General features: G+C 33.6%; 23 protein-coding genes, 2 long non-coding RNA genes and 1 pseudogene across 46 annotated transcripts in view; 13 read left to right on the top strand and 13 right to left on the bottom strand.

Annotated features, from left to right (window-relative positions):
- LOC108844267 (cell number regulator 8) overlaps nt 1–1,277 on the top strand; it is a 1,463-nt gene extending 186 nt beyond the window's left edge. The window contains exons 1-3 of the mRNA XM_018617487.2: nt 1–176; nt 347–552; nt 839–1,277. The exon at nt 1–176 is cut by the window's left edge and continues 186 nt beyond it. Coding sequence (XP_018472989.1) covers nt 1–176; nt 347–552; nt 839–1,075 — 619 coding nt within the window. The 3' untranslated portion in view covers nt 1,076–1,277. The remainder of the gene's footprint in view (nt 177–346; nt 553–838) is intronic.
- A 90-nt stretch (nt 1,278–1,367) lies between these two features.
- Nucleotides 1,368–3,381, bottom strand: LOC108845333 (probable fructokinase-4). Its single transcript, XM_057006375.1, has 5 exons — nt 3,377–3,381; nt 3,113–3,279; nt 2,850–2,875; nt 2,400–2,732; nt 1,368–1,418 (listed from the first exon to the last, which is right to left on the bottom strand). Exons 1-5 carry the CDS (start codon nt 3,379–3,381, stop codon nt 1,368–1,370), a joined length of 582 nt encoding a protein of 193 aa, XP_056862355.1.
- Nucleotides 3,382–3,508: 127 nt separating this feature from the next.
- On the top strand, nt 3,509–4,742 carry LOC130509515 (F-box/LRR-repeat/kelch-repeat protein At1g09650-like). The gene is made up of 2 exons (XM_057005651.1): nt 3,509–3,982; nt 4,074–4,742. The coding sequence occupies exons 1-2, from the start codon at nt 3,559–3,561 to the stop codon at nt 4,709–4,711; spliced, it is 1,062 nt and encodes a 353-aa protein (XP_056861631.1). The 5' UTR covers nt 3,509–3,558; the 3' UTR covers nt 4,712–4,742.
- Nucleotides 4,743–7,399: 2,657 nt separating this feature from the next.
- Nucleotides 7,400–8,495, bottom strand: LOC130509550 (uncharacterized). Its single transcript, XR_008943552.1, has 2 exons — nt 8,291–8,495; nt 7,400–7,697 (listed from the first exon to the last, which is right to left on the bottom strand). It is a non-coding gene; the product is annotated as an uncharacterized LOC130509550 (long non-coding RNA).
- A 5,218-nt stretch (nt 8,496–13,713) lies between these two features.
- Nucleotides 13,714–15,525, bottom strand: LOC108844182 (peroxidase 21). Its single transcript, XM_018617401.2, has 5 exons — nt 15,379–15,525; nt 15,099–15,247; nt 14,830–15,018; nt 14,570–14,738; nt 13,714–14,233 (listed from the first exon to the last, which is right to left on the bottom strand). Exons 1-5 carry the CDS (start codon nt 15,455–15,457, stop codon nt 13,827–13,829), a joined length of 993 nt encoding a protein of 330 aa, XP_018472903.1. The 5' UTR covers nt 15,458–15,525; the 3' UTR covers nt 13,714–13,826.
- An 11,065-nt stretch (nt 15,526–26,590) lies between these two features.
- LOC108844531 (uncharacterized) lies at nt 26,591–28,515 on the top strand. Of its 2 annotated transcripts, XR_001948473.2 has the most exons (6): nt 26,591–27,027; nt 27,251–27,383; nt 27,466–27,645; nt 27,711–27,793; nt 27,880–27,905; nt 28,029–28,515. It is a non-coding gene; the product is annotated as an uncharacterized LOC108844531 (long non-coding RNA). The 2 variants fall into 2 exon arrangements; XR_001948472.2 differs by having other exon boundaries at nt 26,592–27,027; nt 27,880–28,253.
- Nucleotides 28,516–30,875: 2,360 nt separating this feature from the next.
- Nucleotides 30,876–35,584, bottom strand: LOC108847795 (E3 ubiquitin-protein ligase MBR2). 13 transcript variants are annotated; one of them, XM_057004709.1, is made up of 11 exons: nt 35,240–35,582; nt 34,594–34,754; nt 33,972–34,440; nt 33,836–33,889; nt 33,719–33,750; nt 33,229–33,370; nt 32,265–32,951; nt 31,772–32,190; nt 31,562–31,660; nt 31,317–31,457; nt 30,876–31,226 (listed from the first exon to the last, which is right to left on the bottom strand). In XM_057004709.1, the coding sequence occupies exons 6-11, from the start codon at nt 33,326–33,328 to the stop codon at nt 31,074–31,076; spliced, it is 1,599 nt and encodes a 532-aa protein (XP_056860689.1). In that variant the 5' UTR covers nt 33,329–33,370; nt 33,719–33,750; nt 33,836–33,889; nt 33,972–34,440; nt 34,594–34,754; nt 35,240–35,582; the 3' UTR covers nt 30,876–31,073. The 13 variants fall into 13 exon arrangements, with proteins under 13 accessions (XP_056860689.1, XP_018476637.1, XP_018476640.1 ...); XM_018621135.2 differs by lacking the exon at nt 33,719–33,750 and having other exon boundaries at nt 35,240–35,581; XM_018621138.2 differs by lacking the exon at nt 33,719–33,750 and having other exon boundaries at nt 34,037–34,440; nt 35,240–35,581.
- Nucleotides 35,585–36,307: 723 nt separating this feature from the next.
- On the bottom strand, nt 36,308–37,730 carry LOC108848045 (aquaporin PIP2-2). Its single transcript, XM_018621448.2, has 4 exons — nt 37,373–37,730; nt 36,974–37,269; nt 36,732–36,872; nt 36,308–36,638 (listed from the first exon to the last, which is right to left on the bottom strand). The coding sequence occupies exons 1-4, from the start codon at nt 37,671–37,673 to the stop codon at nt 36,525–36,527; spliced, it is 852 nt and encodes a 283-aa protein (XP_018476950.1). The 5' UTR covers nt 37,674–37,730; the 3' UTR covers nt 36,308–36,524.
- Nucleotides 37,731–45,488: 7,758 nt separating this feature from the next.
- Nucleotides 45,489–46,255, bottom strand: LOC108844087 (60S ribosomal protein L12-2). The gene has a single exon (XM_018617290.2). The coding sequence runs from the start codon at nt 46,173–46,175 to the stop codon at nt 45,675–45,677; it is 501 nt and encodes a 166-aa protein (XP_018472792.1). The 5' UTR covers nt 46,176–46,255; the 3' UTR covers nt 45,489–45,674.
- A 1,729-nt stretch (nt 46,256–47,984) lies between these two features.
- Nucleotides 47,985–49,193, top strand: LOC108845981 (uncharacterized). Its single transcript, XM_018619183.2, has 3 exons — nt 47,985–48,413; nt 48,512–48,664; nt 48,767–49,193. The coding sequence occupies exons 1-3, from the start codon at nt 48,057–48,059 to the stop codon at nt 48,959–48,961; spliced, it is 705 nt and encodes a 234-aa protein (XP_018474685.1). The 5' UTR covers nt 47,985–48,056; the 3' UTR covers nt 48,962–49,193.
- A 5,497-nt stretch (nt 49,194–54,690) lies between these two features.
- On the top strand, nt 54,691–55,982 carry LOC108845886 (uncharacterized). 2 transcript variants are annotated; one of them, XM_018619084.2, is made up of 4 exons: nt 54,691–54,921; nt 55,114–55,225; nt 55,508–55,554; nt 55,639–55,982. In XM_018619084.2, exons 1-4 carry the CDS (start codon nt 54,761–54,763, stop codon nt 55,664–55,666), a joined length of 348 nt encoding a protein of 115 aa, XP_018474586.1. In that variant the 5' UTR covers nt 54,691–54,760; the 3' UTR covers nt 55,667–55,982. The 2 variants fall into 2 exon arrangements, with proteins under 2 accessions (XP_018474586.1, XP_018474585.1); XM_018619083.2 differs by having other exon boundaries at nt 54,693–54,921; nt 55,508–55,573.
- Nucleotides 55,983–56,520: 538 nt separating this feature from the next.
- On the bottom strand, nt 56,521–59,767 carry LOC108846250 (cytokinin riboside 5'-monophosphate phosphoribohydrolase LOG3). 2 transcript variants are annotated; one of them, XM_018619475.2, is made up of 8 exons: nt 59,659–59,767; nt 59,417–59,544; nt 58,970–59,067; nt 58,687–58,717; nt 57,868–57,967; nt 57,020–57,090; nt 56,778–56,921; nt 56,521–56,706 (listed from the first exon to the last, which is right to left on the bottom strand). In XM_018619475.2, the coding sequence occupies exons 2-8, from the start codon at nt 59,537–59,539 to the stop codon at nt 56,647–56,649; spliced, it is 627 nt and encodes a 208-aa protein (XP_018474977.1). In that variant the 5' UTR covers nt 59,540–59,544; nt 59,659–59,767; the 3' UTR covers nt 56,521–56,646. The 2 variants fall into 2 exon arrangements, with proteins under 2 accessions (XP_018474977.1, XP_018474976.1); XM_018619474.2 differs by having other exon boundaries at nt 59,417–59,744.
- A 13,875-nt stretch (nt 59,768–73,642) lies between these two features.
- Nucleotides 73,643–75,497, bottom strand: LOC108848074 (RNA-binding protein CP29B, chloroplastic). The gene is made up of 5 exons (XM_018621484.2): nt 75,093–75,497; nt 74,725–74,826; nt 74,199–74,531; nt 73,995–74,101; nt 73,643–73,911 (listed from the first exon to the last, which is right to left on the bottom strand). The coding sequence occupies exons 1-4, from the start codon at nt 75,453–75,455 to the stop codon at nt 74,036–74,038; spliced, it is 864 nt and encodes a 287-aa protein (XP_018476986.1). The 5' UTR covers nt 75,456–75,497; the 3' UTR covers nt 73,643–73,911; nt 73,995–74,035.
- Nucleotides 75,498–76,516: 1,019 nt separating this feature from the next.
- LOC108847030 (pentatricopeptide repeat-containing protein At2g37230) lies at nt 76,517–79,083 on the bottom strand. The gene has a single exon (XM_018620198.2). It carries the CDS (start codon nt 78,943–78,945, stop codon nt 76,687–76,689), a length of 2,259 nt encoding a protein of 752 aa, XP_018475700.2. The 5' UTR covers nt 78,946–79,083; the 3' UTR covers nt 76,517–76,686.
- Nucleotides 79,084–79,384: 301 nt separating this feature from the next.
- LOC108847031 (heat shock 70 kDa protein BIP2) lies at nt 79,385–82,282 on the top strand. The gene is made up of 5 exons (XM_018620199.2): nt 79,385–79,543; nt 79,906–80,173; nt 80,272–80,486; nt 80,572–80,814; nt 80,904–82,282. The coding sequence occupies exons 1-5, from the start codon at nt 79,489–79,491 to the stop codon at nt 82,130–82,132; spliced, it is 2,010 nt and encodes a 669-aa protein (XP_018475701.1). The 5' UTR covers nt 79,385–79,488; the 3' UTR covers nt 82,133–82,282.
- Nucleotides 82,283–82,532: 250 nt separating this feature from the next.
- LOC108847033 (adenylate kinase 1, chloroplastic) lies at nt 82,533–84,122 on the top strand. Its single transcript, XM_018620201.2, has 4 exons — nt 82,533–82,921; nt 83,139–83,279; nt 83,360–83,632; nt 83,720–84,122. The coding sequence occupies exons 1-4, from the start codon at nt 82,631–82,633 to the stop codon at nt 83,861–83,863; spliced, it is 849 nt and encodes a 282-aa protein (XP_018475703.1). The 5' UTR covers nt 82,533–82,630; the 3' UTR covers nt 83,864–84,122.
- A 1,358-nt stretch (nt 84,123–85,480) lies between these two features.
- On the bottom strand, nt 85,481–87,623 carry LOC108847032 (polyubiquitin-like). The gene is made up of 3 exons (XM_018620200.2): nt 87,464–87,623; nt 86,995–87,047; nt 85,481–86,878 (listed from the first exon to the last, which is right to left on the bottom strand). The coding sequence occupies exons 1-3, from the start codon at nt 87,552–87,554 to the stop codon at nt 85,700–85,702; spliced, it is 1,323 nt and encodes a 440-aa protein (XP_018475702.2). The 5' UTR covers nt 87,555–87,623; the 3' UTR covers nt 85,481–85,699.
- A 2,087-nt stretch (nt 87,624–89,710) lies between these two features.
- LOC130509785 (diacylglycerol O-acyltransferase 2-like) lies at nt 89,711–90,749 on the top strand (annotated as a pseudogene).
- Nucleotides 90,750–101,627: 10,878 nt separating this feature from the next.
- Nucleotides 101,628–103,687, top strand: LOC108838400 (flavin-containing monooxygenase FMO GS-OX-like 4). Its single transcript, XM_057006374.1, has 6 exons — nt 101,628–101,643; nt 102,256–102,512; nt 102,591–102,743; nt 102,818–103,036; nt 103,108–103,281; nt 103,375–103,687. Exons 1-6 carry the CDS (start codon nt 101,628–101,630, stop codon nt 103,567–103,569), a joined length of 1,014 nt encoding a protein of 337 aa, XP_056862354.1. The 3' UTR covers nt 103,570–103,687.
- A 2,985-nt stretch (nt 103,688–106,672) lies between these two features.
- Nucleotides 106,673–108,717, top strand: LOC130494387 (WRKY transcription factor 44-like). 4 transcript variants are annotated; one of them, XM_057004705.1, is made up of 5 exons: nt 106,673–106,939; nt 107,042–107,265; nt 107,344–107,460; nt 107,539–108,173; nt 108,255–108,717. In XM_057004705.1, the coding sequence occupies exons 2-5, from the start codon at nt 107,065–107,067 to the stop codon at nt 108,565–108,567; spliced, it is 1,266 nt and encodes a 421-aa protein (XP_056860685.1). In that variant the 5' UTR covers nt 106,673–106,939; nt 107,042–107,064; the 3' UTR covers nt 108,568–108,717. The 4 variants fall into 4 exon arrangements, with proteins under 4 accessions (XP_056860685.1, XP_056860684.1, XP_018474900.2 ...); XM_057004704.1 differs by having other exon boundaries at nt 106,675–106,939; nt 107,533–108,173; XM_018619398.2 differs by having other exon boundaries at nt 106,677–106,939; nt 108,258–108,717.
- A 95-nt stretch (nt 108,718–108,812) lies between these two features.
- On the bottom strand, nt 108,813–110,149 carry LOC108844388 (40S ribosomal protein S5-1). The gene is made up of 5 exons (XM_018617641.2): nt 110,065–110,149; nt 109,898–109,992; nt 109,416–109,687; nt 109,139–109,342; nt 108,813–109,046 (listed from the first exon to the last, which is right to left on the bottom strand). Exons 2-5 carry the CDS (start codon nt 109,988–109,990, stop codon nt 108,992–108,994), a joined length of 624 nt encoding a protein of 207 aa, XP_018473143.1. The 5' UTR covers nt 109,991–109,992; nt 110,065–110,149; the 3' UTR covers nt 108,813–108,991.
- Nucleotides 110,150–114,378: 4,229 nt separating this feature from the next.
- Nucleotides 114,379–115,640, bottom strand: LOC108836065 (uncharacterized). Its single transcript, XM_018609275.2, has 4 exons — nt 115,573–115,640; nt 115,346–115,447; nt 115,108–115,258; nt 114,379–114,908 (listed from the first exon to the last, which is right to left on the bottom strand). Exons 3-4 carry the CDS (start codon nt 115,222–115,224, stop codon nt 114,510–114,512), a joined length of 516 nt encoding a protein of 171 aa, XP_018464777.1. The 5' UTR covers nt 115,225–115,258; nt 115,346–115,447; nt 115,573–115,640; the 3' UTR covers nt 114,379–114,509.
- A 1,132-nt stretch (nt 115,641–116,772) lies between these two features.
- LOC108836064 (serine/arginine-rich splicing factor RS2Z33) lies at nt 116,773–119,669 on the bottom strand. 3 transcript variants are annotated; one of them, XM_057004701.1, is made up of 7 exons: nt 119,535–119,669; nt 119,231–119,345; nt 118,111–118,150; nt 117,884–117,979; nt 117,601–117,788; nt 117,414–117,512; nt 116,773–117,319 (listed from the first exon to the last, which is right to left on the bottom strand). In XM_057004701.1, exons 2-7 carry the CDS (start codon nt 119,335–119,337, stop codon nt 116,980–116,982), a joined length of 870 nt encoding a protein of 289 aa, XP_056860681.1. In that variant the 5' UTR covers nt 119,338–119,345; nt 119,535–119,669; the 3' UTR covers nt 116,773–116,979. The 3 variants fall into 3 exon arrangements, with proteins under 3 accessions (XP_056860681.1, XP_056860682.1, XP_056860683.1); XM_057004702.1 differs by having other exon boundaries at nt 119,231–119,341; nt 119,535–119,642; XM_057004703.1 differs by having other exon boundaries at nt 118,111–118,369; nt 119,535–119,560.
- Nucleotides 119,670–120,565: 896 nt separating this feature from the next.
- Nucleotides 120,566–121,218, top strand: LOC130510037 (uncharacterized). The gene is made up of 3 exons (XM_057006373.1): nt 120,566–120,769; nt 120,859–120,996; nt 121,117–121,218. The coding sequence occupies exons 1-3, from the start codon at nt 120,566–120,568 to the stop codon at nt 121,216–121,218; spliced, it is 444 nt and encodes a 147-aa protein (XP_056862353.1).
- Nucleotides 121,219–121,617: 399 nt separating this feature from the next.
- Nucleotides 121,618–122,590, top strand: LOC130510036 (uncharacterized). The gene is made up of 2 exons (XM_057006372.1): nt 121,618–121,966; nt 122,058–122,590. Exons 1-2 carry the CDS (start codon nt 121,618–121,620, stop codon nt 122,588–122,590), a joined length of 882 nt encoding a protein of 293 aa, XP_056862352.1.
- Nucleotides 122,591–129,229: 6,639 nt separating this feature from the next.
- LOC108845330 (uncharacterized) lies at nt 129,230–134,518 on the top strand. 2 transcript variants are annotated; one of them, XM_018618556.2, is made up of 7 exons: nt 129,230–129,301; nt 129,379–129,450; nt 129,555–129,704; nt 129,927–130,091; nt 133,345–133,398; nt 133,544–133,693; nt 134,143–134,518. In XM_018618556.2, exons 1-7 carry the CDS (start codon nt 129,230–129,232, stop codon nt 134,512–134,514), a joined length of 1,035 nt encoding a protein of 344 aa, XP_018474058.2. In that variant the 3' UTR covers nt 134,515–134,518. The 2 variants fall into 2 exon arrangements, with proteins under 2 accessions (XP_018474058.2, XP_056861883.1); XM_057005903.1 differs by having other exon boundaries at nt 129,230–129,313.
- Nucleotides 134,519–137,189: the final 2,671 nt, after the last annotated feature.

The raw sequence follows: 137,189 nt of genomic DNA, 5'->3' as shown, positions 1-137,189 counted from the left end.
GACGGCGCCGATTGTGCCTCCTCCCGCGGCGGAGGAATACGGTTGGACGGCGGATGGATTGCCGGTGAGCGACGGGAGCGTGATCGGCGAGCCGATCGGGAGAAACCAGTGGAACTCCGGTCTGTTCTCCTGTCTCGGCCGGAACGATGAGTTCTGCAGCAGCGATCTCGAAGTTTGTGAGTGGTTTCTATAATTAGGGTTTTGGAATTGGGGGAATTTTGAAATCGATTGAAATGGGAAGTGATCTGATTGTAATTTGTTTGAAAGTGTCAGTCTTTAGATCGTTCTCAAGGTTAGATGTTATGTAGCTTTGATGATGATGATGGTAATGGCTTTATTTTGTTAGGTCTTCTTGGGAGTGTGGCTCCTTGTGTATTGTATGGAACTAATGCAGAGAGGCTTGGTTCTGCTGTTCCTGGAACGTTTACGAACCACTGCTTGACGTATTCAGGACTGTACTTTATTGGTAACTCTTTGTTTGGGTGGAACTGTCTTGCTCCGTGGTTCTCTTATTCCAGCCGTTCTGCCATTCGCCGCAAGTTTAACCTTGAGGTATGTGAATTTGAGAGAACAAAGGGTTGTTCTTTGAGAAGATATTGATCAACTCACGTCTTTGTATATGTTCTTGATTGCTTGTACGATGATGATGAGTAAGGACTTAGCCCCAAGTGATTGTAACTTTTGTACCATTGTCGCCTAGTTATAGGGGGCTGTCTATTAGGATACTCTCATTTTGCACCTCTTTTTGTTTTGTTTTGTCTTCCTATTATCGTTTCTTCTAATGAGAAATCGCATCTCCTGAACCCATCTTTTGTTGTATTTTTGGGTGAAAATACAGGGAAGCTTTGAGGCGATGAACAGGTCGTGTGGTTGCTGCGGTAGCTGCATAGAGGACGAAATGCAAAGAGAACATATGGAGACGACTTGTGACTTTGTGACGCACCTCCTTTGCCATACATGTGCCCTTTGTCAAGAAGGCCGTGAGCTCCGCAGGAAGGTTCTTCACCCGGGTTTCAACGCTCACTCCACCGTTGTGGTGCTCCCACCAAGTGAACAAACCATGGGCCGTAAGTGAAGCTTCCTTTGAGTCCACTGGTCTTAATAGCACTTTTTACATACATACAAAAGTGTGAACTATCATTTTGTCTCTTGCTTATTTTTTTGAATAAAATCTATAAAGACTTGACTTGTGTTCATAAGATCACCTTCAGAGGTGTACCTTGTACGAAGAATAAACTTTTCATGTGATATCCAATAGATTCTACAATTAGACGGCACGTTTAATTTTTTGTCTGCGCAGCAAAAGAATGTCACTGTAGGCAGGGAGAATATGAAGATAAAACTGCCTGAGACTCTCACGTCTCAACTCAGCTCTTGGCTTTGGTCAAAGGTGCTTCAGCATCAGGTTTAGCAATTGTCTGAACACCAAACCAAAACCAAAACCAAAAACAAAAAGTAAAACGTGAAATTCAGAATCCAGACTTGTAGATCAGTTTGTAATAAATAAGTAGAATGATTGACTCAATATGTATATGCATAGAGGACCAGTTATAAAATCACTCCTATATATTAAACGCTGGTGAGCAATATTTTTTATCTTCTTCCTCTAACTGCGATGAAAAAGGCAACATATCAGTTTTTGTTATATTCAGTTTAATCTATCAAGTTTTTGTAATTGTATTTGCATACGGAGGAAAAAAAACAGGAGATACTGTTGTTTAGCTAATGCAATGCATGGTGGGAGACTTGTATAAATATAAGCATTGTTTGTTGCCGGTTATATGAACTTTTTTTTTTGTACAATAATATCGGCCATGGGTTTTGGTTTACAACAAAACAACGTTACTACTTCATTACGTAATTTACCAATGATCACAGGTTGTCTATTACAAGCTACTAAAATAATTGAGAGTTTATTTTACGATTCAAAAATAGTTGTAGGTTTTAATCACTAAAAATCTTTAGTTATACAATATTACTATATTATGAAACTTTGCATAAAAAATAAACACATATATAGAAAATAGTTATCACCATATTTGAAAAATCTTACCATAAACATATATCTTGATATTGCAAGTTTTACATTGGCACAATTAGATTAATGTCAACAACATCTGCATCATTCGGTAGCGAATCTGGCCACGTAAATGGATGTTGAAGCCTTAACGAAATTTGAAACAGTTACGAAAGTAAGTCATCCAAAGACCAAGGTAGGAGAATGTTAACCTTACCATAGAGGTTGTCTAATACAAGCTACTAAAATAGGTTCTTATGTATATTCTTACACAAAATAAAAACAATGTATAACACAGCATTACATTACAATAATATATAACACAGCATTAGTACAATCAAATACACACGAAAGGAAACTTTTCGAAACAAAACCCATGTACCTTGGTGTAATATTTACAACCCTTTTCACCCAAAGTGACCAAGAGAAGTTTCAAGTTATCATGCCACAGAGACAAATTAGTCTCATCATCAACGTTATCAGCTCCAGTCAAAAACATAAGCTCTTCATCGCTGACTTTGATCACTTCAGCTTTGTCCCAAATGCTAAGAATCAGCTCCTTAGCCTCCTCCTTCGAGGGCCACAAAGGCAGCCTCAAGTTTGGGTCGTAAGAGAGCAACGCACCAGCTTCTTCAGCCACCTCCATGGCCTTCAGGTGAGCAGATCTACATGGCTCAACGATGAGGCTTATTGATCCATAGTGGAACACCTTAGCCTGCAAAAATAAAGCCAAGTCAATACAGAGTATCTCGTAAACCTAAAATGACTTCGACGTTAGGTTTATCAGCAAACGTTGCATACGAAACCTTATACTATAAAAGAAAGCCAAAACAGAGAACTTGGTTGACCTAACTTGACCTGTACGTTAGATATATCAACAACCGTTACATACAAAAATTCAGCTTGTAGCAATGCCAAAACAGAGCACTTCGTTAAGCTAACTTGACCACCACGTTAAGTATCGATAGCTGTTACATACAATAACAATACTTACTTAAAAGTCATTGTAACGTACTGATTTCATTAGATCGAGATTAAGCTAATCGGGACGTAGGAGCATGTCGGCGCTAGGGTTCCGGTAAAACATGAACTCACGTTCTCCGTCGGATCTTAGCATCACGAACGCGAGTGCCGTCCTAGCTCCGGTGTCAAAGTTGACTCCTTCGGCGGAGACGCCGTTTTGTTTCAAGATCCCGGCGAGCATGTGACCGAACTCGTCGTCACCGAGCTTTCCGACAAAAGCAGCGCGATAGCGACGTTGGCTAAAATTATGAAAAAAATAAGCAATACGCAATAAATAATGACAAATAAGCAAAATTAGTTAAAATAATGGAAGATGTGACAAGTAAGCAAAATCACTTCATAAATAATAATCATCATAAATAATAATATAAATAAATAGATATAAATAATAATATAAATAAATAGATAGACAGATATTTGGAAACAATAAAACCTAATAAAAGTGGCTAACTATAAATAACGTGCAAATCTATCCAAATAACAAACCTAACAAGTCTAAGGAAACTAAAAGAAAACATATGGAACGACTCCCACATGTTCTTGTAGAAGAGATATTGCAGAGACTTGGTGTAAAATCCCTTATGAGATTCACGTCTGTTTCCAAGCAATGGAAATCGACTATCAAATCAACATACTTTGCGTCAAGACATCTAATCCGAGCGCAGACACGAGATCCAGATATCCTTCTTGGCGGAGAGCATGGACCAAAACCCTATTCTTATCTATGGACTTTAGAGTTAGGATCTTCAGAATTTAAACAGAGCAATATTATTCCTAAACATGATCAGAGACCTTGTTTCATTACCGGAAGCTGTGATGGTCTTGTTTGTGTCTACTATGTTCCGTATTTCATCTATCTCATCAATCCCGCCACTAGATGGTGTCGACCTCTTCCCAAGGCTAAGTTTCAAAAAATTAACCGCATCAGACGAAGTCTAGATAGTAAGCTTTCACTTTCCAGTCTTTTGCTTGATGAATTTTCTCATACATATTTTATTGCTTAATTAATTGTTTTACTCTCCCATGCATGTAGGTAATGACAGATTTGATATTCTAGGGTTCGGTAAAGACACAGTGACAGGCAAACACAAGATGGTATGGTTATATAACTCTTTAGAATTAGACCTAGATGGTCAAACTACATGCGAGGTTTTTGATTTTGCCACTAATACTTGGAGACATGTGACTGGCTCTACACATCGAATTCTTCTTAAAGCTCCGGTATATTTAGATGGATCGATTTATTGGTTGACTCACAAATATAACGGAGAAACAAAAATAGTTTATTTCGATTTTCACACAGAGGTTTTTCAAGTGATGGCGGCAACTCCAGTTGTTCATGCATCTTCTTCTTGCATTGTCATATTCAGTCTGAATAATCATCTTTGCGTGTCTGAGAAGAAAATCAACAGTCAAGAGATATGGTCACTGAATTCGCACAAGATATGGGAGAAAACTTACAATATAAATCTAAGCCAGTTTGGTGGCTTAGATTTTCCAGTGACACCGGTAACACTTATAAGCAAAACGGAGTTACTGCTTTTTTTCCCGTATGCCAACTATCCTTGTTTAACAGTGCAAAGAGTAGGTTCTTCGTATTCTTCATATTATAGTTCTGTTTCTAGTTTTTATTTAGCTGTTCCTTTTATTCCAAGTTTGATCTCTATTTAGTTGAAGATTTTAAAGTTGTTTTTCATTTTTTCCACCTTTTTCCGGTGTAATACATATTATTAGATATCGAATTAATATTCCAAATTAGTTATCATATTCTAATTGTTATTCACTAACTTCCTTGCTATAGTGTCTTTTTATATATCATCTATAAGAGATTTTAAGAGTATATAATCGTTAGCGAAATTCCTCCATGTCTTCTACGATATGTACGTGTATGTAGGATGATAAGGAAACCCATATCTATGACATGATAAATATAAAGCTTAACCTGGAGTAGCCTGATTTTTCTTTCCAGTATCCGTGAGTAAACTAGAGATCACGTCGGGAGATATTAGTTATGATAATCTAATGTATATCGTCTATGCAACGAACGATGTCTCACAGTCACAGTGATGTATCAACGGACGATTCAATATGTATATGCATAGAGGACCAGTTATAAAATCACTACTATATATAAAACGCTGGTGAGCAAGATTTTTTATCTTCTTCCTCTAACTGCGATGAAAAAGGCAACATATCAGTTTTTGTTAATTATATTCAGTTTAATCTATCAAATTTAGTAATTAGTATGTGCAGTTTTGAATCTTGCAAATGGAGAATAGCACTTGTTTACATACATACAAACCATGGGCCGTAAGTGAAGCTTCCTTTGAGTCCAGTGGTCCGAATAGCACTTGTTTACATACATACAAAAGTGTGAACTGTCTTGCTGGAACAATACTTAGGTTCACCACTAGGGTGAACTTATGAATTCACCTCTTTCCTTATTTCAATCATATTGCCATAAATATTAATGTCACATAAATAAATAAATTATAAATTACAAAAGAAATAAACTTTAAATCATAAATTCTAAATTCAAACTTTAAACCCAAATCTTAGATCTTAAATTTTAAACCAAACCCTAAACCTTAAATCCAAACCTATACCCTAAACCCAAACTATATACCATAAATTCTAAATCTAAATTTAAATTCTAGACTCTAAACTCAAAACATAAACCCTAAATCCAAACTCTAAACCCTAAACCCAAACTCTAAACCCTAAATCCTAAACCTTAAACCCAAACTGTAAACTATAAACCCAAAATTTTCAAATATCTTTGGGTTAATGATCATCAAATGTATTTTCAAATACATTTTAGGGTATAGAGTTCGGGTTTATGGTTTACAGTTTGAGTTGAAAGTTTAGGATTTAGGGTTTAGAGTTTGGGTTTAGGGTTTAGAGTTTGGGTTTAGGGTTTAGAGTTTATGGTTTGAGTTTAAGGTCTAAGATTTAAATTTAGATTTAGGATTTAGGGTATATAGTTTGGGTTTAGGGTATAGGTTTGAGTTTAGGGTTTATGGTTTAAAATTTAAGATCTAAGATTTGGTTTTAGGGTTCGAATTTAAAGTTTATGATTTAAAATTTATTTTATTTGTAATTTATAATTTATTTATTTATGTGACATTAATATTTATGGTAATATGATTGAAATAAGGAAAGAGGTGAATTCATAAGTTCACCTCAGGGGTGAACTTAAGTATTGTTCGTCTTGCTGTCTCTTGCTTACTTTTTTGAACAATATCCTTTTACGTGTGTAATTTGTCGCCCGTCTTTATCTTTTCTTCTGCGCACACAAACATATGTATATCTTTGAGTTGATTACTCAAAGAGACACTTTTTTCTCTTTTTTAACTCTATAAGACACATCCCACTTGAATGACACTTTCTTTCTTTTCCCCTCTAAGTGATTATACCCATCTACCCTTCTCCTTTGGTTAACGATTTGAAGAGGTGAGTTAGTTTTATTATTAAAAAAAGATGTCACTTTTGTGGGACCAAACACAGCCAACCAGTTTCCACGCTTTATGAAAACCAATTGTATTTCCAGCGCTTTATCCTCTTCTACATTATTCTTTTCATTATATCTAATGTTTTAACTTTTATTTTCTTATAATTTAAAATACATAAAACAAAAATAATTGTTACAACAATTTGTAATTTTCTTTTCTCTACATTTCAAGATCCACTTTTATATATATTTTTAAAAATTTTAACAAGATTATATAAAAATGTATGGACATAAAAAATGTGGACAGAAAAATATTATAAAAAATGTATGTACATAAAAAATGTGGACAGAAAAATATGTTCATATACAGATAAAAAACATGAGTAGAAAATGTGGACAAGGATAGTTACAAAAAGTGAAAAAATCTTATATACAAGTGAAAGATGTGGATGAGATACATATGGACACAAGTGAGTAAACAAGTAATGAAATATGGACATAGATATAGAAGAAAATTATTGTGGATTAAGTGTTCGTGAACAAATGAAATATGGACATAGATATAGAAGAAAATGTTGACATAGACATAGTAAATATATGCAAAAAATTGTTCATGGCTTAGTGTTGATTTGAAAAATTTGGTTTCATATTAACTAAGATCCTATTTTAGTGTTGGTGTGAGTGGATGATATCTATTTTTTCAAATGATTGTTTATTTATTTTATTATTTTTATACCACCTAATGTTTTCAACTGATTTATTGCAAAATTTAAGAGTTATAAAATAAATATAATTATTACAGTAATTTATATATATATGATATATATAAATATAAATATATATCAACATTAACAAAAAACTAAGTGGACGTGGACATGAACCAAATCTGTGGACGTGGACGACACATGTAGAATAAAATTTGCAGACGAAAGCATTTTCATTACTTGAAAGAGAAAACAAAGGTCTGGAGACAACTACTCAAACCAAAACAAAAGACAAAACAGAAGGAAGATGCTTAACTAAATCCGCCTTGAAATAATGACCTCTCATCTCATGAATCCACCAGAAGATCTTAGGAAGAACTTCAGGAACATTGTCCTTGAGAACAGCATCAAGCCATTTCCCAGCAACAACAGTGTTCAAAACAACCAAATCAGGCAAACAGCCTCACCGGGAGACGCGGATCAGGCTGCAGGGCACCTGAAACTGTGAGTAGGAAAACAAATAACCGTGAGTCAGGTCCAAAGTCTTAAAGCCAAATCAAAAGGAAAAAAGGAGGATAAAAACACAAAATCACACATAATCAAAATCCAAAAAAGAAATAAATTCGTTAGTAATCCACAGCGACACCAAAACCAAATCCATAAACAAAATCAACAGAAACAAAACCACAAAAAAAAAATTTAAAACGTAGAAAAATGTTATTCAAAAACCCTAAAATGATCAGTTCCAAATCCAGAAACAACAACAGAAAAAGGTAAAAGCACGATCAGTACCAAATCCAGAAACAACAACAGAAACAGTGGGTAGTCAACTTAGGACCCATAAACACAAATCGAAATAAACGAAACCAGAAAAGAGAAGCAAAAAAACCCCCTAATAAATTGGGAACAAAAAACCCTGCAATACAAATCGCGACGGCTGAGTATTAAACAAACACACACGCGAAGGAAAAACCCCTAAAAATTGGGGGAAAAAACCCTAGAATTGAAAACATAAATCGCAGGGGAAACGATTGGGAGAAACCAAAGAAAAAAGCTTTATGGAAGAAATCAACAAAAAAGTTGCTTCGAACTAACCTGAATAGGACGGCGGAAGCTCGGAATGCGGAGGAGGAAGGGCTTTCTTCTTCGCCGGCGCCTGAGAAGACTTGGGTTTCTTCTTCGCCATTAGACTTCGTCAATTTGGAACTTGGAAACACACGGAGCTTTGAAGATGGATGAAATAAGGGTTTTGTTCGAATGGGGGAAAGAAGAAGAGTGGAGTTGGAATCGTAACTATATTGGAAAAAAAGAAAGAAATCAAAGAGTCTCTAGATTTGTCCGACACAAAGCAAAAAAAAATTAAAAAATCTAACCATGGTTACTTCACCTATAGTTAGTAAAGTGTGGTGTAGTCCAAAAAGAGGGTTAAGAAGACTTTCTACACAGACAATGTGTTGCACAAGTGGAAAGTGTCTAAGCATGATATTCAAAAGACATAATGTGTCTTGGAAGGTAATTTTTTCTATATCTTTATGTTAATGGTACTATGTAATATTCATTTGTTTCACAACTCGTAAGGTGTTAAGTGTTAACATAAGGAGGTTAACCGGATTGGTTTAACGTAACCGAGTTTCGAGCAAAGCTTTTGAATCGAGAAGGCCAATGAAGACAACAAGGTTAAGTGAACATGAGAAACTCACCTGCGACCATACATGTGAATGGATGGACAAATAAAAGGTGGAGATTCAAATTTGCATCTCCCGAATGATGTTAATGATGTTAGTATGGGCATTTTAGCCTGTTTATACCCATACAATTAACTCTATTGGGCCTACCCAAACCGGGTGATTTTAAAAAAAAATTAGTGTGATTGCATTACAAATGATGTAACATCGAGGAGGGGACAAATTAATATGGGCTAATTAGCCTATTTGGGAGCAGGTTGATCTAATTGCAGAGATTATGGATGAGACTTAAATTTTGATAAGAGTCTTTTTTTTTAAGAGGTTGATTGATTTTAAAAACTAAAAGATTTGTTAAATTTGCATAAAGTTATATTGTATTAATGTAGGATTTTGTTAAGTTTGTAGAGAATTTTGTATATTTAGAACACCCATCAAATTTTGTTTTACAATATTATTACAATTTGGTTCTCACGTCACATATCAAGGTCCACCATAGCAAAGCTTCAAAAAAGGTTCATCATAGCAATTATCATACAACTATACAAGATTCAGTCATATTCTTTAATCATATACTAGATTTTGACCCGCGCTTAGAAAGCGCGGGATTATTTTTGTTGACATATTTATTACCCTATTTATTTGCTCACTAATATGTTTGTACGCATTTGGTTTTCGGTTTGGTTCTAATTTGTATTTTTTTGTTTTCAGATTCATTCCAGTTTGATTTCCATTTCTCGATTCAAGAAATATAAGAATTGTTCGGTTATTTATGAATTTGGATTTGATTTTGGTTTGGTTAACTTAGTTTTCGGTTTGGTTCGAATAACAATGTTAAGAACCCGTTAAAATTTTGAGTTCAATCCGACTATGGTCCGGTTCTTGTTTTTAGATAATTTAGAGTAATTGGGGTAAAAATGATAGAATTTTTGCAAAAATAACGGATAATTCAGATAAATATATATATTTTAGCTAAAGACTAATCGAGTGATTCTATTCTAGCAGAAAATTAAAATAATTTTAAATATTTTGGATAAAAAATAGTATGAAAATTCATCTTTTGGATAGAAATATAAGAATTGTTCGGTTATTTATGAATTTGTATTTGATTTTGGTTTGGTTAATTTGGTTTCCGGTTTGGTTTGGAAAACCATTAAAATTTCGAGTTCAATTCGACTATGGCCCGGTTCTTCTTTTTTTTGGAAAACTTAGAATAATTAGGGTAAAATGATGTTTTTTGAAATTTCAGAAAAAAATAATGGATAAGTCGGATAAATTTAGATACTTTGGATAAATAATATTCGGGTGATTCTATTTTAGCATAAAATTAAAAATAATTTCAAATATTTTGGATAGAAATAGTAGGGAAATCCGTTTTTGTGTAGTTCAGTTTATAGATAGTATTTTAGAATATTTTATCATTTTAAAATTAAATATAATAAATATTTTTAAAAATATATAGACTGTATTTTGAATATTTGGATATCCATTTGGTTTTTAGTTTGGTTTTGATTTGGTTGTAGTTTTTCTGTCCCAAGATATAGGACTTGTTTAGATATTATAAATATTAATCCGGTGTTGATTTTATTTTTTTGATTTGGAAAATAATATTACTAAGAACATAATAATAAACTAAATTTATTTTAAATGTTTGGTTAATATTATATCATATAATAGATACTTTGGCTAAAAAAATATTCAGGTGATTCTCTAGCAGAAATTAAAATAATTTCAAATTTTTTGAATAAAAATAGTAGGGAAATCCTTTTTCTGTGTAATTCAGTTTATAGATTGTAGTTTTAGAGTATTTTATCATTTTAAATTAAATTTTATCATTTTAAAATATATAACTTTATTTTGTTTATTTGTATATCCATTTGGTTTTTATTTTGGTTTTAATTTGGTTTTAGTTTTTATCTCCCCAGATATAGGAATTGTTTAGATATTTATAAATATTAATCCGGTGTTGATTTTATTTTTTTTTTAATTTGGAAAATACTATTACTAAGAACATAATAATAAATTAAATTTATTTTAAATGTTTTGTAAATATTATATCAAATAAATATACTATTATAGTAATATTATTATACTTATAGAAATCTGTACTCAATTATTCATTTAATTAGTATTACATATTGAGAATAATTGATATATTCTGAGGTGGACAGTAAATACAAAAAAAATTAACATATTATGACTTTCCATATATTTTCGATTGTAAATAAGGTGTGGTCTGTAATTTATTTTTATATATCAGCTATTTATTAGGTTGTTATAACTAATTTCTATAACTTATTAATTAAAATTAAATGATAATGGTATTCTTGTAAATAGTTTAAAAACCAATGGGATGTCTGAAAAATGTCTGCTGTTTTAATTGTATTGATTTTTTATACTGCTATTCATTTTTTCAAACAAATCTTTTTTTAAAACTGATATTTGTGTTTCCAAACAAATATATCTTTTGAAATTGTTATGTATTTTTCAAACAAACTCAATTTGTACTTTAGTTTAATAGTATAGATAGATATATGATACTAAGTAGTTAGAGAGGGACACCGAGATTTGGGCTTCAAAATTTTACTGACTATATATTTTGAAAATAAAAATAATTCTGTTCCATGAACACTGCGTGATTATGAAGAATATTGTAATCTGCAAGATTTTGTGAAAACTAATGTACAATCGTTTTTAGAAAACAGTTATAAAGTAAAAAAAAAAAAAAACAGTTATAAAGTTAGGATCTCGCCATCTCGGTGAATCTTTTGGTAATATTCCAAAAATGTTTTTATTATGAAAATTACTTTACTTTTCTAATAATATTCTTTACATACTCAAAACTAACTTGAATTGATCTAAAACAAAATCTAAACCAAGCTAAATAATTTGTGTGGAGGGTCAGACTAAATGTATCATACATATACATTATTTTGGTTCGGTTTAGTTATGCTACATATTTAATGGTTTTTGTCAAACTTGTTAACATGACTTTTACGGTTTTTGTATATCATATATTTGATAGACAATAATGAAAATTAAATTGTATAGAGTAAGTGTTCTTGTACGGAGTATATAGTTTGGTTCATATGTAACCGACTCGGTTTATCACTTGTGTATAATATTTGTACATCAAAACGATCAAATAATATAATGAAATTTTATACAGACCAACATTTAATCGATGCGTATAATTTGGTTTGGTAACCAAACACGTGATTTTAGGTTCAGTTGGGCTTGTAACATGTAATTTAAGGTTAAGTCTTTAAATTTATTTGGTTGGTTTAGTAATGTTATCTAACTATTGTTTTTTAAATCCGATGGCATTGACCAGTAATTATTTAGAAAAGATAAGGGTTAAATGTTATTTGTACTTCAGTTTTAATAGTTTAGATGCATTATGGCATTAATTGCATTAGATCCATTGTAATAATAATTGGATTATATAAGTAGTGATTAATTTGACTCAGTGAGTTTACTTTGCATGTGATATGACTTCTTTAAACTTGATTTTATTAACATACATGAGTTTTGTGATAAGAGGTCAAGATCTATACCTTGGTGCTATCATTAATGTTATTTGCCATTTTCTTACAAAAAACTAAACAAGACTATTAATTAGACTCCAAATGAGACTGGCCAAATTATTTTCCAATAATTTAACAGAAACTAATTATAAAAGCACTTATAATAATGTAAATAATTGTAAAAAGAGTCAAAGCACATGGATAAGTACCCAAGTGTTGCCCCCCCCCCCCCCCCACCCAAAAAAAAGGATAAGTACCCAACTCGTTTGGCATCTCACAACTAAACAAACACGATCATGATTTGGCTTCTGGCGTCAACAAGTTGCTAAACAATAGTTAATTATTATCCCCAAGTTGACCTCTATTTTTTCGTAAGATAATTGTAAAATGGTAAACATTGTAGTTAGAAAAGCTCAAAATCGTTATAGTAAGAATATCTCCAATGGTACACAAAAACATATTATATATTTCAGTCTAAAATAGAGTAATTCTATTATATAGTTAGATTTGTTCCAATAATTTATTCTATAATATAATTACTCTACGATAGAGTGAATTATAGAGTAATGTTGTTTTTTTATTCTATATTTAGAGTGAAAAAGCAATATTATTCTATAATTCACTTTATTATAGAATAACTCAATTATAAAATAAATTATTGGAATAAATCAACTCTATAATAGAATTACTTTATTTTAAAGTAAAATATAAAATAAAATTTTGTGTACCATTGGAGGTACACTAACTGGAACTCAAAACCAATTTATAATTAGTAATAGTGATTAATAAATTTATCTATGTTGGTATATGTTATTCTAGATCTCATCATATTTTCTATATAAGATTTTAATCTTTTTTCTAAATGGTCGATAACATATCTTTATTAGACCATCCCACGAGTCACTAACTGGATGATGATATAATATGTTCTAAAAACTATTACCATCAGTATCACATCACATTTTCGTTGTTGAATTCTTGACATCTAATATAAATCTGTGACCTGGTTTTAGATGATTTTAAATCTAAGACTATGTACAATAAATGTGTTGAATAAAGATTCAACAGTTGAATCACTATTGTGCATGTTAAAAATGAAAATTGATTTTATTTTTATTAGTGCTGAATCAATATATCGAACTTTAGTTTGATATTATACTCCACTATTACTAAAGTTTGGATAGTTATAGTTCGGACAAAATATAGAAGTCTCATCAAATAAATTTGGATCGGTGGTTGTATCGAAATCACTCCCGAATACAAACAAACGATAAAATAACCTCCTCGAACGTTAGACGACTTAATCATATTTCAATCCATAACAGTTTGATATTTCTTCTTATTGAATTCAAACCTTAACACACATACATACATATACATACATACACACACATATGTTTATTATCTTTCACAGCATTATAATCAATTAGAGTTCACATAACGACAATCCTTCCTTATCTCCCCTTGGTCACCGGTAAGAGGGTTGGTCTCGGATAAGAGCCTGACACCGCGTGAGAACTGCTCATGGAAGTAACCATTGTCCGCAGCCATCTTGGCCACAAAAGGTGCCGTTCTCGGATCACTGGCTAGCTCATCATCGATGACAAGGAGCCCTTTATGAGCCATGATGTTCTTGTAATACATGTTGTCCACAACCATGGGAGTCTCACGGTCATTACGGGAGTATAAGACTGCGTTCGGGTCCGGGTTTGGACTTGGGCAACGCTTTTTCAAGTAAAGGGCGTAATTTGGGTCGAGAGTCGGGTCAATCGTTGGGTATAGCCGGTGCACTAGATTAACGCAATGGACCCTACCAACGGAGTGAGCACCTACGGTAATATAAAATGACTGATGAGTTATAATGACAAATCTTTTTTCTTTTTTAACACTCATTTCTTCTCTAAAATCTTGAATAAAAAATATTCATCCTGGTTAGCGCTAGTTACCATGCCCTGATGAAAAGTTTGTGTTGTTTATTCACTTAGCAATAGCCTAACATTTATACAAAGATTTTATTCTAATCAGATAATGACTTAAACTAATTACATCATTATCTCACTCTAGATAGTAGTTACCTTAATATTCCCGGCTCAAATCTATTGGTCTATGCAGTTAAAAGATAGTTACTACTCAGAGTTGCCTTACGGAACTATAAAAGTTGTTACCTAAGAGCGCAACGGTGGCTTCAACATCGATACCGATGGAGTTGAAGTTTGAGAGAACAGAGGAGATAGAGTCATTGTGGTTAGGAACTAGAGTCTGAACATCATTCAAGTAGCTTCCTCTACTGTCTCTCCTTCCTGTCTTGATCATATCTATCTTTGGCCCTTTCAACTTCACCAAAAAAGCAACACGATAGTTACAAATTTAATTCAATACTAATAAAATTAACATAAAAATGCATATAGATAATGTGTATACTTACCATGACAATACCATCTCTAGCAGAGAGAGCAACAATATCAGCGCAAGAGACTGTGCCAGGACATTCTTTCTCGAGTGCGTCTTTGATAAACTTAACGTACTTAAAGTTTCTCATACCAAAACTCCTCGTCGACTTTTGCTCAGATTCCACACCACTTGTTGTCTCAAGTAGTAGTGACGCATCACACGACTACAATAAGAAGAAATGAACATAAATAAATCGTGTTTTGATATTATATTATGAATAGATAAAAGTGTTAATGTAATTACCTTGACGACGCAGTCATGGAAGAGATTACGGAGCCAAGAGACGGCTGTGTTGCCGTGTTTGTAGTAAAGCGTTTCCACTTGTTGCCTGATTATCTCTTCCGCTCTCGGACAACTCTCTCTGTAATAATTCATCTCCAGTTCCGCATTTCCTGCAATTTTATTAAAAATTTATAAATAATTTGTCGAATTTTTACGGTGGAAATTAAGTTACTAAACTTGTGGTATTTGAGAGGTCGTACACACGGCATAATGTAATTAGAGCAATGAGGAATATTATTACCGATATGGAAGATGGAAAATAACTGTAATAACAGACAAAAGAAGGCTAAACGACAGAAGGGCATCTTCGCACTCGCCATCTCTCTCTTTCTTTTTCTCTACTTTGTTGATTGGGTGTCTCTTTATGTGTACCAAAGTAGGGTTATATAGAGAGTTCAAGGGACTTGAGTGTATTATATAATTAAGTATTTTTATTTCTTAGCCATAGTGGTTGCCATATTAATTATTCATTTTTGTAATTATCAGTGGCTTCTTATATTATAAAAATTATAAACACATATTAATACTGAAATTTATAACCACTAGCTATGTGAACTCAATAGTTGGTGAACATGTGAATTCAGTGAGACTTGATTTCCTATTTTATCCTATATAATAATATAAAACTAACTAGTTTGGCTTTTCATTTTATATTATAATACAAAACTACTTACTTTTTTCAACCTTCGTATATTAATTAGCAATCCCCATACAATTCCATGCTCCACAAGCAAAGAAGATAAAAAAAGAAGATATAATTAATACTCCTTCGGTTTTAAAATAGATGATGTTTTGAAATTTTTTTAGTGTTTTAAAATACATAATATTTTAATATTTTATATTAATTTTAGTTTTATTGAAGATTGTTTGACCAATGAAGTTTTTACTGTTCTCTTGATGATTAGTTGAATTAGTTTTTATTTATATTTTTAGTAATATATTTTAGATAAAAATTTATGTTTTAGTTCTTATGCATTAAACTAAAACATTAACTATTTTGAGACGGAGATAATATGAATTACGTACTAACTAATTGATTGAATCGGATTCTAAATTATTTTTAATGCTTGCCATGAATATGAATATTGCACATCAACGTCCAGAATATGACCAACTCTATTAACTTACATCCATGCTAATTAATCTATAGGTGTATCTATATATAGCCTATTATATTAAATTCGAAAGTTCATTCACTAATAAGAAAATCGTGTACCCTTTACTGCATAAAGTTTGTACGACCGTTTTTTATAGATTTTTAGACTTACTACATTTCACTGATGGATGCTTATGAATGGGTTGAACAGTCGACCAAGTCATGATCTAAAAATTGCTGAGTTAGAGACATGCTCTTAGATTAATCAAAAAAGAAATAATTTTTTAGAGGCTAACTTTTTATTAGATGAATTCAATCAAATCACACAAATATATAAGAGAAAACACTTGTTTATTAATTATCTAAGACTAAATACAACTTTAGGCATCAAAACCTATTTACGTGAAAACCAAATAATCTTAAAACTATTAATTTTTTTTAAAGATAATTCAAACTAATTAAGATAAATACCAAAATAACTAATAAACTATATAATTAAGATATTTAGAGTATATCCAGATATCTCTCTCCTTCAGTTATGTACCTAGTTAGATGACATAGTTTCTTTAGAAACTTATTGCTTCATTTTTGCAGTTGTAACAAAGATAGAATGAGATAATTAAATGGACTAGCTAGCACAAATATGTATATGCATGGCCCATTAATGTACTACATCATGGCAAAATTATTGGATATATAGATATTAGATCAAATCTCTAAAGATAGCCACAAATATAAAATTTTAATTATCTGTAACCATTAATTAACAAAAATATAATTCAGATAAAGTTATAGACTCTACAGAATAGTTTTATAATATATATGTACCAATAATTGAAATATATTGTTGGAAAATGGGGTTGAGGATTAGATATTCGATAGAGACATATGTGTTATGTTAGAACTTTTTTTTAAAAAAAATTGATGTTATTTTTTTCCTCAAATCGGTAATGCATACTTTTAAAAGAGAGTAGTTACTCTTCTATTCTCGAGTTGGGTATGGTCTCCAACTCGATCGGCAAGCCTTTTGTGAGTCGTGCTGCAGCATGATTGTTATTCCATGGTCAAACTCGAACGTTATGAGAAGGCTACTCAAATATGAAGATGTTGTAAGTAGATGATCAACGATCACTTGAACAAGAACGTACTAATTAAATCACTTGGAAGAGTTTGATTATGATTGATGTCATGATATTTAATTATCTTTTATATATAGAGATAAAATATGATATGTTGGGATTCGAGACTACGTCAGAGACTACCTCAGAGACTACGTCAGCGAATACTTCAGAAACTTCGTCAGTCAAGATTTGGTGATGGAAATCAAACAAGATCGCATAACTTAAACCAAGACAAGGATGTCATATTAGGAAAATGAAATATCACTTTATTGAAGGTGATAGGTTCCTGGAAATATTACTTCTCATGTAGTTATGGAAGTTGCAAGTATTTTGGAATATTTCCTAATAGGTTTATGGAAAGGGGCGAATACCCTAATCCAACTAGGTTAATGTAATAAACTCCTACTAAATAAGAGGAGTTCGTGTGTACTCTTCTCTCTAACTTGGCAAGCCGTAATAAGGTGACAAGAATAGGACCTAGCTTGGTTGTAAGCTTTGGTTGTGAGAGAGAGAGAGGTGCTATGTCTTTGTACTTGAGATTATAGTGAATTGCCTCATTACCAGGCCCCAGGGACGTAACCACATTTAGGTGAACCCTGAGATATCAAATTCTTGTGTCTATCTTCTATAATTCTGTGTTCTTCTTCTGTTCTCCATAGATCTACAAACTCATACTTTCTAACGTACTACGACAAGTGCATCAGAGAGTGCTTCAGCGAGTTTATGTGGTGAGTTTTCCCAACAAAGTGGTATCAGAGCCTTAGGTGGTGTTGATCTCAATTTCTACTAAAGTAAGAATTGAGGTGGAGCGGTTCGATGGGAAGGGAGACTTCTCGTTGTGGAAGAAGAGGATGCTTGTGCATCTATCTGTCCTTGGTCTAAAGGATGTATTAGAAGAGTCCGGGTCACCTTCTGTCTCAGCGATGAAGAAGGATGAAGACGAGGATGTTTACAGGGAGCGGTTGGTGAAAGAGGAAGCTGAAAGGCTTGAAAGATCAGAGACGGTGATGAATCTGATCAGTCTCAGTGTGAGAGATCATGTGTTAAGGAAGAACGAGTTGTGTACTTCAACGGCTTCTTCATGGTCTATGCTGGAGATGTTATTTCTTTCCAAGACTCTACTGGATATAATTCACTTGCATCACATATTCTATATCTTCAAGATGGTTGATACTCGGAGTATGAGAAGATCAATGGCTTCTGGAAGATGGTGTCTTACCTGTCAAGCGTGAATGTAACTGTGTCAGAGGAGGTGCAAGGACGATTCTGTTGTTTGAATCTGCTACCTTCACAGTTCGGCTCTCTCAAGGAAACGCTTAAGTACGGCAAGGATGTTTTGTCGTTGTAAGAGGTGACGGTGCTGCAAGGTCTAAAGATCAAGATCTTTAAACCTCTAGGGTTTCACATGATGATGGTGAAGGATATTATGCTAGAGGCGAGTCTGGGAAAAAAGATCTTGTGAGGAAGGATATGGTCGGTTTTAGATCAAGCTCAGGGTCTAGAATTACCTGCTGGTACTGCGAGAAGCAGAGGAACACCAGGAATAACTGTTATGTTACAAAGAAGAAGTATGACAAAGAAGCTGAAGTAGTGGGTGTGATAGATCCTGGTCCAGAGGGTGATGCACTATCGGTAACAGATACGCAGCGTCATGATAAGTGGGTGATTTGTTCTGGATGTTCTTACTACAGGACGTGTAGGAGGGATTGTTTTCACATGGTTCAAGAGCTGACTTCGGAGAAAGTACTTCTTGGTAATGATTGCGAGGTTGGAGTGCAATGGATTGGTACAATCAACAAAGCTTATGAAGGTTCGGTCAAGACACTCATAGATGTCAGGTATATTCCAGAATTAAGAAGGAACCTGGTATCTTCTGGAACCTTGGTTTTATTAAGCTTGGAGCATATTGACGGACGTGGGAAGACTAAGTTTTACAAGCATGGTAAGCTAGCTCTTCAAGGAACTGTGTCTTAGTCATTGTACCTGTTAGATGGAGAAACTGCATCAGGTGGAATATATAGCAGTGGCAGAAAGAAACCATCTATGGATGAGACAGTCTTGTGGCATAGACGTCTTGAGCACATGAATATGAAGAATCTACAGATTCTTGCCCTAGAAGGGGGTGATCGATAAGGAGGACGATTGGAGTTTTGGAGTTCTGTGAGAGCTTTAGGAAACATGATACATGTAAAGCTCTCAGGTATGTACATGCGGTTTTGTGTGTGGATCTCCAAATGTAACTTCAAGTCTGGTGTGGATGTTATCCTCAAGGTGACCTTGCGAATGGTACCACGTGATCTTGTTGTCGAAAGTCTTCTTAACCAAGGGAGTTAAGCGGCGTGTTCCGTTGGTACAGACGGCGGTGCAAGATGGGTATGTAGTATTTTTGCTGGAAGGTTGAAGAATCACTGGTTTAGGTGGTCCTTGTTTTAGGAGGGTGGTTATAATACTGTAATCCACGGTTTTATATTATTGATGAGGACACTACGTCAGACCAGGAGTTGAGACTTCAGGTGGAGCTGTTGATGAAACGGCTGATATAGTTACTGACGTAGATGTTGAACAAGGTGACGCTGCATCAGACCAGAAGTTGAGACTTCAGGTGGAGCTGTTGATGAAACAGCTGACAAAGCTGTTGATGCAGATGTTGAACAAGATGAATGTTTTGAAGGATGTCAGTTAGGAATGGACAGAGTATGAAGAAGAACAGTGCCACCTGCACAGTACTCTGAATCCGAGGATGTAGCAGGTTTTATGCTATATGTAGCTGATGAGGTATGTGCTGAAGAACCTCGAGACAATCATGGAGCGATGAGCAGCAAAATAAATTGGTCAATGGGATGAATCATGGGGGTGAAGAGATGACTTCACTGGATAAGAACCAAACCTGGAAGCTTGTGAGAAGGCCTGAGAAGAGTGAAGCGATTGGCTGCAAGTGGATGTGTTAAACTGGAGTCTGGTACAACTGGTGTTGAGAAGCCTGGATTCGAGGCTTGGTTAAATTGCAAAGAGATATTCTCAGAGAAAGGGAACTGATTATCAAGATGTGTTCTCACCCATCGTGAGACATGTATCTGTGAGGTTTTCTGCTACAGAGAACTTTGACTTTGAGCAACTTGGTGTAAACCGGCCTTTCTTCATGGAGTATTTGAAGAATGGATTTACATGAAGCAACCAGGAGGATTTCAGCTTGATGGAAGAGAAGATCACGTTTCTCTACTTCATAAGAGGAGTGTGTCAACACCTGCTGGTGTACACTTCAGAGCGTCTGCTGTAGTAGATGATGAAGCAGATATGAATGGATGATATTCCATGTACAAGGAGTGATCTGTTATATGGGTTGGTTAGCAGGTTTATTAGTAAGCCTGGGATGGTTCATTAGACTGCGTGAGAGTTGAGATATCTCACGGGAACACAAGATCAGACTATGCTTCAGAGAAGAATGAAGTGTTTATAGTTGAAGGATTTTGTGATTCGGATCTTTGCTTCCTGTTTTGGACAAAAGATTGTTGATCTCGGATTACGTTTACATGGCTGGTGGTGATACAATCAGCTGGAGATCAAGACTACAAACTGTAGTGACTCTGTCAACGACTAAAGCAGAGTGTATGGCGCTGGTTGGAGGTGTCATAGAAGTGGCGCTGGTAGGAGGTGTCATAGAAGGAATGTGGTTAAAAGTGGCTTAGTGTAAGAGCTTGGATTCAAGCAAGACACGGTGGTGATATCGTGTGACTCTCAACGTCATTGTTTCTAGTAAAGAACAATGTGGATTGTGAGAAGGCTAAGCACGTCAGCAGAAAGGTGCACTTCATCAAGGATATCGCTCAAGGTGATGCAAGTGTGTAGAAGTTAAATACTTCAAGAGACCCTGCTGATATTGTAACCAAGGTGGTTCCTAAGTTTGAGGAAGCTGTTAAATTTCTTGGGATGGTCGAGAGCATCGACTTCATCTGGCAAAGCACGAGTTTGCTTAACCTAAGTAGTGGATCATGTTTGATGTCATCAAAGTGGAGTTTGTTAGGATTCGAGACTACGTCAGAGACTACCTCAGAGACTACGTCAGCGAATACTTCAGGAACTTTGTCAGTCAAGATTTGGTGATGGAAATCAAACAAGATCGCATAACTTAAACCAAGACAAGGATGTCATATTAGGAAAAGGAAATATCACTTTATTGAAGGTGATATGTTCCTGGAAATATTACTTCTCATGGAGTTATGGAAGTTGCAAGTATTTTGGAATATTTTCTAATAGGTTTATGGAAAGGGGCGAATGCCCTAATCCAACTAGGTTAATGTAATAAACTCCTACTATATAAGAGGAGCTCGTGTGTACTCTTCTCTCTAACTTGGCAAGCCGTAATAAGGTGACAAGAATAGGACCTAGCTTGGTTGTAAGCTTTGGTTGTGAGAGAGAGAGAGATGCTATGTCTTTGTACTTGAGATTATAGTGAATTGCCTCATTGCCAGGCCCCAGGGACGTAACCACATTTAGGTGAATCCTGGGATATCAAATTCTTGTGTCTATCTTCTATAATTCTGTGTTTTTCTTCTGTTCTCCATAGATCTACAAACTTATACTTTCTAACGTACTACGACAAGTGCATCAAAGAGTGATTCAGCGAGTTTATGTGGTGAGTTTTCCCAACATGATCAGTATTCGGGTCTTTGGTCCAGTGATCTATAAGAGTTTTGAGCATGTGTAGCTGTTTTACGTCATTTCGGACCAGAGCAGGGTTGCGTTTATAATCGCTAGAAGCTAATCATAAAGCTCTATACAGTAATAATAATAATACATATTACTGTACAAGAAAAACATATACAGAATTAAATTAACAAATAAAATATTAATTATACAACAATATCTTCTAAAATTACTAATCAAGTTTTTATTATTAGAATTTATAACTAATTTTAGATAAAATAATTAGTATATTCAATGTTTATACCATAATCAAGTAAGGCAACAATTTATCAAAAAAATTTTTTAAAAATATTCTTTTTTTTGTCAGCTTCTAAAAATATTGCTAAATTGCATTCATCCTATAATCCTCCAATCTATCTAACTGCTCTAGTTAACGATTGTCTACATGTTTGTCACATAGGCAATCCATGTTTTCATTATATAAGTCCATGTAAATAGTCTTACTTATCAGTTATCACAGTGCTTTCATAGTAAACCCATGCTATTATAATTATATTACGATGTGATATTAATAGATGATGCCTTTAATTTTTAAAATTCTTTTGCTGCCGTAAGCGAATGTTCTTTTTCTTTACACTGAGTCCGCACAGTTTCGGACGTGTTCGTGATGCAAACTTAACTCGTTTCTCGATGTTAAAACGGGATATTTTGACGTCACTTAATGTTCTGTATCACCATCGATCAGCCGCTCATCCGTCGACCACTATATCACTTATATATGTAATAACACACTCCACATAACATTTGGTGAATTCGGTTTATATGCATTTAAGGTGGCACTGAGAATTGCTTTTTGCTGGACGTTTACGAGTCTAGACCTATCTTAATCAGCAACTTCAAATCGGTTGCCACTATTTCAACTTAGTATTCATCAAAAAAACAATTTGAAAAGAAACAAAAGCATCAAAATTTTATAAGGAAAGATTTCTCATTTTCTGTGAATAATAAATCATTGCTCGCTGACAAAAAAAAATCATCGCTCTTGAAGATTTCTTAATTTCTAGTTTGTTGTATTAAGTTAAATGTGTATATATATATCACAATATGCATGTAGTACCAAAGCTTTATAATGCAATTTACTAAAACACTGCTTTTCCTTATAAAAAGAGAGCAATATAAAACAGTTACATACTTTTTATTTTTATTTTTTTATAAAACAGTCATATACTTGTTACTTTTAGAAATTTATAATTACAAGATTTTAAGTTTTTTTTGTCAAAATTATCTTGCATTAATAATAATTTTGTTTTAGATTGGTATTGTAATTCGTTTTGCAGTGATAAAAACTTAAATAATTTTCTAAAGCATTTTAAAAGTATACTCATATATTCTATTAATTCTCCTGTATGCCCTATTGATATTAGTTGTGTCCATTTAAAAACAAAACAAAAAGTTATACACGATATATTTATATAACTATAGGATAACTACCTTTTTTAATAGAATAAGTTTGTAACCGCTACTTTTGTTCCAAAATTTTCGGGACCCAATACTCCAAACATATATTCACCGTGATGAATATTGATTTTTTCCTTCTTTTTAGTTCACACCATATGCGATGGTTATATCTACTAAACTAAATGTAATAATTTAACATCTGTGTCAACTGTTATATATTACTCCTCTTCACCTTTAGATATATAACTATTCCTTCTTTTTGTTTTGACTATTAACCTACTAATCTATTTTATTAAATCAAGATCATATAAATTCATTTAGTTTAACGATTTTAACTAAATTAATATTTATTAAATGTGATTTTATTTAAAGTTAGTGATCATATTAACCCATTTACATATATTCTAAGTTTTTCAAACATTTTCAAAAAATATTTGGTTTTCGGTGCGGGTTGAGTTTGATATTGTTTTCGGATATTATATTTTAAGAACCGTTCGACTATATAGGTTAGGTCTTACATAGTATGTGACATTGATTTTCGTTCGATTCCGAGTATGGTTTTTGGGTACTAATATTCTTGACTAAATATGTTAGGTAACTAATATAAAATATAATATGTTACAAACTTTAAAAATAAAATTTAAAAATAATTTCTTAAGTGCATATGACACAAGTATGTAATTATGCAACTTGATATATTTACTATAGTTACTAAAAATTATATTAAATTAAGTTAAGATTAGGCACGTATATGATTACAAAAAGCATAAATATCAGAATAAAAATTTTGAAAGAAAAATTAAACAGAAAATATACCCGCTTTTTGGAAGTATGCTCTTATACAATTTTCACTGTTTATAATATCTATCTTTTGTTTCATAATTTTCTCATTCTCTTATATATTACAGATTAAACAAATTCATCATGGTTTTTAATTTAATTCACACAACATTTAACATTTTCAGTATAAATAAAGTTGATTTAAAAGGACGGGTTAAAAAATCTACCCGCCCTAGATTCTGAAAACTGAGTATATAGCTTTAAAGGGCGGGTAGATAATGACAAAAACTGAGTATATAGCTTTAAATATATCCGTGTGTACCAAATTATTTGTTTACGGGTTGTGCATGTCATATTTTTAACCAAAACAAAATTGAAAACCGCAGGTTAGCGGGTCAGCGGACGAGTTCGACCTGCAACCCAGCTTTAAACGTGTATATACTGGATCAATTTTTAAATTGCTATTACTTAATAAAATTTATTTTGATTAAAATTTATACACGAATATGATTAGAAAAAAAATACATATATAATCAGAAAGAAAAAATAAATATCAAAAATAAATTTCAAACGAAAAATATACCCGCCCTTTTAAGGGCGGGTCAAAATCTAGTAGTTTACTTAATTTGAAAGCATACAATATTTTTTTCGGAGATTCCTTGGTGTATTTGTATTATGAATGAATAATTGAAAGCCGTTAAGTTTGACATTTTAGGCACTTGCGTAATCGCATGCGCATTTGCAAACCACTAATAAAAACCAAGGATCCCACTTTCTTGACCGATGGCGGCTGTAATACTCTCGTCTTTTTACCGTCCAATCCATTCACTTCCACTTCCACACATAATGCTTTGTTGCCGATGCTTCACTTATCGTCAACACTCATTATGCATATGATCCCCCGCCAAAGTTTTACTGTACATCTAAAAGTATATGTGTTTTTCTTTTCTAGATGTTTATGAGCGTACTGATCCTCTTTCACCAATAACAATGTATTTACCTTTAAAATTCCGAGCGTTTTGTTTAGTTTAATTTGTAAATATGTAATAAAAGTATGGGAAATTCCATAAAAATATCTCAACTAAATTTTGTTAAACTTTTTAATATTCAAACTTTTTACTATCCAGTTTAATACTCCAACTAATTATTTTGTTTATTTTAATATCCAAACTTTTAAAACTATATCCATTTTAATAACCAAAATTTATTTATTTTAATAAAAATACTAATAAGTTTCAAACAAAATTTTAAATTTTTTTAAAAATTTACAAAAAAAAACTCAGAAAATTCTAAATTTTTTTGGTGTTTGAGAAATAAAAGTAACTAAATAGTGTAAAAATTAAAATTTGTAATAAAATTTCTAACTTTTAAATATTGTATTTAGTTTGCTTTCTGAAATAAAAAAACGAAATTTATTTTTATCATTCAAATTAATTTATTTTTAAAAAAAATTTTTCCATGGTTTATCTACCTTCTTTCCTAAACCTTAAAATAAAATTAGAATTTTTCATATTTTTTTCTTAGATTTTGGAGATTTTTTTAAGTTTTGTTTTAAATTTATTAGTATTTTTATTAAAATAAATAAAGTTTAGATATTAAAGTGGGTACAATTTTAAAAATTTGAGTATTAAAATGAGTAAAATAATTATTTGGAATATTAAACTGGGCAGTAAAAAAATTTGAATATTAAAAAACTTACCAAAATTTAGTTGGGGTATTTGTATGGAATTTTAAAACTAATGATTTGTGTTTTTAAATACGAAGTTTTGTTTAGAAAGACTGAAATGCAATATTCTTGTTATGAATCTGGAGCATATATTTGGAATAGTGAAAGCGGCCGTTGTATAAAGGTTGATGAATGACAAAAATAGAACAAAAATTGCGAACGACATTTAAATTATATCCTAACAAGAAAGATTAAAATCATTTCCCTTGTTTCAACGTAAGTATAACTGATATAAACACAAGTACCCATTGTTGTTTTGGATATCAAAAAAAATAGGATCAGTCTTGCGATTTATGAAACATGATCCATACATATATATATGTTAAATTCGAAAGTCGGATGATCCATATATATTAGGCACTTAAAATTTAGAGATTATAACGAATGTTAACATTTGATCATTAGTGAATCGTTGATGACAACTATGAAAGCAAAAAAAAAACGACCTGAATTTCCTAGTCCAATCTTTATATATAAAGAAGAGTTTAATCTCTCCTGAGACATGACAACTAGGATCCAGCGTGGAAACTCAAGTCCTCCCGCGTCGACACGTCAGAAACTCACCGTTTCATTAAACTGTATCGTGTGGGCTTGCTTCGTTGAATTGCGTGTTTGGGCTCTGCGTTTGGTCTCTGTAACCGGCCCGAGAAGAGGTGCGTCCTCTAACCCTAATTGCTCCATCGAATGTTTGCAGATCGTCTCTCCTTTCCTCTGACGATGGCGCATGACGTCTAAGCTTCCTTTCCCAGACTCAAACTGATGGAGTTGTGTGTTTATTCCAATTAATTCCATCACCCACTATGAAGTCTTCGTGTTTATAAATAGGGTTTTCGATTCTGTCAGACTCATCAGTTTCTTCCTCAGTCACCAAATCCAAGTATTTAAAGGAAAGCTCCGCGTCTGATAATGGAGGAAACAAGACTGATTTGCCAACCACCACGAAAATAATTGTTTCAGTATGCGAAGTTGGTTAATGGAACTTGGGATCAGAAACAGTTCGAGAATGGGATCATAAACAGTTCGAGAAAGAAGGCGAAACATATTGGGATTCGGTAGTAGTTTCTGGTTAGATCCTCTGAAACTCGAATTTTATTTCAGTTCTTTACTCATGTTCTGAAATTTGTAGTATTGTTTTGTTTCAAAGTGATACTGTCTGAACAGAACGATGTAGGATTAAAGCTGCATAACGTCAGTCAAGGCTATGTTATGAAGAAGCTTCTTGCATTGCTTATAGGTATAGGAAGATGAGTGATTGATTGTATAATATATGCTATTGCTTTGCTTATAGATGCAAATAGGAGAAAGTGCTTGGAGATATCCCAGAAACAACTACTAATGCAATTTTTGTTGATGAAACGTGGAGTCCGAGTTATATATGCTGGAAGTCTACGATATCACTCACAAATCTCGACTACTTTGAGGTGAATCATATGTCTTTCTCCTTCTCTTGGCTATATCCATTGGAGACTTTGGAGTAATAGAACTAAAAGCCTTATTATGCAGTTTGTTGCAGGGATTCCAAATATCAAGGATGGATACACTCCTGCAACGTGTATTAGACCTGAGAGTTTCTTCCACTGTCATTTACCGGAATATCGATGTCTACTTCAGGAGAACTCAGGAGCTAATCAAAGAGCTCAGTACTCCACCACCAGAATCGAAAGTTCTCTACTTCCAAACTAGGTACTCGCAGGCATTTTTGATAATTTTTGTATGAAGTGTGAGTGATTGTAAGGTTGTTCTTGCAGAGTACTGAGATCGGAAAGACTGTTAATGGTTTGAGGAAACATGGCTCTGATAAGATTCGCCAACTTGCAAAGACTTTGATCGGGTATGAGTTATTGATTCTTTCATAAATTTTGACACTTTCTTACTCTTTTAGAATATGGCAATGAGTTTTCTATTTTTCTGATGCAGAGTGGAAGGAGCTGGTTGATCAGTGGGTGAACACCACCTTCTATTCTTTTACTGTCTCATGAGGAATTCATGTCTTAACAGTTTTATTGATTTCTTGAATTGGATCCATGGTCTTTGGTTCTAATTTCTTTTTTGTTTGTTAAAAACAGGTAACAAACAGGTGCTCAAGGTACACCAGAGTCTGCTAATCCCTCTGTAGTTGATGAAGAAGAAGAAGAACATGAGTTTCCATCACTTCCGTACGGTGTGATATTTTTTTTTTTTTTTTTTGACAACGTACGGTATGATATTTTTACACCGGAAGCAAACAGTTTTGAAATGTTAAATGGAAGTAAGGTACCCTCAGTACAATGACATCTGGTTTTTCATGGCAATATTGGCTTGGGTGTTGTACAGTATGATCACATCTCAAGTAGGAGACAGGGATTTGATAGTGCAGATCGCTGGTGTCGGAAACATGAGCCTTAAAACGTTTTTGAAAGATAGGTTCGGGTTCGAACATGAGTTCTTACCATCTGTAGCTGACGTCCACATAGGATAGATAGTGATCTTTATCTTTGCTTATGATATCAAATTCTTCAACGTACATCCCTTTGTTTCTCCACCTTTGAAATGAACTTCTTACATTAAAAATTACATTCAGAACATGCTTTTTTGTGTAATAATGAAATTTGTGGTCAGGTTGGTGATGGTAAGCCATACAACATAAATGCTATGTGGTATGGCACATGTTATTACTACAAATAAATGAAACAATTTGTTTTTCAATTTAAGAAACGTTAGTTCATGGTTAGGGATTGAAAATAAAAAAAAATTAAATTTTAACAAATACCAACGTCGACATACAACTTAGGCATTCAAGATTAATAATCGTAATGTTTGGACTAATACAGTAAACCCACACAACCTTTTTATATAAAAACAATGCAATATCTCACAATTTCCCAAATTCTAGCAAAAAAATATTCCACAATTTCTACAACTAAATTCGCAATTACACTAATTCCAAAAGAATCATATGCAAGACTGGCCAAGACCAAAAAATGAACAAAAACCTGTAAATGTTAAAACAAACTTCAAAAATTTCCAGCTGATCTCTTTTATTAATAGAATGATGTGAATTGTAAAATTAAATAATGTATACATTGTTGACAAAAGGAAAATAATGTATACATTGTTTATAATTAATGCAAAATTTTCAAATAAATGGTGTTAAACATTATTATTTTGTAATGCGTAAACTAATACTCTCACTATGAAGAAGAATGAAATTTTCATAACAAGGGAAATTCTCTCATATATAGACTCATTTTAAGTTTGGTCATAAAAAGAGCCTCTAAAAAGTTAATGACAAAAATAGATTTTATTAAATATGCAAAAAAATTTATACTCTAGATATATAACTATAAATAAATAAATAAATAAATATTTTTATTGTTTCAAATTATGTGTTTCAAAATCGATTTTTTAATATAAAAAAATTTCTGAATTTTTTTTTATTGTTTTCAACTTTTAAAAATTTTCATTTTGAAATTCGAAAATTCTATTCGAAACTGTTATCAAAAAAATTATTTTATGTTTTCTAACTTTTAATTTTGATTTTTAAAATTGTAAACCTTACTAACAAATTTTTAAACTTCAACACTTTGATTCTAAACTTTATATCTAAATTAGTTAACCAAGTATAAATATACATTTGTCTGTTTAATAAAATATTTTAGTCATTTTTATTTTTGGAGGTTATATTTGTGACCAAATTTTTTTGAGTTATCATAAAATATTTATGTTATAACAATGATAAAAATATACTAATTATATGTCTGCTCTTTTGTAGTGGGCAATTGTGATTTCTTTCTATTAATCAAATGAATACAATACTACAGAAACAAAAATAATTAAAATGTGGTGTATAGAACTAAAAGTTCTAAAATATAATTATTACTAATTACATCTATAATAATTCATATTTCAACTTATGAAATAAGTATCCCGCCCGTAGGGCGGGCCAACCCTAGTGTAGTAATACTTCTAAGATGCTAATATGGAATTACTAATAAGTTAATAACACATATACCTCTTCTAAATATTAGAAAAAAGAAACTACGTTACTTGTTCTTAGAAATATTAACCAACCTTGCTTCCCTCCCGGAAAATTGCTCGACACAGCAAGCGTGTCCGCTAATAATTCTTGATTTCCTGTCGTTTCGCTCCGAAACAAATCAATATATTCGTTAATGTGTTAATGTTAGTGTATTATTATTGGCTTATTGCTTCATAATTAATTAATTAGTTTATATTTTTCGGATAATGAATGTGACTTATTTGAGTTGACCTAATGAATATCTCTAAGAAAGCCTTATCCCTAACATTAAAATTTTATTAAACCATTATTTATTTGTATTAAGTTTGTTTATCTACTTAATTAAAGTTTACATTATTAGCTAATATCCTAAGTTATGAATATCTCTAGAAAGGCCCTATGCACTACCTAAATCAGCGAGTACCATTAGTTTTGAACATGGTGAGTTATGATGATTACTGCCCTAAAGCCTGAAGTCCTGAATACTTGATTAGACACAACTTTGAAGTAACTTGATTTTGTACCAAAAGACTTTCAAGCTCCCAAAACAAATCAATGCATGTATGTGCTAATATTTTTTTTCCACAAAGCTTATAAGTTCGCCATTATTTAATCTCAGTCTATATGCTTTCTATGCTTTGCTGCTTTTCAATAAACGTGGTCTAGGAATCTCAAACTAGTTAGCTGAATTTGTATTATGATGTCTTAGTAGTAAGTTCTGAACTACTATCTTAGCAAAACTGTATAGTTAACTGATTGTTGGAAAATGTAGGATGAGGCAAGCAGAGGGTAATACAGTGACTGCCATGAACTACTACATGGAGCAATACTGCAGAGGAAACACTTATAGATATGATTAGACTTCGACAAATAGGTGAACGAGGAGTATTTGAAAGAAAGGAAGATGACATCACACTTGCACAATATCTTATCACGAGCCATTAGTGCTGAGAAAAATGTAAAGATGACTGGAGAATATATCACCTCTTTTTCATAGTGAAGATATCCTTCTATTTACAACCATCACCTATGACAACTTAAGTTTTTGTTTTTCTTTAAACAAGAAAAAGACATGAACACAGACTGAAAAGACTAATAATCTAATTATAATTTATTATGGATTCTTAGAAGAAGAATCAGGCAAAGCAGGGGATTTGCAGATAGGGCAAGAGTTCTTCATAGAGAGCCATTTCTTGATGCACCCACCATGGTAATCATGACCACATCCTTTAAGTTCCCCTAACTCTTCTCCTTCCTTGTACTCCTCCTAAATTGTTACCATTACATCATCACCTTCAACTTCATATAACCTTTACTTGCATATAATAATATGATTTAGAGGAAGCAAAATCTTTACCAGGCAGATTGCGCATTTTCTTTGCTCATCCGTTTGATACAAAGGGTGGTAATATGTGGTCTCTGACAAGCAACTGGAGATTGTGTTGTTGGATAGACCAGTGTTGACACTCCCAATCCTTTCTCCAAGCGCAAGAAGCTCCTGTAGTGTGTCAATCATTTTAGATATATATATATATATATATCAGTTACAAGACTTTTGACTATGTAAGGTTTAAAAAGACTCGAGTGTTTTGTAAAGTGAACCTCGTAGGTCATGTCATCTATGTCGAGCCTCATGTCTCTGTGGTGATCAATCATATGTCTGGATCCATGCTGCAGATGGTGATCTACAACCATAATTCCCTACAGCAAAAATAAAAAATATTGAAAGTTCTGCAGAGTTAAGTCCCATTGGCTTGAGCTTCGAAGCTTAAGTTATTATTGGTAAAGTTGTATAGAAATAGATAACAAGACCTGAGATGAAAACCGTTCATGGAGAGCAGCTTCATCGAAAGGAGGCTGAAACCTCTCATACGAACTCCTGCGTCTACCCGGGCGACCACTGCTACGCCATGAAATGTGTGGTGGTGGCCTTAGATGATGCCTAGAAGGGTATGTCTCATTAACCAAATGAGACCTGTCTGCAGAAGAAGATGCTACATGTCCCAATCTCAATCCGTTTGATGAAGACCTATAGGTGGGAGTTGACCTATGAGAGAAGCGGGAGCTGCTTGCAGATTGTGTTGAAGCTCCGGGGAAACAGTGGGGAACAGTAGAGTTTCTGTTTCCGGTTAGCCCCTGGTGATAGCCAGAGGTATCAACAGATGTGCTATTATTGACAACACTTCTCGCAGGAAGAAAATTACTCGTCTCTGGAGTAAAGCCATTTATATCTGCAAGATGAGAGTTAAAAATTGTAGACTAACAACATTTGAATCTCAAGAGGGACCATGTGAAGTTTGCATACCTCCAGGAACTGGGGAGAGTCTAGGATAGATCCAGTCCTTGTCTCTGTGAGATGGCTGACCAGGAAACTGACCTGAGCTAGGATGCTCAACATTGTGGTGTGTAGGATGAGAATCAAGGCACGTCTCTAAATCAAGTGTAGGACGGCTCCGGACATTCCTTGAAGAACTCTCTCCCCTCATAAAGAGATTATTACTCCTGTAAGATGGGTCCATGAGCCAAGGCATGTAATGAGGATCCTGACCATGACTTGTAGATTTTCCCATGTGCAACTCCGATGGGAAAGGCACCTCTGAGGAAGCTCTGTCACCGCGGTAATGGCTCGAGCTACCCATTTCATAGTTGGAAGAACAGTATGGGGCTTTCCGCTTCAGTGATCCTCTCACATTTTCAACATAGCTATCATTAGACCATGTATGGCTGTTGTAGTTAGAAGAAGACGCAGATGTCACATAAGTTTCATGTGGAGCAGAGAGAGTTGCAACTGCTGAACTCATGGGAGGAACATGGGATGGGGGGCCCGAAGTGCTTGGATTGTAGTGTGGCCTCTCCACACCATGACCTGGAGCAGTGTAGGCATTTGGTCCTATAGAAGAGTTCCAATGCGAAGAAACTGGAACTCCTTCACTCAACATGTTTTCTGCTGGATAAACATGCGATCTGTTGTTCTCATTGGTCCCAGATCTTGCTGAGAAAACGTAGGCAGAGATGATAATATTAAAATTAGAAAAAAATCATGGACTATTGCAAAGAAAATATATAAGGATGGTTATAAAATGTTGCCTCCTAATTATCATTACCTAGTGAGAACCACATGGAACTTCTTAGACTAAAAATGAGCATGCATCATCAACTCAATAACTCTTAACAAAGGCTGAGTATCAATCTCTATAAATGGAGAAAGATTGATTTTCTATCAGTCAGAAACAGATTAAAGATCTATAGGAATGTAGAAATAAGTTTACCTAGAGTCGTAAATGGATGGTCTGGGTGTAAATGATTCCAGCCTTGATCATGTTCATCATCAAAATATTGGGATGAACCAGGAAAATATCTGTGCCCCATGGATTACTACACAAAGCTTCAACCTCGGTGTCCAGCTTAACCCTGCACAGAAAGCTCTCTCAGCATTCAAAAATTCACCCAGAAAAACATTTACAAGCTCAGAAAATGTCTATCTTTAATTACCAAGCAAACTTCGTTTTCATTCAAGAATGGTATCACTTAGAATGGATGCCAATAAGTAACCACATGGTGGCTGAAAACGTGTCATTTGTTTTCAATCTTATAGTCACATTTCAAGACCAAAAAGTCTAATCTTTGCATACTGAAGAACTTCACCACAGTCGAGTTTATAAAACACAGTGTTTCTTGAACCACACATATGAGTATACTCAAGCCACAAGTAATGAGATTGAATATGCAAAGAGAAGACTACACAGTTTTAGAACGGACCTTAGCTTCTCAAATAACATAATTAGTTTTCTCTGGAAAATATAAACCAGTCAATTTGAAGAATGAGAAGTCATATATAAGAAAAAGTCAATAGTTTCCAGATTTAGTATCGATTACCTTTGTTACCTGTACCTACCATACTATACCTCAGAGCTCATATACATCATAATCCTACAAGAGTGTGAGGAATAGGTTTGAAACTCCCAACCAAGAATACACTAAACTACTTTAAAAAAGAAAACCGCTGATTCACCATTTCCGCACACCAACCACGAAAGTAAATCAGCCGGGAGCAATTAGAGGCTCTTTGAAATTTACCACCTCATTTCACTATTTTTGAACTATTTGCTTTGCTGTCTTAAAAGCTGCCGGCACACCTTATGCTCCATGGCTTACTCCCTGTAAGAGGGATCGAAGGTCCCTCTACCCATGGATACCTTATATCAGACTTTAATCATCCTTCAACTGATTCACGCACTCTACAAATGTCACAGGACAGCTATTCCTCCGTAAAGAAGTTATTCAGTAGGATCAGCATACTTCCAATGGATTGGGGAGAACACAGTAAAGCCTTTACTACAATAAACTTAGATATTGGCCACAAAACACTCAGAGAGATTACTAATTACCACGCTAAATAAAATAAAAAATTGGCTCACTTATCTGAGTTTAAAATTCAGATTGCTTTCTTAATCAACCAAGAAGGTCTGCAAACACCACAACTGCATGAAAATTGGCAACCACAAAAACCTATGTGTTACAAATGCTAGCGTGTGGGACTAACATCTCTGCTGGAGAACAGTTTTGAAGAGAATGATGCAATAATTAAAAAAAAAAAAATCTCTAAAGCATCAAGGAGGAAGATGTATTCTAACCTGAAACAATGGTCGAACGAACTAGTTTCTCAAATTAATCGAACTCTCGAATCACCTACCAGTAAGGTTTTTCCCCAGTTTCTCAACTACCTTAGTTTCATTGTGTTGTACAGAGAGAAGGTAATGATAAAAGACTGAGAAACCATCATCCCCCCTAAAACCTGCATGATACAAACCAGCTAAAGCCTAGTTTTTTTGTACTAATATAAAGTATATTTCCCAAACTAGAACCTCCAAGCCTATTCCATTTTTTACTCTAAATAAAATGTGAGTATGGACTAAAAAATAACTTTACTCTATTTCTCATGAATATGAATAAAATAATTTATTTTTTATTTGTTCATTATACTGGATCATTTTTACTGGATTTTTAGTATGCAAAAAAAAAAAAAAAAAGGAAGTGCGATATCCAAAGACATGATCGCGATCATACACGAAGCCTGCAGGAAAAGTCATCGATGTGGCAGCCGACCGTAACATAACCGAAGGAGGCAAAATAACCAATCACAAAGACTCGAGAAGAAAGCAAACAGAGGATCGGTGGATATTTGATAAACTTGCAATCGGTTCAGCATAGAGATACATATATATACGAACACGAAACCTCTGCTCAAACAAAAGGATCAGAGAAGGGAGAGAAACATACCAATGACCGATCGGAGGAGGAAGCAAAGAGATGAATGGATTCGTACAAAAGACGCAGCTTTTTTAGAATATATATAGAGAGAGAGAGGTTTTAAAACAATATATAAACCGATGATCCTCTTCGTTGCCCAACCATCATATAAAAAGAAGAAAAAAAGTAAGCAACTTTTTTTTTGGGTCAAATTTAAAATTAAAAGCAAATTAATGAATGATCAAAGGAAGAAACACGCAATTAATAGCGGCGTTTGAGTACGTTGCCGGGAAATTTAGACCGAGCTTATTATACCACCTTCACTGGCTACCGGTAAAGCCCGTTCCATGGCTCTTTTGCCGACCAAACCATTTTAGTTGTTTTCAAAATATGTGTCCTGATTAGGCCCTCCTGTTTATGGATTGCAATTTTCAAAACTGTATCTTCAATTTTTGTATTTTGTTCATTCCTTTCTCGGCACGAAGAAAGAAACTTATTCTGTTATTTCATAATGGGCTTTTATTTGGACTATATATGGGCTTAAACTGGATTACCAAAAATTCCCTAGTACTTCACGGATTCCCTGAATGTATGCTTGATAAAGACAAATAATTATACAAAGTTTATGTTTTACAAATAAATTACAAGTATTACTATATATTCTTTACTTGGAAGAATAACACATATTTTTGAATACTATATATATAAATAATGTAGGGGTCGGACTGTAGAAAGGGAAATTATGCCAAAAATAAAATTAGTTACAATATTATGCATATATATTTACAACTTTACATCTTTTAAACTTGTGTGTCCAACTTATACTTTGTGAGTTTGTTAATTCAGAAGCTGACCTTTGTATATTTAAGAAAAGTGACATTCTTTTGAACCATTTACAAAATCTAGTTGCTTTCTAGTAGTAATAGTGAATGGGAATGTCAACGCGCACACAAAAAAAAGTGTTCACTTTCATGTACGTTAGACTAGAGTTATTCAATTAGAGTTTACTTTCAGTTGGTTGTTATCTCCTCTTCAGACAACTATTGCTAGCCTGAATCAGATGAAACTTATAAGTTGAAGTATTGAACCATTGTAGAGTATCTGAAATCTTACTAACATTTTTTCTTTTGTAAATGTTGAGACAAAAACAAATTTGATTTCAGTAAGATTATTTTCCCCCATCACACAAGCATTCACTTATATCCCACACTGATGCCACAAATTAGGAAAGGCAAAAGAAAAAAAACAGAGAGCACAGTTTTAGAACTTGCCAAATTTGTACACACACCATAACAACCATTTTGTAATTGTTTCCTTAGGCCGCACTTCTGAAGGACCCAAGGGACTTGGAACCGGAAGCTCTTAGAACGAACTGGTGATAAAATGCAGCGATGGCGGCTCCAATGAATGGTCCCACCCAGAATATCCACTGTAAATTAAATACACCAAAAATATTCAACTATTTTTCCAAAAAACATAATTAGTTATTGTCTGATTAGTTTCTACTATTAAAGAGACGTACGTGGTCATCCCACGGCTTGGACTCGTTGTAGATAACCGCGGCTCCGAAACTCCTGGCCGGGTTAATACCGGTTCCGGTGATCGGAATAGTGGCCAAGTGAACCATGAACACCGCAAATCCAATCGGAAGTGGCGCCAACACCTAATTCATACCCACAAGTATAATTAATTAGGCGATCGAGTTATTATCATAACATGTTTTCTAGCGTTCTTATAATTACTAGTTGATGCTAAAACACTTACGGGAACGTGGGAGTCACGTGCATTTCTTTTGGGGTCTGTGGCGGAGAACACAGTGTAGACAAGAACAAAAGTTCCAATGATCTCTGCGGCGAGTCCTGTCCCTGTGCTGTATCCATCGGCCAGAGAGTTTGCTCCTCCGCCGTAACGCACGTAGTAAGCGCTTTGAAAGGCTTTCACGAACCCAACTCCACATATGGCACCCAAACACTGAGCCACCATGTATAGCACCGCTCTAACCAGCGATACCTTGCGGGCCAAGAACAAGCCGAACGTCACCGCCGGGTTTATGTGACCACCTTCAAAAAGTTTGGGGTCAAATGTCAAATAAAATATAAATCAAAGGGTACGTTTGTTAAGATTTAAAGGGATATGAACCGGACCGGTTTGGTATATTGATACCTGAGATACCGGCGGTGCAGTAGACAAGAATGAAAATCATGCCGCCGAAAGCCCAGGCGATGCCGAGGATTCCGACGCCACCGCATTCATCGCCTCCGGCCTTAGTGTCGGAGGAAATCTTGTAGCCGATGACAGTCAAAACGGTGATGTATAAGAAGAGGAGAGTGGCTACGAACTCGGCGATGACGGCTCTGTACAAAGACCACTTCGTGAGCTCCTCCGCGTCGAAAAAGGGAGTAGGCGGTGGATCTTCGTAGTCCCTCGCTGTGACTCCCTCTGCTCCTTCCACATCTTTCGCCATTTAATATTATTTCTTTTAGAGAAAAATGTGTTTTTGGTTATTATGATGGTGAAGAGATGAAGAAAAGTTTCTTTATATAGAGTGAGTTTGTGCACACATATGAATAATTGTAAGCTATACGTATACTATTATTTGATTATATTACGATAATGTTTTCTTTGGTGGGTTATGGTTATTTTCACTAAAATAAATATAGAAATTTATATGACGATTATGATTATTATGGTGGAAAACTAGCTTGCACTAATTAATTACCTAGCTAGCTGTCCGGGCATATAATCTAAAACCAACCTAATCATTGCTCCATAATTAATATTATCTCTATTTCCAAATGATATGTTTATGTTTTCGAGTTTATTCAAACATATATTGAAATTTAACAATAATTAACTCGTTTTATGAGATTGATTATATTTAAAATATAAAATTAGTAGCAATTCAAAAAATATATACTAAGAAATTATAATTTACATCTATCTTACTGAAAAAACTAAAAATATTTATCTAAACAATATCAAAATATTGCATAACATATTATACTTTGCTTGGTTGTTCAAAAAAAACTTATTTATCCTTTGCTTGGTTGTTTGAGAAAAAAAACATATTATACTTTGCTTGTAAATAATCAGAATTTGCTTTTCCATTTGTTAGCATAAAACTGATTTCCATATGGTATATTTAAATAGCCAAATAATTCAACTGTAGATTTATATGATATATTTTCATCAAAAATTGTCTTTTCATACTAAAATGATTGTGCTAATATTAATTGATGGTGTTAAATAGTTGTTGTTTTGTTGACGAAACTGGAACTCAAGTTAATTTTCGATTATCCCTTTTCCAAATAAGATGTTCATTTTTTGTTTAAACTGATGTTACTCATCTTTTAAGCTTAATCTGAACCCTTTTTTTTTTGAACATTTGCTTAATCTGAACTTATCTAAGATTTGGATAATGTAAAAGAATGATTTGAAGATATATTAAGAACATCGACCTCTTAATTCTAAATGTATGGTAGATAGTGGAGTTTTATGGTTAAATTAACTTAGCCTCGCCGTCCCACACCTAAATGTAGCTATCATTTGGACCGACCCTAATATACTATTTGCGTCTGTATTTTCTTTCCTTGTCCTATGTCACGAGCCTTGTCCATCCCCTACAATAATATGGGCTGTCACTCTCTTACACACAAAAATATTATACGAATCTTATCATAACGTTCTGAGTTGAAAACTTTGAGATAGCTTAGATAAGATTGATCAAGGCTAAAAGTTCTGATTATGTCGATTCTACCATTTTTCAATTGCTGCATCTATCTTGCAACTATAACCCCTCTCTTATTTTTTTTGGTCAAACTACTATAACCCCTCTGTATATTGAGTGAAATAGCTGTAGACAAAAAAGTTGATTGATCTACAATGTTAGTTAGTTCAGTAATTTTATTTGTTTACCGCCTATAATTCATCTAAATCCTATGTTTAAAGTTGTTTCAACTTTTCATTCATCTTTGTTTTTTGAATAAAACAATGAACGGAATACATAAAGTCCAAACAGCCACACAAATCAGAAGCTAAACAAAAACAAAGCACCAAAAAACTGAAGATAAAGACAGAGAAACCACACATCAGTATTTGTCTTTGTCTAAATAATCATGCACACAATTTTCAATAGTTTACTCTATTTTTTCTTTAAAATAGAGTAATTCTATAATAGAGTTGAGTTATATTCTAATGTTATTTTATTTAAAAAAGAATGATAAAAAATCAATTTATAGAATAAATTCACTGTTCATTTCATCGTAAAGTGAAAAATAGAATACTATTAAAACATTTTTATTCTAAACTTTATTCCTTAGTGAAAAAATAAAGTAACATTAAAAATGCTCTTAGCCAACGAGGATAATTTTATGCCACATGAGACTATAATCAAAGGTCCACTACAACATTCTTTGAAATTTCTTAATAGTACTTCAAAATCTCATTTTATTTTTATTTCTAAAATAAATATTTAGAGTAAAAATATTTTTATTATATTTTTATTCTATAATAAAGTTAAGAATAAGTTTACTTCATAAATAAAATAATTCATTTATTTTTATTATAAAATAAAATACTAATCCAATTCTATTATAGGATTACTTCAGTTTTTAAAAACAGAGTCGTTCATTGGAAATGTAATCTAAGATGTACTATATATTAAACTCTATGTCTAGATAGGTTCCACAGAAATGAAAACTAGTGAGGCTCATCTTCTGTGAAACGCAAACACATTTAAATATACAATTTTCAAAACTAGACAAACCATATATTATATCTAGTTTTCTTTGAAAATTTATTTATAAAACTAGATGAACAAAAGTGTATTTTAGTTGTAGCCGGAGCTCAGCCAACCGTGCTAATCTACCATTAGATTAACATAATAATTACGTGGACAGGATAAACCAAACGGTGTCAATTAATGGTTCTGTTTCCACTAAACGTCGAAATATTGTGGACGTTGGGTGTGTGACGTGGGTCCAGTGGACATGAGAAAACGGCCCCATAGATCCGACAAATGCATGGGCGGTGCCGATGCAGATTAAATCCAACTTCGGTTCTACTCAACCACTCCTCCGGTGCCACGTAATGCAGACCCCACAAGTTTTTTTTGGAACTACAGACCCAACAACAAGTTGTCAACAATCTTTGCTCCCTCTCTCTTCATCCTCAATTTCACTTGCAATTTTCTTACGTATATTGATTATCTATTTATAGAATTCTGAAAACAAACAAAATTATTAAGAAAAAGTGAACATAGACAAAAGAATGGTGGTGTAGTGTGGTGTTCATGGGTGTTGTTTCGCCACGTCATAATAACCATACCCTTTATCTCTGTTCTAATTGGACTGCAGTTTGACGTTGTAAAAGTTAAGCCTCAAAATTAAGTGTCTATGCGTTATTTCACAAAGTGACTATGTTGGTGCAGTGAGATCAGAGTAAAAATGCAAAAAATAAACCAGACATCGAGAAATAAACAAGACACAAGTTTTTCTCTTTTCGAATTCAGTAAAACAAAAAAGTCTTGCACCAATATTTTCTATTATAAAAATTCTCTAGAATTCTGTTTATTAGGATTATCCAATCCCAAGCTAAACTCTCTTTGAATTCAGATTTCAATTTTCCAACGTTTCGAAAATACTTCATCAATTATGTCAGCACCCAACGCAAAACAGTGATATCAAAGGCTTGATCACAAGTAACAAATAACAATTTCTTGACTTTTCTTCTTTTTAACAGCGACACTTTTCTCTATAGAGACACACCCTCTTTATATAATAACCAAAACTTACTTTCCAAATTCTTACAAAATCAATTTAAGCAACTTTTTTTTTTCTCTTTTAAAAAATAACTATCTTACTTTTTCCTTTTAAAATAATATCGTTTACACTTAATGTAAACTTCTCAATAAATATATTACCCATTTTCCAAACGTCTATGGACATCACAAAATACGAACTCCACTAAAACCCATCTTCATGACATACATATGTATTATCTTCTGTATTATTTCATGAACTTATACAAAATATATATCTTCTGAACTGAAAACACATATTATGAACTGAAACACACAATGTCACATATTATGAACTGAAAACACAATGTCGTTTCTCTGCACAAACATCAGCGTACTTAATACAAATAGTGCTAGAAACGGCAGAAACACACAAGAATTGTGCCACGAGGGAAACAAATACTTTTAATGTTTATAAATGATATTATGAATATTTGTCAAAACATAAAAGTAGATATGCATGTGGCCGGTATAGACAAAGCTATGTTTGTATCATGTATAAATATGTATTTATATAAATTATAACTGTCACTATTATTTCTCTTCATCTTTTGTTTAACTTGTTTTGCGCACGTTTTAATTTTGGTTTTTGTGTTTGTTTGTCAACGGTCAAAATTTAATGACGTGCCATGGAGACGTTGATCTCTCGGTACAGCAATAATGGGGTTACTTGAAAATGTCACCTTAGCAATACACTGTATAAGGGTGGAGTTGTATGGTATAATTAGAATAAAATAAAGTGTTGAAATTTTATTTCAGCTTATTTCCTCTGATTTTGTCCAATCAAGTGGAAAAGATTTCACCTCGTTTACTCTAAAAAATTTACTCTAAAAAGGTGAGAAAATAGTGTGGATCTTCCCTCAACTTTTAGTAAATTGAAAAAGTTTACTCCAATTTTATCATTTTTCATTTAGGGATAAGCAGTCGAGTACCCATTTAGGTTCGGTTCGGATCTATTCGGATTTTGAATTTTAGGGATTAAAAATTTCAGCGCCATTTGGATATTTCTAAATTTTGATTCAAGTTGGGTTCAGATATTTGCGGGTTCGGTTTGGATTCGATAACCCATTTAAATTATTTTTAAATTTTTAAAATTCATTATAACTTTAAATTTCTCAAAATCTATAAACAAAATGGTATATTACATATAAATTTGAATAACATGTCAAAATACATAAACTTAACATATAAATTGTTTTTTTAATATTTTGATCAAGATTCAATATACATTTTAAGTTTTTTTGATGTTTTGAGTATACTTTAGCTATTTTATACATTTATTTTTAACTATTTGTATATATTTGTATATATCAAGTAGACTTTTATCTCTTCTTATGACATGTGGAATGAGAGTTTGTTGACATGTGTCCTCTTTTTCTTTCTTTTTACATTTTAAGTCTTTCGTCTTTTAGATAATTATAATTTGGTTCACTATTTTATAATTGTGCATTCTCTAATCTTTCTTACACTAACCATCATCTTTTGAAGTTTGATAATCTATTTTATTAGTCACAAAAATGCAAAATAGATAAAGAAATAAGTAAATAATATAAATATGTTTTAAATATTATTTCCAATTAGATTTAACATAAACTTTCACTATTTTATTATCTTTTACTATTTTCTATAATTTTATTTTACAAATTTTATATTATTTTAATATTAACAAAACTAAGAAAAATAAACTAGAACACAACACAGGTTCTAAACATGAAATCTCCATAATCATAGAAAAAATCAAAATACCAAAGATACACTAACTCAATAAAAATCAAGAGCTAAAAAGAGATAAAAAAACGAAGACTAACTTATTTTACTTTATCATAGAGTGTCTTGACTAGAATCAGCATAAGTCAGAAAATGATAGAAATATATACTCTGAGACAAAAAAATTCCTCAAACACACAGAAACAAGATCAAGAACCAATTCAAAGAACCAAGAAAGCGGGTTGGAAACAAGAAGACGCATACCTAATGCATCATAAACACAATCACCAGAAAAATAAAAAATCTCAAACAAGACATACATGTTAGCGAAGAACCACAAAATTATTGATAGAAGAGAGCAAAGTTCCAGAAGACTAACTTTGCACACTTATACTAAGGAAAGCATGGGAATAAGAGAAACAGTCTGAATGAGGGAGAATAGAAGCCAACAATCCAGAAACCAGAGCCCAAACTTGAAACAACATTCCAAATCTACAGAACATATACAAAAGAAAACACTAAACTTGGAGTGGTAAACATGGCGAAAGAGAGAGCCACAGAGACACGAGCAGTGACGAAAGCTGAAACGAGATAAGAGAACAAAGAAGGAAGGGTAGACGAAATAAAAATAGCAAATTGTGAAACCGTCATCGAGTTATGAAAGAGAACATAGAAGTCAGATCCTCAAAAACCAGATCTTGAAACCAAGATGAGTAGGGATTATCCACGGTAAGCCAACAACGAGAAAAAGAACATTAAGGACGACTAAATTCTGACCCAATCCAAGGAGATGCACTTCTTAACATAAACCAAAATCTAAGGAAGAAGATGAGTAGCTAATATTTACCGGAACAGTCTAAAACACCGTGAAAAACAACCGCACAACTGAAAACTTATAAACTTGATCTATAACAAATACCAGATAATTTCACATGAGAAAAATGTGAGAAAGAACAAAAGCACAGAGGTGAGATTTTTTCCGGTGATGGTGAGAAGCGAAGCACACCAGAAAGATAAACGAAATACATAGATGGTGAGTTACTCAATATCAAAATATATAGAGAGAGAGTACAAAACATCTTAAATGAATAGTATTCAAATAATTGAAAAATACAATTTTAACGCTGAAACTATAAATCTTAAAGTCAAGAAATGTCAAAATACAAAGTAATTAAAATTCGATATGTTTTACATCATAAGTTCACTTCACCACTAATAAGTACTACTATTCACACAACGACATATTATTGAAAAAATAAACACAAAATATATTAACTTATCATCTATAACTATATAATACACTAAAAACACCAAATAATGTTATCAGCAAATAAAAGCGATCACATAATTATATCTTCTAAAAGTTATAGTTAATAACAATAAAATAATATTTCGTGCGAAGCGCGGATACGCCCCTAGTCTTATATGTTTTGCATGTTTTTAATCTACATTAAATCTAAAAATTATTAATATATTTAGATATTTAAATCTATTTCAGATACATTCGGATATCCGAAATACTTCGATTCGGATCGGGTTCGGTTACACTTCTTTAAATACTAAAGTTTTGAATCCTTTCAAATTTAATCAACGGTTCTACTTTTTGTATTATATTCGGTTCGGTTCTTTGGATTCGAGTTTTTTGCCCAGCTTTAATTTATCTCATTACTACTTTATTTTTTCCACTTTTTGACTATACTTTGTAACCGATCACACTTTAAGTGTCTATGAATAATTTCTCAAATCAAATAGAAACATGTTTTAATGGGCTTTAGTTGGTGATCATGCATAGCTGCTTTGACCTACAAGTGATGATGGTTTTTCTTTCTCTCTTCCTCTTCCATGGTTATTATCAAATTAATTTCGTTTCAATTTTCTGGACGAACAGATTATTTAATAAAAAGGAAATCAACAGTATGCTTAGATGAGACGCTAGGTAGAATCTAAAAGAATAGGTTTTGTTTCATCAATTCAGAAATAATGAACTCGATCGATTACTTGACAATGGGATAATCATTTATTAATTTGTATTATATCCTTAGTTTTAAATGGCGCATGGCTAAGTGGGCGATGAGTGTCTTGCCTCATGCCTAACGCCATAGCGACACAAAGCAAAGAGCAAACAAAAACGGTGATGAAAACATAGTAGGCAATTAGGCATAGGTAGAATAGAAGCTTAAAACCAAAACCATCTTCCATTTCATCTTCATCATTTTATCATTTCGTCCTAAGAGCTTCCGGTTCTAAGTTCCTCGGGGTCCTTTAGAAATGCAGCAACGTTTGAATTTAAGCTAAACAAAACAAAAAGTGGTTACTGTTATAGTGTTAATAGTATACCCTAGTATTTTTTTTTTGGTTCCTCTGCATTTATTTGTGTAAATTCCAATGTGTTTTACATTTTCACCTTCGCAATGCAAGTTAGTTTATTGAGAAAAAAGTCACTTTCCTCTAGGACCTACTTTCCTCACCGGATTCCTAGACTACCAGTAAGAAAATCATTCAGAATTGAATCTTCAAATGAGATTTAGAGAGTAGATGAAGAACAAAAAAAAAAAAAAAAAAAAAAACCCCTACGCAAATTTTCACGCCTTTGAGGCCATAAGTTTTTACCAGGAGGAGCAAGAGCACAATATAGGAAATGTAAAATGAATGTTACACTGCAACTTCTTTAAACAACAGTGTGTTCCAAGGCTAACCAAATCTATCGTCACTCAATTCATCAAATACGCAATAACCTTATGCAGTTTCTACAAAAAAGCTGCAATACCATTTCGATTCCTAGGCCAAAGTTTCAACCATTCCAATTTAAAAAAGCTCATCGAAAGTATCAAAGCATAGCATAAAACAAAACAACAAAACCAAAACCGACTTGTCCTTAACCGAAACATAGAAGCTAAAACAAAGAACCGAACACAACAACACATCTCTCAAAGTTCCGTCTCCTTTTTTTCTCTCTCTCTCTCAATTCTCAGGAATCTCAACCTCACCTTCTTGAATCTCCTGCTGGATATCCTTCGGATCCTTCCCATCAACAGTACACCCAACGGAAACACAAGTCCCGAGAATCTCCCTCACGGTCCCGCTCAGCTCCTTGGCGATAGACCTCGGCCTCATGACCCTCGCGATCTCAATCACGTCATCGAACGAAATGTTCCCGTTGTGCTTAATGTTCTTCACCTTCTTCCTGTCCCTCTCCGGCTCCTTCAGCGCCTTGATCACCAGCGCCGCCGCCGACGGAACCACCGTCACTTTCGCCTGACGGTTCTGCACCGTCAGCTTGACGGTGACGCGGAGACCTTTCCACTCCTTGGCGGTCTCCTTCGCGATGTCTTCTCCGATCTTCTTGGGAGCGAGACCGAGGGGTCCGATCTTGGGAGCTAGGGAACTCGCTGCTCCGACTTCTCCTCCGGTTACGCGGACGTACACGTCGACGATCGCGGTCGGGTCCAACTTCGGAGGCATGGCTGTGTCTTTGGTGTGGTTTCTTCTTCTCGATGGAGGAGGGGGAGGCGCTTGAAGAAATGAGATGTTTTTTTTTTTGAAGGAGATTGAAGATATGGAGTCGATACTAGGGTTTACGAAAATGGGTTAATGTCGAATTTACCCTTGTATATTATTTTTTAGATATCCATTTTCTTAGAACATCTCTAATCTCCAATGTATTACTCCAAATTTTACTCCAAAATAGTGTAACTCTAAAATGGAAGGATGTTTTACTCCAATGTATTACTCCATTTTTACTCTAAAAATAGTTAATAATTGTTAATAATATCGTATACTTATAAAAGTTTAACAATTAACCGTAACTATTTTATATTTGCAAAATTACCTTAAAATATAATTTATTTAAATTAAATATTTATTATTAAAAGGTACAAAAATCATAAAAAGAGAACAAAACATAATATATAAGTTGGTTCAATAATGAGCATTAGAATATTTTTTTCTACAAATGATCAAATAATGCATTTCGTAATGAAAATGAGCTTCTTTATCTTTGATATTCCTAATGTCAATGTCATGTAACACATTTTTTCCAAAAAAAGAACATGTCATTTCACAATAGCGCAGCACAAATGTCAAATTATTAAATAATGAAATATCTTGTGCTTGTATCATTTTAAAAATCATTTAATTAAGAAATAACAACATTAAAGATTTAAAGGACCAATTTATAAATAAAAAAAATCAACTCCAAAATGGAGTAATGTGTAAGATTACTCCATAAATGGAGTAACCCTAGCCATCACTCTATTTTGGAGTTGAAAATGAAGTGGGGTTGGAGATGATTTTACTCCAAAATAATGTTTGGAGTAGAAAATGGAGTAGGATTGGAGATGCCCTTAGACCAACTGCAACGGGGTACCATAGACCCAATCTTTAAAAAAAATATATTAAAATATTACCTTTTGGTTTTTGTGTCGGATCAGAGCCAGGAAATACGAAAATAAAGACTGATCCAAGATGAGTTTTGCTACTGTATCGCGTACTCCACATCATGTGGTGGTCCACGATTAATTTTTTTTTTAATTAAATGAAAAAAAGTTAATAAAATAATAATTTTTTTGAAGGATTCGACAAACGTTTTTACCGTTGCACATGCTCTTAGGATTTATCGTATTTTGGAACAGTTCCACACAAAAAGAACGGATTTTGGAATTTTGGTATATACCGTAGGTTTTAATTTTTATTTGATATTTATAAGAAGAAGATTTGGTTTATTTGAACCATGTAACTTAAATAAGTAAATAAAAAAAAATCAATATACAACATTTTTTTATTCAGATTGGGTTCAAGAGTTTATTATATTACTTCAAAAAATAAAATAGCATACATCATATAAATTAAAAATTTACAACCAATTACCGAAAAGTATTTATAATTAAAACTTTTAAAAACTTTATCGTATTCAAAAAATAATATTTAACTAATAATTAAATATTTCAAAAGCATGAATATAATTTTTTTTAATGATTTTAAATTGATAATATATCTATTTATAATTTTTTATAAAATTATTAAGTTAATAAAACATTTTTAGTACCATCCTAATTTTTTTTAGTAAAATAATAACATTATTAATTTATAGAATTTTATTTATAAATTACTAATGTTAGGAAAAGGAAAGTGAGATTCCTTTTTTATATTGTAAACCTTTTTATGTAAAAGAAAAAAAAAATCTTTTTATGTATATATAACGTTTAATTAAAAAAAAGGAAAAGTGAGATTTCTATTTATACAAATAGGAATTATTTATTTACAAATAAAAGTTATTTAATAGGCTTTCACTTTCGCAATTGTCGGAGCAGAGAAGGGGTCAAGGGTTTGAGGAAGGAAGCAGTGATGGAATCATCTTCTTCAAGTTATCTGAAACCATGCGCAACAGAGACGAAGAAGAAGAAAGAAGATTTGGGAAAAGAGATGGCAGAACCCATGGAGGTCGTTGTGAATTCAAAGCGTAAGGCCGAGTTCGAGCCTGAGGAGTACGAGGAGGAGGATGAGGAGGAGCAGGATGAATGGGACGAGAGCGATGGTGAGATTAGTCAACCTGATATATTAGAGGCGCCCGAGTGGGATGTAGACAGCTTCGACGGTGTAGAGTATTACTCGTCTCCGGATGTGCAGCTTTCCACTTTATCCGACGAGGAGGAGGCCATACATGACTATAACATCATCAAACGCCAGCTTATCGACAGCAAGGTACGACCTCTTTCTTTTTGGTTGTTTGAATTGTATGAAATTGAGTGGAATTAATCATAGTACAATTGTGTGTGTGTGTGTGTGTGTGTGTTGTGTAGGGTTTTTACGCTGATACAGGCCTAAAGCATATCTATAAATACAAAGGAATCTGTCCAGTGGGTTTGGACCGGATCGCACTTCCCGACAGAACGTTTCGTGATTACTGGGAAGAGATGGTGCATGTCTGTCTCGAAAGACACAACCGAGACAAGGTTAGTTCTGTTTCTCTGCTTTTGTTCATAGTCAAGTAGATATACGTACAATGTGAATCATATACGATTGTTTTTTTTGTTTGTTTGTGTGTGTGGTTCAAGGATCCCAAGGTGGAGTTCGTTGAAATCGTGAGAGGTCATTATCGCGGAGGACCCAGATCCAAGTCATACATTACCTTTATGGCCAGGGAGAAGCCAGACGGGCCTCTTGTTGAGTATCAAGCCAAGGCTATGGCTACTCTTGATAGAAAGAGACACCCCATTCTCTGCAGACCCACTCCTACACCAAACCCTTAAAAACTATTTAAGTTATTATATGGTAGTTAGTTTGGATTAGCTTTGTCCACGAAGAAACATCTATGTCATTCATGATTTTGGTTTAAAGCTGTGCACCATCACCTTATAATGGGCTAAAACTAGATTTTGACCCGCCCTTGAAAGGACAGGTATTATTTTCAGTTTTATGAAACATATTATTTGTTTATAATTATTGAATGTATTTATCTTAGTAAAATCTTCTTTATAATAAGTTCGACATATAGAGTCTCTCTAGTAAACTATGTGTTTTTAGCTTTGTTTTATTCTCTATCTAATAAATATATTTATTTGGCTTGTTGTTAAAATAAATAATTTTAGAACGCAAATGTATAATACTTTTATATTGATATTTTGTTTAAACAATGTGACATATTTCTATATTAATTAAATATTTACATTGTAATTTATTTTTTTATATAAATAAACATATTTTGTAGTTTGTTGTTAAAAATGATTTTGAATACAAATGTACAGTACTTTTATATTGATTTTTTGTTATGTGATGCCATTATTTTTTGTTCAAATATAAATCATTTTAAAATACTTTCGTTATTTGAATATTTTTAGTTTCTTATACATCAGAACAAAATTCATACAGACCCGAGGGATTCAATTTGAAACTCACACATAAATTTATATCCAAACATGGCCTAATATCAAAACCAAAAAAATCTATACCCAAAAAATTGACCAGTAACTATTACCCAAATATTTATTTCTAACGGATTATGTAAACAAATAAAAAATATTTTATGTGTTTGGCTAAATTAAGTGAAATATAAAATTTTATTCAGTAATATTTGTAAAATATAAATAATGATCAATATATGAATATCGATTTGTTTCAATAAGTTATGAAATTGTAATTAATGAATTTAAATTGATTTGAAATGCAGTGGTAGAATCTATAAATAAAAAAACACAAAAAGGAAGTACTGAAGAGAAATTTCAAAACCCAAAAAATCTATACCCGAAAAAACGACTCGTACCTAAATGATCTGAATGTTTATGCCTAACTGATTTTGTAAAAAAATAAAAAAATATATATTTTTATGTGTTTGACTAAAATATGTGAAATATTTTTTTAATAGTAATTTTACATATTAATAATGATCAATATATGGAGACATCAATTTGTTTAGATAAGTTTGGAATTACAATTAATTAATTTAAATTGATTTTAAATGTAGTGGTAAAATCTGTAAATAAAAAAATTACAGAAAGGAAATATCTATTTTTTATAAATGCAATGACTAAATGTGTAAATAAAAAGAAGTAAATATACTGCTATCCATGTTTCCAAACAATTCTCATTTAATATTGTTATCCATGTTTCCAATCAAACTTCCTTTTTAAACTGCAATTTATGTTTCCAAACACACCGAAATTGTACTTCAGCTTTAATAAGATAGATGATATTAATAACAAGACGTATTAATGGTCCGACTGGTAAACGCAGTGACTCCAGAGCTTTTGACCGTGTATGCAAATGATCGTGGTTTTAAACGTTATGACATAAGTACAAAATAATCCGCGAATCGAAAGCGTGAGTATTATTTTTTGTTTTTATGAAAAATATTATTTTTTTGTAATTATTGAATGTATTTATCTTAGTAAAAAAATTTTTATAATAAATTCGACATATTATAGTGCCTCTGATAAATTGTGTTTCTCTTATTTTATTTTATTCCCTCTTCAATCAATATATTTATTTGGTTTGTTGTTAAAATAAATGATTTTAGAACATAACTGTACAATACTTTTACATTGATATTTTATTTAAGCAATGTGACACATTTCTATATTAATTAAATACTTACATTTTAATTTCTATACAAATCAACATATTTAACTAGTTTGTTGTTAAAAGAAATGATTTTGAATTCAAATGTACGGTACTTTTACATTGTATTTTCTTCAGTTCATATAATTTTTTAAAATAAATTTCTTTCAATATAAGCTATATCAAAAATTAGTCAACTAAAGAATCTATAAACAATTATTTACATAGCAATATAACATATTTATATATTAAAAATAAAAGTTTATTGATATATTTTTAGGTTGCTACAAACCAATCCGGACCGAAAATGATCCAACTCAAACCTCCTACGGCATTTATAATATTCGAATGATATTTATTTAATTTAAAAATCTAGGGGAAAAATATTGTGTATGATAAATTAGTGGTTTCCTAAAATGTAAGAAGTTTAAATGGATTTGCTGATTTTATTTGGATAGAGATATTTTTTTAATAAAAATACAATCCAAGTTTCCAAACAATTTTTTTAACTACAATCCAAGTTTTCAAACAAACATATTCTTTATAAATGTTATCCAAGTATCCAAACACACCGAAATTGTACTTCACCTTTAATAAGATAGATAGATGTACAATGGTTAAAAATTGATGTGTTTACAGGATAATTACGAGTGATAGATTATTAAGTATAACAACAGTTAAATAATAAATTAACAATCTAATATTATACTAAAAATAAAAATTATATCTAATAAATCATAGTATTTTATTTTTAAAAATGGTTTGTGGGTTAGTACCTCTTAAACTTATAGCAAATATTTCTCTTTAGAAGTTTTATATATTAGTATTTATATTATTTCAATTTTAAAAATGCAATTAATATTTTTATTTTTATACTTATATATATTTTTTTAAAATATTTTATTTATCCTCCCGCAATCATAAACTTTAACGGAATCAATTTGTGATTTTAAGAAGTTAGGAATGGAGTAACAGTTTTCTACATTTTTTTGTTATTGTAAAATGCCAAAAACGCAACTACTCGCAAACACATTGGCAATGGCAAAACCAACTAACCCCAAAGTCAAGTTTGTTGGGTTTGTAATATTTTTATATTTCCTTCTGTTTTTAATAGCTCAGTTACAAAAAAAAAAAACTAACCCCAAAGTCGATGTAATATATTACATATCAACCACGCTAATGAGGGAATATGATTAATTATATTAACTCCTATAAATGACAAATAGTTTGGTATAAAATCCTAATAGGTCAAACTTATGTTAATCCATATTATAGATGATAAAACTGTTCTAACGAATCTAACATGAAATTCTAAGCACCTAATATGTAAACCCGAGAAAACAAACAACTGTCTAATCCAAAGAGTTTAGTAACATGTGAGAGAGTTTTTCAGTGTCATTCACCGACCTAGATAACCATTTGCAAAAGAAACAGAAAACATCCCATAATCTTATTAAATCCACCATTAGCTTAACTAGACAAAGTGTGGCCAAAATATATTAAAAATATCATCAGCTGGGCGAAACAATCTACAATAACCTTCATTGCCATATGTTATTCTCCATAATTCTGAACCACACAAACTCTACTCCATCATCTGTTACGCCTTTTGCAAGAACAAATAGATCATGCTAATGAGTTTTATCATCCAGAACGAGTGGCATATGATATATTTCTTAAGGAAACTGTACTGATATAATGTATTTTCTTTTATATCAAGTAAACAAAAAGAGAGATTTAAGTAATTTATTTACCATTCCAACATCTTCAAAGATAGGTAAATTATCTATAATGATTCCTAGAGGTGTCTTATCCAATGTGTCATAAACAAATGTTCTTAAAGCATCATGTCGTTGCTTAAATGACTTGTAGTCGTCCTTCCATGTCCATGTGCTCTTTTCTACACAAAATTTTGTTATTTTTTAGAATGCACTGAATTTGACCTAAAAAAGAATGAACCGATAAACTAAACTATAATTTTAAAATATGGAATATATACAAATACATTTACGCTTATGAGTCTTAGTTGACTGGTATGTTAAAGTTTCTGAATTAAAAACATTTTGTCTGCGTTTGGCTTTAGATATTGTTTGTTAAAACTAGGTATGATAATTCACGATGTTGGACAATGGGTTTATCTTTGATGTTGTGCAGTCTCTTTGAATATATTGTTACCAACACCAAATGACTATTTGTAAACGAAAAAAATAAGATTGTTAACACATGTCTCCCAACGTAAGACCATGTTTGATTTGTTAGCTAATTATAAAATGTATCGGTATTTTGCTTTGAGGTTTGACTGCTTCAGCTTGCTCTTTGAATACTGCTACCATTACCAAATGACTATTTGTAAATGAACAAAAAAATAAGAATGTTATCACATGTTTCTCCACGTAAAACCATGCATGTTTGATTTGTCAGCCAATTATAAAATGTATCGAATTCTTGCTTTGAGGTTCGACTGGCTCAGCTTGTCTTCCACCTACTTGTACTCCATATAAAGTTTTCACATTTATACCTAAAACTTGCAACTTTCTTAGTTATGATAATGTTTTGAGTATAATCTCCCAAAGATTCAAAATGTCTGCTGTCAGTTTACATAAAGAGTAGCACAAGCAAATTCTAAAAACTGGAGAACACAGATTAAAAAGAAAAACAAGCAAAGTATGAACAAGATGAAGAAATAGAATATATGTACAACTAAAATCTCCCCAAAATGTAAACTAATCAGTATGTTTTTCTGTTACTCAAAACTCTTTTTCTTGGTTCTTTATGTCTTAAATCTCTCTAAACTCTTCTTCACTCTATATAGAAAAATTGCATTGTAAACAAAAATTTTATAAGAGAATGTGTGAGGCTGAAGGTCATGTTGTCTATACACTATATAGGGAAATTGGTATTTCATAAAATACATCTATACTATTATTTATGAAGTTATTTTGCTTACTTTTCATGTTTTCCATGATTTTAGCTAATTTTGCTTATATGTCATATTTTTATTAAGTTTAAGCTAAATTATCATTGATTTATTTTTTGTTTTAACTGAGTCACTAATTTATTAATTTTAAAAAATAGCTTTGATGAATCTTGTATATAAATAAAAACAAATTTTATTTTATTAATATTAAATTTATATGCTATATTAGTTTTTCTTATTTGTCATATTTTTATTAGGTTTTAGACTTTTAGATAGGTTATTAATTTATTATTAAACTATTCACTAATTTATTAGTTGAAATAATACCCTTACTGAATTTATATATAAATAAAAACGAATTTTATTTTAATGATATAGAGTTTATATGTTATATGCTATATTAAATAATTGATTACAAAATATTATTATAAAATAAAAAGATATATATATATATATATATATATTGTGCCTATCTGAAAACAATATTTTTACTATAAAAGTTAAAAAAATTAAGATACAAAAAAAAATTATAGTTAAATATTAGGCAATCAAAAAAAATATAAATATATTTTTCAAACTATCTCTAAGATATGAGTGTTTTAAAAAAGCTTAACACAATAATAAGTATATATTTTGATAAAAACATAATTTACATATATAAATATTTTGATGTTTAATTCAACTATTTAAAAAACATAAATAATAATTTATTATGGTGATTTTAGATTAATAAGACATAAACTAATAAGTATTTATAATAAATTTATGCCCGCATGTGCAGGCAAAATACCTAGTTGAATATAATGGTCAACTTTTTTTTAGTTTAAAGACTTAAATATTTTTTTTGTTATATATATAATGCAATTTTTCTATTTTTTTTTTTGTACAATCTCTCTATTTATAAAACTCGAAGAATCGTTCCAATCCAAACAGCTGCTCAGACCACGCCAACTGTGCACATTGAAATATCGTTTTTTTTTTTATTACGGTTTAGTTGATATAATCTCCGGTTTGACAAAACCGTCTTTACTTTTCAATCGAATATCAAATCGTCGTCTCTCTTAGGCTTAGCTCGTCGATGTTGCCTCTGATGAGGGAAGGAGGAAGGATGACAGGAGGATCCGAGAGGAAGACGATACTGGTTGGTCTGATTCTAGCCCTCGTTCTTGGCGTCGCTGTTTACTTAAGGCTGTGGACAATCGATTACACTCTATCTTCTGACGACACAGAACGCTTAAGGTTCTCCTCCTCCTCTCTTTTCTCAAATCGGGCTAAAGTGTTAGGTTTTTGTGATCAGGAGGGTTCGTCAGTTTCGTTAAAGTTTCACACTTTATGTTTTCAATTGCCTCTGAATTGATCTTTTTGGAGCTCAGCTGTGTGTTATGTTTTGTGGTTAATCAAGTAGATGTTTACATTGGTGTGTGTGTGTAGGAGACAGTTTGATTTGGCTAATAGGGAGGCAATGGATGAATCCGCGGAATGGCGGAGAATGTTTGACAGTGAAGCTGAGAAAGCTTCTAAGTGTAACACAGAGCTGGCACTGGTACTGTTTCTCTAAGCTCTTCCTCCATGTAGAGAATGGTTTCTTCTTCCTTTTTGTTGGTTTAGGGATTTGCTTTGAATTTTACTAGTTATGGTCTCATAAATGGTTATCTTGTTGGGTCCTGTGACTCTGTTAATATGGTCATAGCTTTTATGTCAATAGAAAGTTAGATACGTTGAGGTTTAGTTGACCTGTTGATCAAGAAGCATTAGTGGGAACTAAACATTGTGTTTCTCTGTTTGGGGTTGATTTTTCTAAGACCATTGCCTTGTTCTTGTACAGATTAAGGAGTCATCTGGGAATGGAAACGCATTTACTCTCAATCAAAAGTTAGAGTCGTTGCACAAGGTGAAATTCCCAATAATATTAGATGCTTGCTTGTGGCTCATTTAGTTCTTTGTCTCGTGGGTTAGGAAAATGCGGCGTTGCTCAATCAGATAGAGACATTAAAACAAGAGCTGGAAGCTTCAAGGTTAAAGTGCCGTTCAAGAGAAGCACCCCGTTAGATTGAATTTTCCTAGTAGTAGTAGACATCCAGCGTTTGATATTGCTCTCGCTCATTCAGCTGCTGTGCCTTTGCTGGTAAGAAAATCTTAAATATTTTCATTCTCATGTATAACACTTGTTGTAGTAGACTAATTCGTAGCCTTTTTCTTGGAACAATCAATCACTAGCAATACATGTATTAAGATAGTTTATCCTAGAATTCAGTTCACTGGATTCATGTGTTGTTTTTATAGTATTTCATGTTCGTCAATCATAAGCATCATGGTACCTTCTTATTTGCTCTTTGAACATATGGGTTCGCTCGTGATTGCTTGTAGTTCGTGAAGAAAGGCTGTGAAGCTTGTTGTTGTTGCACTTGTACCTCATTGTGATTAGTTTTAGCTTGTGTTGTTGTTGCCTTTCTGAAACTGTGGATAAGTATAAGTTTGTACATTTGTCCCTGTTGATTTGAGTGACTGATTGATCTGGTCATATAACTAATTTTTGCTGTTGGTTATCGGACTCCTGAAACTGTTGAGAAAGTATTAAGTCGTACATCTCCACAGTTTAACTTGTTATGTGTGTCATCATCATCCTATCTTTAACTTGGAACCTATAATAAGTTAGGTTTCAACATTCATCTATTCACACTAATACTCAACCACTCCATCTAACTTTGCCTCAATATTCAACATGCATCACTATTTTGTTGTGACAAGACTTCACTTAGCCGATAAGATCAACTATTCAAGACACTATAGTTTGGAGTTAAAAAAACAGTAGCAGTAGTACTAAAAATTTACATAAACTTTAACCCAACTAGTCAGAATATATTCCTTCCTTTTTTAGTAAGATCTAAATCTTGAAAATCTTCGACATTGCCTTATATATATATATAAATATTTAGATAGTTATAATAGATTCTTGATATTTGATCATTCTCCAATCTCCCAACAAAGCTTAGACGTAACACTTTCATGGCATGGTGCGTATTCCTGCAACAACAACAACGTATGAGATTATGGAGATATTAAGAAACAAACCGTCTTCATTTTACTTTAGTTACCTCTAGCTTCTTCACAAGCTCTTTAGCAGTAGGAGCAGAGACGATGATCTCACGAGCAGTAGGGCTGACGAATCCTTCTTCAACGGCTTTGTCAATGAATGAGAGCAGAGAGTTGTAGTATCCATCAACATTGAGCAAACCCACCTGAATGAAATTTTGTTTTAATGATTTTGGGTTCTTGATTCATTTAAAGTTTGAATCTTTCTTGAAAATATGAGAGAGGGTTTGTTTTTCTTTCTTACCGGTTTTTCATGTATTCCAAGCTGAGCCCAAGTTATGACTTCAAGCAATTCTTCAAGCGTTCCATAGCCACCTGCAATTACCCACACAAAAATTTTAGATTTGTTTTGTTGAAAGAGATCAGACTAATCTGTTAGTATAACATGGTCAAGTCAATAGTGCGTCGTGTACACAAGAAAACCAAATGATATTCTTCTCCTTAACACTTAGTACATTGGTGTCAATATGATTACTAAAGCAGGATTTTTTAAAGAACTTGACTTTCCATTATTCATTCAGATTCAGTGTTCGCAATGCTATTTGTGGGACTGTTCCAGGTTTTGTCTCTTAGCTTGAAATGGGCAAGAAGAAAATATTGGTCACAACAAGACTACTCAAGCTATACAGAGAGTACTGAAAAGCAGAGCAATCATCTGAGTAAAGAGAGAGAGAAAAAAGTCTAATTATAAGTGCCAGATGTTGATGGGTCAAGGCCTTTATCTTTAAGAGTATGGTGACTTTTTATTATTTTACAATTTTACAATTTTCCATTCAAAAAAAAAAGAAAACTTTTCACAGTAGCTTTCACACTGCAGCTTGACCAAGAAATCATGTTTTTTTACCAAATTCTTTTCTTCTCTCTTTTACAAAATCAGTCTACTTTCATGAACATTCTCCTATTTATTATTTATTAAGAGGCCTAAGCTGATGTTCACGAGGTTCCTTGTGACATCAGAGTTTGACCAGTTTTACTATATATTACTTTCTTTGAAAGAAAAGCAAAATTTGAATTTAATAAAAATAAAAAATTTGTGAAAGGGGCAAATATACGATTCTTGATAATTTGGGTGGATGGGGTTTAAAACAAAACCTGGCAAGGCAATAAAAGCATCAGAATGCTTAGCCATCTCAGCTTTCCTTTGGTGCATATCTGCAACTGCTCTTACTTCTCCTACTGTTTCACCAGTCAACTGCCATAACAAAGAGCATCCACCAATTTTTTTAAATAAAAGGAAGTAATAATTAAAAGTAGTTAAAGGACAAAACCTACTTTGGACTCTTCTACAGGCAAAGCAATGATGATGGCTATGCAAGTAATCGTGATATTTCGATGTTTTTGAAATCTCTTGCATGCATTTTGTTTTACAGGACCCTAATCTAGTTAACATCTTTATTTGCTCAAAATAAGTTAACATCTTTATAATCATTTTCTTCATATATTTTATTTCCTACCTAATGGAGAAGAATAGGAGGCAGAAAAAAGAACTACTCCCTCCGTTCCTAAATATAGGATTTTTTGGAGTTTTTCTTTGTTCCACAATATAAGATTTTCTATATTTTTAAGGTAGTTTTGTATACTTTTGAGGTTCTTTTTTTATTAAAAGTTGTACTGATTAAATTTTATTGGTAGACAGTTATTGGAAAGTGTGTAAATGATATAAATAATTAAATAAAGTGCAAATAATTATTATAGTCTTAATAAACGTGAAAAGTGTAGAAAATCCTATATTTAGGAACAGAGGGAGTACTTATTATCATGAGGTTTAAGTAAAAGTGATTATAATGATAGGGAGTAGAGTAAAACAGAAGCAAAGACTGAAGATTAAAATGGAGATGTGGAGAGAAGAAAACAGAAATTAAAAGACAAATTAATAAAACAATTGACAATGTTTATTTTAAAAGTTCATACCTCTCTAGGCATGAGGGTCTTGGGAATGATTCTGTAGAGTGACAGCAAGATGACAAAAAGAGGTTTAGTTTGAAGTAATCAACAACATAACCCAACACTTTAGCAACATCAAAAACTCCAAAGACTGTTTTCTGTTGTATGGTCTTTTTTTTTGTAACACGTATGATCTTAACCATAAATATCACTAAGTTGTTAAGAGACGAGATTTTAGTTTTTTGATCAAAGAGAGACGAGATTAAAACAGAGTAAGTAGTGTTAAGTGATTTGACTATAAGAGAGTTACCCAATAACATGACGACCACCATCATGAACAGCTTGCGAAACCAAACCCATCAATCCTATGCTCCCACCTCCATAGACTAGATCAATATTCCTTGAAACCTGCAGAACAAAAAAAAACAGATTTTCATACAGGTTTCAAATGAACCCTAGTTTTGGTAACTAATACGGGTAAGAAAAAAACAATATCGAAGCTTTCAAACCCATCTAACAAAATAGCAACCAGACTATTCTGAAGTTTTATCATTTGGCACGTTTCGAAGAAGAAAGAAAAATGCTCTGCCTTTGAAAAACTACACACTAAAAACATATTTTTTTTTGCTAAAATTTGGACTAAAAAATATCTTGTGAACATGTTTTATCAAAACTCGAATTTGCAGAACATAATGAAACCACAGATGCATATCATCTTATCTCAAAACCTACCAATAACTTGAAGATCATGTATTACCAGTTCGTTGCCGAGATCAACAGCAGCATCTTGGTAACTGCTCTTCTTGCCTTGGCTGCTTCCACAGAAGACACAGATTGTTTTGAACTTTGACTTTTGCATCGTTCCAGCTTTGATCTCCATTGATTCTGAGCTCCAAGTTTTGATAAATATAAACTTTGTAGTCCGCAAAGAGAAATGGTAAATAGTTTGAAGGTTTCTAAGAATTTAGTTTCAAGAAACGAGTGTAAAAGAAACCTAACTGAAACCTCACAAACTCTATTTTTGGAGTTGTAGTGTATCTTCACCGCTAATGGTTCTTGGCTCAAGGGTTGTTGTTATATAGTGCCTCTTCTCGTCATGCTGGTCATAGATTTAATTTAGTCATTTTAAAACATTCAACTTTTATTTGTTATTTTCCAAAAGGAATTTAGTAAAATTAAAAAACATCTCCCTCCCCGAAGTAGAGGAAGCATGGCATGGATCAAATTAGGGCTGGGCAAAAAATTCGAACCCGAAAAACCGAACCGAACCCGATCCGAAAAAGTAGCACCGAACTCGAACCGAAATTGATTAAATATCCGAACGGGTTCAAAATTTCGGTATTTAAAGAACCGAAACTGAACCCGATCCGAACCGAAATATTTTGGATACCCGAATGTATCCGAAATAAATTTATATACTTAAATATATACATTATTTTTATATATAATGTATATTAAAAATATTAAAAATATATAAGATACCTTTAAATTTTCCAAAATACTCGGAAAATATATGCAAATAGTCAAAAGTAAATGTTTAAAATAGCTAAAGTATACTGAAAACACCAAAATAGTTAAATATCTATTGATTCTTTATCCAAATATTCAAAGAAAACCAATTTATATATTAAATTAAGGTATTTTGACATATATGTTATGAAAATTTATATGTAATATATTATCTTTCTTATAGATTTTGAAAATTTAAAGTATATAATGAATTTTGAAAATTTAAAAACATTTTAAATGGGTTATCCGAACCCGAACCGAACCCGCAAAGATCCGTACCGAATCCGAACCGAAATTTAGAAATATCCGAATGGGGCTGAAATCTTTGACTCCAAAAATACGAAACCCGAATGGACTGAACCGAAACCCGAATGGGTACCCGAACGCCCAGCCCTAGATCAAATATCTGGGATATTTTAAAGTATTCAGATCCGTCCTTATCAACGGATCTACAATTTTTCTATCCTTATCTTATCTTGATCTGGGGGTTTTAGATATCCGGATGTCGGATATTGTTCTAAAAATTGTAATATCCTACGGATATCCGGATCCGGATTTGGATCCTTAAAATAAATAAATATATATTAATATATATAAAATATTAAAAATAATTAACAATAATTTAAAAATAAAAATGTATATAATATTTTAATTATTTCTATGTATAATATTGTAAAATTTAAATATACTATTATACAAATAAAAATATAATAAATAAAATTAGTTTTTATATAGAGATATTACTATTTTTGAAATAGTTATCAATAAAAATTACGGATCCGGATATCCGGATAAAAAATGTTAAAATATCTTGATCCGTATTTGGTTTTGAGTTTTGACGGATCTAACATTTTATTATCTGGATTTAAATTTGGCCCCTTCGAATATCCAAATTTTTGGAATGGATCCCGACCGAATCTCGAATCAAATCCGTATCTCGGATAATCTCATGCCTACTCTAAAGAAAAGAACATGGGTTTTGATAAAAAAAAAACATGGGGTATTTTAGAGCAATATCAGTCATTTATTTTTTATGAGAAAAACAAAATGCCTAAACAAATATGTTGATGTCTTTACACGTGAGAGATTGAATCACGCGCGTCTATCACACCACCACACATACATTACATTTACAGCTAATGTTGGCACGCGTGGCGAAATTCTCCCTTGTGTTAATTTTTTTTTCCGACTAAAACCCCTGTGTTAATTAATTCTCAACAAAATGTATTTTTTTTCTTAGCAAAATAAATACATTTGACATCCAATTATTTTTGGAAGAAGAACAAGTAATATATTTTTAAGAAATCCACTGTGTTAAAATAGTCAGAAGAACATTTTTTAGGATTATATATAGAAACGCCATGTTATTAGTACGTAAGTTTAGTAATTATCTATTTATATTATTATTTGATAAGTGAATTTAGTTATTTTTCATTTTATCCAAAATTTTAGATTATAAATTATTATTTTAATATGTATTATTATTTAAATTTTATTTTAATATATATTCATAATGATATTTAAGATAGTTAATACCTTAACATTTATTATACCGATATATATATATATATATATATTTTTTTTTTTAAAATATACATTATATATATATATATATAATTAATTAATTACTTATCATGCTTATTTAGCAGATCTTATTGGATCAAGGGTTTAACAAGATTTTTTTAATTAAAGTTTAATAAATTAGTCATTTGTATAAATTTTCCCAAATTTTGGCTTATTGGAAAATATGAATTTTGTCACATAAATATATCTATTGGGATTTGGTGGAATTTAAATGATATTTTATAGTCAAGAAAACAATGAATCAGAATATCACCTCCTATGATGATATTTGGAACTTTTTTAGAAAACAAAATCACATTTTTAAAACAGAAAATCAAACTGTTTGAAATGAAAAAGAAAATAAAAAATATTTGAAAATCAATTTTTAATTTTTATATATCTCATAAAATGATAAAATATCAAATTATAGTAATCTGAAAACAAAATTTTATTTTTAATAATTTTAAATTTAAAAGGTTTTTTCAAAATCCAAAACTTCTTCGAAAACCCAAAAAATCTGTAACATTTTTTTTAGGTTTTACTTAAATCTCGGATTTTCTTGAATTTACTCAAATCTTGAATTCTCTAAGGTGGGGGGGGTGTATTTAATGTAATATTTGATTTTTAATAGGAGTTTAGATGATTTCAATAAGTTGCAGAGATTCATCTAGATGATTTTTGTTAAACAATTCTAGAATACCACCTAAAATCATGAGATTTGAATTCAATTTTTAAACTAAAAAACTATATCCAAACACCATAAAATCACCTGAAAACTTTAAAACTCCACAATTTATTTTACGAAATGTCAAGTTCAATAACAGTGAATTTTAAATGAGTTTTTAAAATTCATGTTTGAATAATAGTGGATTTTTCATTTTAATACAAAACGATTTTCATTTTAATACAAATCATTTAAAACTCTCAGGTGAATACACCCCCCCCCCCTTAATCTTTGATTTAAAAAGCCTCTTTTAATTAATAAATAGATACTAACAATTGACATTAACAATATCAACCGATATTATTGATACACTAAAAATGAATCCTTGCTACTGCCAAGTTAACAGATGCAATTGTAGTATTTGAGATTCAAATCCAGAGGACCAGTCTACACTCTAGTTCTATAAGTTTCAGAACCAAGCTAAGAAGAAGATATGATTTGGTTGAAATAGGCGATAGTAATCAAGCAAAATAAACACGAGATTGATTCAATTAAACAAGAGCTAGCCTAGGGTATTTCATTGGGTGTTGAATTGGAGCCAAACAATTATTCAAGCGCGATGAAGTGCTTTCTAGAACTCGGATCACTCAGCTGGAACACTCCACTGTCGTGGTAGTGATCGCTTTGCAGATCGATCTCACCACCTAACTGTCGTTGGGATGAAGATCGATTGCAAGCTTTAGGGAACAGGTCCGATCAGTTCACTTACCACCCTAATATCTACTTTCGCTGATTAGGGATACTAAGCTCATTCAATACGTGTCAAGTTATCATCCTAAGCGGTTAACTAGGTGATGAACTAGTGATCTAACATCAAGTGATCAGTTTAATGAAAGCAGTAAGAACAGTATGAATGAAGACAGTTATGGATCGCTTATCTATGTTTAGCTCATGTCTCAACACCCTAAAAACCCTAGGCGAGCAAGGTCACTACTCGATCATGATGCACATAAACAAAGACATAAATCCTGAATAAAATTGCATAAGAACAGAGTATGAAACAATAGGGTTCAGATGATCTTCTCTATGAGAGGATGGATTCTTCTCCCTTACAAGTTGCAGATCGCAATACTCAGTGTTCTCTCGTAAAAACTAGCGTAAGAAAAATAGAAAATAGATAGATGGCGTTTTATATGGAGGCGCCAATCAGAAGAAAAAGAGATTAGGGCAACAGGGCTTAAAATCCCGAAATAGGAGTTTCCATATTCGTCTGGAACAATCGCCGGATCACTCCGTCTGCTTGTTCCGCTTGAGAGAGAACAGTCTCGGGATTGTTCTCTTGAGTGTTCTCCGCAGGAATGCTCCAAAAGGACTTCTTTTCATCAGGCACCTTCTCTTCTTTCTTCTGCTAACTCCAGACCTGTAAAAGGTCAAAAAGGACTAGACTGACACGAATTAGTGACTTCAAACAAAAGAAAACATATATACAATGATGTGAAAAACACCATATATCAATTATCATAATTATATTTATTCTATATTTAATTTATGATTTTAATGATTAATATTATAAAAATTATTTGATTCTTATTGGAAATATTGATCCAAATAAAGAATATTAACAATATTAAAGTTAAGACTAAAGATAAAGCATCATTGAAAATATGTCGTAAATATAAATTATATACTTACGTTAAATATTTTTTATATATTTAATATTAAACAATCATATTCCTAACCTAAAATAAACTAATCTGTAATTGTATATGACGAACATCAAAATCAAAAATAAATTTTATGCTAATAATGTATTTATCTGTAAAATCACAAATGTTATCAAAATATATCTAAAACCAAAAGATTAAATATTATATAACGACAAATCAAAATTAAATAAAAAATCAAGAAATATATGGAAGTATGAAAAATAGGATCAAAACATTAAACAACACTAAATATTTGAAAATAATAAACATAATATTAATATAGTACAAGAGAATACATAGATGATATTTTATAATTTATTATTTTGTGTTTTGTCTCACTGTTTTTATTATCCAAATTATGGAAAATATATAATATTAATGTTTTTATAGGTTGTGATTATTTATAATATTTTCGGGATCACTGAATTTCTTTTCAGTTCACAAATATAATAAATGTTTGATTTCAAATTTAAGTTTCATAAGTTGATTATTATTATAGAAAACATTTTGATCCAAGTTTTATATCCGTAAAATAACTGCAAAAAATAATTTAATACATTTATTACCAATATGAATGTTGAAGTTTTATAATTTGCAATATTAATTTATTTGTACCTAATTTAATAAAATTATAAAAATAAATATTAGAATTAAAAATGGTTAGGTATAGTTTTATGAATTCACTCAAGGTGCGAATCATCAACCTAGTATTCAATTACATTTGTATGCGACCTGTTTGTGGCGAGCTTTCAGTGGAAAAATGTATAGTTTCGCTTAAGAGCATCTTGTGTGAACTGATGTTTAGAACTTACAGTAGTGAACACCAGGTACATTTAGTGAAGTAATGAACTTAATGATGAACTTGTCATGCCATAAATAAAAATTACTATGTTATTCTTATGACGTCATTTGCTTTTATGCATATATATTAAAGCCCTCTTGCTGTATTTCTTACAAAAAAAAACTGACCAATGAAAAAATTGTATTTAAATTGCTCAGTGATAAAGTTTCCTGACTTTTTCGCTTTATCAAGTATAGGACAAATAATTCACTTTCTATATAAAAAACTAGAAAAGTTTGGACAGCTTATATCTGGACAGTGTAAGATGGGTACAAACGTTATCTATACTATTATTTACGAAGTGATTTTTTGCAATGGAACTCTCACGTTAAAAGTTAGACTGGTTAATATCGTTTATATCTTTGAAAAATAAACATATAAATTATCCATAAAAAATAAAGAATTTTAATTTTATGATTAAGTAACTGATTAAAATTAATAATGATAAGAATTATCCAAATTTAAAAATATATTTTAAAAAAAAAATGAAAGTAATTAATATTGTTTATATTCTTAATGGATATATATATATATAAATTACCTACAAAATAAAAAAATATATTTTTTGATTACATAAGTAAATAAAATTAATAATGATAAGAATTATCCAAAATCTAGAAATATACTGTAAAATAAAAAATTTAGAGTGTTCAATATCATTTATACCTCTCATGAATAAATATAAATTAACCACAAAATAAAAAACGAATTTTTTGATTAGATAAATTATTAAAATTAATATTTATAAAAATTATGCAAAACTAAAAATATATATTAAAATAAAATGAACTTATATTAATCATATTATTTTAATTAAAATATATATTATTTTTATTTCAGTCTAACAATAAACATATTGATCCAACTATTACTTTTTGTAAGTAAAATTTTTTTAGTGTTTATGTTTAAATAGTATAGATAAGCAAAATATATGTAATGGAAAATATAAATAAAGGAAAAAAATGGAAAATATGAGAAAAATATAAGTAAAAATAAGTGTAAAAAAAGTGATAACAAAAGTATAAGATTTCAAAATCAAAAATATTTTTAATATGTTAGTGTTTTCAAAAATTTAATACAATAATAAGCATACTTATTTTCATAAAATATATAAACTAATAAATATTCGTAAGAAAATTGTGTCCGCATGTGCGGGCAACCCACCTAGTTTACTGATATTCATGCAAACAAGACAGAAAAATAAACCAGAAATAAGTCCATATAGATGTTAATTGATATATATATATATATATATATATACATTTATTTACAGATATATATAGAACGAAGAAGTTAATGAGATGATTGTGTCTGGGATATGGAGTAATGTGCCATTGATGATTGAAAAAGAAACATAAAGTGAGTTATGGCGTTTGTTACCAGTGTAGCCCAATTCACCCTCCCTATGTAGACAATCTTCTTCTTGTTCTTTGCATATGAAACATTGCTTCTATTTTTTTTATTATGTTATTCATTTTAACCTTTTGTATATTATCATGAAAATGGAGTTCTTAGCTTTTCCCCATCTCTTGTGTAAATAAGCTGTCTTTCTAAGTCCACTTGGTGTTATTGTTCCATATACTATAGTACGCATTAATGAATAATACATTTTCCATTTTTTCATTTTCAAATTTTTGATGATATATGATTCTTTTATACGTTTCCTCTTTACAATATCCTTATTAATGTAGGAATTTAGGAATAAAGTATACACGCCCATGCTACAATTTATATTGGAAAGTAAAGTTGTAAAAATATTTATGTGGCCGAAGATAACTTAGACGTGTTGATGTATGATATAGGTGTATAATACACTTAAATTGCAGTGAGCTGGTAGCAAATTCTATTTAAACTGAACATATGCAAGCGTTAGTAGGCAGATTGATTGTAAATCATAGTTAAGAAAGCCTATTGAATTGCTGGCTTAGAAAGGCAGTAAACCCACACTCTTATATACTTAACTGTAAACAAACACTTTACAAAAGTTACAAAAACAAACACTTTACAATATTATTAATATCATTTTGTTTGTTAGTGATATGTGTATACGCATATGAATATTTAATAAAAGACTTAATTGCAATCCCTAGACGTGAGTAGATGCTGCTCATTCCTTCTAGGTATGTTTATATAGATTACAAACAAGTAAGCTTGTTTGTAGATTAGTGTGTATTAGTATCTGCATGCGCATTTATCTCCCTCTCTCTATTTTTTTTTTCTAGTTTCCCTCCGCACTCTTCTTGGCTTTTTCATTTCCAATCCTATTGTTATATTATAACCATGACGATAGTAGTGATATCACAATTCTGTTAGATAATAGTGGCAGTCTAGTTAACCTGAGATGTATTAAAGTGGGCGCATGAGGTTTCATACTAGAAACTTTTTAATTATATGTTTGTACAGAAAGAAAAACAACAACCTGAAAATATGGATATTTGAAGAACAGATTATCTTCTGCACAAGGGTAAAACTTGTCTTCAAATGATTTTACATGATGTCAAAGATCGACTTATATTGTAATAGGCCTGAGCATTTTAATCTGGACTCGAAAACCCGAACTGGAATCGACTCGAAAACACACGAATCAGAACCGATCCGAAAATTTATAAGTACCTTCGGGTTTAAATTTTTTTCCCCAAAATAATTTAATTGATTATATTATCTTAACAATACATCACATCATTAATTATATTTACCTTAAACATCAAATCATTTTTATATTACCATAAAAGTAATAATGCATATTTTTACTTATTAGTTAATCAACATTAACTTTTTGCAAATTATAAAAATAAAAAATACAAAATAACCAGGTTTTGCATATGGTTAATAGTTTGGTTTAGTTTGTTTTACTAAAACTTTATTTTATCTTAGTTCCACATATCCAAACACAAAATTCAAAGGCATAGTTTATGTAAAAAGAATAATAAATTAAATCAAAATAATTAAAATATATTACATTTATTGTCACTTAATGTTTTACTCCATATAGAAAGATTTTTTTAAATATATATATTTACAGAATCAGTTAAATATGGAGATTCGGGTATTCATCCATGTACAAGTTGTTTCATTTGGGATCAATTTTTTTTTTTTGGTTTTGAAATTAGGCTCCTCTTGGATAATATAAATTTATGTATAGAGTTCGAGTTTGACCTTCTGAATGATTTTGATTCTGATGTGTAGGAACATAAAAAATATAAATAACTAATGTATTTGAAACAAATTCGTATATTTGTACCAAAAATAATCAAATTATCTGATTCAGTATAGGTCTTTTAAATACAGTGAATTATACAGCAATACATCTAAAATATATAACATTAATCATGAAAACCGAGTATCAATTTATAAAAATGTAAAAAAAAATCAATATCCTCGCGGATCAAGCTTAATTTTGTTTATAAAATTACAAAGGGGGTTCTAAGTATTCATAAGTAAAGAATTTTGAATTTTCTTGGAGTTCTCATCCTGTATTTAGAAAAGGTCAACATTCGCATAAGACTTTTGAAATATTCAAAGATAGAGTTTCAGTCCAATTTATAAAATTCCAAAAGCTGAAACTTTAACTAATTCGGCGACAGTTAATATTCCTTTTTGGGGTTAATATTGACCATTTTATAACCACTTTCAGTTGACGTAATTGATTCTTATTAAAAGTTCTCAATACGAGTTTGTAGAGTAACTTGGTTATAAAGAGAGTAAATTATTTTGCCGACAAAGGGACGCCAAGCTATTAGTATAATTAGGACAAGCTTATCAAGTTCTATACATGTGATGAAGGAAACACTCCACACTTTCATCTGACAAAATATATTTTATTAGAATATTCTTCATTCCTACATAAAAGAAATGCTCAGCTTAATCTAATTGAGTGTTAAGTATACTGAAAACAAATATATCAAGAAACACTTGTATTACTACTTTTCATATTTAGCTAGTTGTAAAAATCTGAACAACATTTTACTATATTGGTTTTTCCTAATAATTTTTCATTCAAATAAATCACCAAGTATTCAGGCTGTCAAAGTGGAAAAGGATAATGAAAAAAAGACAGCTAAAAAACGTAGAAAAAACAAAGATGGACTTGTTTGGAGTCTTCAAAAGTTGATTGTTTAGAATCATAGATGAAGTGGACCCATCGTTCCGTTGATTGTCCATCGAATTATGTTTGAAAAAGTTGTTTGACGGATAGAGAGTGAATGTAATATTACGTTCGCTTATTTGGTGAGGATACTGTTTGATTCGTTAAAACTTTTTTTTTTTTGAAAGTGTGGAGTTAAAACTTAAAAGGTAGACGTGAAGGGATCGTGTCTACACTCAACATGCATGTGCACCGGTGTTTATGACCTATCATTCTACGGTTTTTTGGGTTTATTAACTTATGATTCCTCTACATATTTGTCTTTTGTTTTTTTGGTTTATTAACTTATTTTAATTTTTTTATTATTACAAAAAACTTATTTTTTTTTGAAAGCCTAACCATCAGCAAAGGTTTAAGTGACTTCGACGATATTTTTTAGTTATAGCGTTCACCAAAAAAGAACATTTACCGCTTTGAACTGAAAAATAACCCTAAACTTCCTCTCTTTTCTTTTCCTACGGACCGACGCTAAGTCCACAAATTAAGGAAATGAAGAAAATAACATGGGCTTAAAAATGGTCAAAGGTCAGAAAGGGACAATATCCGTTATTCAGTTATTGTCGTAAAGTGTCGGACAGTTAATACCGTTGCTAAAAAGTCAAATACTCTCATGTTTTAAAATAATATTCTCTCTCATTTTAGGTGTCACTTAAAATTTTTGCATATAGATTAAGAAATCATTTGATTTTGCATATTTTCTATATAAAAATATCATTACCCATATACACTTCAACCAATAAAAAATAAAATAAAGAATAAAATTAATAAATTATACATTAAATGATAAAACAACACTTATTTTACAACAAAATTTTTTTCTATAACGGCACTTAATATGAAACAAAAAAAATAGTACATATTTTACTATGTTGACATATGCTCTTTCCTTTTCAATTTAATTATCGTTATAAGGTAGAATTTTTGTTTCAAAATAAATATCTTTTAGAGTTTCACGCAAACTTTATTGACAATATTCTCTTATTTATGTTTATATTGATTGAAATATAATTAAATGTTATGGTAATAGTAATTATGTTTTTATTTTGTAAATATGCAAAACTATTTTTTTTTTAATTTGTGTACATAAATGCAAAACGATACTTAAAATGAAATGAAAGGAGTACTAATAAACATATTAAAACTTAACTTTAATATCATTTTAACTTTTTAATATTTCCTCTATTTTTGCACCAATAAGATTTCAAAATTACAATTAATATTTTTAAAATTTACAGTTTCCATTATTATTTTACAAAAAGTGTATTGAAAATATAAAAATATATCTTTTTGAAACATTTTTTTCTCTAAAATATACATCTTTTGGAATAGAAGAGTATGAAATATCTATCGCATTTACTCTTATCACTAAATAGTACTCCCTCTGTTTCATATTAAGTGTTATTTTAGCATTTTTTGTTACTTAGAATTTCAATGCAATTTTTAACTTAATATTAATTACAAATGTATTGAGTTTATAAATAATTTCATTTATCTTAAATATTATTGGTTAAATATGTATAATTAATGAGAACTTAAATACATTTCAATTATTTTTATTCTGTGTGAAAATGTTAAAATGATATTTTTTTTATGAAACAGAGAGATTACAGACAAATTAGAATCAGATTATAAAAGACTACCCCCACACCAATCAATATTAAATGTCACTTAAATACTATTTGGGTGTATTAATCTAACCCAACAAACAATGCATTTACTGAATCTTTTTTTTTGGTCTACTATTGAAACTTTTTTTTTTGACTAAGGGCATAACTATTGAAACTTACCCACATGTTCTCATTGATAGCATGTTACCACACCATGCGTACCATGCATCTTCTCCCTCACATTCAAAAGCATCTTGTAAACATTTTTTCAATGTTGCTTAAAACGTTAAAAAAAATTAACCAAAAAAAAGATAGTCAAAATTTTCAAGAGTAACATCTTTTGGAGTTGATTTATTTATTAATGTAGCTCCGCTACCTAAAATAAAGACATTTATATATGGATATGTCCTCGACATTAGTCTGTTAGATACATATAAGGTTAAAATATGGTTCCTTAAGGGGTTAATGGGGGTTTGTAGTATATTTAGCAAAGGAAGATGTTAAAAGAAAAACATGCTCATGTCCAATGTTTGTTTGAGGTTCATAAGTCAAAGTGGGCCTACTACTTGCGCTGACCAAACACAAAGCTATGGTCCCATTACTCATGTGTCTGCATGTACCATCGTAAATATTTTTTTTAAGAAATAAAATGCTCCAATTCATGGTTTCTTTTTTTTTTTGTAACTTGGGCTAATTCAATTCATGGTTTCTTCAAAAAGCAAATTTACATTTCTATCATTACCCTTTTTTTCTCAATTATCAACATCTTTATTTATTCCTTCAAGTGGTAGACAAGAGAGATTGTATCCGAGGAGTACTAGAGCTGTGTCTACATGCTATGAACATCATTAAGATACTTAAGAGTATTACAAATACGATCTGAAATGGTCGCTTCACGCATGATGTCGTCTTGGATTGTGAACAAGTGACCATGAGCAGCTTCGCTGGTTCATTGATCATATAACTGGTTCTAGCAAAACATTTTATTGTATTGTCTTCTAATTTATGAAGAAGCACGAATACGATGTCTTCTCTAGCGTAAAGAGATAGTTTCATCCGTAGAGACTGATGCAAAATATATCAAAAAGAGCAATGATGAAAAGTAAAATATTGTAGCGATTATAACTCCTCGAATGTTTTTTTTTCCAGCACCATATCGCCTGATTCACAGTCCTAACGTTTTCCACAACATTTTCGGTTAGGACTTAATTTCCATAACATTTTCAATTTGATTATATATAACAATGATGTGATAACAAACATGTGTGTGAGAGATAGTAAGTGCTACCGACTACGTAGTATGGAACAACATTAGGAAGACACTAAGGTTTTGTGGGTAAAATCATTACCATGCGAACTGCGTCAATAAGCAGTGGAAGCAAGTGATGCCCTTCATCATCATAAACTATTCAAAAGTGCATCTTTCACGTTTCTGCAAAACTAAATTCTTACACGTACGTATGCATGTATATACTCATAATTTTTTATAGCCTGGGGCTATTGACGGAGCGATACTAATCGACTAATCTCTTGGAGATCTGTCCACCGGAAAACCGGTTCTGGGCTCAAGATGATAAGGCATCAATTTTAGACGGCAAAATATAGATATAAATTAAAGGACATAAAATTCTAAGAGATAAATGTGGTCTAGTGGTTATTGGCTGTTGTACAGTGCTTTTAACCAAATTCAACTCTTGGGAGTTGCACTTGCCTATTTTTCGTATATGGGTTCAACTCTTGGATAATAGTAAATTGTTCATTAATTGTAAATTGAAGAACTTTTTAACACTTCATTTTACAATTTCTTTTCCTTTTCAGCTGACAAAAAATAATTGCAAAATGAAGTGTACAAGTAACTATATACACTCTAATAGACTCGACGATGACATAATATTAGCGAGAAACGAACACTTTGGTTAATCTATGGTATGAATGTCCATAAAAAATGTCCATAAAGATTGATACAAAGTCCAAGGTTTCTAACAGTTCAAAAATTTATAGCCTAGTGTTTTTTCTTTTAATCGTAGAAACTAGAAATGGACTTTCGGTTCCTATTGGAATTCGGTTCGAGTCTATTAGAGTTTCAGGTTTTTAGGATCAAAGATTTTAGCTTCATTTTGGTATTTTTAAATTTTGGTTCATGTTTGGTTTGAATTCGAATAACCCATTTAAATTATTTTTAAAATTCTACAATTTATTATATACTTTAAATTTCTCAAAATCTTTTTTTTGTTTTTTTGTAACTTGCTTTCAAATTTCTCAAAATCTATACACAAAATAATATATTACATATAAATTTGAATAACATATGTCAAAGTACATAAACTTAACATATAAACTGGTTTAATTTGAATATTTAGATAGATAATCAATAGATAAGTATCTTTTTGGTGTTTTGAATATATTTTAGTTATTTTAAACATTTATTTTTTGACTATTTATATATATTTCAAATATTTTGAACTTATATATTTTGGATGTTTTCTAATATATATTAAATTTAAAAATAATTAATTTATTTATGTATATAAATATATATTTTCTGATACATTCATGTATTCAAAATACTTCGGTTTCTTAGATTCGATTTTGGTTTTCTAAATACTAAAATTTTGAATCGTTCGGATATTTAACCAATTTCAGTTCAAATTGGTCTGATCGAGCCGAATCCAATTCAGTTTTTTTTTTCTGATTCTAATTCTTTTTCCAGTCCTAGTAGAAACCATTCAAAGATCCAAACATCAATATTTGGGCTTTGCGAGAACCCATCTCAAGAAAAATGGTACAAGCTGGGCCGCTAGGTACTGGAATCTGGTGATCAACTTGACTATTACGTCTCGAACCAAAGAATGGTCTCTCTTGAACCAATTCTTGAACCAGTTAGAGTGGGTAATTTTCAGTGTTTTTACAGCTGTTTTCAAATGTGTTACCATATTCATAGGCGCAGAGGGTGAAAAGACTTAAATTAGACTGTTAAACAGAGAAGCATTCATTATGAAGAGACCACAAAATAGAGAGAAACCCGAATCAAACCAAAGCTAAGTAGTCAATGGCAGAACACAGACAGTCGAGAACATGTTCTTCACTCATAACCTTTACTTAATACGTTTCTAATAAAAAGACCACTCGTGCATCCATTGCATAACAAACATAGGTGAAGAGCTTAGTACGGTCCAAAACAGCCATCCTCTCACATAACTCTATATTCTTCGAAGCGCCTGTTACATTTCAATTACTCGCTACATCAGTCATGAAGTCGTTAACGCAAAAAAAAAAGTCAATGTATAGGCACAAGTCATACCCTCCAGAAAGTGCGTTTAATGAGAATAGGAAGGGTGGTGATCAAAACTGGCGCCTTGGAGGCCTAGCCTCAGCTTCGGAGACTCTGATTTGTCTACCGTCCAAATCCTACACAGGGCACACACGTCAGGAGATGTTTTGAATGGACCGCATTACAAGTGTAGAGTTGTATGAGTAAAAGATAGTAAGTAACAGCGATACTTACGGCACCATTCAAGTTCCTGATGGCATTTTGGACCTCTTGAGCAGAGTTGTATGTCACAAACCCAAAACCCTTAGATCGACCACTGTCCCTGTCGTAGATGACTCTAGCCTCAGCTACTTTTCCCTGCTCCCCGAACAAACTCTCGAGAGCCATGTCATCGACTCCCCAAGATAGGTTGCCGACGTAAACACGGTTTCCTGAACCAGAACCACCTCCTCCACCACCACCATATCCAGAGCTTCCAAAGCTGCCTCTGGGTCCTCTGGAGAAGGAGTCTTCCCTCTTCGGTGGAGGAGGACCCGCATTAACTCTCAAGGCTCTACCATCTAACTCCTGCAACCAGAAGAAGCTTATGCAATAAGAACAAACAACAACACAAAGGTTTCGAATTTATCTTACAAAAGCTAAAACCACCCACAAAGTTTGAACCTTTTCACTCATCTAACAAAACCCTTATCAGCATCCACAATAATAAAACCCAACAAGATCCAAGATTAGAGTAGGGTAGAGAGATATATGTTCTTACATAGCCATTAAACTGTTGGGCAGCTGCCTCAACTTCAGACACTGAAGACATAGTCACGAACCCAAAACCCCTGCTTCGTCCTGTCACTTTGTCATAGATTACCTATACAAAACACATAGTAACTAATCTCAACAGCCGCAAACAAAAAAAAGAACATATCTTTATCTCTTGTCATAATCACATTGTAACATAACATAAAACCATTTTCTTTGTCTACCTAACAAAGACAAAAGAACTTAATCTCAACTTAACAACAACAGCAAAAAAAAAAACATATATTTGTCTCTTGTCCGAATCTTAATATCCCAATTATGACTGTAAGACAAACCGATTTGAAAAGCATAAAGAATGATTATTTCATTCAATACCTCAACCATCTCGACATTTCCGGCGCTCTCGAAGAGCTGAGCGAGCTGAGCACTGTCGACGTCGAAAGGGAGGTTACCGACGAAGAGTTTGAGGTCAGCAGAGAAGGATTGCTCCTGCTGCGGAGCGTCATCGGAGAAAAGGCTGTCTTCTTCTTCTTCTACGTTGATGTCATCTGTGACGGCAACGTTGCGGACGAAGCGAGACGCGGCTGCGGAGGAAGCGGAGAGGGAAATGGATTGGTAGTTGAGTTTGAAGGAGAGGGAAGGAGGGAGGAAGGGAGTGGAGGCGGGTTTGGAGATGGAGAAAGGAAGGGATTTAGGGTTGAAGGTGGAGAGAGCGAGGGACGAAGCTGAAGCAGCCATGGAGGAAGAGATAGGGTTGAGAGTGGGTGGGAGATAAGATGGAGAGTGTTTGATATTTATGGGCGAAAGATCGAAGACAAAACTATTTGCGCTTTTGCATAAAATATCTCGTCCTCATTTTTGTTTACTGATATTACCTGAAACTTTTCTGAAATAATATGTCTAAAGGTTTATTTAATCTTGAATTTTAATTGATTGTAATTAAATAATAAATTATTTTTATTCAGATACATATTTTCAAAATTACTTTAAATTATACTATTATTAAGCTTGTGAAAGTAAAATGTAATTCAGAATTATTTATGTAGTAGAATTTAATCGTTAAAACATAAAATATAAGAGTTCAAATATCATAGTTTTACACAAGACTACAGAGTCGTTTATGTAAAATCATAAAAATAACTGAAAATAAAATTATTTATTTATTCCAAATACATAATTCAACACACCCCTAACCTAGTGTATTTATTAAATATTTCATTTACATACTAACTTTAGAAATATATTTTAGTTGTTTTAATTTTTTTCGTATTTATTTATTTATTAAAAGCTGAAAATCTTATACTCCCTTAAGATGTTTTACATAAAGCACAAGAATTAAAAAAACTTTAATTTTTAGAAGATATTTTTGTCAATTGTATAAATTTAAAATAGGATAATCTTATATAAAAAAGAGTAAAATATTATTTGTCAACCAATTCTCGAAAAATTAAAGTACTTAAAGCAAGGGAGGGAGTAAAGTTTTTGTAAAATTTTGCCTTTTCCTCACTTGTATCTCGTGTTTGGTTATTGACTTATTGTTTAATTGGACGGTCTCTACTCTCCTTCAGTCACTCTACTAACAACTTCTCATAATTTCAAGCGAAGTGACGAGTGAGAGACTACTAGACATATCAGCCGTCGAAATTTCGGATTCACAGTGGAGATGGAACGTCTTGTGCCAAAGCCAAAAATCTATGTTACGATAAGACTTTTTAAAAATAAAAGCCAATGGAAGTTGCAACTCTTGTTCCAACATGGATCTTCAACTTTCGTCCACAAAATAAAAAGAATTCTGAAAATCAACTTCAAAATATCTTTGAACCATTCAGAAAACGAAACAGTCTAATCAAAAAGCACTGAATCACACAAACATGTCCCTTCAAAAAAAGTTTCTAAAAAGGATTTATTTGAGAAACAATATAAAACTGAGGTTCTTGAAAGCTAAGAAAGAATCACTTCTTTAAGTTTCCTATTCAGAAACAATGTCTTGTTTCTTGTCTTTCTTGCTTCCTTGTCCCTTCTTGATCATTCTAGAAAGAACATCCGCTTGCTTCGTGTTCCCTTCCTGGTTCAAGCTCTTGATCAACTCCTCACAGCTCTTCCAATCACTCCCACCACCACTTCCTTTCTCCATGATCTTACACAGAACAGAGTACGCATTCAAAGTCTTCCCAGCTCCCAAAAGCGCATCCAACACCTTGTCGTAACTCGAAAACTCCAAGCTAAGATCCCTCTCCAACCCGAAATCCAACAGCTTCAACGCTGCAATCGTCTTCCCTTTCTCGCTCAGAACAGACAACAGCCTGTCCACATCAGCCGTGTGTCCGTTTTGGTTCAAAAGATCGATACGCCCCAGCGCTTCTTCGACGTGCCCTCTCATCAACAGAGCTTCCAAGATCTTTGCAACCAAATCCATATTCTCTTCGACGCCTACGTTTTTGTCTATCATGATCATCATCACACGGCTTGCGGTCTGCACCCTACCGTCCTCGAACAAACTCTCAATCACTGACCTGAAGAGAGACGAATCCGGGACATGCCCGTCTTCAACCATGCTGTCCAAAGCGGTTTTAGCGTCTCCAGGCTCTCCTTTGCTCATGTAGCTCTTGATGAGCAGCTCGTATGCGTTTGCTTCTCTAGGCACACCTCTCCTCGACATGATCTTCAAAATCTCGTAGCTAGCATCAGGGTTTCCTTCCTTGGCGTGCCCGCTAATAAGATTGTTCGACGCCTCTTGGTCTTGAACACCTCTCTTCATCAGCTGCCTGAAAAGCACTTCTGCTTTAGACGTTTGGCCGCTGTTGCACAAGTACTCGATGATCGGGTTATAAGCGCTTGGCTCCATCTCCAGAGTATCCTGATGCCTCAGTATGATCTCTTTCTCAAGTAAAACGTCCAAAAGCTTGATAGCACGGTTGTAGGCGTTAGCCTTGCACTGATTCTCGATCAAGACACCGTAGTGTCCAGCTTCAGCTGGCACATTCAGCGTAGCCATGGCCTTAAGCACCTCAGTGGCTGCAGCCATATCACCAGCCTTGCTCTGAGAAACCAAAAGCTTAAGAAAGATCGAGTTATCGTTAGGAGCGATGTGTTTCGCCATCATACTCTTCAACACATTCTTAGCCTCCACCATCTTCCCCGCATCACACAGACCAGGCAACAACGTGGAGTACGTCGTCGCATTCGCCTCGATACCAAAAGATCTCATCTCCTCAAAGATCCTCAACCCATCATCAACTCTCTCCACAGCAACATACCCTTTAATCATCGTGGTGTAACTAACAACACTAGGCTCAATGTTTTTCCCTTTCATCTCCACAAACAACCTCTCCGCCTCATCCATCTTCTTAAACCGACAATACCCATTAATCATAGTGTTATACGTAACAACATCAGGCGAGATCCCACGGCTAATCATATCATCATAAAACCTCAAAGCAGTCTCTAACCTCAAACACAAAAAGAACCCCCACAGCATCAAATTATAAGTATGCCTAGTCGGCTCCACGCCTTCACCAACCATCTTATTAAAATACCGTTTCGCCATCATATACCTCCCGCGCCTAAGAATCACCTTAAACAAAGCATCATACGACTTCCCCGTCCTCTCCACGCCCAACTCCTTCATCTTATCAAACATCTTAACACTCTCTTGCACGATCCCCGCTTTGCCGTAACTCTCTATCATTACTTTAAACATATCCTCGTCCCAAGGCACGCCCTTTTCAGGCATATCCAAGAGGATGCAGCGCGCGTGGTTCAGCTTCTGTCCCTGCCCCAGCATCTCGATCATCTTCATGTGCGTGTCCCTGTCGTGTCGGATCAGGCCCGATCTCTCCGACCAGCGGAAGAACTGGAGCGCGTGGTCGAGTTTCTTGGATCCGTGCAAGACGTTGTAGACCAGGGAGTGGTCCCACTCGGGTACGAGGTCTCGGATCGAGTTCTGTAACCGGGTCGTCCACTCACGGTTGTCCATCATCCTGCATATCGTGTCCTCTAGCTTCTCGTGGGTTTGTTGGCGCTTGACTCGTTGGAACCTCTCCCTGACCGGCGGCGGCGGCGGCGGCCTTGTCTCGGGTGAATCGGTTTCTGGGTTCTCGGTGAGTTCGATTGTTGAGGTGAGTAAGCGGGTGGGTGTGAGGAGAGATGAGTGTGAGGATCTGGGGAGGGAGAGGAAAACCCTAGCTTTCGTCCATTGGTGGGGTTTGGATCTGGTGATGAAAGCCATCACGAGGAGAGATAATCAGAAATGGGTTTGGTTTCTGGAGTCTTTGTGTTCGGAAAGTCTGAGACTTTTCAATCCAACATGAACGGAGGAGGAAGAGAGTGTGATGTTGTAGGGTTTAGGGGAGGAGATGGAGTCTTCCTGGATCCAAGATCTTATTCCGGGTCGGGTATTTCTGAACACTTTAACTCGGCCTGTTTACTTTATCGTTACAATCTGGCCCGGTTTCGGTGCAGATGGGCCCTAAAAGATAAACGAAAGAAAGCCTATTCTCTATATTAAAAAAAAAGAAACGTAGTAGAAAGTAACCAACGGCCAGGATTACTCCAACATATAACCCGATCTGATTGGCTGAGGCCGTAGATCGTCGCGATATCATTGGTCCACGTCATCTCTATGACATAAGTCTACTTTTCGTGGCTTTCCCTTAAAAAGCTCGCAACGAAGTAACTAATTTTTAAAAAGGAAGCGAAGAAGAAGAAGAAGAAGAAAGAAGAGAGATCTAAAGAGAGAAGAGAAGAGAGCTCGACCACACAAGCATTAGATATGGCTCGCTCACTCGGAGCAAACGGCACCGTTGTGCTCGCAATCATCTTCTTCGGTGAGTGATCCATATTTCTCCGATCTAAGTGTCTTTGTTCTCTTCGATTTGTATATCATTTATTTGTTCCTGTAGATTTGATGGTGTTTTCGTTCGAGTATGATGCATAAATTATAGTTTAAGATCTATAATCTAATCACGATCTTGTTCGATATTGATTCATGTACTGGATTGGATAATGTGGTGTGAACATTAGGTTGTGAAATTTTGTTAGTAGGCAGATTGTTATTTACAAGATTTGATAGGTGTTTTTGTTTACTATGAGGATGTTGATTTGTTTAGTAGATGATGTGGTGTGAAAATTAGGTTTTTGGAGATTTGTTTTTTTTTTCTTTCGATTATTGACAATAAGTATGTTTCAGGATGTTTATTTGCGTTTTCAACTGCCAAAGAAGAGGCTACCAAGCTAGGAACAGTGATAGGGATAGATCTTGGTACTACCTACTCCTGTGTCGGTGTTTACAAGAATGGTCATGTTGAGATCATAGCTAATGACCAAGGAAACCGTATTACACCTTCCTGGGTTGGTTTCACTGACAATGAGAGGCTCATTGGTGAGGCTGCTAAGAATCAGGCGGCTGTTAATCCCGAGAGGACTGTCTTTGATGTCAAGAGACTGATTGGGCGAAAGTAAGTGCATTCATATCCTCGCTTTTAATTCATTGGAAGTTTCTGTTTTTCTTGTTTCTCCCTTGCTTATGGACTGTTGCTTAATTTCTTGCTGGTAGATTCGAGGACAAAGAGGTACAGAAGGACAGGAAGCTTGTGCCTTACCAGATTGTGAACAAGGATGGCAAGCCATACATTCAAGTCAAGATCAAGGATGGTGAGACCAAGGTTTTCTCTCCTGAGGAGGTCAGTGCTATGATCTTGATTAAGATGAAGGAGACTGCTGAAGCTTACCTTGGAAAGAAAATCAAGGACGCTGTTGTCACTGTTCCAGGTTTGCTTATTCTCATTCCTCCTCGTTTTTATTAATATAATAATATGCACACCCTGTTTATTGATTCTTTTTTTCTTATGTGCAGCTTACTTCAACGATGCCCAGAGGCAGGCTACAAAGGACGCTGGTGTTATTGCTGGTCTCAATGTTGCCAGAATCATCAACGAACCCACTGCTGCTGCTATTGCCTACGGTCTTGACAAGAAGGGTGGTGAGAAGAACATCCTTGTTTTTGATCTTGGTGGTGGTACATTTGATGTCAGTGTCTTGACCATTGACAACGGAGTGTTCGAGGTTCTTTCCACAAATGGTGACACTCACTTGGGAGGTAACTTATATCATAAATACATTTCTTGTATTATCATGTCAATATACATACGATGATGTTGCTAACCCCCTTCTCTTCTTTGTGACCAGGTGAGGATTTTGACCACAGGATCATGGACTACTTTATCAAGTTGATCAAGAAGAAGCACCAAAAGGACATCAGCAAAGACAACAAGGCTCTTGGTAAGCTCCGAAGGGAATGTGAGAGAGCCAAGAGAGCTCTTAGTAGCCAGCACCAAGTCCGTGTAGAGATTGAGTCCCTCTTTGATGGTCTTGATTTCTCGGAGCCTCTCACCAGAGCTCGTTTCGAGGAGCTTAACAATGACTTATTCAGGAAGACAATGGGACCAGTGAAGAAGGCCATGGACGATGCTGGTCTACAGAAGAGTCAGATCGATGAGATTGTTCTCGTCGGTGGAAGCACTAGGATCCCCAAGGTTCAGCAGCTGTTGAAGGACTTCTTCGAAGGGAAAGAGCCAAACAAGGGTGTGAACCCCGACGAAGCCGTTGCTTATGGTGCCGCTGTCCAGGGTGGTATTCTGAGCGGAGAAGGCGGTGATGAAACCAAAGATATCCTTCTTCTCGACGTTGCGCCGCTCACTTTGGGTATTGAGACCGTGGGAGGAGTGATGACAAAACTGATCCCGAGAAACACAGTTATTCCAACCAAGAAGTCTCAGGTCTTCACGACGTACCAAGACCAGCAGACCACCGTCTCCATCCAGGTCTTTGAAGGTGAGCGAAGTCTCACCAAGGACTGCAGGCTGCTCGGGAACTTCGACCTCACCGGAATCCCCCCGGCTCCAAGAGGAACACCTCAAATCGAGGTGACGTTTGAAGTAGACGCCAACGGTATCCTGAACGTGAAAGCGGAGGACAAGGCGAGTGGTAAATCAGAGAAGATCACAATCACGAACGAGAAGGGACGTCTGAGCCAGGAAGAGATTGATCGGATGGTGAAGGAGGCAGAGGAGTTTGCGGAGGAAGACAAGAAGGTGAAGGAGAGAATCGACGCGAGGAACAGCCTTGAGACATACGTGTACAACATGAAGAACCAAATAAACGACAAGGACAAGCTCGCGGACAAACTTGAGGGTGACGAGAAGGAGAAGATTGAGGCAGCGACGAAAGAAGCGTTGGAGTGGCTTGACGAGAACCAAAACTCGGAGAAGGAAGAGTATGACGAGAAGTTGAAGGAAGTAGAGGCAGTGTGTAACCCAATCATCACGGCTGTTTACCAGAGGTCAGGTGGTGCACCAGGTGGTGCGGGTGGAGAATCAGCAACCGAGGAGGAAGATGAGTCCCATGATGAGCTCTAAGCTAAGTTGCCTTTTTTATAGTTTAATTTGTTTTAAACCAAACCACTCGTTAGAAAATTTGAGGATAAGGAAGAATAGAACTCTTTTTTATACATGTTTTTATTTTTGGGAAATTTTTGACAAGTGAATGAACCTTCTTTGTCTGAATCATTACCTTCTTGTCTGTAATATAAGGTGCTCGTTTCCGACAGAGCACGCTTCTAGAAACACGAGAAGCAAAGCTTTGATAGTGTCATAGTGACATCGTAACCACATTCGTAACGGTACAATCTAGTATGAAATCTATGTCTAACTCATACCGTTGAGTTATTATTACACTTGGTTAGTGACGTAAGCAAGATCTGTAAGAAAAAATCAAACGCCACGTCAGCTAAGTTAAGTGTAAAATGGGAAAAGAATCTAAAGATCCTTTTAAAATGGAGCATTCACGTTCTTCTTGCTAGGGTAAAGCTTTTAATACCTTCAAGCCGCTTCTTCTTAGCTCTATCTCTCTCTGCAATGGCGAGAGTACTGCGTGTGGCGAGATCCTCCTCCCTCTTTGGCCTCGGAAGCCGATTTTACTCCACCTCAGCCGGAGAAGCTAGCCACGCTTCCCCGTTTCTTCACGCCGGAGGAGCTAGCAGGGTTCTCGCCAAGGATAGGAACGTGCAGTGGGTGTTTCTAGGTTGTCCCGGCGTCGGGAAAGGCACCTACGCTAGCAGACTGTCGACCCTTCTCGGCGTTCCTCACATCGCCACCGGAGATCTCGTCCGCGAGGAGCTTGCTTCCTCCGGTCCTCTCTCCCGACAGGTGCGGTCACTTCTGTCTTTCCCTTTCCGTCTCTTCTATGTTCGATTGTGATTGAAAGTTGCCTTCTTTTTAGAAAAATCGGGTTTCATTTCTTATCGTTGATGAGATCTGACTGAAGTTCATCTATCTTCGAACAGATCTAAATGAATTAAATCCATTTTGTCTGTGTAACTGTGCCTCTTGTAATGGTTCTGAGCTTCACTGTTACTTGATGCAGCTATCAGAGATTGTAAACCAAGGGAAGCTTGTTTCGGATGAGATCATAGTAAACCTATTGTCAAAGAGACTTGAGGCTGGTGAAGCCAAAGGTGAATCAGGTTTCATTCTTGACGGCTTTCCTCGAACCATGAGACAAGCCGTAAGTAAAACTCATTGGGTTTACACGTCTTTAAGCCATATTAATCAAGTTTGATGATTAATTAATGTTTAATGCATCAGGAAATACTGGGAGATGTAACTGATATCGACCTAGTGGTGAATTTGAAACTACCTGAGGAAGTTTTGGTTGACAAGTGCCTTGGGAGGAGAACTTGTAATCAATGCGGCAAAGGTTTCAATGTAGCTCACGTCAACTTAAAGAGTGAGAATGGGAAGCCTGCGATCAGCATGGATCCACTTCTCCCTCCACCTCAGTGTATGTCAAAGCTCATCACTCGAGCTGACGATACCGAAGAGGTTGTCAAAGCAAGGCTTCGTATATACAATGAAACCGTAAGACCCCTCGCTATCTCGTAGATCAACTTTTATTTGATCATTACAAGTGATGATTAGTATTATTTTGTTTTTTTTTTAATGCAGAGCCAGCCCCTTGAAGAATACTACCGTAGCAAGGGAAAGCTTATGGAGTTTGACCTACCTGGAGGCATTCCAGAGTCATGGCCAAGGCTATTAGAAGCCCTAAGGCTTGATGATTACGAGGAGAAGCAATCTGCCGCGGCGTAGTTCACCTCCGGTATTTAGATTCTTTTGCATGTGGAAGACATATGCCTAATCAATTTTGTGTTGGGAAATAAAAGATTGGTTTCTTATACATACCTCAGTTCAGAATAATCATGCACACTTTGCAAACTATTATTATCTTTCCACGAATGTGGTTTTCGGTTTTGTTAAGAGAGATATGATGATGTATCATTGATTGTTTATGAGCTTGCTCTAGTTACAGGAATGTATTAATATTTAATACATTTACACTAGTTTGTTATGCTCTTGTGGTCATCATGTTTTATTGTTGAATGTGGTAATGTTTTTGCGGCTGGCCGAGCTGGCTGGTTAAAGGACACAACCAGACAGTAAAGTATAACAGCCGCATACAGTAAAATTTTAGTGGAACGTATAACCAGCTCCTATCTGTCCTAGAATTGGCGGTTCGGGATAGAACTGTTCCTTACATACTCTGAATTTTTGCGGTGGGGTTGATGCTAATTAACAGTCGTGTATTATTTATTATGTAACCTCAAACAAATTTAGCTTGTGTTTGCGTTTGCGGTCTCTGATAAAAATTGGACGCAAATGAAAGGGCTAAACCGGATGACAAAACTTATCTCGCATGTTAAATCACATTTAACCAACATGTACTCTTGAGAGTCTGGGACACATTCCACTGAACACAAACACTGGTCTTTGACTTATTGTTCTCTTGGTTGTCTGAGAAACCTATCAAAAGGAGTAAGAGTTTTTTTATTTAAAAAAATCTCTTGGTCTATGCATTCTAGAGTTAGAAACCGGTTTGATGTTCAGTTGGCCAATCTTTTTAACAGTGAAAACCATATTGATCTATCTTATACTCCTTCCGTCTTTAAAAAAATCCATGTTCTAGAGAAAACTTATGTTCAAAAAAAATATATTTTCCATATTTTCAATGTAATATTTGTCAACTAATAATGAAAAATTGTGAAATTCAAAAATATTAATTGCAGTTTATGACGTCTTATTGGTTTAAAAATATAGGAACTATAAAATTACAGAAAACTTACTTGGCTGGCTTTCAAAGATAGGTTGTCCACGGGTGCAAGAAGTAGAGCTTGGGGGTGCATCCAAGCATGTATGCTTTGCGGGGAGCCGGATGAGACTAGAGACCATCTTTTCTTCGCTTGTCCCTACTCATTTACAGTGTGGATTGATCTGGTGGGATTCATACTTGGTTCCCGTGTAAATCCTGATTGGTCCATCATCACCATTGCAGCTGTGCAATCCCCGAGCAGGCAGAAGAGTGATACTATTCTCCTGAAGATGGCACTCCAGGTCACCATCCACACATTATGGCGAGAGAGAAACTGCAGGTGACACCAAGAAACTCCACGCAGTGTAGACTACACTATCCGTTTCATTGACAAAACTATAAAGAACAGGATCTCCTCACTGAGAAGAAAGGACCCAGTTCTCTATAGCACATGATGCAGCGTTGGTTCAGCAGGACCGGTCATACCTAAGGCTGGCCCCTTGTTTTAAACAAATATATTGTCGTTAGTTTAGTTTTCTTTCACCCTAAAAACATAAATTTCGGTTGCCTGTAGTTTTTTCTTTGTTGATATCAATTCAAAATTTCAACAAAAAAAATTACAGAAAACTATGCATTTATAGCTAAGTTTCAATGTGTTTTATTAAAAAATATGAAAATTCTATAACATGGATTTTCTAGAAACAGAGGAAGTATAGGATAAAAACAAACCAAAATGATTGTCATCCATATAACAGGGAAAAGATTATAAATCACACACACTCAAAAACATTAAAGGCTCGTTAGGAGAGAGCACAACAAGAAAATAGAAACTGAATGTACTACACCTTCCGAGTCCGACTGAACAAAACCCATGAGATTCGATGACCCCACTTTTCAGAATAGCCTTTGATGGTGGTCAGAAATGACAACAAATATTCCAACCATGCAGACCAAGTGTCGTCGACTCCACTAGGGAGAGTAGGCGAAGGGAGTGTAATTTCCGTTACAGGATTACTGGCGGGTTCAATCCTGAGGATCAGGGTTTTTCCCAACAGTGGCTCGATAGTGATGGTTATAACAGCACCACCGGTGAGCCGTAACACCATGAACAGAGTTGATTCCTCGGGGATGTTGTAAGAAGCTAAGGTGCGGCCACGCTGTAGCTGTCGACCATTAAAGGATAGCCTTGGCATGTAAGAAGGAAGTCCTTCCACGACACTTATCTTTTCCATGACATCGTAAATGGTTTTCGAGCTTTCAACGTAGAGGGGGAAGACTTTACCTGTCAGGGTTTTGACATAGATCTTCATGTTACCATCTCTAAGGTCCAGGGTTGAGTCCATCCGGATCTGATAATCAGCCAAGGTGCGGCCACCCTCGAGCAATTCACCTTCAAAGATTAGAGTTTGCTTGTCACGAGGCACTCCTACCACGTCCTCTATCTTTGCCTTGACATTGCCAATGCTGTCGGAGTTATAGAAGGTGAATGTTTCCTCTTTCAGAAATTTGACACAAATATGCTTTTCACCGATACGTTTGAGATGTTCGTGTATAGTTAGTTCCCCGCCGCCCACGGATTCACCAGCCAAAGTACGGTCACCTGTAAGCAGTTCATCTTTATAGAATAGTCTTTGCTGGTGAGGAGGAATGCCTTCCTCGGCATGTATCTTTGCCTTGACACTATCAACGGTGGTGTCGGAGATTTCAAAGTCGAAGTCTAATCTTTTCAGTTGCCGAATATTGACAGAGACCTTGGCACCATGTCTAATCAACATCAGGGTTGATTTATCATGGATATCGTAATAATCCAAGGTGCGGCTAGCAATGAGCAGCTCACCGGCAAAGGTTAGACTCAGATGGTCTGGAGGTATTCCTACCTTGTTCTGTATCTTTTCCTTGACACTGTCGACGGTGTCGGAGCTTTCAACTTCGAGTGTGAACAAGGTTCTCCCTGAGAGAGTTTTGATAAAGATCTCCATACCACAACCAACTCCAATCCGTCTGTGCAGAGTTGCTTCCTTAAGGACCAGAATAGTGTATATTAATTAGCAATTGCATTAATCTTTACACAGCATTATTGATACTCATAAGTAAATAATAATAAAAATAGTTGAAAAAAGGGACGTATACTGACCATTTGCATTTGACGGACCGCATCAAGTATCCACCCAAGTGATCCCTTCGATTCTGGAAAACAAAAACACAAGTTAGAAGAAACAAGACACGTAAAGCATGAGATAGATACGGCCCTGCCTAAAACTTGTTGTTCCTCAATCACAAATATAGTTTGACTTTTTTTTTGATCAACAACAAAAATAGTTTTTTCTACAATAAATATAGTTTGACTTAAAACTAGAATCAAATGCTTGCTCTTGTTTGATTTCCATCGCACCGAATCCTTACTTGACAAGCCCAACAAAACTAATTTCCAGAAAATAGGACTTCAACGGTGAAAGCAGAGAAAATCAACTATACGATTCTTAAACACTATAAGAAAGAAGCGAACCTAACCTAGAAGATGGAAAAAAAAAACAGAGAGAAATATATTTTGCGTGTTTTGAGATTACATTTGACGACATCAGCTAAAGAGAATAAAATTTTACTTTCTTTCTTGATCGTTCCGTTGAGGTATTTGCTGTAGATTGACTGATTGGATGATAAAGTCATTTTAGACTGAATTCCGGGGGAGAGCATGCCGAAGGGATGTCTTCAAAATGAAAAAAACTGGTTTGGTAGTCTTTTTCTATACATAAACCTACTTCTTAGGATTGCTTGTTGTTAATTGTTATCGTTTATATATTATGAACTGTACTAAGCTTAATGATTTGTTTTAGTGAGTTGACTTACAATACTCTACTCAATCTGATCACACTGTCTTCAAATTTTATCGACCGTCATATTGAACTCTATTCAATCTGTTCACGCTATCATCAACAATTTAACATTTAAAAATATTAAGTTTATTGTTTGGTTCTTTCTCAGACAAAAAAAAATTATCGTTTGGTTTCATCTATTAAAGCTTAGCCATCATCGAATATGTGGAATCTTTGTTTGTGTGTGTTTGAATTTAGTATTTCTTCCGGCTTTCTTTGTTTGAGCTAATGTCTTAAGGAACATTTTTATCGTCCACTGGTTTTTAATTAGGGATATGAGCAGTGCCGGTCCGGACTGATATGGCGCCTAAAGCGCATCCAAAAAATATGCCCCATAAATATAACTAAACTGTTATTTCAGTTTTAATATGTAATCAAAATGTATGTTACTAAAGCTTCATTTGTTTCCCAAAAAATATAAGACAAATATTTTTTCTTGCAAAACCATGATCAATTTTGAATAACCATATTTTAATTAGTTTGCATTCCATTGACAATTCATTTGATTGATTCTTGATTCTATTTATTTTATTTTTAAATTAAGAAGAACATAAATTGTTTGATATAACCATATTTTCATTTTGAGACATGCCTCACCAAATATTAGAACCCACTTCTGTATTCTCGGACTAAAGAAATTTACAAAATGTATAAAATTGTACAAAAATGAAGATGTAGAGAAAATGTGGTACATAGGAGACTGGGAGTGCCAAGAAGAAAAATATCTCCTTTGAAAAGTAATCAGGATTCAATTAGTTAGATAGTTTGTTAATAATAATATATAGGGGATTTAATATATTTTTTGTAATAAAAGAAACTAGGTTTTTAGAAAAGGTAATAAAAGTAACCGTTATTAATTAGTAATTACTATACTATCACCAAAAGGAAAACAAAATAAAAAGAAGAAAAAATAATAATAATGGATCTGGGGTCGAGAACTCGTCACGGCAGTAATAGAGATCTGGACCGTGAACCGCTAAGCTGAAGACACTACACATAACTTTGGCGCCCTTTATATTACATAAAGCCACAGTCGAACCAATCATCACCATTATTTTCAACTACTTATCCAAAAATATGTTATTTCTCACTCGATTACTTACTACTTTCAAGTATTTGTTTATTATTTTCAAGTGTTTAAAAAATACCTACTGGTTAATATTCTATAAGAGAATGTTATAAAATTTTGTTTGTTTAATCAACTTGGAAAAAAACACAAGAATTATTTTAAATAAGACATTTGTATCAATTAAAAAGAAGAAGATACATCGATATAAATTATTGTTTACTTCTTACAACGTAGAAATATCTTTTTAAAGCTTTTATTTTATAGTCTAGTTATTATTTTTTCGGTTCGAGAACAAGTAACGAAGTAATGTAAAGGCAGTTGACTTTTTTTGGTATACTTGTTACTTGTCTCTTATTTGCAAATAGAAAAACTCAATGATTTAATACTTGATTTTACAACAACGAGAGCACATACCAAATAAGGGGTATAAGAGCATGTTTATTGATAGCAACCGTAAGTGTTGCTTAAGTGGGGCATCATTAATTTTTAACTATTAAAGTTTAGAGAAACAACTTTGATAAGGAACACTTAATTAAGGATGTTTATTGGTAGTTATTTCAATAAAAGAAGAGAGAAAGAAGGAAAAGAAATAAAAGAAGAGAAGAGACAAACCAATGTCCATCACCTCTCCTCTCTCTCTCTTCTCCCTAATGAATCTCTGACATGTGGCACTAAGGGACGAACGCTTGGAGGTGCTAATTAGGTAACACCCCTTTGCTTTATTCATGTTTTCCATTTAATTTTAATCTTGATTTACCTAAGCAACCTGCCTAAGCCACCCCAATAAATATGCTCTAAGGATTAAGGAGAGTAATAAATATTTGCGCACAGCCTACTACAAATCTTAAGAGTTCTCCTCCTAAACCGCTGATTCTCTAATTTGTCTAAATTTACAATATGTTCTATACATGTCGGCATGGATAGGGCTCTCCCCTTTCTAGGAAGTCTCTCTTCTCTTTTGGATTCTGGCTATAGTTGTATCCTTGTACCTGGTGGTGTAAAGTAGGGCTCGGTATGGATCGAAGCTCCTCCCAATATTGATTTTTAATATTTGATTTGTTTCAAATTATTTACGGATATCAGGATTTTTCGAATCTAAACGAATAACAAATCAAATCAAATTTAACGGAAAAATGCCCACCCCTAGTGTACATGAAACATTTCACTTGCAACATGATGTTGAGATAGCTACTTAGCAGGATTCACTTGTGCTTTGATTTGGGAAGTTTAATACTAGAGACTTGCTATTTCTACTTTTTGATCTCCTGCAACATTCTGGTTAGTTATTTATTGAAAACTGTTTCTAATACATCTTCCTTTCATCAAGGGTGCATCGCCATAGAACAAGGGACACCTCTTGTTCCAGTTTTTTGCTTTGGTTAGGTAATGGAAGAAAGAAATGCTCACAAAAAGGGTTGTGCTCTGTGTAGTTGTCTTCGTGTATAACTGAAACTACAAAACTTCTATGTCCTTGTTTCTTCTGTAGTCTCGTGCGTACAAATGGTGGAAGCCGGATTGGAACCTTTATTTTTAACTAGCAAGAGCGGTCAAGTTTACGCCGTTCTGTTTCTGAGGAGTTTCGGGGTAAGTGTATGTCTCTTGTCTATTTCTGTGTTACATTTTGGGTATAAAATCTTGAAAGATGTAAACCATTGCCATTTTGTTTTTTAGATCCCCGATACCATATCGGCACCCTATTCATGTGGTGATTGGTAAACCAATTAATAAAAGTTACAAAATCTCTTCAGCCAACCGATGAAGAGTTCAGTTCGTCTTCTTCTTGGTTTGGAATCAGGAGAAATTAACATTTCATTAACTTATGGTGTATTTTTTTGTTGCATCTCAGATTGCTAAATTAAATGGCCAATTTGTGGGAGCGATAAAGGATCTGTTTGAGAGGTAAAGGCCGGAGCAGGCTACTCTGATCTTCAGTTGAACATTCTTTAAATTTCTGAAATTGTTGTCTTGCATATTACTTAATCATTTGTTGTTACCTTGTGCCTGGCCTTGGCGGGATTTAATTGTGTGTGGGGCATAAACTGTGTAACTAGGAGTGGGTGTTCGGATATCCCTTCGGATTCGGTATGTGTTGTGGTAATGAAATATGGGTTTGACCATAGCTTCACCTAACTGGCCAAACCGACCATATGGGAAATGTCATTGACAAAGATTCAGTCGAAGGAGCATATCTTGACAAGAGCATATCTCGACAACCAGAAAAAAAAGCCAACTTATGAATTCATCACTGAGGCTTGAAATTTCAGAAAACCTTCACTGAGCAACAAGTTATGGATTTACAAAATGAAGGTTTCTCATCTCGTCCATTTACGAATATCATACTTTAAAGATGATACAGGTCAAATCATGAAGCGGACTTCACCAAAACTAATCATGTACTTCAAGATGGATTTCCTAGCTTTCCTGAAATACTGGAATCAGAAGAATTGGTCAAAGAAATACCAAGATACAATATATTTTCCAAGACTGACCAAAACAACAATGTTTATGGAAACTCTTCAACCAACTCAATTTGGTCCAATTTAAATCTATTATGGAATATAAGAGGCATCATAGACCAATCAGAAGACATCCTAGACTTCCTGCAATGCACCAACATCCATGGATCAGACAGATCTACTCTTACTTCATCTTACCATACTAGGAATCAAAACTCCAACAGCTACTTCTTTGTCAGTCTAGGCACAAAATCAGCACTAATCTAGTCATCAAGAAGATTTTCAGGAAGCTTTCATATCCTCTGCAAACCATCCAGGTTCAAGAAGAATCAAGTTCCCCATTTATGGCCAAGCAAATATCTTTCCAACGGTCATGTTCTTCCAAGATCATCTCCATTGAAGACTAAACTTTATTTTCAAGTTATTTTCTTTTCTTGTATTTTTTATGACCGTTTGTTCTTGTATAGAGTCCCCTATATTATCATTCATCAGCATCCCATCTCACGTTTTCATTTGTTTTAGGTTGTCAAGCCAAATTCCGGACATAATATATCAACCATTTGCGTATATATCGGGTCAATCCGTTTTGAAATCCTTCGACCAACCGGTCAAGTCAGCTTCTGTGCCCACAACAGTTTGGATTTATCCAAGCTTTTGAGTTTTCGGGATTAAGGAAACCATTTGGTTTTGGTTCCAGTTCAATTTGGATCTTTGTGCAGGTTCGGATAATTTATATAAAATTTATATAAATTTAAATTTCTCAAAATCTAAAAATAAAAATAATAAATAACATGAAAATTTGAATAATGCATGTCAAAAACCTAAAATTAACATAAAATCAGTTTAGCTTGAATATTTGAATAGAGAACTAATAGATATTTTGAATATTTTTGGTGTTTTGAGTATCATTTAGTTATTTTAGATATTTACTTTTGACTATGTGTTTATATTTTTGAGTATTTTGGAAATTCGAAAATGTCTTACATATATTGGATATTATTTTGGATATTAAATCTAAAAATAATTAATATATTGAAGTATATAAATCTGATTTGGATCTATTCGGATATTCAAAATATTTTGATTCGATTGGTTTTAGTTTTGGTTTTAGTTTTCTAGATAAAGAACTTTTGAATCCGTTCGGATCTTTAACCAGTTTCGGTTTGGATTCAATACTATTTTCTCGGATCAAATTCTGCTTGGTTTTTCAGATTCTGATTTTTTTCCAACCCTAGTTGTAGCAATAGAATACATTTAATTCTATATATATAAGGACATTTCTAACTGCAATCTATTTTTACTATAAAATAGTAAAATAGAATTTGGTGTAAAAGAGTTCCAACAATATTTCATTTTTACTCTAATAAAGTAGAAAATGATACATAAATGGCTGGCGATACATAATAGACTATCCACGGGAGACAGGATGAGGAGCTGGGGTATCACGCAGGGCTGTGGACTATGTGGAGAAAGAGCTGAGACCAGGGATCATCTTTTCTTTGCATGTCCCTACTCTTTTACAGTGTGGGAAGGACTGGTGAGAGGACTCTTTGGGCGCAGAACAAACCCCGACTGGTCTATCACCCTAAATGAGATCAAACGAAGTAGGATGAGTCAACTCGACACCATCCTACTTAAGTTGATCTTCCAAGCAGTCATCTATCACATATGGAGGGAGCGTAACTCAAGACGACACCAGGGCAAATGGACGACTACAGATCAATTGCATAAGGTCATAGACAGAACGATGAGGAACAGAATTGTCTCACGGGCCGCAGCACAAGCACGCAGGACTGCTGCAACGCTGGTTTCAGCTCACAAGCTAATCCAGTTTTCGGTTTCTCCTCTTTTTCCTTTTTCTTATTTCTTTCTCTTCCATAGTTTAATCTTCATTTCTTGATTCTTTTGTAAATGTAATTCTTTTCTACTCATGATCAATAAATTTGAAATTTCATCAAAAAAAAAAGTAGAAAATGATTTTTTCTATAAATAGAGTAACTTATTTATTTTTTCGCTTATCACTCTATTTTCACTCTAAATTAATTGGAATACCACTGAAGTAAAATTCAACTTTATTATAAAATTATTTTATTTTAAAGAATAAAATAGAATGAACTATTAAAGATGTCTATTAGCAAACATGTTTCTAAGGGGCCAATTGGTAAATACTCTAGTTTTAAGGTTTTTTTGCTGTAGATTAAAGCTTTAAATTTTTTAATTTAGTTGTAGATTTGGCTGATGTAGAATTTTTTGATTTAGCGGTAAGATTTAAGCTGTAGCTTTTTTATAAAGCATGATTGGAATAATTAAGTGGTATAGTATTATATACGTAAATTAGATAATATTTTAATAAATATGCAATAAAATTATAATATTTTACTTTTTGAATAAAGTTTTATAAAATTTCTAGAAATAACCATTTTAAGTTTTTTAATAAAACATATTTTCATATTAAAAATTAATAATATATTTAATAAAAAACATTTCATAAATCCATTACAATATTATCACAATCCTTTCATAATTAATAATAATGGATTCTCCTTAGAATCATATACGGTAGTATGATAAAATAGTGCATTGTTGATAAAAACTATTAAAAATGCACCAGATTATTGTTAACTAATGAATTAATTAATTTATCAATAAAATAAATAAAAGAAGAATAGATGAGTACAGTACATTTTCACTTTAGTCTCAGTACTACATATATATATATATATATTACAGCTAGGATTTTGTTATTTATCTTATTTTAAAAAATTAAAGTAAAAATAAATATTACGTTTTCTTTTGGAGCAAAAAGATGGGTTGTATGTATTTAGTTTTCTAAAACATTTGTCTCCACGTTTCAACATTAAACTAGGAGTTTGGTTGTGCCATGCGCAGATGTGAAAATTTTTAAAATAATTTTATATAAACAATTTTTCAATTTTCAGTATTAAAATTAAAATTTAATTAGTTGAAAGTAAAACCGTAATGTAATTTTATAAATTTATTAATTCAAGCTTACTTTAACTTTTTAATTTTATTTTATTTAAATTGTAATAATAGTAATAGTTAAATATTTTAAGAGTTATTTTATTCATATTATAATTTATTTAGTTAACTTTTATTTTAAATTATTTCTAATAAATATACACATTAATATAAATAACATATATAAGTTGATAAATATATAATTATAACTACACTTATTTTAATAATAAAAATATGATTCATAAATTGATGGTAAAGAAATTATAACTAGTATTTATATATATAATTATATTATTTTAATAGATAGAGAAAATTTATTAGTATTACTATATTTCTAAAATTTTACCAAAATGGATACTTGTAGAGAAATAATATTTTTGATATAAAATTTATTAGTTATTAATATATTACGAAACTTTGACAAAAATATGAATTCGTATATAGAAAATAGTAATTATCATATTTAAGAAATCTTACCAAAAACATAAATCTTAATATAGAAAATTTTACATGTCACAATTAGTTCGATATCATGTCATATTTCTTTTAAACCATGTCATCATTTTTTATTAAGAGTAATCGTAATGATGACACATGTACAAATCACTGCACAAATAATGTCTACTAGGGGACTAGGGGATAGGGGATTGTTCTGAAGAGTTTTTCTTAAATAAAATCTGATTGCTTTGTAATTTATATTGTCGACTTAAATAGTACCGTGGACAGCATCCACATCAAGAACCAATCATTCTCTAAATACTAAAAGATGGAATGCAAAAACTCTTCGGATTAAATTCTCTATTTGAAAACAGAAAAAATAAGTGATATTTAATTTTTTAATGTATTTATAGAATTGTATTTGTAAAAAACAAACTCGAAGAGCTGATAGACACTATAAACTATTAACAATTCTTATGTGCCACTGTCTAATAAGTGTTTTCCTGCACAATATACAAAAATAAGAGTTTTAAAATTTAAATAAAGTTTTGATAGTTTTTAGTTTTTCTCTATATTATTTTCTTAAATATTTAATATAAAATTTTAATTTAATTATTATAAAATTAAAATAAGATAACTAATTTTTATTTAGTTTTATATTTAATAATATGTATGTATATTTAAAAGTTTTATAATCTTGGAAATATTTTTTATCTATTTCTGTTCAAAATATACTCCCTCTCTCTCTCTTTCAAAATATATATGATGTTTTACAAGGATTATATTGTTTCAAAATATAAGATATTTTATTGGAAACTGTTCAATAAATAAGTTTTGATAATATTTTATAAATGAATTGAATAATTTTTAAATTATATTTTTTAGAAGTGCTTTTTATAGGAATGCAATTTTTTAATCTTTGTGTAATAAACCAAACATCATCTTATGAAACAAAGTTAACATTAAATCAAACTCTATAAAATTAATAAAATTTTGTTTGGTATATTATTATCAAAACGTAAAATAAAAAAAAGTATTTCAAAAAATTTAGATATTAAGAATAAACTAATAGTATATGGATTAGAAAATTACAATTAAAACTGCATAAAATGTTGAATATTTGTTTTAGTAATAAAAATATATACTTATAAAAGTAAATAAATTAATATTTCAAAATTGTAAAATATTGTTATTTTTATTCGTATTATTATATTGTTTATTACTATATTAATAATGATCAATGAGTTATTACCATTGTATTAAAAAAACTTATTAAAAATGTAAATCAGTACTAAATATAATTGTTAATGTTACGATTAGCTTTAAGTCATGTCATTATTGTTCGTATGTCAGACCATAATATATTTTTTTCAAAATCAAACTGAAGACACATGACAAACACAATAATGTTTAGGGTATAAGAAACAAGTTATAAAATATGGGAAAATAGTATTTTTAGTTACATAATTATTATATCAATTTTATCACAACACGTCCAATAGTTCCATTGCATTAAATAAAAGAATTATGCTAAATATGACTTCCAAATTTTGGAAGTATTAATAGACCTTTAACAACCACACTTCCAATAGGATTTCCACAGAAAACAGAATTCTTAATGAAACGCGATAACTTTGTGCAAGTGTATTTATGTAACATTGATAAAGCTTAACCAACTTTTTTAATAACTCTTATCTAACCTAACAAACTGTGTTGTTTGTAAGACTGTTAATAATGTCAACACTAATAGTTGTTGAAACTTCAATCTAACAATTGTTAAATGCTTCCATTGAAAAATCATTTTATTGAGATATTTTATCCTCTTAGATCATGCATTAATAATATTTTAGTTTCGGTTTCCCTATAATAATCCACGTTTAATTATATAATATGGAAACTGGGATAAGAACAAAGAAATAAACCGGTTTTTAAAAAATAAATAAACTGGTTTAGATTCGGTACGATTGAGCTCAGGTTATTCTATTAATGATAAGGTGGTATGGCTCAGTTCACGTGTTTAACTTCGAACAGAACAAGCTCGTGCGTGTGTCTCAACAACCAACAGTGCCTTTGGTCGCCGGTGCTTCAACAAAACAACAAAACGTCGTCGTTCCTTTGGCCGCATTTCCCAACCAACTTTCAAAAGGCTTTATAAACTCAACTAACGTTCAACGAAACCATCTGTCTCCTTCTCTCTCTCTCTCTCTCCTTATTCGACCGGAGACCCAAGTCCAAGCTCAAATCCACTGCGAGCCGGCCAGGGCGGCAACGTGCAATTGGGGAGCCATCTTTCTCTCTGAACCATTTAAACAGTGGATATACATCTCTTTTTTACACCATGTGGGATATTTCCCTTTTGTTCTCGTTAAATCCAGCAGACTTTTTATTTTTTCAATTTAAAAGCACATTGACCTTGAATAATTGATCCAACAATCGGTGCTGGAGCCGTCACCATTTTAACCACAGTACTCGGCACGGTTGACTCAAGAATAATCCAAATGGCATCCTCCTCTTCATCACTATTATCCCGCCACGTGGCCGTTATCGGAGCTGGAGCTGCCGGTTGTAAAGAAATCACCCTTGATAGTGCTTAGCACTAGCCCAAGACCGTAATACCCGAGAACCCGAAAGAACCAAGAGAATTTCTAAGTATGAAGAATTTTATGGAAGAACTCTCAAAAAGATTTAGAGAACTTTGAGTAGAACACTCTTTATTTCTTTAAGAACTTTCTTATTATTACACTTGTTCAACTTCTTGTGTTGTTACAAATGAGAGGATGAGGAGGTATTTATAGCCTCCTAAACTAGCTTACAAATATCTAGATTATTCTTACACAATCTCCTTACTTCCTAGATTTTTCTTTCTTACTCTCTAGATTTTTCTACTACATTTTCTAGATTTTTCTACTTAAGGAGGTGATGATAATTCTAGAAGGATTCTAGAATTTGAGCTTAATTTTGGGTTTAGTCCAATAAGAGTTTATTGGCCCATAATTAAGCATAACCCAAAATCAAGTTTAACTTCAATACTCCCCCTTAAACTTGATTTTGTCCACCATTCCGAGCTTCGAACGAAGTATCTCGAACTGACCTTTTGGTAGTGACTTGGTGAAGATATCAGCAATGTTGTCCTCGCTTCGAACCTCCAATGCTTCTATTGTTCCATCAAGCACCTTTTCTCTTATGAAATGATGTTCCAATTCAATGTGCTTCGTCCTTCCATGGAACACTGGATTATTGGCCAGCTTGATGGCACTTTGATTGTCTCCATAGATGGTAACTGATTTATTGATTGGCTGAAACAAGTCTTCAAGGAGTTTTCGAAGCCATATACATTCTTGGGCTGCAAGTGTTGAAGCTTTATACTCAGCTTCAGTAGTAGACAAAGACACCGTTGCTTGCTTCTTGCTGCACCATGAAATGCTTGTGTCTCCACATAAGAACACAAACCCCGAAGTTGATTTTCTATCATCTAAATCTCCACCAAAGTCAGCATCTGTGAAACCGTGAAGAGAAACCTTGGCATTATACTTGTACATCAGTCCCATTCCAAGAGTTGTCTTCACATACTTCAATATCTTCTTTGCTGCTTCTAGGTGTGGCTTCCTTGGTTCCTGCATAAACCGGCTTACAAGACCAACCGCGAAGGCAATATCTGGTCTTGTAATGGTTAAGTATAGAAGACTTCCAACAAGAGACCGATAAGGTTGGGGATTGGCTAACAAGGATCCTTCATCACGTTTGAGCCTTATGTTAGCATCCAATGGAGTAGAACGTACCTTTCCTTGATGTACTCCAAACTTGTCAACAATCCTTCTTGCATAACTTTGTTGACCGATAAATATTCCATCCTTTAACCTTTCGACCTCTAGACCAAGAAAGTGGTTCAGCTCGCCTAACTTCTTCATCTCAAACCTCACCGACATATCCTCTTGTAGACGAGCAATTTCAGCATTGTCATTTCCAGTGATGATCATATCATCCACGTAGAGGAGAACTACTACGTGAACTCTTCCACTTTTCTTGAAGAATAGGCTTGGATCAGCACTTGATGCCATATAACCGCAAAATTGAAGAAATTGAGCAAGCTTTCCATACCAAGCTCGTGGAGCTTGTTTTAGCCCGTACAAGGCCTTCTTCAACTTGCACACATGGTTAGGATACTCTTGTGATTCAAAACCAGGTGGTTGCTCCATAAATATTTCTTTATCAAGCTCACCATAGAGAAAAGCATTCTTCACATCTAACTGCCATAATTTCCATCCAAAGCTTGCAGCTAAAGATAAGAGTGAGCGTACCGTAGTCATCTTTGCTACTGGACTGAAGGTCTCATCATAATCTTCTCCGTACTTCTGAGAGAACCCTCGAGCAACCAACCTTGCTTTGTATCTATCAATGCTTCCGTCTGCCTTTCGCTTTAGTCGATACACCCATTTACAAGAAACAGGCTGGGCATCTTTGGGTTTTGGAACCAAATTCCAAGTTTCATTTTTCATAAGAGCATCAATCTCCTCCTTCATTGCGGTCATCCATTCCTCAACTCCTTTTGCTTCTTCATAAGATGATGGTTCATCTTCATCTAGAGGAGCTGCAAAGTAACAAGAGTAAGTGGTGACGAACCTTTCATCTCTGAACCGAGCAGGTTTGACGATGTTCCTTTTCGGTCGTTGATTGGCGAGAGAACCATGATCATGCTCCTCTTCTTCATCTTGGTCAATGCTCCCCCTTTCACCTTGAGTCTCCTTTTCAAAGCTTTCATTATCACTTGAAACTTGAATAATTTGTTCATCAGTCTTAGAGGAACTTGAACCATCTTGCTCATCTAAGACTTGATGTGGTCCATAGTAGGATGAAACTTCGTCAAAGACAACATCACGAGACACTGTGTATTTATGTGTCTCTGGATCCATACACCTCCAGCCCTTCCGTTGTTCATCGTAACCGACAAAGATACACTTCTTTGCCTTTGCTTCCAACTTTGTTCTTTGAGAGTCAAACACATGGACGTAGCAGACTGATCCAAATATCCTGAGATGCTTCACCGTTGGCTTCTTCCTGTGAATCATCTCGTAAGGTGACTTCATGTTGTTTGGACTGAGTGGCATTCGGTTGATGACATAGGCTGCGCATCTCATGCCTTCTGCCCATAAGGCCTTAGGCAAATTCTTATCATGTAGCCAGCTTCTGCACGTCTCGGTTAGATGTCTAATTTTTCTTTCTGCTACTCCATTTTGTTGAGGTGTATATGGACATGTAAATTCTCTCTTAATACCTTCTTTTTGGCAAAAAGAGAGAAACTCCTTTGACATAAACTCTCCTCCATTATCCGTCCTTAGAGCCTTCAGCTTTCGACCAAATTCTCCTTCCACGGTGACCTTGAATTCTTGGAACTTTTGAAATACTTCTGATTTCTCCTTCACAAAGTATACCCAAGTGTACCTTGAGAAATCATCTACGAACAGCAACATGTAGCGAAACCCGGAATAGGAGGATGTTCTCGTTGGACCCATCAAATCACTATGGACCTTCTCCAATGGACCACTGCATCTTGAGGTTGAATGATCAAATGGAAGTCTATGTGACTTTCCATATTGACAACCTTCACAAATTTTTCCTCCATCTTGAATCTTTAACTTTGGAAGCCCATGAACCAAGTCTTTATTCACCATGACTTTAAGCTTGGTCATATTTATATGGCCAAGTCTTGCATGCCAGATGGAAGCATTGTCATTTGTACTCATCTTTTCCACATAGGCGTGTGAGACCGATAAAACGTACAAATCTTTGACGCGTGCTCCAGTGTGAACAACATCCGCCTTTAATTCTTTAATATTCCTTAAGAACTTAACGTCTCTTGGGCCAAATAGAACATAGTTACCTGAGTCAACCGCATTCACCACCGAAAGAAGATTTTTCTTTACTCCAGGGACATGGTACACATTCTTGAGGGTGATCGGCTCTTCATCATCTCCTTTAATGACAACAGTCCCTTCCTTCTCAACTCGATGGATAGAATTATCGGCAGTAATAATAGCTTCTTTCCCATCATGACGTTGAAGACTAGAAAATAACTTCTCGTCTCCGGTAATATGATGGCTACAACCCGAGTCTACGATCCAGTCATTTCTCAAGTTCTTAGTTGTGAGTGTACCTGGATGTGTAGCCTCCACCGTGAAACATTTCCCCCATTCTTCGTCTTCAATATGAGTTTTTGACTCCACCATATTTGTTTCCTTCAACTTGACTCGACAATCTCTTTTGAAATGCCCAAGCTTTCCACACCGGTAGCACTTGAACTTTTTCTTATCCATGGAAGATCTTTCACTTCCATCATTGTGTCTTGAACCTCCATCTTTGTTTTTCGCCTTGAAGCTTTGTTGTCTCCGAGCTACAAAGGCGCTTCCCGAGTCATCAGTAATTTTAACTCCTGACATTTGCATGGCTAATGACTCTTGCGAAGCTAGCAAATTCTCAAACTCTTCCAAGGACGGCTGTGTAGCCCATCCTTGAACCGAAGTCACAAACGGTGTATACTCGGGCCGTAGACCTCGAATAATAGACCGTTTCAACCGTGCTTCAGAAATTGACTCCTCCGGATTTAGAGTATTAATCTCAGAGCATAGGTTCTTTACCTTGATGAAGAACTCTGAAATTGAAGACTCCCCTTGCTTCGCATTCGCAAGCTCATTCTCTAATAATTGTAGCTTAGCCTCATTCTTCTTGTTGAACAATTGATCTAAAGCTTGCCAAATGGAACTAGCGGAAGTACACCTTGAGACATGCTCAAATATGCTTGCAGATATGGACCTCTTCAAAGCAAACTCCGCCTTGGCATTCTTCCGTGTCCACTCCTTTGTCGCTTCCGGGGTTGCAGCATTTCCTCTTGGTGGTGTTGTGCTGTTACCACCGACGACATCCCATAAGTCCTCACTCACCAGGTATGACTCCATGCATGACTTCCATAACCGGTAGTTAGATTGGTTTAGGATTTCCATTCCCAATCCAACAACACGACCCGTTGATTCCATACTTAGAATAAACCCGAGCTCTCTTTAAAACCCGATCTTGAAGAGCACAAGATTAGCTTGGCTCTGATACCATGTAAAGAAATCACCCTTGATAGTGCTTAGCACTAGCCCAAGACCGTAATACCCGAGAACCCGAAAGAACCAAGAGAATTTCTAAGTATGAAGAATTTTATGGAAGAACTCTCAAAAAGATTTAGAGAACTTTGAGTAGAACACTCTTTATTTCTTTAAGAACTTTCTTATTATTACACTTGTTCAACTTCTTGTGTTGTTACAAATGAGAGGATGAGGAGGTATTTATAGCCTCCTAAACTAGCTTACAAATATCTAGATTATTCTTACACAATCTCCTTACTTCCTAGATTTTTCTTTCTTACTCTCTAGATTTTTCTACTACATTTTCTAGATTTTTCTACTTAAGGAGGTGATGATAATTCTAGAAGGATTCTAGAATTTGAGCTTAATTTTGGGTTTAGTCCAATAAGAGTTTATTGGCCCATAATTAAGCATAACCCAAAATCAAGTTTAACTTCAATACCGGTCTCGTTGCAGCGAGGGAGCTTCGACGGGAAGGTCACTCGGTGGTCGTGTTCGAGAGACAGAAACACGTCGGAGGAACATGGAACTACACCGATCACGTTGAACGTGATCCGCTAAGCGTTGACCCGACCCGACCCATAGTCTACTCGAGCGTCTACCGCTCCCTCCGGACTAACCTTCCACGAGAGTGCATGGGATTCACAGACTTCCCTTTCGTGATTCGACCCGGAGAGTCAAGAGATCCGAGGAGGTTTCCACGTCACGGTGAAGTTCTTGCGTATCTGCAAGACTTCGCTAAAGAGTTTGCGATCAGATGATGATTTATATAATTGCATTTGATTATGTAGGTTGTTGTGATTATTGGAAGCTCTTCAAGTGCTGTTGATATAAGCAGGGACGTTGCTGGAGTTGCCAAAGAGGTTCATGTGGCTTCTTGGTCAAATACAGCTGATACATTTATCAAACAGAATGGTCATACTAATCTGTGGATGCATTCAGTGGTGAGCCTACACTTTACCGTTAATTCATTTATCTCAGGAGTAAAAAGTTTTATGTTTTCTTGAATGCCATGTAGATTGAGCGTGTGCAGGAGGATGGTTCAGTGGTTTTTCAGAACGGGAAAACGGTTTTAGCCGATGTTATTATGCATTGCACTGGGTATAAGTATCACTTCCCATTTCTTGAAACCAGTGGAAGTGTTGCAGTAGATGATAACAGTGTTGGACCATTGTACAAACACGTCTTCTCTCCAGCATTTGCACCGTCGCTCTCCTTCATCGGTATAGCTTGGAAGGTACAAAGCTCACTTCCCCTTTTCTTTGTATTTCAACATCATAATAACAGATCTGATTTTATTTTTTCCAGGTTTTACCGTTCCATTTGTTTGAGCTGCAAAGCAAGTGGATTTCTGGTGTTTTATCGGGTCGGATCATGCTTCCTTCAAAAGAAGATATGATGGTGGAAATCAAAACCTTTTATGACACACTTGAAGCACAAGGGATTCCTAAGCGATATACTCACTATCTAGGCCTTTCACAAGTAAGAAACTCTGTAACTTCTGTTTCTGCTGTGAGACCAAAGCCTATACAACAATGTACTATTTTCTCTGTGTTTGCTTGCACTTTTTGGCAGTTTGAGTACTTTGATTGGTTGGCTTCGCAATGTGGGTGCTCAGGAACTGAAAAATGGAGGAAAGAGATGTGTTTGACGAGTTTTATGCGGGTGATGAAGCATCCGGAGACGTATAGAGATGAATGGGAAGATCATCACTTGGTTTCTCAAGCTTATCAAGATTTTTTAAGTATAGTACTCATTAACAAAATATGAGAGAGATCCTTAATACACCCAAGGCTGGCTATAACCTGTAACTTCCACCATATATACATTAGAACATTTGATATACTAAATATTGGTATAGATAATGATATATTAGCATTATTCATTATCTAAGATGTTGAAGATACGCCCACCACATGGCAGTTATTGAGCTGGAACCGCACGACTAGAAGTGGCCTCTGAACTTCGACCAGATGTTGGAATTCAACCTTCGATTAAAATATACAAAAGAGGTGAAAGTAGAAGAAGAAAGCACAATAACAAAAGAAGAAAAGAAAGCTTGTATTGCAAGTCAACCATGAAGAAGAAGACGAGCCAACAAAAATGCTAAAGAGGAGTTGAGTTGTGACTTAGGTCACAAAAGTTAAAGTCAAGAAGTAAAGTCTAGTTAGTCTAGTTAAGCCAACAAGGAGGAGTTGAGTATTAGTTTAAGTCTAGCTAGATAGAGTTGTAAGGAATTATTAGTAGAGGTAAGGTGTGTGTAATAGTAGTTAGTGAGAAAACTACAAGTATGTGTATGTGGTTTTGTAAGAATGAATCCACTTCTAATAAGAAAAGAGTTGGAAAAAGTAACAATGTAGACAAACAAAGATAAACTCTCTTCTCTCTCTACGACAACAAAGACAAACGTGAGAGAAGAGAAAACTTGTATTAAAGATAAAACACAAGTGATTACCAAACAGAGAGTGATTGAGTTAACAAGAACACCAAAAACAAAATAAGAAGAGAAGCGGGCCAGGAGTACAAGAAAGTGAGGCCAGCCAAACGTTCAACTGATGTGATCATGAGTACTTGGTAATCTGAGAAGAAAGGAGTGAAGAAATGAATTAGTAATTTAGTAGGAGCTGGCACCAGCTCAAGGGAAAGACTCCTTTTTGTTTAGAGTCTTTGAAGTTAGACATTTAAATGACTAAATAAGAGAGTCGAGAGTTACAAGTTTCTTTATGCATTTTTTTCTATAAAACCTTGGGGTTTATTGAGCTGGAGCTCTTCAATGGCGACGATCTCCAAATCAAGAACCAATCATCCTCTAAATTCTAAAAGATAGAATGCAAAAACTCTTCGGAATAAATTCTTTGAAAACAGAGAGGAGTGTTATTTGATTTTTTAATGTATTTATATAATTGTAATCTGTAAAAAAACAAAAAACTCGAAGAGCTGGTAGACACTAGAAAATGATTTGTTAGTTTTAAAAACAAAGTTTTGTTAGTTTTTAGATTTTAAAAATAAAGTTTTGTTAGTTTTTAGATTTTATTATTTTTAATATATAATTCTAAATTTTAATTTTATTATATATAAAAATTAAAATAAAATGAATAATTTTTATTGAATTTTATATTTAATAGTATATATGTATATTTTGAAAATTTATAAGCTTGGAAGAATTTTTTAATCTATTTTTGGTTAAACTATACTCTTTCTATTTTTAAAATATATATAATGTTATACAAGGATTATATTGTTTCAAAATGTAAGATGTTTTGAGATTTTAGTGTTAACTTTAACTTTATTAAAAACTATTCTATTAATAAATTTTATTGTATTTTTATAATTAGCTGAATTATTTTAAATTATATTTTTTACAAGTGCTTTTGATAGAATGTAAATTTCTTAATTTTTGTATAATAAATAAAAATATCATATATTATAAAACAAAGTGAATACTAAATCAAATTCTATAAAATTAAGAGAAAATTTTATTAGATACATTATTATCGAAATGTAAAACTAAAAATATTTCAAAAATTTGTAGATGTTAAGAAGAAACTAATAGCACATGGATTAGGAAATTACAGTTTTAAAAAACTGCATAAATTTTGAAGATTTGTTTTAGTGATAAAAGTTATATAATCATAAAAGTAGAATAAAATAATATTTCGAAAAATGTAAAATAATACTTATTCTATATATGTTTAAGGTTTTTACATAAATATTAAGAAAAAAAACAAATTCTATGTAATTTATCTTAATTACATAAAACAACATTAAATAAAACTAGTTTAACCAATAAAAATATGTAAAAATTCATAACTGATCAGAAATTTCAAACGATATTTAATTTTATCTAGAATTATGAGAACATTATTTATAATGAAACAAAACAAAAATTTTATAAACCACTTAAAATGATACAGAGAAAGTATTATATTTCTATTTTTACTATTATATTGTTTGTTACTATATTAATAAAGATCTATGAGTTATTACTATTTTAACAAAAACTTATTAAAAATATAAACCAACACTAAATATAAATGTTAGAGTAACAATTAGCTTTAAGTCATGTATGTGAGACCATAATTTATTTTTTCAAAATCAAAGTGATGACACATGACAAACACTTATCAAATAATGTTTAGGGTATAAGAAACAAGTTATAAAATATGGGAAATAGTATTTTTTTAGTTACAGAATTATTATATCAATTTTATCACACACGTCCAATAGTTCCATTGCATTAAATAAAAGATTTATGTTAAATATGACTTCCACATTTTGGAAGTATTAATAGACCTTTAACAACCACTACCAATAGGATTTCCACAGAAAACAGAATTCTTAATGAAACGCGATAACTTTGTGCAAGTGTATTTATGTAACATTGATAAAGCTTAACCAACTTTTTTAATAACTCTTATCTAACCTAACAAACTGTGTTGTTAGACTGTTGATAATGTCAACACTAATAGTTGTTGAAACTTCAATCTAACAATTGTTAAATGCTTCCGTTGAAAACTCATTTTATTGAGATATTTTATTCTCTTAGATTAGTGCATTAACAATATTTTTAGTTTCGGTTCCCTATAATAATCCACGTTTAATTATATAATATGGAAATTGGGATAAGAACAAAGAAATAAACCGGTTTAGGTTCGATACGATTGAGCTCAGGTTATTGTACTAATAATAAGGTGGTATGGCTCAGTTCACGTGTTTAACTTCGAACAGAACAAGCTCGTGCGTGTGTCTCAACAACCAAAAGTCCCTTTGGTCGCTGGTGCTTCAACAAAACAACAAAGCGTCGTCGTTCCTTTGGCCGCATTTCCCAACCAACTTTCAAAGAGCTTTATAAACTCAACTAACGTTCAACGAAACTATCTGTCTCCTTCTCTCTCTCCTTTTCACCACCTTCTTCATCACTATAGATTTAGCTCATCTGAAGTACGAACCTTGATCCATCTAACGTACCCCACCTTGACACGTGTTAGTGTCGGCGCGTCCTCAACGAACCGAACTGGTACGAACGTATACATCAACGAGCCACAACCAGAAAGCCCGAATCATCTTCCTAACTCCTGACAAGGGTTTTCTTTCTTCAAGTCGTTTTCAGAAGTACAGATCTCGCATGATCTTTCTCACCGTGAGTGTTACTTTGTCCTCTTATTTGAGTATTACTATATAGATCAAGATCTAGGTTTTGCTGTTTCTCACCGTCCAAACACAATCTTTTGTTTCTTTGAAGAATCTTGATTACTTAAGATTCAAATGGAGGTGAAAGAGAGTGAAAGAGTGGTAATAGCAAAACCAATAGCTTCAAGGCCTTCATGCTCTAGCATCAGGACATTCACTGATCTTTTAACTGATTCAGTTACCATATCTCCCCATGAGGCTGTAGACGTTGCTGCTATAAGACCAAAGACTCTGAGGTTCAAACAGCCAGCGGTAGCTTCTGTCTCATATCCACCGGTTATTCATCTAACTACCTACACTTGTCTCTTTCTTGCCATTGTTATGCTTCTTTCTGAATCTCCAGCATTGCATTAGGTTGACGGAAAGGACAAAGGAAAGTCTTGTGATGATTCAGACAGCAAAAGCTATGTAGTTTATAAACCTAAAGCAAAGCTTGTCTCCCAAGCAACTGTCTCTGCATTGGCTAATATGGTAAGTTTCTTTCTTAAGGTTACAAGATCAAGATTTTTCTTGAAACTCGTTTTGACTCTCTTTCTTTGTTAGCTTCAGGGAAGCCGTCAACAGGTTTGGAGACAAAGCGAAGCAATCTCCTCCTATGGGAAGAGTGGTAGCCAAGGTAGGTCAGGTCCTAACCTAGTCCCTAGGGTTCCATCCTTCAACGAATCAGAGACATCGAGTGGAGACAGATCTTCCGTGGACGGATACAATTGGAGGAAGTACGGACAGAAGCAAGTCAAAGGAAGTGACTGTCCAAGGAGTTACTACAAATGCACACACCCTAAATGTCCTGTCAAGAAGAAAGTAGAGAGATCAATGGGTGGTCAGGCTTCGGAGATTGTGTATCAAGGTGAGCATAATCATTCCAAACCGTCTTGTCCTCTTCCGCGGCGCGCTTCATCATCATCCTCTTCAGGGCTTCAGAAACCACAGAGAGAGCTGGCTTCGGAAAGATCAATAGGACAAGACCCTAACAGTGTCTATTACCATCCTCTTTGGAGTACTCAAAGCAGTGACTCATCTAAAAGCATAACAGAGAGGATGAATGAAGGTTGTGTTATAACACCGTTTGAGTTTGCTGTTCCAAGACCGGCTAACTCAAGTGGTGGGACTTCAGATTCTGGTTGTAGAAGTAGTAGCCAGTGTGATGAAGGAGAGCTTGATGATCCTAGCAGAAACAAGAGAAGGTAAGATCATCAAAAGCTTTAGATTGATTTCAGACACCAGTTTCTTCATTTACTTGATACAAATGAGTTTGTTGATAAGAGCAGGAAGAACGAGAAGCAAGCGAGTCAAACAGGAGTATCACAAAGCTCTGGGGAATCAGACAGTCTTGAAGATGGATTCAGGTGGAGGAAGTACGGTCAAAAGGTCGTTGGAGGCAATGCGCATCCAAGAAGTTATTACAGATGCACGAGTGCAAACTGCAGAGCAAGGAAACATGTTGAGAGGGCGAGTGATGATCCAAGAGCCTTCATTACAACCTATGAAGGTAAACACAACCACCATTTGCACTTAAGACCTCCAACTTCGCCCGCTCTTCCCTTTACCTCCACACAACATTCTAATCAAGCCATTTGATGCCTCCTCCTGCTTCTTCAATCTTCATAGCAAAGTTCATTATTCATTTTCTTGTTTCCATTGTTAATTTTATTTTATTTTACATAAAAGTTGTAATGACAAGAAATCAAAAGGAAAAAAAAAGCAAATAAAAAGAGTGTTTCATTTTCAGTGTCAAACATAGATTAATACATAATCATTTTCTTGTAGATTTATTTGTTAAGTATGTTGGGTGTGATTAGTAATCAACTTTGAGATTAGAGATATATAGATGAAATATTCTTAATTATGAAACCATTTGATCAAAGATCAAAAGTGGTTTAAAGCGTCAAAACTTCATTAAAGATAAGACGAGCATCGTCTGAAACATATCCAAAAGCTAAGGAAAGCAGCACAACAAAAGGTCTTTGAGATACAATGCAAACTCAGGACAAAAGAAGATCCCTTAACGGTTGGCCTTGGCAACTCTCTCAATCTCATCTTTCTTCTTGATAGCATAGCTGCAAAGACAGACAAGATGCTATTAGTATTAGCTACTAACAAACATAATTGCAAAGCTATTTAGGAGACAGACAAATGTAAGGAGTATTACCTGTTGGAAGATCCCTTGGCAGCATTGATGAGCTCATCAGCAAGACACTCAGCGATTGTCTTGATGTTTCTGAAGGCAGCTTCACGTGCACCGGTGGTGAGCAAGAAGATAGCTTGGTTCACACGTCTTAGAGGAGAGATATCAACGGCCTGCCTCCTAACCACACCAGCAGATCCAATCCTGGTAGCATCTTCACGTGGACCACTGCCTCACCCAATAAAACAAACATCATGAGAAAACTGTTGATAGTTAGCAACAAGCAAGAAAGTACATTTACCTGTTAACAATGGCGTCAATGATGACTTGGATGGGGTTGGCGTCAGTCAAGAGGTGGATAATCTCCATGGCGTGCTTGATGATCCTCACAGCCATCAGTTTCTTACCGTTGTTCCTCCCGTGCATCATGAGAGAGTTTGTGAGCCTCTCAACAATAGGGCATTGAGCCTTCCTGAACCTCTTCACAGAGTATCTTCCAGCAGTGTGGGGAACAAAGGTTGCGTGTTTCGCAGGCTGGACACCAATGTAGTCAACAAGACTAATGTCTGTGACCTACATACTCAAATCAAAAACCCAAAAACTTTAGCCTAATCATTTGCAAGACTAAGCAGAACATAGCCTTTGTAAGTAAACATAAAGATCTAAATATATAAACCAAACAAAACAGAGAGTGTCTCAGGACCTAAGAAGGATTGGCAAGAACAAAAAAAAGACAAGACTTTTCGGACAAGGAACAAAACATTAGTTTAGTTAGGAGAATACCGAGACGTCATCGAAGCTCCAACGGTTGAAGAGCTTGACTTCGTTGGTAAGCTGCTGCTGAATCTCAGCGTCGATTTCTACGGCGGCGGCCATGGCTGGGAGGGAAGATCAACAGATGATTAGGAGGGAACACTAAAGCAGAGGAAGATGAAAGAAAAGAATAATACCTCAAATCTCTGTAAATGTCGTGTGGAGAAGAAGTAAAGTAAGGTTTTTGTTTAGCCGCTGATTGAAGAAGGTGGTAGTGTTCTCAAATGAATAATCGAAACCCTAAATTACTAAGATGTGACTTTGTTGGGCCCAAAAGTGTTCGAATTATTGGCCCATTTGGGTAAATTCCACTGGGCCGAGTCCACAACGTGAGCCAGGCATGAGCTTTAAGTTCTAGAAAGTGCATTCATTAGTTTATGATGATGATGATCTTTCATTCTTGTATTCAATACTAGTTACTAGTGTCGGTCCGCCCTACGGGCGGGATGTTATTTCGAAAATAGTTGAAATAGTTAGAGTAAATATTTAATATAACTTTTTCATAACTTCAAATTTAAATATTAGTTTAGCTATGTATTTTTTTTTATTTTTTTTTTGAAGTGTCAATATGAATTTTTTGTGGATTTATAATTCAAAACATTTTTCGATACTATTTAGAAAATAAAATATGTATCAATGATATAGAGATCTACAATCAAATTAATAGCTCTGTATAGTTGATTTTGAGGTTATTATTTACGTTTAAGTATATGCACGACACTTTAAATTTAAATATATGGATGACAATCTAAATTTAAACATATGCATGACAATTTGAAAGTGTAATAGCGGAATTTTATTATTATTAGGTTAGAAAGTATTAATTTTAATTACATATAAGATTAATTTAAAATTTTGGACCTCATTCTTTATCTAGTTTATTTTACGTCATCATTTGGATTATCCGTTATTTGTTATCTGGATTATAAAAATTGGCTGGCTCTTCTTAGTTGTATATTAGCTTCTTTTTTTGTTGGAACAACTGGTTTGTATATTAGCTTTGCATTTAGAAGTGATGTGTTTGATAAGGACGGGTGACTTTTTAAAATGTTTTGTGCGAGAAACTGATTTAAAAAGAGCAGTTGTAGGATGAATAGATGTGATATGATTTATTGTATATGTTTCTGAAGATGATTTATAATAGACAAAGCTGGTGAATGTAATTTTCAAAAATTGGTCGAATTGAAAAAGAAGCGGTCGGCTAACATATTTCAAGAAAGTAATATGTTTTCAATGTTGCTCGTGTTGTTGGTCGGTTTAAGTTTGAAATCATAGGTAAAATAATTGGTTTATGTTCTATTATAATTGTATGGGTTTGCTTGAGTTAGTATTCATCTCACCGGTGAGTTTTTTTAGTTATGTAATTGCTTTATCCGTTATTCTGATATCATTATCCAGCTTTGGAAGCGCGACTTGTTGAATTTTGATTATGAAAAAAGCAAAACATGAGATGATTATATGAATATATAACTTTAAACCATCGTCTCAAAATATGCACTTTGCTGGTCCTGTTTATAATTAAAAAGACCAAATCTTATAAATGTGTAGTATTATTAAAAGGTAAAACTGAAACAAAACAAAGCTAAAGAAAACATGTGTTAGAAAAAAAACAGAGCTAAGAAAATTGAAAACCAAGGATAATAAAATTCCACTTAAATGACTTATATACTTCACATAAACAGTTCTAGAACATCTGAATCAAGAACAACAACTTTAATTAAATTGAAGCTCATTTCATGGCAGCCTCAATACTCTTGTTCACTGCGATTATTAATCTTCTTCAAGCATTGTCACTTCATAACAAAGGCCTCTAATTCATCACTCAGAACCAATCAACAACTTGCAATGTCTAGGCTCCTCAACTTCACACAGCTTTTGTTCAGAGAAACTAACACTAAATCTGTCAAGTTCTTGCATCCTCTCAAATCCAACTCAACCAAGCTGCTACAAAAAGCTACCATCAAAACGATTTGTTTGTGGAATAACAACAAAGATAAACGTCAGTTCCAGTTTTCTTAGCCTCTAAGTGCTGTACTAACATCACCAAAAAACCTAGTTCTCCAACTGCATGGCAGCTACGCAAAGAAAACTCTTCAAGACGTGAACAAAATCGTAAAGCTAAGACCCTTAGACCTGTGGCAGATCTAGAACTATAATTAATCGGGGGCACAATTTTCTTAATAACAAATATATTTAAATAAAAAAAAGTTTCATAACCAAAAAAATACTTTACAAATTTATCCTACAAAATTTCACATTTTAGAATCTTTTTACTACTATTTCATTTGTTACTTTCTCGAAGAATTCATTTTCAACTAAACAAATCATACAATCATTTAAAAACTGACCACTTATACAGTTCCGCAAATTAGAACATATTTAATTATAGTTACATGTAAAGTCAAAACTATCTTTAGAAACCGATGAACTTAAAAGTTTTCACCATCATACATGCAAAATCTCCAGAATTCTTCAAATTAAAAAATCTTTCATCATTCCGAATAGATGTCAATGTATAGATCTTGTAGATGCTAACTAAGATTTTCAGATGTAGATACAAATTTTTTTTTTAGGATTGAAAAAATTTATGAATTATAATTTGTCTGTGAAAGAAAAAAATTAGCTCTATTATAAGTTCTGATGATTTCTTGTTAGTTAAATGATTAAATCACATGAATAAAAAAAGTTGTCATTTCTGCGATTAGGAAAAAAATCAATTTGTAAAAATTAAAAGAAAGAAGACACAGGAAAAAGACGTGGGTGGGATGTAATTAGGGAATATTTTAACTTCCATCGTTATTTTTTCTTTAGTTTTTGATTGGGCTATCTAAAACTGAACTGATCTTCTTTTTTATATTGGGCGATAACAGAAATCTACGGTCATATAATTATATTTATTGCATAATTTTATGGATGATATTGTGACAAAAAATGATGATATAATATAGTTCTTGTACTTAATTATAACTATATTATAATTATATTTATTATATATTTATTGACCTAGTCATAACCTCCTTCATTCGTCATCCACGCCTCACAGCTAAACTCCATCTCACCGCTCTCCTATCTTCTCACATCTCATCTTCTCCATCTCATTCGCTCTCCTATCTTCACCAACCTAAGGCTCTCCTCTCTCTTCTCTCCAATTCACCATCGGCCTCCTCTGTTATTCTCGGATCCAGATTTCCTCCGCCGCGTTCATGTCTCTCTGAGCATCGCGCTCTTTGTCTCCACCACTGGCTTCGCCATCCTCTGATCGGCGACTTTGTTCTGCTGCTATGATGCTTTGAAGACGTTTACAGATCAGGCTATCTATGAAGGTGAGAGGAGCATCTGACGAAAGGAAGGTCGAGCGATATTGACGTGATTGTGTTCCTGCCCGATCACATAGATGGTGCACTGCCATGATAGGAGAGCAAGATCGCATAGACAAAACATCTGATGCTTTGTTGTTTTTACTGATTAAGAGAATGATATCAAGTGAAAAAGACCAAGCTTTTTATAGGTATACATACACCGCCGTGAACACATAGTTGTATTGAATGGCAGATCGTGTTGTTGTGGGTTGATGGATTTAAGAAGGCCATAAAGGAGATGAATCTGTAACTGTGAAACGACGGTTCAAACTCCATTGTTGTATGTGAACGGCGTCGATGATGTCCGAGATTGAAAAAACTGTGTAAACCCTAAATTTCAGATTTAACGATATTGGGCCATCGGGCAGTAATATAATAAAGCCCATCATATTATAGAGTTAATGAAGTGCTGCGTTTTGACGTGTCATGCTCTCCTTAAACGAATTTCCAGGCTGGCATCCCATGTGGACACCCCAGGAAAAATTGAAACTCTCTTTTATGTATAAAGATCTCTTTGAATTCACGAAATGGACGTCTTAACTATACTAATAGTCGTAGTTTGTTAGTTATATCGAGACTAACCAATGATCATGGACATGCAAATTGGTTTACGTCACCTAATCTCTATTGGTATCTATGATACTTACCGACAATCCTAGGATCTGGAGTTTGCAAATTACAGTAAGGACATGTACGTAAACACTAAACACATTTAAAATGCGAAATATTCATAAAAGCAGAAGAACATTAGATATACTAATGCATCAAAACCAACATGTGAACATGATTAAGACTAGTTCATATCTTTTTAGTTCATATTTCAATCTGAGTCAAGATCCGAAATGGAAAAAAGAAGAACACATGCCCATCCCTGAAATTGCAATTGCAGGGAATAGTGTAGTGCTTCCTTTATGCGGTCACATGACTAGTTTCCAAGAAACGTCACTTTCATTCTTTGATAACAAAGTAAAGAGTAACACAAGAAGAAAGACACAGACGTATGTCGTGTTGTCCTGGCCATCTCTACTAACACTTTGAATTTAATACTGTCCAACTCAAATGTGTCCTAAACCCTAATTAATCCCTTTATCATGATCTTCAACAAAAATATTATACTACATAGTATTTATTAGTAGCTGTAACAACCCTGAGAGAAACTGTTCTGATGAATCAAAGTTTATTTAAGGGGATTAGAAGTGGATATTCCTTGATTCTTGAACGCTTCAAACTGTATCTGACCAGTTTAAAAATTCAATACCAGCCTGTGATTCTCCTTCGTGACTTGAGGTTGAAGCAACAGCACTTGCTTCATCAGAAGAAACGTCTTTGAGGTTCTTTGAACTTGACTCTTTCTCCATGGAAGCAACATTTTCGGTTGCTTGATCAGTTTTATCTTCCTCCACAAATCCATTTTCATGAGTTTCTTTCTCTTCTCCTTCCTTGGATGCTGAAGTGGAAATAGATGACAAACAAGAAGCTTCAGATGAACTCAATTGCTCTGATTCTTCAGAACTGCGTGAGCTTTTTATGGATTCAAGCTTTTTCATCAGAAACTTTAGTCTCTTCTCTGCTTTTTCCCTTAATCTGATTTCTTCTTTCAGATGTTTCTCCAGCTCTTCCAACTGTTTTCAAGAGATATTAAAGGTTATCTTTGAAACTAAAATTCAGCATTTTACCAAACCCAGATGAAAGAGAATAGAGCAAGTGAGTCTCTCTTGGCTCTTAAGCAACAAGAATGACTCTTTATTGGTTCTTGATCAGACCCAGATCTTGAAAAAAAACGCTTTTCTCAAACAAGAATGTTGATAAATGTGAAATTACCTTTATGGTAATGAGCTCTGCTTCTTCTTTAGCAGACCTTGAAACTTGCCTCTCTGCCAGTAGTCTTCCTCTTAGACACTCCACAGTTCTTAGACCTTCCTTCTCTTCTTCCTCCATCTTCTTACTTGAAGAGCTTGTCCTCAATAGACCTCTGTATATAATTTCTCAAATGATAAAATCATACAAAACTTCATATACAAATACATTTAGAGAGAGAGAGAGAGAGACAGAAACCCACCTGCATCTTGTGTTGTAATTGAAGGTATCAATTGTCGTACTGTTTTTTTTCTATATATTCAACAACCAGAACCAAAGTGGTAAAAGCTGACTCCACAACTAACTGCAAAAAAGGGTGAAATAAAAATAATAAGACCAATGTGTTGTTACCTCATGACATTATGATTTACATTTATTGTTCATTCAACAAAGAACATTATCAACATCATATCTTAAAACTAAACTTACCACAACACTCTTACAGATCCAAATCCACTGACTCGAGAGAAAAGAGAAACAAACCTAAAACCCTGAAGTTCTTTTTGAAAGAAAAAAAGACACTCTGTGATGTAGGGACAGTAAAATAATATTGTTTGTAAGCAAAACGACAATGCAGGTTTGGACTTTTGTTACCTTTTGATATTTTGGCAGAGACAGAAATCTGCAATTCTCCCGTGAGTTTGTAAACCCTCTCACTGTTCAAGAACCCTTATCAAGAAAACTATAAATTAAGTTTTCACAGTAACGTTTTTTTTTTTAAAACATTATATGAGACGACAAATATCATGTGAGCCAGAGGAATCCCACAGATTGGTGATGCTAATCCACAGTGTTCTCTGACGTTAATTCCAAAGGGAAAAAAACGTTATACGCTTCTAGCTTTACCAAGTGTCACAAATCTCTTCGTCAAAAATACACACACTCCAAAAATAACTTTCTTTTTAAATGAAAGTTTTATGGTTGCATGCATTTATGTGTTAAGTATTTATATGTTATGGTTCCAGGTTGTGTTATGCGGCATACTTTCACTATTGTTGATGTATCAAAAACAAGAGTATAACTTTTGGACGGTAGTCATATGAGTCAATTAAGGAAAGGGGGTGAATCTTGTGACCCTCCATAGATCTGAAACTAATATGTATATTCTTGTCCTCATTAGGAACCCTACCACTTCAATCAAGATCACTTAATAACTCTCAAGTTATTAGCTTTTTGTTTCTGATTTCATCATTTATTCAACGTTATGTTCAATCACAACCGCAATAAATAAACAAAGGGAAAGTACAATTCATGGAAATGAAGATCATTAAATAAATAACTAGCAGCTCCACCCCCACCAAAAAAAACAATTAACTCGAAGGCAAGTAAATGCATAGGAGGTGATGTTTAAAGCTGAAGATGGTAGCGACAATAGAATGCTCGAGATTGTCAATCTTTCATATGTGGAATTCAAACATGAAGGAAATGTAGTTTTATAAGTTCCACTTAAGACCAAGATTCTTTTGGTTTATTTGTATCCATTATTTGCCTTGAACGTTTTAACCAATACGTTTGGTACCAGACACGGTTAGTAGCATCATGTAGCTTTTCATCACTGATGCCTAACATTCACAACCTCAAGTCATCTCAACTTTCAAGTTTTTAATTATCCATACTTTCAACAAAAAATTGTCTGAAAATGAAAAGCCAACCCATTAATGTCTTGCAAGTTTAACCATCATCTCAATTGAGTAAAAGAAAGAAATCCGGACAACATGAACATAAAAAGATCCAAAGCAAACAAACACAAAAAGAGAAAGTAATTATCTGGAGCAGTCTGATATAATAGTACAACATGCTAGAGTGCCTGTGACTTGAGGCCATGAGCCATCAAAGTCAAGGAGACTCGCTTCCTCTAGGGGAAGCACGGTTGGCCTCGTAATCATCATCAACGGGGCTTCGGTCCTCTCTCGGGCTGTCAGCACTGCGTCCCACAGTGTTGCTGCCATTACCATTGTTTTGAGGGCTGCCACCACCGTCATGGTCTGATCCTGCTTGCTTTTCAAGCTTTGGAGAAGGTGGAGGGCTCCCGTCTATGATCCTCGGGCTACCTTCATCGTCCATAATCGGACTACGGTCCCTGCCTCTTGGCGATAGAGAGTCCTCCATTCTCTTTGGACTGCGAGATCTCTCCTCGACACTTCTCTCTCTTCTTTTCACTGGAGATCTTGATCGGCTGACCATAAAAGAAAACAATAACAAGTCAACTGGAGTTGTTTAGAGAGATCATGTTCTTAGGTTCTAACCATGTAAACATATAAAATACTAACCTGTAGCTTCGGCTAAGACTCCTGCTACGGCTTGGGCTTCTTCTACGACGAGGAGGAGAACGGGATCTTACAGGTGACCTGGAGTAGCTTCCACTTCGCCTATTGTACAACCAAGAAAAAAAAATGGTTATCAGAAACTGTAATCATCTACACTATTCACACAAAAAGATTGCATTCTACTGAAAACCTGAGCTTCTTGGGACTGTTCTTGCAGTTTCTCTCAATATGTCCTCTCTCCCCGCAGCGGTAACACTTGTTCTTCCAGTCCCCTGCAGTGCAGTCTCGAGCCCAATGACCGTCAACACCACAGTTAAAACAGCGACCAGCTCCAGGAGGCGGGCCTCTGCTGTCATAGTCCCGAGAGCCACGAGGTGCCTATCAATCATACAAACATATGATATATATCCATTTGAATTTGACAAACAGGATAAGAGCCTTGAATAGAAATCCAAAACCAAAATAATACTCACCCCTCTTGAAAACTCCACAGTGATGCGACTTCCATCGAAGTCTCTTCCATCCAAGTAATGTCTCGCGTCATCAGCATCACGGGGATCACTAAACTCCTGTTTTTTCAGAGGGAAATAAAAAAAGCAACATGCATAGTGTGTGTTTGACCACATCATGCATATAGTTCATAACAACAAAAACAACTTGGCACAACGGAAACTTTTAATAAAAGAGATTTTGTACTTACAACAAAAGCATAGTCCCGCTTCATATCCACATCTCGCACTCTGTGTAAGAAATTGTTGGCATAAAAGGTAAGGCCATCATTAAAACACCATTTCGAGACTGAGTCTCCATGTTCCATCAAAACACTTCAAAAAAAAAAACACTACAAACAGAGCCGCCGAGGCGCCCTCTATACGCCTGGCGAGAATTTCCACCAAAACCACCCATTCATCAAACACCATTCATCAAACACCTCCAGGTTTAGGCAAAATCCCAGAGACCTTCAATAAGATCATTCAAGTTAAAAAGCATACACTATACCCTAGATCCATTTTTTCCCTCAAAGATGGAAATAAAAAAAAATATCTATAACTAGAACTATGCCTCTCGATAATTACTGTTAAGTTTCTGTATATGCTTCTCGCAGAATAACAAACAAACTTCTCAGAAGTTAAAAGCATACATTATATCATAAGTTTTTGGGGAAATTTCAATTCTATCATAAGTTTGATACCACTTTCATTAATGAATGACTATTTTCACTAATACCCTAAATTTATAACACTAAACTAATTTTTGCAAATATTTAAAGAACATTTAGGAACCCAACCCTAACCTCTTAATACTAAACCCTAAACAATAATCAATAAAGCCTAAACTCAAATGTCAGTATATGTTTTTCATTGGTGGTATTTTTGAAAACTGGTACTTGAGTTGCTGTATTTCTAACAACTTCTCTAAGTTTTTTCTCAAAAAATACAGATATCAAATTATACAGTATATTACAAGAACTATGCCACTGATACCTAGTGCAAATTGTTTGCATAAGTCCCTCGCACAATAACAAACAAACTTCTCAGAAATTAATAAAAGTTAAGTGTTAAAAGCATACACTGTACTTATATCCATAAATTTTCCTTAAAAAGATACGAATATCAAAATATACAGCATATTACTAGAACTATGCCCCCACGTTTCTGTACATGTACTTCTTACACAGAAACAAACAAACTTCTCATAAATTCATTAAGACAAGAAGAAGAAACAGCACATTCAGACCATTATTCAACCCCCCCCCCCCAACAACACATAGAAATCAAAAGTATTTCACTTTTCAATAGATAAGAGAGAGAAAGAGTTACCTTCCGTATCTGTTGAAAAGGCGTTCAAGGTCTCTGGTACGAGTTCTGGATGACAAGTGTCCGACATAAAGACGAGTGTTCCCGTAACGATCATCATAGCGAGGCATCTTCCTGACTACAAAAAAAAAAAAAACAAAACCAATTCAAAACACTAACTTTCAATCCAAACAACCAGATTTGAGTTTCTTTGAGAGACAAGAGACACGACTTAGCAAACCAATTGAAGAAAAAGAAAACAAATCTGAGCTCGAGGAATGCTAAAATCTCAATCCAAATAATCAGATTCAAATAGATTTGTTAATACCTGGGGATTGAAGGAGAGCGCTGAGCGAAACCCTAATTTCGAAACCGAAAGGGGGAAGAAGAGCGTATTGGTAGCAAAGAGTTAAGAGGGCCTTTTTATATATTGAACCGACTAGATTCAACGGTAATGATTTTTTGTGGTCCTCTTAAACCGACGGCAGAGAGGTAAGAATCGGTGAAACCCGATGTTGTCATTTTTCCCACGCGGTTATTGCAATCTGTTGGGCCTCGAATTGTAACAAGCCCAACAATTTAGGTGTTGGGCCTATAAGGACAGATATGTTTGAAAAGGAAAGCCATATGATGTCTTTCTGGCTCATGGAGATCTTAGGGCATGTGCATTGAGACATTTCCACGAGTTCGTGGGCTCGAGTTCATAGGCCCAAACGTGAAAAATAAATGAAAAAGGTGGTTTAATTCGGTGAACCGATCCTTCCCAGTGAACCCGTATGATACGGGTTCAAGGCATGTGTCGCTCGTCCAGTGGCCACGCTCTATCGCGTAAACGCGTTGGAAAACCGGGTTTCGAGATCTCTCTCTCATTTTCTCTCCTCTTTTCGAAAACTAGGGTTTGTCTCTCTCGGAGGCGATATCTCAAGCGACGCCGATTCCCGGAGGTTTTGACGATCTAATCGACGCCGGACTATCTCCTCGACGATCTCAGGTTAGTTTCGAGGTGTTTCACCGTTTGATTTAAACGATTACCCTTTCATTTAAAAGATTAGGGCTCGGTGATTCAAAATCGAATTTGAGGGTTTCGAGTTAGGGTTCGAAATCGATATGTGGGTTTCGGTTTTCGGTTTGAAATTGTCATGCGGTTTGATATTGTCATGCTTTTGTGTTTTCTTGGCTAATCGATTAGGACTCGGTGATTGAAAATCGAATTTGGGGGTTTCGAGTTAGGGTTCGAAATCGATATGTGGGTTTCGATTTTCGGTTTGAAATTGTCATGCGGTTTGATATTGTCATGCTTTTTGTGTTTTCTTGGCTAATCGAGTTGTTGTTTCTTTCTTACTTCATCTTGTTCTCTTTATGGTACAGATGGATCCCGGTGAAGATAGAAGTGAGGCAAAGAGGCAGATGAAGCACATGAATATGGTGGGATACGTGGCTGATTCGGAGTATGGGATTCCGACGAGGTGTCCCTGTGGTGGGAGGATAATTAACGAGGTGAGGGGGAAGGACCAGTACGACACTCTTCCTGGGAAGCGGTTCTTCACGTGCATTCACTACGAGGTAAGGGTTCTTCTAGCATATATTTTGTGTTTTTGTATCTGTTATAGTAATTGTTTCTGATATTTGTTTTTGTTTTTGTTGTCAACAAGGGTGATGGGTTCCATTATCGTCAGCCTTGGGTGATTGGTGTCCAGGAGCAACTCGAAATCTTGACTAAGCGTGTGGAGGAGGCTGAGCAGCTGATCAAGTGGGTGCCGGAGCTGAAACAACAGATTGAGGGACTGGAGGTAAAGTATAGTCACTGTTTCTTTGTCATGTTTTTCTTTATATTTTATGTTCTCTGTAATATTTTTGTTTTGATTTTATTACTTCACTAACACATTGTCTCTCTTTGTTTACATGTCCAGGCAGAGGTTAAAAGCCTCACGGGGGTTGTTGATCATCTCAACGCTGAGATTTATAACCTCACTGTGCAGGTCTCGCAGTTGGAGAAGGTCTGCTTCGACTAAAAAGAAAAGGTAACACTAAACTTGAACTAGAAATAGTAACACTGAACTTGAACTAGGTATAGTAGAACTGGAACTGAATTGAAGTATGTAAAGTTGAAGTCGTAGTACAATTGTCTTGAATTTTTTTCATTAACTTTGTTTTGGTTAGTTGCGCAATGAATGGTGGAGAGTTTAAAATTGATTTGATGTGTGTAATGAATGCTTTCTGTGAAACTAGTTGTAGTGTAGTTAACAATAATTAATTGTTGGTAGTTAGAGTATGTTTAATTTATTTGTCCTTTGAAAGGCAAAACTAGTTTAAAACATAGGCAATCCTCATTTTAAAACACACACAAACCACATCTGCAACACACAAACTTTAAAACCGAAACCAACCTTGAAAACACATCGCAACCCAAAATGGATCCTTTTTCCCTAATAGCTTCCCATAGCAGTGAAACAATAGACATAAGGTGTTCTGAGGTTCCTAAACCGGTGGAAAGGCGCAAGTGGACAACCAAGGAAGACGTGGTGCTGATCAGTGCTTGGTTGAACACTAGCAAGGATCCCATTGTGAGTACTGACCAGAAGGCAGAGGCGTTTTGGAAGAGAATTGAAGAGTACTTCAATGCTAGCCCTCAACTCGTTGGCTCCGTTTCCAGGGATGATAGGCAGCATCGATTGTATGCATTGGGAGTGGAAAAACTGCCCAAGGGCTTGGAGAGGGCAGTACGCACGTGGTTCAGGAAAGCCGACAATTGTCTTAGAGGTTGTGGCATCACAAGATCTTTGGATATGGCATGCATTTTTTGGATTACCGGGCACCCTCAACGATATCAATGTTCTTGATCGATCACCAGTTTTCAAAGACATTGAAGAAGGCCGAGCACCGAAAGTTAATTTCAAGGTCAACAACCATACTTATCGTATGGCGTACTATCTAACTGACGGAATATATCCGAATTGGGCAGCATTTATCCAATCCATCTCACTTCCTCAAAGTCCTAAAGCATCACTATTTGCTGAACATCAAGAATCCACCAGAAAAGATGTTGAACGTGCTTTTGGAGTATTGCAATCGAGGTTTGCAATAGTTAGAAACCCAGCTCTACTATGGGACAAGAAAAAGATAGGAAAGATTATGAGAACTTGTGTCATATTGCACAATATGATAGTAGAGAACGAACGAAGCGGATACGGTCAAATTGATACTTCTGAGTTCGAGACAGGAGAGTCAAGCAGAAGTTCCCAGGTGCAAGGCACAACAAGTTTTAATATCGGTAATATCAGCCGTGTCATTCGCAATGAGGTTCGCGATTCACAGATACATGCTCGTTTAAAAGCTGATTTAGTTGAAAATATATGGCAAAAATTTGGTAATGTTGATGAATAATCTTTGTATGTTGGTCAATTGTCAATGTATTGAATAAAAACTTTAAAAAAAAAAAATTATGTAATCAATAATCATTGTATTGAATCAAAACTTTTTAAAAATTTAATATATATTTTATTTTATTTATGAATCCTCAAAGTATTAGAAAAAAATATATATTTATATATTATTTTATTCCTAAAAACTCTATTTTCGGGTTCACTAATGCAGATGCACACTAGATAGAGGTTCATCACTGTTTACGGTCCCACCAAAAAAGTAATAAAAAATTCTTATGAACCCCATCAAGGGGTTCACTAATGCGTAGGGATGTTATATAGGGTTGTGAGATTTAGGGCTGACCCAACCCATTCAATAATTTAAGAACCCTAACCCAAATGTATTATTCATAAAATGTTTAGGGCCATTTTAGAGCTGGGCTAAAGAAATAAAGGGTTTTCACAGGGTTAACCCTATTAGATATTTTTTTGTTATAGAACAATGTTTTGGTGTAGGGTCAAACCCTCAATTTTTTTTTTTGATTTTTCGTTAAAATTGCTAAAAATGTTTCTATAAAATTTCAGAAATGATTTTTTTCCGTCAAAATAAAAAAAAAATATTTTGCCAAATCGGTTTTTTCGCCAAAATCGGAAAAATCAAGTTTTTCCGAAAAACCACAAAATCGAGTTTTCCCACCAAAAACCACAAAATAGAGTTTTTCCGCATAAACCGTAAAACTGGTTTTTCCCGCCAAAATCGAATAATTAAGTTTTTCCACCAAAACCGAGAAACCCGAAAAATCGAGTTTTCAAGCCAAAATTGGGAAATCGAATTTTTCCGTCAAAACCAAGAAATCGAGAAATTGAGTTTTTCCGCCAAAAACGAGAAACCGGGGTTTCCCGCCAAAACCGAAAATTAGGGTTTCCGGCCAAAACCAAGAAAACGAGTTATCCCGCTGAAACCGAGAAATCGAGTTTTCCCGAGAAATCAGGTTTTTTCAAGAAAACCGAGAAATCTTGTTTTGAGAGAAAACCGAAAAATCGGGTTTCCCGAGAAAAATGAGAAATCAGGGGTTTCCCGCCAAAACCGAGAAATCGGGTTTTTTCGAGAAAACCGAGAAATCGGGCTTTCCCAAGAAAACCGAAAAATCTAGTTTTCCCGAGAAAACCAAGAAATTGGGGTTTCCCGCTAAAACCGAGAAGTCGGGGTTTTTTGCCAAAACCGAGAAATCAAGTTTTCCCGAGAAAACCGACAAATCAAGTTTTCCGAGAAAAACGAGAAATTGGTTTTTTCCTAGAAAACCGAGAAATCGAGTTTTCCCGAGAAAACCGAGAAATCGAGGTTTCCCGCCAAAACCGGAAAATCGAATTTTCCAACCAAAACCGGGAAATCGAGTTTTCCGCTAAAACTGGGAATCAAATTTTTCCGTCAAAATTTAGAAATTTTTGTTTTCTGCCAAAATCGAAAAATTGAGTTTTCTCGCCAATACCACAATAATGAGTTTTCCCGTCAAAACCAGAAAAATAAATTTTTCCACCAAAACCTGGAAATTGAATTTTTCTGTCCGAATCAAAAAATTAAGGTTTTCTGCCCAAAAACACAAAATTTTGTTTTTTTTGTTGAATTTGCAAAATCTCATTTTCTGTCAAAATTCTCAAAATAACTAAACAGTGTTAATCATGTTAATATTATTTGCTTTTGTTTTAAAAGATTTTATAAAATGGGTAACCCTAACCCAACCCCTTCATGCATAGACTATTAGGGTTAATGTTGGGTTGGGTTAGAATAGGGTTGGGTTTATATTTTATAGGGTTGGGTTGGGCTGGGTAACCCAATACAACATCCCTACTAATGCGGATGCCCTTATAACCGTGGTATAGCTTTCACTTCAGGCAGATGTACGATTTGTATCTGTGATCTCTTGTTGCACACTGGCCCTCGTTGCAATTGGTTATGTAGTTCGAGTCTTTCCTGCATAAACATGTTGTAATCTCTAGAAACCAAATGTTTCTAACCGAACAAAAATCCATGCAATGATTATACATACGTAACTTTGTGGTTACGAAATGAAAGTATATAACCAAAGGTTGTGATAATGTCAAGTAATGTTAGTTAAGAAAACTTACTCTGGTAAATAAATAATCAATTTAAGTCCCACATCAATACTAGACTAAAGAAATTCTAATATATACAGTCTACAGATGGTCCAACTCCACTTACTATGAAGTTTTTAAGATATAATCAACCAAGAAAAAACACATGTAAAGACTTAGATCCAAAAGAGAGAATACTTAAGCGAGAGGTTGGACGACATATGGCTCTAGTAGAGCATCTAGTGTTGACATGGACATCTTGTTTAGATTTGGAGAGTGGTAGTTAAGTTTGTGTTCCTTCACATACTTTACACTGGTTATATATAGAAGAAAACATATAAAATACATATCAATTATATAACATGCATATCAATATATTTCCTCGTATGATTATAGTAAAAAGTTTTCAATTATAGGCGATTTAACCGGTCCGAAGTTATGACTATTTAAAGGTATCCGGATATCCGGATAGACATATATAAATGAGGGTTTGTACTTTTTCAATGGCAAGAGGTAGATTTCAGGAACAACCATAAGCCAAAGAGAGAGAGAAAAAGAGAGAAAAGGCGATCTGAGTTTGGTTTCGGCGATTGGGCGGCGCGTGAGCGCCCGTGCCATCGCCGGAGCCTCTTTCTTTCCATCATAGTTGTCGTCCGATGTTTCTTCTCTATCGTTTCTCACCGAACACCTTGTTTGAGCTATGGAGTGGAGCCATCATTCTGAGGTGGTTCCTCGCTTGGAGGGAAGACGCGTTCGGGTAGAAATTCACGGCGTGAGAAGACGGATTTGCATGCTCAAGGTTTTTCCAGGAGACAGAGGCTACCGCAGATCTGTCGACAACGGCTTTTCTCTGGGAGGTGTAGGCTCTCTCAGCTTCACCGCCGCCGGTTCTAGTGTCCGGGAAAGGGAGGTTTTCTTTGCTCCGCCTTCGTCGGTTTTGGCTCCGAAAGGTAGAGGACCTCATAGCTCTACCTTGTCGGCTTGGAACCCATAGTTTTGCGGGGGTTTGGTTACTAGGATGGCTTCAGTGAAAGATGAGGTTGTGGTTCTTGTCGGCAGGATTTGGATCTAGTCATCTCGGAGGAGATCTTGGTAGACGATGATGATCTCCGGTGATGACGACGCCGACAAGAGAAGTGTAGCAGAGGTTTCGGGTCTCGGCGGCGTTTGATGGGTGGGATGAGCTCTCGGTTAGTCCGATGAAGCTCTCTGTGAAAAGCCCGCCGGAAGAGAGGCGGTTCCACCATTAAGAGACAAGTGCGTTGGGGAACGGTGATGAGTTATTGTGGAGGCTTGTCGGTTGCTAAGCTCCGAAGAACGAGGCTTTCGATGGTGATGCTCCGGCGGTGTAGCGTCGGATGCAGGTGAGTTGCAGCGGTGGCGGTTGAGTCGAAGCGGCGAAGACGCATGCAGCATGAATGGAGGAGATCCTGTCGCGCCAGCTCCTCTCCTAGCTAGCTGGTTGGGGTGTATTTCGAGCTGTCGGTGGGGATTATGGAAATGCACTTTGGCCCATTTTCCTTTTCTTTGTTTTTTGGCCCGGTGTGTATTGTGGGCTTTGGTGTGTTTTGTAAGTTTAAATGGGTTTGGACCCTGCAAATTTCGGACTTTAGGCCTTCAATATAATTTTAATTTGGAAAAAAAAAAGAAGTAGATTTCAGGCTTGGGCTTTCTATTTCCTCATTACGCAAATTTTTCATCTTACTCTATTTACTATGCATTGTTTTGATTTTTTTTCTTCAAAATATAAACAAATCGAACTCTTCGTAAAAGAAATTATATTTTTTATTTCATTAAATATATTATAATTTTGAGATACTCAATTATATAGAGTTCTTGATATTGATAACCTAACCGAGATATATGTCATAATCATTATTCTTATTCAGGTTTGCTGTTAAAAATTAAAGTATGTATGGTATGACGAGAAGACAAAGTTATTATCTTGAAAAAATCGAAACCTCATCAACTTTTCACATTATCTGGATCTTGGTGTATTATTTTCTCTGAAACCTCAAAAAGAGAGAGAAAATATGCATGTTCTTTTTTTGTAATCCTCCTCTTTTCTTCAGAAAACTCGTACCACTAACGCGTAACAGTAATTAAATCTTGATGTGAATCAGAGCTTCTTCAGCGGCTTCGAGGTAAAGCCACTGTTTTTTTTTTTTTTTGCTTGGCTTCAAATTTCTTAACCGTTTCTTTTAAACTTACATTTTTGTATTTTCTTACGCTTTATAGATGTTTTCGCCTTACGATGATAATGGTTCTTCAGTTGAAAGTCAGATCTTTCTGATGCTAGGATCTGTGACGATAAGTGTTGGCGCAGGTCTGATATTTTATTGCGTAATCAGATTACTAAGAATGTATTATTATACTACTACTCAATCTCCAGTACCAACTGGAGACATAGAATTAGGACATCAAGAAGTACAACTAGCTTCTGTACTAATAGAAGACTTTGTATTTGTACATGGGGAAATGGAGTGCAATATCTGCCTAGAGGAATTTGAATCCAATGTAGTAATGGCAAATACACTATGTGGCCATGCATTCCATAGATTGTCTACGTAAGTGGAATGGAAATACTTGTCCAACGTGTCGTATAAATTTAGTTTAGTTTTCTGTACAGATAAGGCAATGATATTGTATGTTTTTTTTGTCAACGGCAATGATATTGTATTTACTTTTTTTTTTGCTAAACTTTAAATATCATATATGATGGAAAGATTTTACAAAAGTAGCATCTTACGATCGAACCATCTCGGCAAAAATAAAGGAAAAAACAAGCTGGATCACAAGAAATAAACTAAAGACTAGAGGCCTAACACATCCACATAGTCATAAGATTTCAGAAGCTTTTCTTCTTTCTTCTAAAGGAGATAATATTCTTCATTTCTTTATCAATCATCCTGAACACAGCAGCAGCCAGGATGGAGGTGTGGTTGTGAATCAGGTTATTTCGTTGCTTCCATAGATGAAACACCACGGATTGTGCAGCTAATTTCCTGAGTAGAACCAGTCTCTTAGAGCTAGGTGATCGCATCCAAGAGAGTAGCTCTTTGAGCTAGGTGATCCACATTTGTATGTACTTTTAATGTAACAGAACATATATTTTATTTCATAAGTTTATTGTCCAGTTTTTGGAAATTTGTAATCTATTAATTCGCTAGCTAATTCGTATCGTTTGTAGCCAAATTTGTTTCACCTATCAACATAATATTTTATATTTTCATAACTATTAATAATTATTGACATTGGTGATAAATATGTCTTTCTTTTTTTTTTGGTCACGATGGTGGTAAATGTCTAGAAAACTATAAATAAACAAAAGACTGTTGACAGAAAAAAAGACTAAAATTAAATAAACGCCTTTGATAAAAAAAAATAAAAAAAATAAACGCCAAGTATCATTAATTTAAGCCCAATCAATGGGAATGAAACAAGAGTCATCGGCTTTACAAATGAGGCCCAACAGAGCTTTAACTAAACAAATTTACAATTTAAGCCCAAATTTGAGGAAACGCTTAGGGTGTTTATCTCTGCTCCCAAGTGTTCAACATCAACGCAAGCGACGAAACGCATCCATCATGCAACCCTGTAGCAACTCCTTCGTGAAGTCGACGTAATCATTTCTTGTTGCTTTGTATTAGTGTACATACTGAATTATGGTATTTGTTTACATCCGGTTTACACAATACAATAATTCAGTATGTACACTAATACTTTGTCCCTCTCCGGTCGACGTTGAGAGCAACGATGCTCCAAACACCAATACCAACTTAAGCTAGCTTCTATTCTTTAATCTTTCTCTGCTTGTTAAGAAGAGCGCACCTCCATCTCCTCTCCGGTAAATATTTTAATCTGAGATCTGTTCCCTCCCCACTAAGGATTGGCGGATCTGAAAGGCACGAAATAACCCTCTCTAACATGGTAAATTCCGAGTGAAAATAAAAGAGGATAGGAGTGAGTATGCAAACAAAGAGAAGCACAGTAAAAATTCGATCAAAAGCTGATCAATTTTTTTTATTAGTTCAAGTTGAACTGTTCAGCTCAACATCAGAAAACGATATAAGATGGTTGTTAACCCACTCCGATTTGAGTTCAAGAAAACAAAAATCCCGATTTAGAACGGGAAGATCCCATAACTAAAATAAAAGATCATAAGTCAATGAAAGAAAGAGATACTACTAGCTGACTTATGATCAAACAAAACAACAAAAGAAACAAACCTATCTCCATCCCTTTGAAGGATTTTGAGGAGATAAAATTTCTCTCTCTAGCAAAAGAGAGAGAGTCTATTTTTTTTTAATAAAAAAAGCCCATGAAAAACTAATTAGTTGTTGACTCAAATTGTCTTTTTCTTTTGTCGACCGACTCAAATTGGTTTATATGACTAGTAACGTAACGTAACGTTCATAAGGCAATATCACTCAAACTGTAATGCTGACTGAGTATTAACGTAACGTCCCTAAGATAATATGTCTGGCAATAAATTAATTGGTTGTTGACTTACATTGGTTTATATAAGACGATCAATATCAATGGAGAAATTGAACTAAAAAAAACAATGGCTTTACATATACTCTTCGTTCTCTTTTCTTATGTGCTTTTAACGCAAGCGGTTGAAGGAAACACTGATGTGAGATTTACTGTGTTTTAAATTTTCTAAGATTTGATATTTTCAATTTAGAATTCATTTTCTAATCAATGTTGCAGGAATTTGACTGTGTTGATATATACAAACAACCAGCTTTCAAACATCCATTGCTGAAACACCATAAGATTCCGGTATGGTGGTGATTATGGTTCGGTTAAACATGAAATAATCTTGTAAGAGCATAATCTTCTAAAATAAATTCTTAATCTTGTTAATTTGTGTGTAAAAACTACAGGAAACTTTCAATTTGGATGCAGATCTTGATAGAAAAAGTGAATATAAAACGAATTATCAAAGTTGTTCAAAAGGAACAGTGCCAATCTTAAAACAAAGAAACGAAACTAAGAGCGTTCATCTTGACACAGTCGAGTATCCAGGGCAACATGTAAAATTTCTTCTTTTTCATTATTTTTTTAAGCAATAGATCCATTTATTGCACTGCAAAAAGATTATACTGTATAATTCTGATCACCAACTCAGTTATACATTTTTCTGGAACTAATAAAAGACGATTTTACCATTTGTAGATATTCACGTTGTTTCCTTCTTACTAGCCTTGTTGATTATAATACAATTTGAGTAAATTTTTATATTTTTGTGAGTACAGTTTGCAACAATCGAGACCGTTTTGGATGGGAGCATCTATCGAGGAGCAGAAGCTAATATAAGTCTTCATAGCTTAACTCTGCAGAATAACCAGTATAGTAAAAGTCAAATATGGTTAGAGAATGGACCTCGTAATGAACTCAATAGCATTCAAGTTGGTTGGGCAGTAAGTTACCGTAAAACTTTTTTTCTTCACCCCTGAAATGTGTTATTATCATTTAAAAAATATTATAAATGTGTTATTGTCATTAGATTCACGTATGAATATTAAATGGAAATATCTAATCTATTAAAACTGAAGTACAATTAGTAATTAACCCTAAATTTTCCTCAAAAATTACAACTTCATGCCATTCATTAAAATACTGCCGTTTTTAACATTCTCTACAAAACCCATTATGTTGACATTACCATAAAAGTCGTGGGTTTTGTTTCAAATAGTATTATATGTCTTGGGCTTATTGTACCTTGCCCATATCATGATCACTATCATTGTCTATGTTATTAAAATGAAGTATAAATTAAGTTTGTTTGGAAATATGTATAACAATTTTAAAAAGATGTTTGTTTGAAAATTTTGATAGTAATTTTAAAAATAAATAAATTTGTTTGGAAATATAAATATCAATATAAAAAGATATAATGTTGTTTGAAAATATAGATATCATAACTTTAAGAAAAGAATGAATTTATGTTATTTAAAAAAATTTGGAAATTTATTATGTTATGAAAACAATCTATCTGAGCCAACTTTAAAATATACAAAGAATGAGCTAATCTAATTATCTAAAAATATCATTTGTCTAAAATAATCATAAACAAAATTTACACTATATATATATATATATATATATATATATATATATATATATATATATATTTCAAATCAAAATAATAATTTAAATTTATTTATATCAAAAATGGATTCAAAATATACATATTTCAAAAATTTATTTTTACTAAAATATTTTCCAATAATCATTATTAAAAAATGTTTTCAATATATACAAAAATACAATAAAAGTCAAATTTCATATACAAACTTAAATTATGATTTTTATATTTCACATTAAGTTTTAAAAATATAATATATGTGATTATTTATATGATAGTACGTATAAAATACTATTAATTATATGTTTGTTCTGTTTTTAAAGGGAAAAAATAGATTGTGAATTAGGGGTGCGATTTCGGGGACCCCATTCGTATTTGGTTCGGGTCTGTTTGGGTTTCGGGTTTCTAGGGTCAAAGATTTCAGTCTCATTCAGATATTTCTAAATTTTGGTTCATCTTCGATTCAGATCTTTGCGGGTTCGTTCAGATTCGGATAAACCATTTAAATTATTTTTAAAATTCATTATATACCGTAAAATTCAAAATATATAAACAAAATAATATATTACATATAAATTTGAATAACATATATCAGAATACATAAACTTAACATATAAATTGGTTTGATTTAAATATTTAGATAGAGAATCAATAATTATTTTCAGTATTTTGGTGTTTTGAGTATACTTTAAATATTTTAAATATTTATATTTGACTATTTATATATGTTTTCAATTATTTAAACTAACTTAAAAGTATCATATATATTCTGGATGTTTTTATATACATTAAATCTAAAAAATAATATATATACACATATATATATAAGTATATAAATCTTTTTAAATACATTTAGATATCCAAAATACTTCGGTTTGGATCGGATTCAGTTTCAGTTATCTAAATACCAAAATTTTGAATAATTTAGATATTTAATCAATTTCGGTTCGGGTTCGTACTTCTTTTTGGATCAGGATCGTTTCGATTTTCTGGATTCGAGTTTTTTTTGCTCAATTCTAATATTGACATGAAAAACAAATATCAACACATTTTATAAAAAATATACCCGCACGGGCGTGCGGGTCAAAATCTAGTATACTATTAAAGCAGGATCATATTGGTCTTTTTACTAAAAATACCATTTTTTACTAACATTGCATATTTTATTAAGGGTAATCAAGTAATATTAATAACAAATCTATATTGGGTCATTTTTTTGGATCTAACCCACTGTCCACATCATCTCTTTTGGGCCATTTGGGCCGATTAAAAAATCAGATCCAATTCTTATTTTTTTTTCCAAGTTCAAATAATTTATTTTCAATCATTCTTAATATTTTGTGTAGTGAACAAAAATTAATCACTTAATTATTATGTTTTTTATTTTTAATATAATTTAAGCATCATAAAAAATTGAATTTTTTCATAGAAAAGTATAAATCTTTATTAAAAGTATATATCTTTTTATTAAAAAAATAACCACATAATAAAATTAATTTATTAGAGTTATATCAACTTAATTAATTCATTAAAAATAAAGTTTAATTTTCTAAACATAAATACTCATTAGATCTGGACGTTCGGATACTCATTCGGGTACGAATCGGTTCTTTTGAGTATTGGGTTTTTCGGGTTTTGAAATTAAACCCCATTTGGGTATTATAAAATTTTGGATCGGTTTCGAATCAGGTCTTTCCGGGTCCGGGTGGGTTCGGTTCTCATGCATAAAACCTGGAAAATAACCAAATAACCAAAGTATCTAAAACGGGTTCGGTTATTTATACTCAAAGTAACCAAAGTATCTGATTCAATTCAAATTTTTGTATCCAAATTACTCAAAAGTAACCAAAAGAAACCAAAAATATCCATTATATACAGTTTTTTGGGTAAAATTTTATCCAAATTATCATATTTTATCCAAAAATACTTAAAAATACTAAAAATAATTACTATAGTTAACTTATAATATTAATTTAAAATATTAAAATAATTATAAATATAATTATAACATATGTTTTTAGATATATATTCACATTTCAGATATCTTCGGGTACTTATTTAGTTTTCGGTTCGGGTTGGGTTTGGGACCGGTTCTCGGATATAGCAATTTAGAACTCATTCGGATATTTACCCGGGGTCTGATCGGTTCGGGACCCTGATTTTCAGGTCGGTTCAGGTTGGTTCTTCGGGTCCGGATATTGTGCTCAGACCTATACTCATTTAAAATGAAACACGATAAAGAAAGATAAAAAATTTAAGTCTTTTATAAAAAACAAATATATGAAAATGTGACATTTACTAAATATTTGTCAATTTAGAAAAAAATAAAAGAAAATAAACCCGCGCTTTAAAAACGCGGATCAAAATCTAGTTTCATTTAAAACTGTATAATATTGATTTTTAAATTGTAGAAAAACATTTCTGTAATTTCTCTAATTCTTACAGATATATTGAATACAAGTATATAAAATATATATTAGAAATTAACTTTACAGTAATTTTTTTACGGTCATCCAACAAATTATCCACATTAACACGTATTTTGGAATAGTATGTTTCATCATGTATTTTATAATTTTATTTAGGTACATCCAAGATTGTATGGTGACAGTCGCACGAGATTTACAATATATTGGACCGTAAGTATTTTTCGTAATTATGTTTCTTTATACATTGCAAACCAGTAAACAGTTCGTGATTAATTACAAATTTAAAACAAAGCAGAACCATTAGTCTTTCTCCTTCCATATTATCTTGCCTTCTAATTCTTTTTTAATTTATCAGGCGGATGGTTACAAAAAGTCAGGATGCTACAACATACAGTGTCCTGGCTTTATTATTGTAACTCGAATTCCGTGGATTGGAATAGCGTTTCCTAGAACATCTATCTATGGTAGTAATAAGTCATTTACTTTCACTCCACAAGTATTCCAGGTAAAAAAATTTCTAGTTTCTATACAATAAAGTAAATCGATTATACAATAGTTTTTTATAAAAAATGAATATTCATATTTAAAATTTAAATTTTTAATGTTTTATATTAATTTTACAATCACAATAAATTGTAAATTTCAAAAATTAATCGCATATTGATTTTTTAAAAATAATTAACTATAGACAATGATATATTTATAACTAGATTTTAGTAAGCTTTTTAATAAGTGTGAAGACACAAAAAGGATATCTATAGAAAACAAAGAAGTATCTTAATAAAACTCAAAGTTTTTAAAAAACACTCACGCTTCTGAAATATTTCGGATGTGTCTTCATATTATATCTTTTTAGTTTTTAATATAGTTTCTATTAATTTCTTATTAAAATCACATTATTCTTCTAAATTTTAGATATTTTCTTAATTTCTTTTTGTTTCAATATTTTATTAGGATGGCTTCAGCGGACACTGGGCATTAAAAATATTTAATGAAGTAATTGGTTATTGGCCCAAAGAATTATTGACACATTTAAATGAAGGAGCATCTTTAATACGTTTTGGAGGAAATTCCTTTATGTCTCCGGATGGAGTCAGTCCTCCAATGGGAAATGGACATTTTCCGGTTATTGACTTTCAGAAAAGTTCATTTTTTTTGCATGTGAAAGTTAGGAACTCTAACAATCAATTACTTGATATTGAAGACAGGAAAACAAGACGTTATTCAGATTCGCTCCAGTGTTATAGATTAACGTATTGGGGTTATTCCAAGCCAAACGGAGTATCATTCTCCTTTGGAGGTCCGGGTGGAGACTGTGGTACTTGATGATTATGAGTTTTACATATGTACTACCGACCAACATTATAAATTTGAAAAGTAAATAAAATTTGACGAAACTATGTTCATCTTTCACTTTCTCGCTCAAACTTCATTATGTGTTTTTTAATACCTTAAAATACATTATCATTTATTCTTCAAAATAAAGAAACAAGAGCTAATTTGCTCAAAAACCATAGAAAATGTCTAAATTAACAAAAGACCAAGTACAGTAAAAGAGTTAAAGCTATTGTGGATAAAATGTAATCGAAATGACCATAAACCTCTCATTTCTTGATGTTTAGGCTTTGTTTCTAGTTTAGTGTCTACGATAATAGCTGACAAAATAGATTTACTATGATATCGAAAATATTTATAAAGATTTTTCTCTCTCATTTATTTTCTTTCTTAATCTTTTTTCACAGAATTATTTCTTCTAATGAGTCTAAACAAAATAAAAAGATGTTATATCCTAACTCTATATTTACATAATCCCATCCAATTATTCATCACCATAGTTTCAAATAAGATCATGATTATTTTTTCCCAAAGTTCATCATCTTTTGTTTGAATATTTCTTCGGTTATTCCTCAAACGATCAAGACGAGACCATCTCAAAACTAGTTGCGCAAAAACCAGGCAAAGATCCTATGTCGGCGTCCAACGAATAAAAATATTTTCAGATTACTTTGATTCAAGAAATTTTATTGTTGATGAAATGGTAAAGAGACATTATTCTCAGCGAGATACGACCGGGCCAATGATCTAGGTACTGACTGAAATTGATAGTAAGATGTTATATACCTCTTTGATATAATTACTATTAGCCGATTAATAGCATATTGCCAATGCTATTTATTGTTACTAGATTCTTTGTCCGCGCTACGCGCGGAAAATAGATTTAACTATTTGTGTTAGATTAGGAATCTTTAAATAATATTTAGAGTTATCAGGTATTTTTAAATGAGTTTTTCGGAAGTTGATTTGTGCAATGTGAAAGTAGTGCGTAGCAGGGAAGATTTTTAATTTGTGAAAAAGATTAAAATATATTAGTTTTTAAAAAAATAGTTGACAATAAAGTTCGGTATGTTTGTATCAGCCGAAACACAATATATTTTTAGATGGGATATGAATAAAAGGAATAAGAAGAGGTTGAGGTGTGAAAGACGTTATTTTTAAAGAAGTAAGGTGTATGGGGTTTTCAACATAGTAAATATTTCCAGAATATATTGAAATGTAAGGAAAATAGTGGTGTTATTATGAATAAAATTTCAACCATAACATATTTTGTTTTTGCTTATAAAAATTAGTTGTTGTATGGAGTAGATGAAATATTGATAAAATTAAATCTGAATGGAGATAATAGTTGCATAGGAAAGTTATTATCATTACTAAGAGATGATATTAAAGTTTTAAAATAGAAAAGTGGATCTCATAAATAGGATGCTGGAATTTTGCAGAAGAAGCATGTAGATCTGTTGGGTTTTTTTTGAGGTGGAGAGCCTGAAATTATTTTGAAATTAATCAATGAGCATAACTTAGGAATATAAATCAATTATTTGATTCATAGTATATGTGGTCGTACTTGGAAGTAGTGGAATATCCATATCCGGTGAAGAAGTTTTAGATGTCATCTCTCTCTTCATAGCTAGAACACTGAATAGCAGAAAATGTGAATTATTAGAAAAATTATCATTAAAAACATCTCGAATTAAAAAGATCGCGTAATGCCCGGGTTTATTTTCATAAAGTTTTAATTCATTTTAAAATATTATGTTATTATATTTAAATATGTATTATATATTGGATACTTTGACAAATATTGATTATTAAAATGAAGTCTATCTTATTAGAATCCAAAACGTATATAAAGATAAAAAATACATATTATATTATTTAAAATAATATTACAGAAAAACATATGTTAAAATTCCAATCGTTTAAAATTTTGATTTCGTAACTATTTTCTTTATTATATTTTCCTGATTTGTATTTGTACTGTATAATCAGTGGCAAAAGTTTTAGTTATTGCCAAGAAAACTATTCTTTCTAGAAATACATGAAAAAAAAATTGTTGACATTTTTCACCCGATTTCAAAAATGTTGGATCTAATAAATACATTTTTTGTAAGTACCTTGATAAAAGATAAACAGTTAATTGTTTATTGACTACTTATTTTGAAATTTCATAAATGTTGAGAAAAATACAATGATTTTGTAAGGTGATTGTAAGTGTTCCGAATTATTCTATTGCTTTTTTTTCACAACCATTTTCATTTACCATTTATGCTCTAGGAAAATAATTTAAACCTACAGCACAAAAGTTAAATTAGAAAATATATTGGTTTCAGAAATTAATATTTCTGGAGTTTCATATTTAGGTTTTTGATATAAATCTACATTAATAGAATCTATAGTTGCAACAGAAAACGTACCATTTATATTCCAAAGTTAAATGATTAAAACCACAATTTCTACCAATCAAACACTCGAGATTCTTATATGATGAAGAATAAATATCTCTACTATATATGATTTTATATATGTTGTTCCTTGCTATTTTTAATATTATTAATTTTATGAGGAGATAGAAGATATTATAGATATTCGATAATAAGTGTTGGTTATATATTGGTTTACTGCTGATACGTGAATTCTTCTATTGACCTTCATTTAGGGAAATA

Source organism: Raphanus sativus, chromosome 3 (genome assembly GCF_000801105.2).
Source record: "Raphanus sativus cultivar WK10039 chromosome 3, ASM80110v3, whole genome shotgun sequence".
NCBI lineage: Eukaryota > Viridiplantae > Streptophyta > Magnoliopsida > Brassicales > Brassicaceae > Raphanus > Raphanus sativus.
The sequence above is the reverse complement of the archived record's forward strand: the minus strand, read 5'-3'. Positions and strand labels throughout refer to the sequence as shown.

Excerpts from the sequence above, each read along its gene's own strand:
- LOC108847030 (XM_018620198.2), bottom strand. The coding sequence starts at position 78,945 with ATGGCTTTCATCACCAGATCCAAACCCCACCAATGGACGAAAGCTAGG.
- LOC108848045 (XM_018621448.2), bottom strand. The coding sequence starts at position 37,673 with ATGGCGAAAGATGTGGAAGGAGCAGAGGGAGTCACAGCGAGGGACTAC. Across the intron at positions 37,270-37,372 it reads CTGCACCGCCGGTATCTCAG|GTGGTCACATAAACCCGGCG; the intron begins GTATCAATATAC and ends AACTTTTTGAAG. Across the intron at positions 36,639-36,731 it reads CCAAGCCGTGGGATGACCAC|TGGATATTCTGGGTGGGACC; the intron begins GTACGTCTCTTT and ends TTTAATTTACAG.
- LOC108847031 (XM_018620199.2), top strand. The coding sequence starts at position 79,489 with ATGGCTCGCTCACTCGGAGCAAACGGCACCGTTGTGCTCGCAATCATC. Across the intron at positions 79,544-79,905 it reads GCTCGCAATCATCTTCTTCG|GATGTTTATTTGCGTTTTCA; the intron begins GTGAGTGATCCA and ends AGTATGTTTCAG. Across the intron at positions 80,815-80,903 it reads TGGTGACACTCACTTGGGAG|GTGAGGATTTTGACCACAGG; the intron begins GTAACTTATATC and ends CTTTGTGACCAG.
- LOC108844087 (XM_018617290.2), bottom strand. The coding sequence starts at position 46,175 with ATGCCTCCGAAGTTGGACCCGACCGCGATCGTCGACGTGTACGTCCGC.
- LOC130509515 (XM_057005651.1), top strand. The coding sequence starts at position 3,559 with ATGGAACGACTCCCACATGTTCTTGTAGAAGAGATATTGCAGAGACTT. Across the intron at positions 3,983-4,073 it reads CATCAGACGAAGTCTAGATA|GTAATGACAGATTTGATATT; the intron begins GTAAGCTTTCAC and ends CCATGCATGTAG.
- LOC108847033 (XM_018620201.2), top strand. The coding sequence starts at position 82,631 with ATGGCGAGAGTACTGCGTGTGGCGAGATCCTCCTCCCTCTTTGGCCTC. Across the intron at positions 82,922-83,138 it reads CCGGTCCTCTCTCCCGACAG|CTATCAGAGATTGTAAACCA; the intron begins GTGCGGTCACTT and ends TACTTGATGCAG. Across the intron at positions 83,280-83,359 it reads CTCGAACCATGAGACAAGCC|GAAATACTGGGAGATGTAAC; the intron begins GTAAGTAAAACT and ends TTAATGCATCAG.
- LOC108845886 (XM_018619083.2), top strand. The coding sequence starts at position 54,761 with ATGTTGCCTCTGATGAGGGAAGGAGGAAGGATGACAGGAGGATCCGAG. Across the intron at positions 54,922-55,113 it reads GACGACACAGAACGCTTAAG|GAGACAGTTTGATTTGGCTA; the intron begins GTTCTCCTCCTC and ends GTGTGTGTGTAG. Across the intron at positions 55,226-55,507 it reads GTAACACAGAGCTGGCACTG|ATTAAGGAGTCATCTGGGAA; the intron begins GTACTGTTTCTC and ends GTTCTTGTACAG.
- LOC108836064 (XM_057004701.1), bottom strand. The coding sequence starts at position 119,337 with ATGCCTCGCTATGATGATCGTTACGGGAACACTCGTCTTTATGTCGGA. Across the intron at positions 117,980-118,110 it reads AGCGGGACTATGCTTTTGTT|GAGTTTAGTGATCCCCGTGA; the intron begins GTAAGTACAAAA and ends CTGAAAAAACAG. Across the intron at positions 117,513-117,600 it reads AACAGTCCCAAGAAGCTCAG|GCGAAGTGGAAGCTACTCCA; the intron begins GTTTTCAGTAGA and ends GTTGTACAATAG.
- LOC108844182 (XM_018617401.2), bottom strand. The coding sequence starts at position 15,457 with ATGGCGAGTGCGAAGATGCCCTTCTGTCGTTTAGCCTTCTTTTGTCTG. Across the intron at positions 15,248-15,378 it reads ATTTTCCATCTTCCATATCG|GAAATGCGGAACTGGAGATG; the intron begins GTAATAATATTC and ends ATAAAATTGCAG. Across the intron at positions 14,739-14,829 it reads CTAGAGATGGTATTGTCATG|TTGAAAGGGCCAAAGATAGA; the intron begins GTAAGTATACAC and ends TTTTTGGTGAAG.
- LOC108846250 (XM_018619475.2), bottom strand. The coding sequence starts at position 59,539 with ATGGAGATCAAAGCTGGAACGATGCAAAAGTCAAAGTTCAAAACAATC. Across the intron at positions 59,068-59,416 it reads TTGATCTCGGCAACGAACTG|GTTTCAAGGAATATTGATCT; the intron begins GTAATACATGAT and ends TTTGTTCTGCAG. Across the intron at positions 57,968-58,686 it reads AGACCCTCATGCCTAGAGAG|TTGACTGGTGAAACAGTAGG; the intron begins GTATGAACTTTT and ends TTGTTATGGCAG.
- LOC108847032 (XM_018620200.2), bottom strand. The coding sequence starts at position 87,554 with ATGCTCTCCCCCGGAATTCAGTCTAAAATGACTTTATCATCCAATCAG. Across the intron at positions 87,048-87,463 it reads CGGAACGATCAAGAAAGAAA|AATCGAAGGGATCACTTGGG; the intron begins GTAAAATTTTAT and ends TTTGTTTTCCAG. Across the intron at positions 86,879-86,994 it reads CGGTCCGTCAAATGCAAATG|GAAGCAACTCTGCACAGACG; the intron begins GTCAGTATACGT and ends CTGGTCCTTAAG.
- LOC130510036 (XM_057006372.1), top strand. The coding sequence starts at position 121,618 with ATGGATCCTTTTTCCCTAATAGCTTCCCATAGCAGTGAAACAATAGAC. Across the intron at positions 121,967-122,057 it reads AGCCGACAATTGTCTTAGAG|TTTTCAAAGACATTGAAGAA; the intron begins GTTGTGGCATCA and ends ATCGATCACCAG.
- LOC108845981 (XM_018619183.2), top strand. The coding sequence starts at position 48,057 with ATGGAATCATCTTCTTCAAGTTATCTGAAACCATGCGCAACAGAGACG. Across the intron at positions 48,414-48,511 it reads GCCAGCTTATCGACAGCAAG|GGTTTTTACGCTGATACAGG; the intron begins GTACGACCTCTT and ends TGTGTTGTGTAG. Across the intron at positions 48,665-48,766 it reads AAAGACACAACCGAGACAAG|GATCCCAAGGTGGAGTTCGT; the intron begins GTTAGTTCTGTT and ends GTGTGGTTCAAG.
- LOC108845330 (XM_057005903.1), top strand. The coding sequence starts at position 129,230 with ATGGCTTTACATATACTCTTCGTTCTCTTTTCTTATGTGCTTTTAACG. Across the intron at positions 129,451-129,554 it reads TGAAACACCATAAGATTCCG|GAAACTTTCAATTTGGATGC; the intron begins GTATGGTGGTGA and ends TAAAAACTACAG. Across the intron at positions 130,092-133,344 it reads GCATTCAAGTTGGTTGGGCA|GTACATCCAAGATTGTATGG; the intron begins GTAAGTTACCGT and ends AATTTTATTTAG.
- LOC108844388 (XM_018617641.2), bottom strand. The coding sequence starts at position 109,990 with ATGGCCGCCGCCGTAGAAATCGACGCTGAGATTCAGCAGCAGCTTACC. Across the intron at positions 109,343-109,415 it reads ATTGACGCCATTGTTAACAG|TGGTCCACGTGAAGATGCTA; the intron begins GTAAATGTACTT and ends TGGGTGAGGCAG. Across the intron at positions 109,047-109,138 it reads GCCAAGGGATCTTCCAACAG|CTATGCTATCAAGAAGAAAG; the intron begins GTAATACTCCTT and ends CTGTCTTTGCAG.
- LOC108845333 (XM_057006375.1), bottom strand. Across the intron at positions 2,876-3,112 it reads GCTAAGATCCGACGGAGAAC|GTCAAGTTAGGTCAACCAAG; the intron begins GTGAGTTCATGT and ends TCTAACGTACAG. Across the intron at positions 1,419-2,399 it reads GTTGTAAATATTACACCAAG|ACAATTGCTAAACCTGATGC; the intron begins GTACATGGGTTT and ends TTTGGTGTTCAG.
- LOC108836065 (XM_018609275.2), bottom strand. The coding sequence starts at position 115,224 with ATGGAGGAAGAAGAGAAGGAAGGTCTAAGAACTGTGGAGTGTCTAAGA. Across the intron at positions 114,909-115,107 it reads CAGAGCTCATTACCATAAAG|TTGGAAGAGCTGGAGAAACA; the intron begins GTAATTTCACAT and ends TCTTGAAAACAG.
- LOC130494387 (XM_057004704.1), top strand. The coding sequence starts at position 107,065 with ATGGAGGTGAAAGAGAGTGAAAGAGTGGTAATAGCAAAACCAATAGCT. Across the intron at positions 107,266-107,343 it reads CTTCTGTCTCATATCCACCG|GTTGACGGAAAGGACAAAGG; the intron begins GTTATTCATCTA and ends GCATTGCATTAG. Across the intron at positions 108,174-108,254 it reads CCTAGCAGAAACAAGAGAAG|CAGGAAGAACGAGAAGCAAG; the intron begins GTAAGATCATCA and ends TGTTGATAAGAG.
- LOC108848074 (XM_018621484.2), bottom strand. The coding sequence starts at position 75,455 with ATGGCTGCTTCAGCTTCGTCCCTCGCTCTCTCCACCTTCAACCCTAAA. Across the intron at positions 74,827-75,092 it reads GAAATGTCGAGATGGTTGAG|GTAATCTATGACAAAGTGAC; the intron begins GTATTGAATGAA and ends TGTTTTGTATAG. Across the intron at positions 74,532-74,724 it reads CCCAACAGTTTAATGGCTAT|GAGTTAGATGGTAGAGCCTT; the intron begins GTAAGAACATAT and ends TTCTGGTTGCAG.
- LOC130510037 (XM_057006373.1), top strand. The coding sequence starts at position 120,566 with ATGGTACAGATGGATCCCGGTGAAGATAGAAGTGAGGCAAAGAGGCAG. Across the intron at positions 120,770-120,858 it reads TCACGTGCATTCACTACGAG|GGTGATGGGTTCCATTATCG; the intron begins GTAAGGGTTCTT and ends GTTGTCAACAAG. Across the intron at positions 120,997-121,116 it reads AACAGATTGAGGGACTGGAG|GCAGAGGTTAAAAGCCTCAC; the intron begins GTAAAGTATAGT and ends TTACATGTCCAG.
- LOC108847795 (XM_057004709.1), bottom strand. The coding sequence starts at position 33,328 with ATGGGGCACAGATATTTTCCTGGTTCATCCCAATATTTTGATGATGAA. Across the intron at positions 32,191-32,264 it reads ACTCTCCCCAGTTCCTGGAG|ATATAAATGGCTTTACTCCA; the intron begins GTATGCAAACTT and ends CTCATCTTGCAG. Across the intron at positions 31,458-31,561 it reads TAGATGACATGACCTACGAG|GAGCTTCTTGCGCTTGGAGA; the intron begins GTTCACTTTACA and ends GACACACTACAG.
- LOC108838400 (XM_057006374.1), top strand. Across the intron at positions 102,513-102,590 it reads GGTTTCCACGTCACGGTGAA|GTTGTTGTGATTATTGGAAG; the intron begins GTTCTTGCGTAT and ends TTGATTATGTAG. Across the intron at positions 102,744-102,817 it reads ATCTGTGGATGCATTCAGTG|ATTGAGCGTGTGCAGGAGGA; the intron begins GTGAGCCTACAC and ends AATGCCATGTAG.